The following is a 121,896-nucleotide window of genomic DNA, read 5'->3' on the forward strand; positions in this document are numbered from 1 at the left end:
CCAGATGGCAGTGCGTTTTAAATGGTGGGATTTTCTCTCCCCTCCCATCATACCTTCATATATATAACTTATAATATATATAACATATATAAATGTATATAACTCACTTGTCCAGTTGAGAAGCAGTATATATTTACAAATGTGTATAACTGGGCGCAAGTTTATGTAAACACACAAGTTTCACTGCCTACCTTTCTTTAAGGGACACAAAGGTGCCATGGAATTCCAACAAAAACACATCTTACAGTTGAAAAAGATATATCACATTATTGCCCCTCCAACCCTACCCCATGCCTGCCCCTTCCCTTGTTTAGTTAGAGAGAAAAGGTCCCTGAAAAATGTATAGAGAAATGTACACATCTTTCATTTTTTTCAGGAATGATTTATGTTAAAATATCATTGAGATCAATAGATTTGTTTGCCATACCTTATGGTACCCTTAAGCAAGTGCCATCAAAAATTAGACAATGGAACATTGGTTTTGTTTTTACAATGAATGATGATAGATTGCTATTGACTCTGTTCTCTTCTCTGTACAAGTGCCTGGGTGGGGACATCCTCCTGAACATCAGTGAGCAGGGCAAGCTACAGGCTGCCACCAATGCTTTGTTCTTGGGCTGGACTCTACAAAGCACTAGGGCACTGAACTGCTTCTTGGCCTGTGTGCCAAGGATTTCCTTCCATGCAGGATGGGCAAGACAAGGCTTACATACAAAAACATTTTTAATACCTATACCCATTTGCTTGTTTGACTCGAGAAGCAATAGGTCTCCCCGCTGGAAGGTTCCGAATGAACCCTTTATTTATTTCTAATATATTTTTTTATTGATTTCAGAGAGGAAGGGAGTGGGAGTGAGAGATAGAAACATCAATGATGAGAGAGAATCATTGATTAGCTGCCTCCTACATGCCATCCCCCGCCATGACTTCCTGGTTTATAGGTCAATGCTCAACCATCTGAGCCACACATGTTGGCCCAAGTTAACTTTTAGATATAATTGATTTCTTTCTCTCATGACCTCATGCAATTTCTCCAAAACCCTTTTCAGATTTCTCTCAGAATGGTGTTAATTAGATACATGTAGCTCACTTCTAAAAACGATTGTACTTTTTTTCTTATCAGAACATCATTAACAAGGGGAATTGGACCCAATGCTGGGGCAACAGAGACTGGGGCAGGGGTAACTCAGCTTCAGTTGTACTCTCTATGTTCTATGTTTCAACCTCAATGGTGTTCTTGACACCTTTCACTTTTATAATCCTAAGAATATAAACATTCTTCAGTTTCTCCCTTTTGTGTGTGTTTGTTTTGGCTGTTTCTACATAAAGTATTCACGACCTCTCCACATTCCCCTAAATTTATTAACTTAGTTCCTTTTATTTCTACTAGTTAACCTTGATGTCTTTTCTTCCTCCTGTACAATAAATTCCTCCTCTGATCAATACGCTCACTCAGTATGTACCTGCCTTATAAGTAACTCTCAGAGAACTTGGTGTTTTTTGTGGTTTTTGGGTGTTTTTTTTTGTCAGAGCCCAAAGGCAATCTCTAGGACCTTGATAACTTGGGTTCAGATAAGTAGGGCGATAGCTACATATGCTTCATTCTGTTAACTTCCAGGTGGAAATTCATTCTGATTGAATTCAAAGTGAAGGTGAGAGAAAATAAAAGCACAATCTCCTCAGCTCAGTTACAGGAAACAGCTCCTGGTTCTGCACACAGCTGATGAACGCACCACAGGCACCTTTCCTGTGACTGTCACAGACACAACCATTTGCACTCAGGCTTCTCTGTGGCTTCTCGGAGCACCCACCGCAGTCATTTCTATTCCTGGATGGCAGATAGAGTAGCTCCTTGGGCGAGGGAAGAGTGTCCGGCTGAACTAACTGCCTGAAGAAAGAGGAAGCCTGGAGTTCAGACATCCACTCTCCAGCTGTTAGGAATTTTAATTGTCATATCTGTTGGAACTCAGTAGACCCTTGGAGCATGATTAAAGAGGGAGGAGGGGGAAGTAGTGGGAAGCTGTCCTGGAAAGGAAGCAGTTTAACCACTGTATTCGTTTCCGGTTGCTGCTATAACAAATTACCACCACCTAAGGGACTTACAAGAAAGACAATTTATTATCTTATAGTTCTGTAGGTCAGAAGTTCAAAATTATTCTCACTGGGTGAAAGCCAAGACATTGGCAGGGCTGAATTCCTTTCTAAAAGCTCTAGGAGAGAATCTGTTTCCTTGCCTTTTCCAGTTTCTAGAGGCTCCTGTATTCCTCAGCTTACTCCCTTTATTTTCAAAGCCAGCAACAGTGCATCTCTACCTGTTTTCCCTTTGTACACCTCTCTCTGACTATAGCCAAGGAGGTTCTCTATTTGATTTCCTTATATGTGGAATCTAATGAACAAAATAAACTGATGAACAAAATGGAACCAGAGTTGTGGAACAGACTGACAGAGATGGGGAGGTGGGGAGGTGGGGATGGAAGGGACTGAATAAAAGAAGATGAAGAAATTAGCCAAAAGAACATATATGCATAGCCTATGGACACAGACAACATTGTGGTGCTGGCTAGAGGGAGGGGGGGATGGGGTCTGGGTGGAGGTAGGTAAAGGACAATCTCTCTTCTATTACATCATTCTTCTTTTCTTCATTGCCTAAGACCCAATATTGTTTAAACTCTCTGCAGTCTGAATCAAATCAATATTTCCAAATTTATCCTAAACTTTTCAATTTCTTCAAACTCTCTGGGCTCACTGTCTTGTGAACATGCCTTGTTCATTACTATTTCTGGGTTCATACGTTTTTCCGTTCCTGAAATACTTTCTTTCTCTCTACCAATTTGCTCTCATAAATCTTTCAAAGCTCAAGTTCCAATTTCCCCAATCAATGTTTTTCGGCCATCTCTAGCAGAGAGTTTCTAGAAGGTCCAGTCGTCCACCCATCCAACTTCCTGCAACTGTCACAATTCCTACATTCTTTCCACTGTTACTACAGAGAAACTCTGCACAACTTCTTCTTTACCAGATCCCTCTGCTCTTGCCCATTCACCAAAGGCTTCCACCTTGCTAAATTCAATGCTTAATTCTCATTTCTTACTTTTCTTGACCAATCAGAAAATTTGGGATCTTGATGACTTTCTCCTACTTGAAACCCTTTCTTCACTTGGCTTCCACGACTCCCATCTCTCTGGCCACTTTTCCTCATCTTCTTTTGCTGGTTTCTACTCATCTCCTACATCTCAACTAATAGCAGGTCCATGTCTTAGTCCTTGGCCCTCTTCTCTTTTCTATAAACAGTTACTCCCTGGGTGACAACATCCAGTCTCATGGTTTAGAGCCATTTATATGTACAATAGATCCTGTTGGCTCTCAAATTTATATCTTTAGCCTGAACTTCTACCCTGCCCACTCAGCATCTCCACTTAGATATATAATAGACACTTTAAATCTGGAGCATCCCAACTGAGCTATTGTACTTTATAGAGCCTTCCCCCCATGAAAGATACTCTATCCAACCCCCCTTTTTCCTCTTTCACCACACATCATACAAATCAGAAAATCTTGTTGGCTCTACTTTAAATATCTATCCAGAATCCAAACCACTGTTGTCACTCCACTATTATCATCTGATCTTTGCCATCTCTGTATAAATGATGCAAATAACAGTAAGAGTGTAGGCCCTGGAGTCACATCTTATAGACTTCAATCCCCCATCTGATACTTCCTAAGAGTATAACCTTGGGCAAGTTATTTATCCTCTCTATGCTTAAGTTTCCTAATTTGTAAAATAATAATAATAATAATAATAATAATAATAATAATACCACTATGATTGTTATAAGGATTAAGTGAGAAAAACATAAAGTGCTTAGTAGAGTGCCTGGCAAAAGTATGTGATCAGCAGTAGAGTGCTTGGCAAAAGAACTCAGCAAATGTGATCAACAAATGTTAGCCACATGCTATTATTCTATAAAGCTATAAAAACTCCATGAAAATAGGTGGAAAGTAGTAGACAAGAAGATCAGGGAAATGTGAAATGGCCATTCTCCTAAGCATAAGCCATCCACATTTTTCAATACCCAAACCCACACAGAACCAGATATGGAATTATCTTTCCAACCCATTCTGATTTGTGCCTACTGCTTATTATATTGCTTATTTTGCACAGCTTTTACTTATAGATTTAAAAAATAATACAGCTGACCCTCAAAGAACCCAAGAGGTGGGGGCACCAACCCCTAAGCAGTCAAAAATTCACATATAACTTTTGACACCCCCAAAGATAACTACAGTTATCCCTTGATATCAACCAGGGATTGGTTCTAGGATTCCTGTAGACACCAAAATCTGCAGGTGCTCAAGTCCCTTATATAAAATGGCACAGGACAATGCATACAGTTGGCCTTCCTCATTCACAGACTCTTAACTGTGGATGGAAAGTACTATTTTCAATCTGTGATTGGTTGAACCTGCAAGTGCAAGAACCAGGGATAAGGAAGGCCATCTGTATATTTTTTTTTGGGAAAAAAATCACATTGTTTTCAAACTTGTGTTGTTCAAGAGTCAACTATAGTGTCATCTCTTTTTCCTTTGTCTTTAGGAGTAATTTCTATAGCTTCTCTTCTACAAATGTCCTTTCAAAGTCCCAGGAACCTCAGACAGTCTTCTTCCTGATTCTGGCTATCTTCTGGGCTGACCTCCTGCTTTCAGGATTCTGTATTGAGTTTGCTGTCATTGTTACAAATACAATATTTAAACGAGTGCTCTATAAGCCCAGTTAACAATACTGGTGTGAGAGCTGTTTTAAGTTCTTACTTTATTGACACAAAGAAGCTGGGTTTCTTGGCAAAAGTGGTTAAATCTGGAATAGAAAAGGGTAAACTGCTGAGTGAGAATGAAAAAGCAAGTAATTTAAACTATATCCTGCCCTGGCTGGTTTTGCTCAGTGGATAGAGTGTTAGCCCGTGGACTAGAGGGTCTTGGGTTCAATTCCTGGTCAAGTGCACATACCTAGGTTGCAGGTTCAATCCCCGGCCCTGCTCAGGGCACAAATGGGAGGCAACCAATTTCTCTCTCTCTCTCTCTCTCTCTCTCTCTCTCTCTCTCTCTCTCTCTCTCTCTCTCTCTCTCTCTCTCTCCCCCCGCCCACCCCCCTACACATTCTCTGAAAGTCAATGGAAAAAATATCCTTACTCCTCAGGCGAGGAATTTAAAAAACACACAAACATAACATAAAACCATGCTCACAAAATGTAGGACAAAAAGAGTCAGACAGCTTCCAGAAAAGGAAATTGAGAAACTAAAGAATTTTCCTAAATATCCAGAAAGTAACCTCTTGAAATTAGGATGAAACTTCAATGTTTAAAACTCTGAGGATTTTTTTTTTTGGCTACCTATAAGGATCCTTAGGAGAAAAATACCCTTTTGTTTCAACAGGATTCATAAGGGCATATGGTGATCTGGTTGGAAAACACTAAGAGACATCTCCCCTGCTGCCAGCCCCCTTCTACGACCAGCCACTCACATAATCGAAGGCTCTTGATCACATACAGATTGCAGACACCAGATAAATTAGGCAGATGGAACTCATACATCAAAGCCACCTACTTGGGTTCCTTTTTGGCCATTGGTGCATTTCCTTTCTCTCCCTCTCTTTTAATTAGCCTCATAAATCTGACCTTGACAAGGTCCTACCTCTCCATACCAATGGCGGAGGTGAGATGGTAATTTGTCCTCCAGCTTTCATTTACTTCTCCACTTGAGTGACTGTCAATGCCATGTGGCACCCATTCATTACAGGGGCTCAGGTGCAGCTGTGGGGAGGTGTGTGCCAAGTCCTGGCAAACTGGATACTCCTTCCAAAAGAGCAGGATGGTTCTCCAAGCACCGTGCACATCAGATGATCACACTCCAGGAGGCCTGCTGACATCCTGGCATGCTGAGAGCTGTAAACAACATAGCACATTGTTATGTATTCTTCAGAGTATTGGACTTGTATTGGCTATTCACATGCTGATGAATGATTACCTGGACTCAAGTAATTTTTCAAGAGGTTTATCCAAATCAAGAATTGAAGATCAAAACATAGTTGTCCGGGTTGGGGGCCTTGCTGTGATGGGGGACCTGTGTTGAAGTCATCATCTTTAGGGGCATCTGACACAATCTTGGTCTCCTGGTCTTGACAACGGGAATCTGGAATGTTGACCTAGCTCATGTGGGTAAAGTTTGGGTTTCTCATGATTCCTGGAGAGCTGCCTTCTATGTTCTAGTAGCTGCATCTTGGTTGAGTCTTGAGTCGTTCCTGAGTCTTTCCCTTTTCTCCCTGCCCTTCTAAGAAGGAAGCTGCCTCCTTTTCTTCTCTCATGTAGATGCTATCCACAGTTGTCTTAGTGTCCCCTTATCCTCTCAGGGATTCCCCAACCCCTTGTATGGGGAGGGGAAGGTCAGGCACTCCCTACATTCCTCTAACATGATCTGCATCTCCCCAAAATGCAGTAACTATGAGCGGGCATTTTCTGCACAGGCTTTTCTATCTAGTCTATTCAAAGTCCTTGAGAAATGGAGATACGTCATCGCACTCTTGACAGCTTATTTCGGCTATTCACAAAACAGTATTAAACCTCTTTTTATGGGCTCCTAACAGCCTATTGAGAGAGCATAATGGTTTCTCATACTTTAGAATGCCCACCATTCCACCAATACTATAGACAATTTATGTTTTTAGGGGCCTGATGGTAGGCCTCCATGCTTTCATTAGGGCATAATTCTTGGGAGAATAATGTTCTATACTGCACCCGAGATCATGGCTGGCACATATGAGCAGTCACCAGATGTTGTTGGTGATGATGAATGACAGCAATGACAACAGCTGCCATTTATATATGGAGCACTTATCTGTCAGCCTTTATGGTCACTCTGTGCTAAGCGCTCTATATTGATTCTCACCGAGACTTTAAGAAGGATATTGTTACTCTTATCCCCATTTCACAGACAAGAAAGCAGAGGCTTGGAGAGACTAAGTAAATCCCTCTCCCCACACTAAAATTTGAACCAAACTCTCTATGACTCCACATCCAGACTTTATATTGTCTTGTTGCTGTCATTATTGCATATCCTTAGACTCCCCTGTCTTGGCTTTGGATATAGGCAATTTTTTTGGTTTTCCTCCGACCTTCCTTCCCAATCTCCTCTTAAGTACTTGAGTGCCTCAGAGCCTGCCTTGACCTAAACCTCTTCGTTTTCTAGCTACACTTTTCCCCTAAGCAATCTCATCTAGTCCCTTGAATTTAAATATTAAGATACATATTACACCTTTACGCTGACATCTCTAAAATCTAATCTTCATTCCACACTGCTTCCCTCACTCTCAGTTTTGTTAAGTCCAATTGAGATTTCTAAATGGCATCTCAAAATTAAGTTCAAAACAGTTTCTTTTTTATTTCTCCTCCAAGCACGTTCCACTTCTCAGTGCATGATACCACCATGCAAGCACTCAAACCAGAAGGGTAGGCCTGGTTGTTCATTGCTCCTTTCCCTTAGGAGGTGAAGTAACAGTGGTTCTGATTTCGATATCTACTCTTCTCTGTTTCTGCTACAGACTCTTTAGTCTAAATCTGTGCTCGGCTCATGAGCCACATGCGGCTCTTTGGCCCCTTGAGTGTGGCTCTTCCACAGAATACCATGGCCTGAGTGAGTCTATTTTGAAGAAGTGGCATTAAAGAAAGTTTAAGTTTAAAAAATTTGGCTCTCAAAAGAAATTTCAATCATTGTACTGTTGCTATTTGGCTCTGTTGACTAATGAGTTTGCCGACCACGGGTCTAAATGATTAATACCCCTGTCTGGACTATTACAGTAGCCACCTGACTGGTGTTCCTGCTTTCCACCCCTAGTCTCAATTCATTTTTCACATAGACTTCTGAGTGACATTTCAAACATGACTCAACTCATTCCCTTCCCCTGCTTAAAAGTCTTCAAAGGTTGTCTTTTGACTGAAGTCCAAACTCCATCAGATGGCCTTGAAGACCGTGTGTGATCTGGCCATTGGCTGACTCTGCAGTGCAATCTCATACCACTCGCTGCCTCGCTCACTGCTCTCTGCCTGCGGTGGTCTCTCTGCAGTTCCCAGCGGCACAAAGCTCTTCCATGCTCAGGACCTTTGTTCCGGGGGTTTTCTCTGCCTGGCGTAGAACTCCCTGGCCAGTGAGTGCTCAAATGCTAGCTGAACAACTGAGAATAGTAGATTGCCTCTCCTTATATGAATAATATAAATAACAAGCACATTGAAAATGCTATTATCAACTTATGTAGCCGTTTGTATTGATGACACTTAGATTACATGGGCTTCACATAATTAAGCAATGAGTTTTCTAACGCATGTTTATATGTTTACATGAATGGAGTAGGGAAGAGAAGGGAGCAGGCGTGGGAATGGGAGGAAACATAATTAGCATGCGATAATCATGAATCATTAATCCTGTGAGACAGATGTTAATGTCCCTGCTCCTCAGCACCCAGGTGATTAGAAGAGGTTCGGTAAGTAACTGGCTGAGGGTGAGCAGGTCAGAGGCGGTGGGTCTGGAATTTGCAGGTGGTCTGACTCCAGCAAACAGGTGTGGTCCCCAGGTCCTGCTGCCTCGGAGCAGACACAGCTGAGAGATGAGGTTTGAGGGTGAGAAAAAGGACTCGTACCTGGAAACACTGGCTTTTTTGTTCACTCGGGAAGCGTCACCGGCTGCTGTGAGCTGGAGAGACTGGACATCTTAGTTATATCCAGTTCTGCCGTGGTTGTCAAGCATGGCCTGCATGAGCCGAATCAGGCCCCAACTTCAAAACCCGGTACCCATACACACAGATAAGGTGGGAATACAGTTAGGTATGACAATTAATAAGCCGCCATCTGCTACACATCACACTCTGAGTGGGACTTAACATGGTTATGGGTTTCTTTGAACATTTTTTTCTCTCCCACCATATGTGCTTGAAGTCTCTAAAAAGGAAACAGCTTAATCCAGGAATGTGAAAAAGAATGGTGACATTCTGTAGTGTGTCAGTGAAATGAGAAATTTATCAGGCACTGTCTATTTCGGGGGTTTTGTGGTATTTTGTGGTTCCAGGCTTCCAGTTAGTGACAAAATGGCACTGCCAAGATGACTGAGCACATGTGGGGCGGAGAAGAGCACCGTGGTAGGTGCTACTTCTGAAAGTTACTTTTGGCTTGGCCCTGGACGAATTTGGACACATATTCAGAAAATACCCCTTTTCCTCCAAAGCCTAACCGAAATGACATCTATTGTGCTTGGCTGACACAAGTTCTTCCCGATGGATAGAATGTCTCTGTTGCATTGTGTTTGCACCTCTGTGCTAGCCCTCATCCCAGGCCATTCCTCTTTTAGCCTCTTGAGTTTCTACCTTCCCCCTCCACTAACCCACAGCTCCGGAGGGCACAAACCATGCTTTTGGTCATCTTTGCATAATTCAGTGGGACTTCGCGCAATTCCTTACACTGGAGGTGCTCCATATACTTGGTTGAATTGAAAAATAAAATTATCTTAGGAAAACAATTTAGAATCATGACTGTAACACAACATTCCTCAATTATTTATAGATATGACACACTGTAGGTCAAGAACATAATGGACTATATCCTTACATTAAATGCTAAAAAAAAAAAAAAAAAAAAAAAAAAAAAAAAAAAAATGACCAAGAAAAAAAAAAATCTCTACTCGTTATGAAAGCCAGTGTGTGGTTTAGGTTAAATGGCATTGAGTAAATTTTGTGGAATCCAAATGTTTGCAATAAAGAGTGATGTTGCTTTTGGCCTTGGTACTGGGGTAAAGGGCGAAAGCCTTTTAGAATATTCATGGTCAACTTAGCATAGGAATGTCAATAAATCATGGCCATAGCTCTCTGATGATCAGGACTCTCTCTCTCTCTCTCTCTCTCTCTCTCTCTCTCTCTCTCTCTCTCTCTCTCGACATTTTTAATAGAGAAATATTATTTAAAAACTTCCTGACTGTAAAGAGAAATACAATGAATGTCATCAAGCACCTATATATTATGGTAAGTGTGTTTAGAGTTTAGAGCAGGCAGAGTGTTTTGTTTTCTAAATATTTAAACATAGCCAACACATTAGTTGGGGTGTTAAAATGCTATGGGAATACTGACGGCAACAGAGAAGGACTTTGGAGCAAGATAGTAGATAATTCTCTCTAACCTAGAAAGGAGAGAGGAAGATGAGGGATTACATAACCAAAGTAACATTTGAAGAAGATGCATTTGGCATCAGTACACAGGATCACTGCAGGCAGGGTTGCTCCTGGAAGGGTGGGGACCAAGGAGGAAGCTGTGATAAGAATGCAGATGTGAGGTGAGAGGGGCGTAGTGACCGCAAGTAGTAGATACGTAGAGGAAAATTTGGCTATAAAAGACACATGAAAGAAAAAATCCCCACGACTGTGAATGTGATAGATATTTCTAAAATAGTGAGTCTGAGTGACTTGAATGATTTGTTAATACATAGGGAAAGGTAGCTGAACCACAGGGAAGTAAGAGTTTACTTTTGGACATGTTGAGTCCAATCATACAGTGAGATCCTAGATGGAAATTCTCTGGCTCCATCCTGTCATTTGAGGACATTGTTGTTCGCAGAGGGATGCATGGGGGATATCAGATCTGGAGACGGCGAAGAGGTATTTAAGACAACTGAAGGACAAGCTAAGTTTGAAAACATTGAGGTCACAGCACAGCCGCAGCTGAGACATGCTACAGTGTTCTGGCTGGCTATTTGATCTCACAGCATGCTGCCTCCCTGCCAGGCTAAAAGCCCGCAGACATTGGCTGTATTCTGGCCTGGACTTCTGTTTCTACTCACCTGTAAGTACTTAGCTTATAGCCAGGCATTAGAACATGACAACTTTAGAATATTTTAAATATAGGCGGAAAATAAGGATTTTAAAAAATTTATATTTTAAAGATATATATTTTACTGATTTTTTAGAGAGGAGGGGAGAGGGATGGAGAGTTAGAAACATCGTCCAGCTGCCTCCTGCACACCTCTCACTGAGGATGTGCCCACAACCAAGGTACATTTCACAGTAGCCCGAAATATTGAAGCCTCCAAATTTGTGAGGTAGACATGTAAATCAAAGAGTTAATATTCTGGCCCTGACTGATTTGCTCAGTGGATAGAGCATAGGCCTGCAGACTGAAAGGTCCCAGGTTCAATTCCGGTCAAGGGCATATACCTTGGTTGTGGGCACATCCCCAGTTGGAGGTGTGCAAGAGGCAGCTGATCGATGTTTCTAATTCTCTTTCCCTCTCCCTTCCTCTCTGTAAAAAATCAATCAAATATATATATATATATATATATATATATATATATATATATATATATAATTTTTTTAAAGAGTTTTTTTTAAAGGTAATATTCTGACATAATGACAATATGCCTGACCTAAGCCTCCTGATAAAGTTTAATTCATCCTTTGAGAACTAACTCAAAGGTTACTCTCTCTAAGCAGCTGCTTGATGCCCCCCCCTCCACACACACATACTGTGTGTAGTTAATTTTTTTCATTGTCCATAGTCCCACAACTCTTGGTTCTTTTCTCTACTAGAGCACATCGAACGGTCTGTGTGTCTATGGGTTGCTACTGGACTGGGAGCATCCTGAAGATGGGAACTGTTTATCTGTGTATCCCCCACTTCCCTAACACAGTGGGGGTTCGTGGGTGGCATTTCCTTGTTGGAAATACCCAAAAGAGAAATTTTAAGGACACGGATGGAGCAGTGTGCAGTTGCCGTAGCAAAGCCTGTGTACGCATTATATGTCACATCCCAGCTGATGGCGTTAATGCTGCACCAGCAGAGGCAGCGCGCTCATTACATGCTGCTGGCCCATATTTGTAATGTGTGACATTTTTTAATGAAATACTGTCAAGGGTAATTCATCATAGAGTAACTTTTGGATTATATGCTGAGACTGGTCTTACACATAGACAGACGCATTGAAACTTCGAGGATAATGCTGTTTTCTAAGGAGAGTATGATCCAAAGGCTCTGGCTAGGAAAATGCGGCCGAACATTATGCTCTTTTAAGTTCATCAGAGGTGCCTGAAAAGGAGGTTTCCTTTAGTCTACTCCAGTTCAGACAGGGTCGTTGCGTGTAAAGAGAATCCGGTGACTCTGAAATGTGGCAGACTATTTCTCTCCTGTAGAACATCAGCGTTTGAAAAGGGAGGGAAGGCTTGATAAAGGTTTGTAATCACTTTATCTCAAAAGGCATTAAAAATAAAAAATAAAAGGACACATGACAACTTGAGTGAATTTCAGATGTCAACTGTTAAAGGTATTCTCTCCGTGTATCCGCAAAGATCTAGGGTTTTACACATATCAATAGAGAATAAGTAAAAGGAAGTTTTAAGTCTCATCATTTTTGCGTAAGTCCAGATAAGACGCCTTTGATGAGCTTAGCATTTCCTTTTAAGGGAGAGCTTATAGGTGAGAGGAACACTAAAATTATAATTCTTTCTCTTCCTTAATTAGACGGGAGCTTACCATAGCTCTGGCTGGAGAGGTGAGAAAATCCAAGCAATAACTCACAGTGTCAGATCAGCAGAAATGGGCACGGGGGTCCAATATGACGGAAAGATTGGCTTAAGTGATCTATCTGTTAACCGCACAGCTCAGAAGGCGTACAGGTCTTCACCGGAAATATACCCTCTGAGGGTGCTGAGTACAAACAGCAATGGAAAAAAAAATCTGAGCAAGACTCTTATACCACCTTTGCAGATGTCATCCTAGAGGGACTATATAAATCACAGTAATACCAATTGATGTGGGGGCACTAATTAATAAGCCCCATTAAATGGTGGAGTAGTGGCATTTAGCATCTAATGACTGCCTCGTAATCTTTTGATCGTTAATATTTCATAGCATAAGAACACAAGAATTGGCGGAAACCGGTTTGGCTCAGTGGATAGAGCATCCGCCTGCGGACTGAAAGGTCCCAGGTTCGATTCCGGTCAAGGGCATGTACCTTGGTTGCGGGCACATCCCCAGGAGGGGGTGTGCAAAAGGCATCTGATCGATGTTTCTCTCTCATCGATGTTTCTAACTCTCTATCTCTCTTCCTCTCTGTAAAAAAAATCAATGAAATATATATTAAAAAAAGAAAAGAACGCAAGAATTGGCATCCCTGGGTTCATGGGCATGGCTGTCCAGTCTCTGCCGTGGCCTCCAGGAGACTCAGGGGCACAAGGACTAAGGCTATTGCCCCTCTGTCCTGAGAATGAACAACATAAGCCATTAACTCTTTCAGTGCCCTGTGCTGGAAACCAAATCAGTTTCACTGAAAAAGAGATATTGACAGGAAGCCAGGAAGGCTGGTCAAAAACCTTAATTGCCCTAACCTTTAGTTGAGATTTTGTTAGCTGAAGCAGAATCTACCTTGTCTGTGAAGTTTTCTGTTATTTCCTGCCTAAGGGCTACATGTAAATTTCTGTTTATGTTGCTTAAGATGTGTTCCCCAAAGCCTCAATAAAAGGGGATGGCAGGGCCAGAGCAGTTGTAGTTCTCCCACTAGAGGTGGACTGCCGCCTGGCCCCCCAAATCGCCAAATTGAATTTCTTCAAGTCTCTTTTCATTTGTGTGCGGCCCTTCTCCAGAACATGAACCCTGAATTGGAACTCTTTCTACGCGGGCCGTGAAAGAGACTCCAATACCCTGGGCCCTAACATGTCCTCATTTTAGAAACTGTGCGTCTCCCTGCCTGCCAGTCTCGGTATTAGCATCTGTGACTACTGCGTGCCCTGAAGACCAGAAGGGAGATGACATGGGGGACCTTGGTGTGTAGCATTGCTTTGTGGTTAACCCTCCCAGCTCACGCAAGACACCTGCATGGGAGGGGGGGTAAAAAAGCATTGCTTTGATTTATTTCCAGGGCTTTCTTGATTCAGAGGCAGTAATCACCTCATAGAGCAGGTGCCATAGCAAGGGCTTATTGATCCATCCAGTGCCCTCCTAGACATTCCAGGAGGGCGCCACTCTGGCAGGAGATGGAGGTGGTGAACGAGAAAGAAGTCCTTCTCTGAGCAGGCTGCAGTGAAGTGGGAGAAACTCCCCTGGCCGTGGGTCTGCCGCTACAGGGACACTCGTGTGTCTTTCCTTCCGGAAGAGGGGCTGGAGCAGAGAGAACTGGGAGCTTGCAATGGGCCGAGTTTGAGAGGGAAGGAGGAAGGCGACAGAGCTGCCAAGGGCGGGAGAAAGGGTCTCCTGCTTCAGATCAAGACCCCAAAGAGTTCAATACCAACCCAGCAGCCCGAGCTGCGTGGGCTTTGCTTCTGGGGATAAAAACAGGGCACGGCTCAGAACCCAGCGGGACCAGGGACCCGGCTGAGTCTGAGGGTGGTGGATGTCTTTCCGCGCTGGTGGAGGGCAGTGCGCTCAGGGACAAAAAGGGGCGCGGAGGAGCCGGTGGCAAGAGGGACACAGGGGAGGAGGAGAAGGGAGGGAAAGAGTTGGAGAAAAGTAGGGGAAAGTAGGCACAGGGGTGAAAGGAGAGTGTAGGGTAGGAGAGAGCCAAGGGAGGGCGGAGGGGAGGGATTCGGAAGGGAAGGGGGATCGCTGGAGAGGAGGGCGGACAGTGGGATCGGGAGGAGGGGAGAGGGGCGCGGGGAGTGAGAAGCGGGGCTGGAGGAGGAGGAGGAGAAGGAGGAAGAAGAGGAGAAGGAGGAGGAGGAGGAGGAGGAGGGTGAGAAAGTGCGATCGCACGGCGCGGGAAGGAGGAGGAGGAGGAGGAGGCGAGGATCCTGGGCCGGGCAGGGGCCCGGAGGGAGGCGGGGAGGACCGATAAGAAGGGGAAGCGGGAGGCGCGGGGCCGGGTGGGCGGGGAGGCCGCGGCGGGGAGCGCGGCGGGAGCGGAGCCGAGGCCAAGTGCATTGTGTCTGGCGGCGGCGGCGGCGGGGCCGCGGGGCTGCGGGCGGCGGGGCGGGGAGCCATGGAGCCGCGGGCGCTCGTCACGGCGCTCAGCCTCGGCCTCAGCCTCTGCTCCCTGGGGCTGCTCGTCACGGCCATCTTCACCGACCACTGGTACGAGACGGACCCCCGGCGCCACAAGGAGAGCTGCGAGCGCGGCCGCGCGGGCGCCGAGCCCCCGGACCAGCGGAGCCGCCTGATGCCGCTGTCGCACCTGCCGCTCCGGGACGCGCCCCCGCCGGGCCGCCGGCCGCCCCGCCGCCCGGGCCGCGCGGACCCCGAGCCCTGGCGCGCGCTGCTGGGGCTGGGCGGGCTGGACGCCGCGTGCGGCCGGCCGCTCTTCGCCACCTACGCCGGCCTCTGGAGGAAGTGCTACTTCCTGGGCATCGACCGGGACCTGGACAGCCTGGTCCTCAAAGGTGAGCGCCCGGCGCGCCGGGCTCCCCGGGGGCGCGCGGGGCCCGGGGTCCCCTCCGCTGCGCCCCGGCCCCGGCTCCGCTCCCCGGCCCCCGCTCCCCGGCACATCCTTCCCTCCTTCCCTGCCGCCTCCTCTCTTTATCTTTCCCCTTCCCCGTTTCCCCTTTCTTCTCCCGCTCCCCCACTTCATTCTTTTACCGTAACTCTCTTCTTTCCTCCCCCTCCTGTTCTTTTCCCTTTTCCCAAGTCCGTGCTTTAGTCCCCCATCCTCCCCGCCTCTCCCGCTGCTCTCCTTCTCTTGCCTCCGGCCCCCCCCGCCCCCCCCTCCAGCTTGCACACCTGTCTCACTGGGAACGCGTGTCCGTTTCCCAGAAGCGGCTCCCCACTGGGTCCCAGTAGCTCCTTCCCCCAAGTTGTGCTTCCCTTTTGGAAACAGCGTTGGGAGAAAAGTGGTGCACGCCCGGGGAGAGGGGAGAGGGGGAGATCTGGTTTGGAGCTGGTGTTGGTGGCAGGAGGAACTGATGAGGTCGCTGGCAGGCTAAGGGGGAGCTGAGGAGGCCCGAGGAACCTTCCCCCAAACCTGCGGATTAGACCTCAAATACATCCTGGAGGCACTGGTGGAACTCCGCTGAGCGCAGGTCGGACATTTACTCCCCCCCCCCCCCACACCCTCCCGTGGTGACACTACACACCCTCCTCGGTGTCTAGACACTCCGGGTGAGGAGAGGAGAGAACCTGCCCAGACGCCTGAAAGTAGAGCCTCCAGGATCTGCGCGGGGAATCTCTGCAGAATCACTCTCTTTCACTTGCGGCAGGCTTGTAAGGCTGTGTCAGTCGCTGTTTGGTCATTTGGCACCGAGTTGGAGAGCATCCGTGTGCTCCTCTGAAATCGAGGCAACACCTGGGTCCTATGCATGGAATCACACAGTTTAAAAAAATAATCTCATTTGTTCAGTGTGACAATCCTGTTGGGGAAGCTCATTTCTAATGTTCAGAGCTCCAGCCTTAGTACATTTTTAGAGATGCAAAAAAATAAATAAATAAACCTTTCTCTTGGACTAGCAAAAAGAAAAGAAAAAAAGAAAAAGAAAAGAAAAGAAAAAGAAAGAAAGACAAAGAAAAAGTCTAAAATCATACATGTTTGTAGTTAGTAGCCATTCAGGAAAACAAATGAACGGACTTGTGTTGAATCCCACTTTGGAATGGAATTGCTTAGAAAGGAGGAGGTTAATAATATTTTGGCCTTCAGAATCTTGATAGTTGGCATATTCTTCATTTCTCAAATGTGTTCGCTCCCTGCTTCCTATGGCAGGCTCAGCGGGGGCTGCCATCTGAAACCTGTCTCAGATGGAAGGACTCCAGCGCTTTGGAGGATCACACACAGTAACCTTCCTTTGGAAAGTGCTCCTCTTTCTGTCCTCTCCTAACTTGCATCCAAATCTGATTTCTCCTCATGAAGATGCTGCATAATTAATTCGGATAGGAGCATAGCACATGAACACACTGTAAGCGCTGGATTTGGAGGCTCAGTTACGGAATGCTCATTTAGGCAAGGCAATTTAGAAAGATGAGCAGTGTAGTCTGTCTTTGGAAATGACAGAGCTGCATTTCCTTACACTTTCTGTGCCTAGAGTATTTGGTTGCAAGTAGATTGCATATAGAGCAATGCCTGTACCCTCAGGGCAGAGTCCAACCCAGCTGCAGGAGAGGAACCCCACACAGTCCCTGCCCCTTCAGATGCCCTGGCTCGCTGAGGTGCTTAGCTCCTGGGTAGTCCAGAATCAAATAATCCTAGAGACAGAGGGACTGTAGAGGTCATTGAATTCAACCTTCCATCCATTGTTCAAACTCCCTACCTCTACCATCTTTCTGACAATTTATATACTTTAAAGATTTTTATTGTTCTAGGTATGATTGTTTTAGGTTAAAACAATCTCTGGTTTGTAGTGTGTAGCTAATCCTTCGTGCTGGACACTAGAAAGTTCTAGTTTGTGATCAGAAGACACGTGCTCAATTGCTGGCTTTTTTGTTAAATTGCAGTATAGCCTCCAACAGGTGGCCTCCTTGGTCTTCAGTTTCTTGTCTGTAGTATTAGGAAGGCTGTCTATTCTTCAGGGCACTTTGTAGTTCTGAAAGCTATCACTGTTGTAATAATAACAATGTAAATTTAGCTTTCTGGGAAATTAATGAGCTGACATTATTAAGACATGAGGAGTTTGGAGAAAATGGCAAGACATCAGTACATTATGGAATCATAATTTGCTGTTTGGGACATAGCCAACAACGCCTCAAGGACGTTCAGCATTGCTGCTAACCTACCTTAGGCCACCTAAGTCTAAGACTTAGGTAACCTAAGTCTTCTGGATCTCAGGCTCATCTGTGAAGTGAGTGGCTAAAATGAGCAGCTTTAAAATTATATGAACAATTTGAGAAAGGCAAATGTTGCTGACATTTTCCTTTCTCAAACAGATGGTTTTGGCATCTGTATTAGGTAAACAGTGTCACCTTTGTTTTGACATCTGACGTTAGTGGCTGTGTGGTGTGAACTTCTTTAAGTGAGTCATATATAATTAGAAATTGACGTCACATCCAATGAAAAAGTTGGTAAGTAGGGTCTCAAGTTCCATTCTTATTTTCTTCTTTGAATTACCTTGTTTATGAGTCCTAATATTTAGAAATTTTAATAATAGGAATTCAAAAAAATAGACTCAGATGGCAGAGTGGGGGTGGGGAGGGGTGGGAAAGGGCTTCAAGAACCACCTGGCATATCTAGTGAGCTCAGAGATAAAAGGAGATCAGCCTTTCCTTATTTGGATTCAGAGGGCAATGCCAGGAGGTGAGTGAACATTGCAGAGGAAAATGCAGAGTTGATACTATGGAAAACATTCTCACAATTGGAATTGGTTGCATTTCCTGGTACTGGAGGCAAGTGTTTTTGAGAGATGTATGGTAGAGGAGATACAAATAGTCAACATGGACAGTGAGGGGTTAGTTTAGAAAGAAAATGTGGAGACTCTATAGTCTTAATCCACTTAAAAGTTATCACCTGAGCCAGAAAAGCATTGATCTTAGTGGGTAAATACAGTAGTTGGGAAAAATAATCAAATCTTGATTGTTAGCCTTTTGTTATAATTCCTATTCACTTCTAGCCCAGAGTGACTCTCGAAAGTCTAGATTGGGCCTTCACCCAGGACCTTCAATGAGAATAGAGGTGAAGTTATTGATAAACTCATAAAGAACCAAGACTAGAACCCTATGCGACTCTACCAGGCTGACTTTTGGTGCTAAGGAAGCTTTGCTGGTCAGAGTAAGGACTGTCTCTGACAAATATGCAAATGAAGTTATCCTCTACTCAGCGGATAAAAGGGTAGAAAAGTGGAGGGAGCCTAGTGGTAGGAACTTGAGAGAATGGACTTTGGAGCCGCAGGCCCCTTAGTGCTTCTAGGGCTGTCAGGGTTTTGAAAGAAGCCTTTATATATAAACTAGAGGCCCTTTGCAGGAAGATTCCTCAATAGGGCTTCCTGCTGCAGTCTCCACTGCCCCACCTGCTTCCCTTTCTTCCCCGCCATCCCGCTTGCTCCCTTCTCTGCAGCTTCGCCCCATTCTGCAGGCTTGGCTTCTTTCTACCCTGTCTTCAGTCTACGCTCTAGCCTGGATATGCAAATTAACCGCCATCTTGGTTGGTTTAATTTGCATACTCACCCTGATTGGCTGGTGGGCGTGGCTTGTGGGTATAGCTAAGGTATGGTCAATTTTATTAGAGGGGAAGCTACAGAAAGGAAGACAAGTAGGAAGGTGGTATGGATTGTATAAGGAGTCTAGGGATATAAGAGGAGGTGTCCTGAAGTTAGGTTCTTTACTCCACATCCTATCCTGGAGGTCGGCTTAACATTAAATTATGGCCTGCCCTTTATGAAATTCCCTGAGTCTTTGTTAATCTGTAAAACAGGACCGATAATACTTTTTCATTCATTCACTCAATTTAGTTATTCAACAAATATATATTGAGTGTCAGGAATTGTTCTAGGCATAAAAGACACAGGAGTGAACAAAGTGGATAAAAATCCTGCCTTCATAGAATTTATGTCAGGTAGTGGAGTTATTATACAGTAACTACTCTTAGTAGGTTATTGGATGAGCACTTTGGGAAGGCTGCTAGCATTGGTAGGCAAATGACAGAAAATACAGTGCAAAAGGATGGCGCACTTTGGGGGACGCTCAGTCATTCTGTTCCAAGTGCAATCTTATGCTTAAACCACTGGATAAACAGTAAAATAAGAGGACAGATGGAAAGAGACTCAGATGGAAACATTATATAATGCTTCTTTCAGTTACTGAAAACACTGACTTTAATAAATAAACATTGATGAGACTAGTGAGTAGAGGAGAAATTAATTTTGAATAGGAATTTGTCATTGAAACTATATAAAAAGTTCCAACTGTTCTTGCTAGCCTTATTATTAGACTTTAAAAATTTTTTTAATTAAAATTTTTCATTAAAATAATTAACATTACTTTTCAAATATATATACCTTGTTTATATAATTCAAGCTTGAATAGTACATATTGCTTGCAATAAACAAAAGGAAAATTAATGCTGTAGTAATTTGTTTTTATGAAATTTAAAATGAAAGCATTCCAGAAATGTGAAAATTGTAATCCTGAATGCCTAAAGTTAACTTGTATAAGTCATTTGGGATTGAATTCTTGAAACTTGAAATAAAACATGTCCTTGTAGGCTCAGAAGCATTTTTCCTCTAATGAGATAAACAGAGATGTCAAAGACAGTGGGACATAAATACTTTGTCATTTTGCTCTCTGCAAGAAAAAGGAAGGGAAATTGGTAGGAATTCACTGGGTCTGCTCTTCACTCTGCCAGTGATTTATCTGTTTCCCCTGTTGCTTATTTTCCATGAAATTAATAGTCTGTATAGGACTCACCAAGTTCTACCTGACACAGAAATAGATTGATGATCTTTCTTCAACTCATTTGTAAACCAAAGTATCATTTGTGTTGGAATAATTATCTTCTAAGAGCAGATCTATCTGAGAGGCTATGCACTATTTCTCCTTTCTGACCCCCTTGTTAATGCACTGTCCTCTAACCTTCTCTTGGACCAGAAGATGCTGCTGACAAAGGTGCTGGGAATATCACTTAGACTTCCTTTTTATTTCTTTGCTTCTTACAGCAAGTGGTCTCTGAAATTATTATTATTTTTAATACATATATTTAATTGATTTTAAAGAGGAAGGGGAGAGAGAGATAGAAACATCAATGATGAGAGAGCATCATTGATCAGCTGCCTCCCACAAGCCCCCTATTGGGAATCGAGCCCACAACCCAGGCATATGCCCTGACTGGGAATCGAACCGTGACCTCCTGGTGGATAGGTAGATACTCAACCACTGAGGCACACCAGAAGGGCTCTCTGAAATAATTTTGAATATCATTTATTATGTTTAACTTATATTTACTCATTTTTAAATCATATGCTTAGACTGTGCTAACAGAGACATCATTAAACAGAAACAAAAGCAAAATTTTGAAGGGATATGGTCATAAATAGATATAAATGGCAGTGCAGCTGTTTTACCCCTCATGCCAAAGGCTTGCTTGTGTACTCTCGGGCAGGTACACACGTTGAAGATGGCGTCTCTCACTGCTTATTAGAAGAGCCAAGTTTCTCCTCTGAGCAGAGGAAGGAGTGATTGTTCCTATCATGGCTGGGATTTATAGTGGGTACCCCAGTGCACTGTGACATCACACACATTTATCCTGCACAGAGGAGAGAAGAAGATGCATTTTATTTCTGTATCCTTCCTGACATTAGACACAGGATTAAATGAACCCTTTTCATTTAAACAACTGCCAGCTCATAGTACAAATGATTAGATTTGTAGTTTCGTCCCGCAGCTTGTTGAGGCTCACTATGCCCACCTGTGATGCTCTGTGTTTCAACACATCCTCTTGTTACCACTCCTGAAGGTATGTTGAACAGAAATGAAATTCTTACTTGCCGATTCTGTGCTCAGAAGACAGTGCTTGCTCCCATTCTTTCCATCTGAACACAAGAATTGTTTTTTCAAAGTAATTCATAAACACCAAAGTGAATGGTGCTGTAAGTGGTTTGTGATCTCAATTGCCAGAATAAATGACATTTGTATCCTGCATGTTTCATGGATAACACTCAACCGTGGCCTTGAGGGGAAGAGAAGAAGAGTTTTTGCTATGTCATAGAAAGTTCACATCCAATTATACCCAAGTTGCTATGTGTTTTTTTTCCCTTAGCTACTGATTTTTCTCCTTCAAAGCTCAAAAAAGAGCCCTCAAACTCCATCAGGCAGACTGCTCATAATTGCAAGTGTTCTTGATTGCCATAGACGTGACGATAAGCTGTTGTTGGGGGAGCATCTGGCTGTTACATTCCATTGAAGGAATGACCCAGGCTCTCAAGGTTGCAAAGTGGGAGACCAGGAGGAGTGGGAACGTTGAAGGAATTTAGGCTGGTCATAGGGTTTTCCCACTAGTGACCAAGAATGAACTTTCCTTCTGTCTTTGGGGACACCTGCAGTATACCCTAGGGCAGTGGTCAGCAAACTCATTAGTCAACAGAGCCAAGTATCAACAGTACAATGCTTGAAATTTCTCTTGAGAGCCAAATTTTTTAAACTTAAACTTATTCTAACGCCACTTCTTCAAAATAGACTTGCCCAGGCTGTGGTATTTTGTGGAAGAGCCACACTCAAGGGGCCAAAGAGCCACAGTTTGCTGACTACAGCCTTAGGGTACTGATCTGTGACCTCTGCCAAGCAAGCCCTGACCTCGAGATGGATTATCTCCTTATTTCCTGACCTCGTCTTTCTGTGCCCACCTATGTTTCAGGGACAATCCACCCTCCTTTTTTAATACTCAATTGTGTGAACATCTGGGGCTCTTTTTCTTGTATTTTTTTTTGCTGGTTAAAAAGAATAAAAATAATCAGATTCCGTCATGCTTCTCAATTCCCACTCTCTTGCAAAAACAACTGGTGAAATGGAAGGCAATAGTTGAAGACAACCAAACTGGAGGATTGGCGAATAATACCAATAGCAAATATACGTTTGTTGGAGTAAAACATTAGCTCAATGTTTTGGAGGCAACTCAGATGAGATCATTTTGACGATGCAGACGTGCCTTAAGTGAAAAAAGATTGTTTTCCTACAGTTATTATTATTTTTTTAAACCCATCACACCATTGCTATACAGCTTTGCACAACTGGTTGTACAGATTGTTATCAAAATAAAGGGATTTGTAAATAGAAAATGGTCTTTATCTTCAAAGCCTGGTAAAATTCATGACAGTTCATTTCCCCCCCCTGCTCTTTTATAGTGTTTCCCTGTGGCTAAAAGTGATTGCAGTGATTAATCTGTTTTACAGCAAGTTTTAACTAAAAGGAAGTAACTGAACTTGGAGCATGAGCGAGCCAGCGTGAAGCTGACAGCCTTTGTTTGCTGCCGAGTGCCGGGAACTGCATGCTGCACTCCATCTTTCTTGTGACTCAGCCAGATAAGCTGATTGCAGACCAAACAATAATGTCATGGGGACACCCATCAGGGAATTCATTAGCAAGTGAAAAAAAGGGGAACACTGCAAACCAGATTTGAGTTCCCGTTATTTGAATTACTGACAACACACTGAAATTATTTTCTGTAACTTGCAGGCTGTCCCCCAGTGCTTAGACTTTTTAATATTTTGTTCATGGGTATAAAAATCAATCAATTCATTCCTCCTCGAAGGATCTAAAGGATATAATACACTCCTTTTGGGTTCTCCAAGTTATTTGACACCATGCAGGTAGACAGGGAAGAGATTCCAGAAGTACAAGTGTATGGGTAATTCTAGAAGGCTTAGCCGTCCCTGTAGAACCAGTGGCTCAACTACAAATTAACATTGATGCTTCTTTCTGCTTTGCAGACAAGCATTGATTAGCAGATTTAGGGTCTATGTCATCTGAACAGGTAGGGTAAGAGGAATTGGGAGGGAGAGACTATACTTGATTTGGAACTCTTTGGGCTGCATTTTAAGGAATTTTTGTTTGGCATAGTGGATGTGAGTATTTGCTTCACTCAACCATCAGCCAACCCATGCCACACCACTGGGTGTTGGAAAAGAGATGTTTTTGAAAATAAGAGGCTGCTTAGTGAAAAACATGGGTGCTCTGTCCTTCTGGTCCCATGGGGTTGTACTTTCCCTGACCACACCCAGAGCAGTGAGGAAGGTGTCTGAGTAGGTGGCAGAGGGCTGTTGGTCAATTTGAGATTGCATGCCATTTCTTCTCACAATTTTGAAAGCTGCTTATAGTAATGGGTACAGTTGTCATGGGATTTTAAGTATGTGCCTCCTGTTGAACGGTACCCCAATGAAATTACCCTGAAAAACAACAGATCATTTTCCATGTGATTGAAAAATTATGTAGCAGATCATCAGAGTGACAATTTGACATAGAAGATAAACTGTCGGGGGCGGGGGGGGGGAGGGCGAAGGGGGGAGGGAGAAACAAAAAATATAATGGCCAGTGGGAATAATTGAGTCTAGGCCAGTTGGAGCTCACTATTTGTTTTATGGCACTGGTATTTAAAAATCACTTATCTCAGGTGATTTAATCCTTATATCTAGCATAGTGGAGGAAAAACTTTTGTTTGGTGTTCAGAGAGCCAGGGTAGGCCTGACCAGGTAGCTGAGGTAGTTAGAGAGCATCGCCCAAATATGCCAAGGATGTGGGTTTGATCCATGGTCAGGGCACATATAAGAAACAACCAATGAATTCATAAGTAATTGGAACAACAAATCAATGTACCTTGTCTCTCCCCTCTAAAATAAAATAAAAAATGCAGACAGCAGGGGTATTGAGTGAAGGAACCTAAAACTAACAAGTACTACCAAGTAAAAACTAAGCTGAACTAAAAAGTGACAGGAAAAACAACAACAACCACTCACACGGACATTTCTGAAAAATGCTATCTTTTTGTTCAGGTGTTTGAAATAAACCAAAAGACACAAGGAAACTGTTTACTATTCAGCAATAAAAGATAAAATACAGCCAGAAGATGTCCACCAGAGAAGCATCGAAGTCATGTTATATTTCTTTATTTTCTCAAGGGTTACCTTTTCTTCCTGAAACTTACATTGGTAGGAGGAAAATGGGTAAGCATATGTAAAAATCAAAGATTTATGCAGTGATCCTTACCTGATTTTAATTTATAAGACAGAGTCTATCATTTGGACAGGGGCGGCCCTTGAATCTTGCACAGAAGAGGCTTAGAGACAGCAGTCTGATTGGCAGTGTGGATGCGACTTTATCTAGACTGTGTATTTTTTTAGGGGTGGGGGTTGGAAGGGGAGCTGATGGGTATTGTAAGTATGGGTGCTTCACAGCCCGAAGTGATTTGGAAAACTGGAAGCTATAAAAATAACTTACTACCTATTAGACTTCTGATCCCAACACCTGATTTTTTTTTTTTTTGGGGGGGGGGGACTTTAATGATAGGGGAAATCATAAAAGGTTATAATTCTGTATGCCCTCCAAACGTGACAGAGTTATTGAACTATGTACGAGAGGCATGAAACAGAGTAGTTCAGTAAGATTTTGATTATGCCACGAGGGAAATTGCTTCTTACTCATAGGCTCCAGATTTTCATTTTGGAAATTTGTGGCATGGGTGTTCTTGAAGAGTATGTTTTTATTTCCAAATGATCACGGAGTCCCTGCTTTAGCACTCTTCTGGTTCTGTGTGCAGGTGGAAACGGTAGACTTACTTTCCTCCTGCTCCCCTCCCCACCCCACCCCCCAAGCATTCTGTAAATGTAGTTTTCTGGGATTGTTATTATTTCTGGAAAAGCCAGGTACGGCAGCATGACTGCTTAGGAAACATTATCATTTGGGTTGTGGGTCTAACTTTTTAACTGCAATTAATAAAGTGCTTGATAAACACTTAACCACTCATGTGGGTGAGTTTATCAGTGAAAGATCTTTTAATGCCAAATAACAGAAAATCCAAATAAAAATGGACTCACAAGGGAAATGTATTATCTCCCATAACAAGAAGTCTGGAGGAAGCCTGCTCTCAGGCTGATTCAAGATGGTACTCTCTCAGGGCTCATAAGGGTCTAGAGTTAGTTGCAGTGCTGTTGGGCTTCAGTGGTCCTGACACAGGTGGTTTGCCTTCCGGTTTGTCTCTTCCTGTTCACAGCAACGCCATGAGCCACTTCCTCACACAGCAACAGTGCAAAGGCTAGGAAGCCAGTGAGGCCATTCCTCCCCCCCCCCCCCCGCCCCCCGCGCCACACACACACACACACACACACACACACACACACACACACACACACACTTTTTGTGAACCTTTTTTACAATGAGTCTAATTTCCCAGAAGTCTCCCAGCAAGCATCTCATTGGTCATGATGATATCACGTGACCACTCCTAAATCAATCCCGAACAAGTGGAATGGAATCATCATTCCCTCATACCAATCAAGCTTTCCTCCCCGTGCTGGGGAAGGGCGCTTGGCTGGCTGCCTGACCCCTGGACAAAGTCTGCTTTCTGGGGGCCGAGGAAGGGAAGCACGGCTATTGCATACAGAACCCTGGTGCGGCCACCGCAGGGGAGTCCTCATGGCAGTCCTGTCCTTCCTGAGCGATTCCGTAGGGAAAACAGGACTGAGAAGAGAACCCAGATTTCCTGCAACTTATTCCACATGTTCTCTCTCCACTTCCTGCCCCGATCCAGGGGAGGAAAAACATAATTTTTCCCTCTGTATTCCCAGGGTCCCTGGCTGGAACCATGTACTTTAGACTGACAAAAGATAGGTTGACAAGAGGAAAATAAGACACATGGACAGGGGAGCCCTCAGAGATGAGTCCCTCAAAGAGGTGGTGAGAGCCTGGGCTTGTAGCATCTGAACAAAAGACGAATACATTTTTTAGAGAAGTGACAAGACAAAGGAAAAGGACTTTGAGTGTCCAGGGCTGGCCAATCTGGGGAAGGTAAATCTCTGGGGGACACTCATGGTATAGGTAAGGGTGAATTTTAGCCATGTTTTTGTTTGTTTGTTTGTTTGTTTTTTTAAATATGTCCCAGCAGTCTTTTTTTTTTTTTTAATGTATTTTATTGATTTTTCCCAGAGAGGAAGGGAGAGGGATAGAGAGCTAGAAACATCGAGGAGAGAGAAACATCGACCGGCTGCCTCTTGCACATTCCCTACTGTACATGCCCTTGACCGGAATCGAACCTGGGACCTTTCAGTCTGCAGATCGACCCTCTATCCACTGAGCCAAACCAGTTTCGGCTTAGCCATGTTTTTATGTGGGTTCCTCTGGTACCCTCTCAGGGCTGATAAGGGTCTAGAGTTGTCTCCAGTGATTAACTTCTATCTTTACTCTTAGAGAGGGGAGGTGGGGCACCTTTCCAAACGTATGTCCTGCTTTTAGCCAAGTAGGAGTGGGGCGGAGAGCTTTTTGTACCTACTTCTTCTCCATCGCTTTCAGCTCGCAGTAACACTTATGTCAGAGTGGCCTATTTTGGGGTGGCATGTAATGCTACCCTTCATGGGTCCATGGACGTTCCCTGAAAGTCCTGTGCTTTGCTTTTGTGACCCTGTAATCTCCCGTGACCCAGAGGCTGCATGGCTGTTTCGAAGGAGGCATATTTATAATTGCACTTTTACATTTAAATGAATGTAAATTGTTCTAAACTGTGCATTTTAAGGGGTATCGATGAACTCTAAGACTTGGTAGTGCAGTTACTGTAAATTTAATACGCCCTGGTTTTGGTGAGCTCAGGGCTTTAGCACTTCCCAGCTGCACATCCTGTGTCCCCAGACGTTCAGGGGCAGGGCAGTGCACTCCAGGGACAGCTTCATGGAAATCATTGTTCTGAACATGTCATGTCCTCCCCCGCTCAAGCCAGTTTATAAAATCTGTTTACCCCACAATAAGACTTGTGTTGGTTTCTTTGTAGGAAAACAAGAGTGACCATACCATATTTCAGTCCCATCCCTTGACTGGTATCCCAGTGACCATCCTTATGACTTCCCAGTGCACCTGTCACTGTAACAACTTTGAGATAGAACATCAGCAAATCGCTCTTTGCTATTGCTTGATGGGTGGACAGAGGCACATATTCCAAATCTGAGAAACGAGCCAGTTCTCGCTGGAAGAAAAGCCGCTCCACTTGTGTCTGTATTGGACTTGAACAATACTTGAAATTTCTGTAAAGAACTGTGTTTGCTTTCGAAATTACAACCCTGGAAGGCCACCTGAGAAAGTGGTTGTTGAGCGGTGTCTGATTCTGTATTTGGAGCAGTGGGATGGAGGGGGAGGGCATTGAGATGAAGCCTGGACATCTCAGCAGGGATGTTCTTGTTAGACCATTCCAGGGCGCCTCACGTTTCCTGATGGGACTTCCATTTGAAACGGATAGGCCCGTTTATTAAAGCTTGATGCCTCTTTAGAGCAGGGATATCAAAGCAAGAAAACAATCCGAACTGCTGCAGATGGGCTGAGCAAGCGGGATCTTAGCACAGAAGCCTCAGAAGATGGTGTAGAGCCACAAGGGATGTGGGTGGACATATATTTGGGCCACCAGATTGCATGCCAATTTGAAGGTTCAGATAGAAAAGAAGAAAAAAAAATCACCAAGAAGAAAACAAGAGAGCAGGCAGGAAAGAGAGGAAAGCAGGAAGGAGCAAGTGAGCAACTATTTGGTGGGTATTTGGGACACCATTTCTATGGGATCTTATTTCTTTAACATCTCTTCAGTACATTTATATTTCTAAAATACAATCAAATCTTTCCTTTTATTATAAATCTACCTGATGGTTTCCTTAGTAAGTTTAAAAAAAAAAAAAAAAGGATTACCAAATGATCGAACAATTCCATCCCTAGGATTATACCTAAAAGAATTGAAAACAGAAACTCAATGTCTACATAAATGTTCATAGCATCACTGTTCCCATTAGCCAAATGGTGGATACAACCCGGATGTCCAGCAGCAGATGGATGGATCAACCAAGGATGGTATATCCATAGAATGGAACATTACTCACCCATAAAAAAGGAATGATGTGCTGACACATGCTACAACATGGATGGGCCTTGAAAATATTATACTAAGCCAGACTCAAAAGGCAATGTGTTATAAGATTCCATTTATAGGAATATCCAGAATAGACCAATCCATAGAGAGAGGAAACAAGGAGGGAGGAATGGGAAGTAACTGCTTCATGGGTACAAGGTTTTCTTTGGGGTTGATAAAAATGTTCTGAAAATAGATAGTGGGAATGGCTGCACCATGCACTAAATAAAATTGAATTGTACACTTTAGAATGACTAAAGGGGTAAAAAATAAATCTGTAATGATCTCCCGCTGCCTACAGCTACAAGTCTAAATCTCTCAGCAGGTCATAAAATAGCCTTCGCTGTGTGGCTATAGCTACCTTTCTGGTTATATACACCAGTCACTTTTCCATGACATCCAGGATCAGGCTACGCTAGCCCATTTGCCATTCCCTCAGCATATGCTCTTCATTCACTCTCTATGTCATTATGTGTCTTATTTCCTATGCCTGGAATACCCCCCTTCCCCCCACTTGTCCATCTGGGCACTCTTCCTTGAAAGCTTAGTTCTATTGTGATTTTCTCTCTAAATTTCCTTGACTCTCTCCTTAGCCCCTCATCCCTGCAGAATTAATTGCTTTATTAGCCGGGATTCCAGTGTGCCTTCTATGTGCTTCTATTACAGTATTTTCTACATTGTACTATGGTTTGTTTTCTTATCCATTTTCCTCCCTTAAGGCCAGGGACAGATGCCCGTATCAGACACATGGCTATCTTTCTATAGATTGGCTGCTGAAAAAATATTACATTGGATTGATTCAAATCACAGTCATATCTGGGTCCATTTTCTTCTCACTCACTTCAGGTTTTGGTTCAATTCCAGGGCAAGGAGTAGACAGAATTATTCTGTTTTCAAAGCGTAGGCCATTAATAATTAATGCAAAAAAAAAAAAAAAAGACAAAGTGCTTGGCATTTGAAAAAAAAAAGTAGCAATAAAAGTAGAAATAAAAACAACAATTCTTGGGTATACTTTTAGTTCTGAAGTATTAAAAATATCGGTGCGAAATTAACAGAGTGTGCTTCTTAATGGGGGATTTTCCTCAGACAATGTTCTGAATCCGTAACTAAAGGATTATAGTCTTACCGAGGTTTTTTTGTCTTCCTGCTTATCTTCGTAGGAAGTCCCTGCCTTGAAGGAACTGTTTCCTTTGTCTCTATTCTCTCTCAAGCCCTTGTAGGGTGGTTTTTTTTTTTTTTTTTTTTTTTTTCAAATACTAGTAACTCAATACATAGGTGATGTTTTGTCAGGTTCATTCTAAGTATGTTCATGTGCAGTCTTGGCATATTAAATAGTCTCTGTTTTCAATAAAATGGTTGCAATTCCAATGGCACCCTTTGGCCAGAGAGCAGCATCACTGGGATGGCTGCTGGAAGCTTCCGGTAGCTGCCCCTCCTCCGGCTCTTCCCTGAGCTGTTCTGCAGTGTCAGCCTTGTTGCGGGGAGGGGTTGGGGGGAAATCTCTCCTAAGCTGAGAAAGCCTGGAGAGTCACATGGGGAGCCAGAGTGCTCTTCAGACTCTTCCAACAGAGCCAGCTCTCCAAGAGACCCGTGACTCTGCTGGCATTCTGAAGTGATCTCCCTCCCAGCACGTTTATTTTGCCGTTTATTGAGGTGACAGACATGAGCAGACTTCAGGGCATCGTCTTCCCTCCGCCGTTAACCAGCTCTGTGACCTTGGGCACGTCCCCTCCCCTCTCCAGATCTTCATTTTCTCATTTGTACATATAGAGGTTGGATCCGTGTAACCTGTTGGGTCTCTGGCAGCATTAACCAGCTGTAATTATAGGATGCCCAGAAAACAGCAGCTTAATTAACTCTGCAAAATGTAAGGAGAGGAGAAGGTCAGTTCTCTGTAGGAGCAGGTGAGCGTTAGCACAGACCAAGTTGGAGAGTCCTTTTCCTGTTTTCAAATTGTTCACCCACATGCCTTTCCTTTGCCCTTTCAAATGTGACAGGATTTCTTATTGCTAATTTTCTTTTTCATTTCCTGAGGGTTTCCAAGGAGAAAGCAGGACTCACTATCCCAGCAATTCTCTTCTGTGGGAGCAAGGTTTGCCATTTAGTTGGAAGGACTCAACTGTATAATTTTTTTTCTTTCTTACTTAGATGATTTCCCAGGGAATCGGTAATAGTAAGTTATGTCTGATTTTAGGAATTGGAGTTTGAGTTTATAATAGAGAGCAAAAAGGAGTACCCTTTAGAAAATTGCATAGCATAATTTACATTTTGCCGTACTTGCTCATTTTAAATTTCTTTGAAGAAGTTTTGAAAAGATCTTGACGAAAGAAAGAAATGTACTTTTTTTCTGTTACCACAGGAAAAATGTCTAGGTTTAGTTCTTCTTTCCTTCATGAGAGTATTTAACACGCATAATCTACATGAGGTAAATGTGAAGTCTTCAATTAATGCCATGCTTCATTTTTGTTCAAACGTTTTGGAGATGTGCCTTCTGAAGGTAATAATAATCCATTAGAAGTTATATTTGATCACTTTAATTTAATTTGTATTGTGAATCTCAATTATTCATTTCAGTTTCTCCTTTGTTTCCTTCAATGGTATTTTAGGTGGCTTGCCCCATAGTGTAATTGGTATAGTAGTTAATTTCATGGAAAGCCCTTTTTTAAAAAAAATTGAACATGCTATGACTTTCTTGACCCCAAATTTCCTCCTTTATGCAGAGGGAAGGACTTAACCCCGGTAGCCTTTTCCATCATCGCTGGTGATGATTATCATGTTAGATCTGTTGCTCAACTTCTGATTCTTGAGAGGACCAGCTGTTTTTACTTCAACCTCTCTACACGAAGCAGAGATTCAGTAAACAAGTCAGTCATCTGCATCATCCCATCAAGGTTGGGCTGGTTCTTCCTGAGAGAGCAAGAGTGTGACTCTCAGGAGACAGACTGGATAGGGTCAAGGATTTGAGCCTTTGCTTGTCATAAGCATTTTGGTTATTTGGAAAACTTATTTAGAAGATTATCTAAGAGAAGGAAAGAAACATATTTAAAGAAGGTAAACTAACTTATACTGAACAGTGATAGGAAAGATGGGAGAGGCAACTCATGGAGAATGAGAGGAGCACATCACATAATGGCCTTAACTTTGGTCTCTTGACATGGACTATATTTCTTACAAAGTTTCTTCGTTCTCTCGGGATTTTGTTTGTTTGCTTCCTGTTACAAACTGTAATAATGGGGAAGAGCCTTACAAAGTCCATGGGAGATTATGAACTAGGAAAGTGAAATTACTCTGGAATGGCCATATGACCAGGAGTGCAATACTTATGGAATATAAGAAAAAGCACCTTAAATACACACAGCACATTGCTTCCACATAACTCAAACCAGTTTTTACAAAGAGGAAAAAGAGCCCCACTCCTTGACTAAGCATGTGTGATGGAGGAGAATAACATGGAGACTGCTGGTAATTACCTATTTTGTACAGAGGGTCATGTGTCCATGTGGTAGGGTGGTGGGGGACATGAGGCACCCTGGGCATCAGGAGCTACAGGCCTGGTCCTAGATAGGAGCTTGGCAAGTCATTTAAACCACTCTAGATCTCAGTTTCTCATCGTAAAAGTGGAAGGTCAGACTTCACGATTTCTAAGAATTTTCCAAACTATTACATTTATGATTTATTTAGAGCAGCGGGAAGTAAAGGGTGAGTTTTCCAGATAGCTGAAACCTACCTTTCTCTGTCGAAGCTTGTCATTGCCTGAGGCCCTTGGGGTGTTCTTCTGTGTTGCAATAAGCGCAGTATCAAAGAACATGGCACTTCCGATTTACCAAATGATGTCAAGTGTGTGACCATTTTTACTAGAGGAGAAAAGGAGAGAGCAGGGTAAGAGTGACTTTGCCTAAGGGACTACAAGAAGGCTCAGAAATAGAGAGGGGTCACCAGGAGGGCAGATGGGCGTGCCTATGAGAGTGCCCGGGTGATTGACAGGCCCAGGCAGGTCTCATTTGCAGGGCATCCCACTCAGTGATCTTGTTCTTGGCCTTGGCAGACTTTCCCATAACAGCTTATTCCTCCCTCCTTTAGAAAAAGCAAATACGGGGGATTGGCGGTAGCAAGGTTCAGTTAGAACCCATGGACGCTGCTGAACCTCCAGTTAATTGCTATCCTATTGATCCTCAGGGCCACTTGCAAGTAGATTAAGAACATGCACATTGGTTATTCATTTTCTGTGTATTTACATATAAATGCCGCCTTATTGACTTGCAAAATGCGGTATTGTCCATTTCAGCATAAATTTGGACACTGACTAATTTGCACTTGTGTAATCTGCAAGCTTGGCAATTTGGGGAAACCTCCCGCCACCTCCTCTCCTCCTCCCCATCGTCTCACCTCACCCATGCAACAAAGCCAAGAATGGTAGTGTAGGCTATAAAAATACCACCAGATTCCTCTCTCTAAGCTTTTCTGAAGTTTTAAAAGAAGTCAATAAAAATAAGTATCACAGAGGCCCGTCTCCCAACGGGGGCCATCTTTGCTGTGCTTTCTGAGTTCCCATGGAAGAAAAGCCTTGTGCTCTCCTGTGACCACAGCTCTCTTGTCCAGGAGGGGGACAGGGGTTCATCCTTCTTGGACTCCCTCCTGTTCTGTGGTCTCCTTTCCACCAGAGCTGTAAATTTACATCTAATATTGCTATTATTTCAATAATGCCACTGTCCTTCACTAGACTCTACTACACTCTCTGAGGGCAAAGGGTTCGTTTTCATTTGATTTGTAGGTGGGACTGGATGGGGGGAAATCACAAGATCCAGGAGCTCATCCAGACGGGAGGGAACCAGGAGGGTCTAATCTCGGTAGCTGCGGCCTCATCCAGGATCGTGTTTATTCAGCTCTTGAGGGTGGTGGCAAGATGGGGGGAAATGGCCAGTAAGTAAAGAAGCAGGGCTTTGTGTACTGCGGCTTTTGGTGTGGGAGTGCAGTGTGCCACGACTGTCCTCTCTTTGCACACCATCACCACAGGTGAGGATGGGCAGGCACAGGTGGAAGCGACTTCTGCTTCCTTCCCTTCTCATACTGGCTCCTCTTTGCTCCTAGAAAAATGCTGTGATAATTGAGCTCAGGATTCTGGAATTACAGCCCCCATAGCAGTGTAGCCTGCGGCCTTATTTATCCAAGGCTGTGGATTGACTTCTTTTTTATTGATCTAGGCCCATAATCAGGCAGTCTGTTGGGCTGTCTCTAATTATTTTGGCTCTCTTAATTACGGGATTGTACATGATCCGTTCTGTTCAAATAATTTCTCAGCGAAAAGAATTGACCCAGCTGAGGAGTGCATGCATCCACCCAGTTCCTATCTGCTCTGCCTTAGCCCTTTGTGTCGTGTTAAATGAATCATTTTGCTTCCCTGTTTTTTCATTCTCCTCTCTGTGAACACAGAGCGAATGATATTTATCTTGTGGCTTAAGATTTAGGGTCACTAAATATCAGGCACTGGCAAAATGTGAAATTGTTGCTATCAGTTCAGTAGGGCCATTCACACCGACTTCATGTAGTTCAAATCTTTATTTTTTCTAATTATGAACTTTCATACATACATGGTCACTGTAGAAAATGCAGAAAACTGCAGAGAAGAAAACAAAAGTCATCTAGAACCCTGCAAATTAGTTATATAACCCTGTTAAAGGTTTGATTTATCCTCATCCAGTCTTTTTAAAAAAATATATTTTATTGATTTTTTACAGAGAGGAGAGAGGGATAGAGAGCTAGAAACGTTAATGAGAGAGAAACATCGACCAGCTGCCTCTTGCACACCCCCTACTGGGGATGTGCCCACAACCAATGTACATGCCCTTGACTGGAATCGAACCCGGGACCTTTCAGTGCGCAGGCCAACGCTCTACCACTGAGCCAAACCGGTTTCGGCCTCATACAGTCTTAATGCAAATATATACACAAGCACTTATTTGAGACAATACGATATATGCTGCTTTGAATCTAGGATTGATCCAAAAGAATTTTCCAATTTTAATCAGGTAACCACTTACATAATATTTTAATTGTAGATGCGTAGCCTTCTAATTAACAAATCTTTCCTGCTTCCACATCTTCTCATAGGCCTTTTGGCCTTTTTTTTTTTTTTTATTTGCCCAACTGTCAGAACATCTATCCTAAATGAAACTTGATCTTATCACTTCTCTGCTAAACCCTTCTGCGGCTCCTGATAACTTCCTGGAGGAGGCCTTGTAGTGAAGGGGAAGGGGCTCTTCCTGCCTGGTCTCTGCCCGCCTTCCCTCTCAGAGCTTTAGTTCTTGCCACTTTCCCTCGCATACTTTATATACCTGCGCCAGCCATACCAACCTCCTGCCCCCCAGTCCCTGTGAACACTCCTATACCTTCCCTTTTGCTATTCTTCTGTCAGGAATGCCCCCTCCTTCCCCAAACACCTCCCTCTCCTACCCCAGACCTGGCTGGCAGCTCAATTTTCAAATTCAGAGGCCTTCTCTGACCCCCTCACTGGGAACCCTGCTCTCAGGGATTGCTCTTCAGGAGGCTGTGGTCTGCTTGGATCTCCATCACTTCAAGGACTCTCACTCCAATCTGTTCTCTACACCGGGGCAAGAGCGAAGTGTCTTATGTGTGTTTGTTTTTAAAAATCAATTTTGATCATGTCTTCTCCTAGCTAACAATCTGTGGTGACTTCTATTGAGGCTCGCAAGAGAGACCAAGTCTCACCCTACCTTCAGGCCCTCTGAGGTCTAGTCCTCCTTTCCCTCTCTCACACACATCTTCCCTGACACTTCCTCATGCTCTGTCCCCCAAGTCTGTAGGCCTTCCTCTTCAAAGCCCCGTACCTGCCCTTCCTCCTGCCTCTCAAGGGTAATCCTGTACCTTCGAGGGACTTCTGCCTTCTTGGACTGCCTCCTGTTCTGTGGTCTCCTTTCCATCAGAGCTGTAATTTTACATCCAATATTGCTATTGTTTCAACAACACCACTGTCCTTCACTAGACTCTACACTCTCTGAAGGCAAAGGGTTTGTTTGCATTCGATTTGTAGGTGGGACAGGATGGGGGGAAATCACAAGATCCAATAACTGAGGCTAGACAAGCAATCAGGCAGAAGAAGACCAGTTAGTTCCAGTGGTATGGTACAGGAAACCAGACTAAAGGTGATCATGCATGCAGAGTGCCTGTTCTCTCATGGTCCTTGGAGTATCATTTGAAATGAATATCACCAGCCCCATCTTACAGATTAACTAAGAGAGAATTTCATAAAGTGATAGGGCCACAATTTAATGTTAAACCAAACCTCCAGGAGAGGGAGGTGACGCGTGAATCAAGATCAAGCTGGTCCACGCTGTTTGTTAGGAGGTGGTAGGCCTCCTGGCGTGGGGCTTTGGAGGCCCACATGTTCATCTGCCTGCCTCAGGGTGTGTTTTGGCAGCTGGTGGGCTCATTGCATGGCCTTATACCAGCCAGGCAGCCACGTGGTGCAGCCAGAAGCAGAGAGCACGGCAGAGGCTGACTTCATCTCTGCACTTGTGTGCTCCTGCTAATGAACGGTGCTCCCTGAGACCTTTTACGATGCCCTGCACAAGTGGGGACAGCTGCTGGCCGGAGTGCCAGGGTCCTCAGAGGGCACTGTGCTCAGTCCTCAGCAGTCCCCAGGTGCTCAGACTTCAGAAAACCTGGGCACGTGAGCCCTGCAAGGAAATGGAGGTGCCCTTTGCCTCCTAGTCCAGGGCTTTTTAAATTACTACCAGAGTTGGCCCGGGACTGTGGGGATACATCGGAACAGTGGTCAGCAAACTCATTCATTCACAGAGCCAAGTATCAGCAGGAGAACGATTGGAATTTCTTTGGAGAGCCACATTTTTAAAATTTAAACATCTTCTAATGCCACTTCTTCAAAATAGACTCACCCAGGCCGTGGTATTTTGTGGAAGAGCCATACTCAAGGGGCCAAAGAGCCGCATGTGGCTCTCGAGCCGCAGTTTGCCGACCACGGCCCTGGAACATCGGATATCTAGCCCCAGGCTTTGAAAACCAAACAAAGCAAAAAAAACAAGTCACTGGAGAAAGAGAATAATCCATAAAGGATGTTGCCAGAGAGCTTAAAGGAATTTCTTCAGAAGTTTCTTAAATTAGATTTTTTCTTTTAATTACCTAGTTATCCTTCAGAAACTTGGAACAGTCCCATTTCTTATCAACATATTCCTTGTCAATTATGCACAGGCTCAGGCTTATGGTGCCGAGGGTGATGCTTAAGTACAAGGCAGCTGGAAGTTTTTCCCCTTGGGTTGAGGGGAGTGATAAGAATGCTAATGTGCTGTGCTGCGCTGGGCTGGGCTGGTGGCACAGAGCCTGGGGGGAGGGTGGGAAGCCGATGGGGGGCCCCGGAGGGGGCAGCTGGGGCAGGGCTGCTACCCCACAAGGTGAACGGGCGCTGGGGTGAAGCTTTAATTTTTGTGATTCTTTCTGCCCTCCGTTCTTTGCGCTGTATCCCCAAATAGCTGATTTCAGTGATGCTTTGTAAAACTGCTTATTTGCACTTTCTCTTCTTTCTGCTCAGTTGCCTGTATCATTCGTGCTGCTGGATGTAAAATTAGGGCTGGAAAACATTTTGTGGGCACTTTCTGATGAGATGCGGGCTGAAATGTGGTGGTGGCGGTGGTGGTGGTGTGTGTGTTGTAAGATGCAATGAGCGGTCGTACAGTAGAGCTCAGAGCTATATGCGAGTTATCTCCCTCTCTCTTTGTCCTCCAACAAGGATGTGATAAGCACAGGTGGTAAACAGAGAGAGGATTACAGCTCCTCTTCCTGCTGTCATTGGAACCGGACCAGGAGTACATTTGTATTTCAGGCTCAGGCACCTGAGGGTTATTTTGACTGAACTACGTGGTTAGGTTAGTAGGAAGAATGGGGACTTCCGTTTAGAGCAGTGGTTCTCAACCTTTCTAATGCCGCGACCCTTTAATACAGTTCCTCCTGTTGTGGTAACCCCCAACCATAAAATTATTTTTGTTGGATCGGAATGTAAATATCTGTGTTTTCGAATGGTCTCAGGCAACCCTGCTAGTGACCCATGGGTTGAGAACTGCTGCTGTAGAGCCTAAGACCATCAGAAAACACAGATATGTACATTACGATTCATTAGCAGGAGCAAAATTACAGTTATGAAGCAGCAACGAAAATAATTTTATGGCTGGGGGTCACCACAACATGAGGAACTGTATGAAAGGGTTGTGGCCTTAGAAAGGTTGAGAACCCTTGGTTTAGAGTATATGCAGGGGGTGGGTGGGAGGGACAGACTCTTTCCCCACGAGTAGAGAGATCTCTGCCAGAGATGGCGGCTCCACTTGGTCAATGGTGAGGTTTCCCCTTCCTGTTCTCACTTGAGGGTTAACCACTCCCCCACAACATCCCACCCCCAACCTACCATCTGAGGCTCATGAGTGTCCAGGGCCCTGGGGTAACAGAGAGGGGGAATCGCTTCCCCTTGTGTCCCTCTCCCTGCTCCGTTCTTCCAGCTCCTTCTTCTCTTTCCAGAGCCTTTCCTCTGCCCCTTCTGGTTTTCCTTGGCCTCCGCCAGGGATTTAGGCACCTGAAAACCTGTTCAGCCAGCAGGAAAGGAAATGCATCCAGAGCTTTGGATCCTGCTTTCCTGGAGTCTGTTTCTGCTTCCTGGCGGGCGGAGGGCAGTGTGAGCACTGGAAACCCACAGACTACTATGATAGAAGCAATGCCACACGTCAGTCCTCGCCTGCCTGCTCTGTCCTTGTCCGTGTCAAGGGACTCATGAGGCATGATCAGATACAGTCATAGTGATTCTCGTCTGACAACGTCTGTGAGGATAGGTGCGAATTGGTTTTTGGAGGCAGGTGCCAAGTTCAAGGCCAGCTCAGTCACGTGGGACTTCGGGCAGACTATCGAACCTCTCTGAGCCTGTTTCCTCCTCTGTAAAACAGAGGTAGTGACAGAACCTGTCTCGTGGGGGGAAATGGGAGTAAAGCTCTCAGCACGTGGTATGCCCTCAGAAGGTTATCATTGCTTTTCAGATCAGTGGTCGCCAACCGGTGGTCCGTGGGCAACTGGTGGTCCGTGAGGTCCGGAAGGTTGGTGACCGCTGATGTAGATCACTCAAGTGGTCGGTGCCTTGTTTTCCTTATATGTAAAAAGGGCAGAACGTGTGTGCCGTTTTGTAACTTACAGAATGTGTGAGAAGGCACTTTGAATGCAGCCTCAGAGGCCATGTAATAAATAAGAGTGTGATTATCCTTTTCCTAGCACTACGCTAACGCAATTCTGGTGGTCTCAAACGTGTGCTTATCTGCCTCAGATTTCTGTCATGATTTAGCCATGCCCGTGGAGCTGTTGGAGGAAGCAGAGCACATGGGAAATGGTGATAAAGGTTGCCAAAGACAGAGGGCCCTGCCCCTGAATCCTTTGCAGCTGCTACGAAATAGCTTTGAGGTCTGGCTTCTTTCTGCATGAGGTTCTTGCCACTGGAAGGTGATGAGTGCCGTTCCCCGCTCTTGTTGGAGTGAATTCTTGGTCACCCATCCCATTAGGCAATTTTACTTCTTGTCTCTGGTACCTATCAGACCCCCTAATCAAGAGAGAGTAAGCTGAAGAAGCTAAAGAAAAATGAAATTCGGACTTGTCAGTTTAGCTTGATGATGGCTTAGCCTTTATCATGATTTAGGAAAAGTAGAGGATATTGTTGAAAATCCGTTTATATTTTTTTTAAAATGGATTTCCATAACCTGTCAAAGCCCAGGGGTACGACTCTATCAATTATGGAGCCAGCTACCGCACAGGCTTCTCTCTCTAGCTCCTGCAGGCTGTGGTAAAGGGGCTCCCAGTTTCCATCTATCTTGATATGTATCTGTGACACGTCCCCTCATAAATCCAGCAGCCCATCTGGCAGAGGGGACATGAGAACATTGTTCACAGTAGCAAATGTGTTTACGTTTGTTTTGTTTTTTTCACAGTCTGAGCCGAGCCATTGCCCTTGCCTATATTTTCATGCATTAGCTCTTACCAAACATTGCCTTCCCAGTCTCTATACACAGGACTAATTAGTCAGTTCAATTTGATCCAGGCCTCATTCTCATAAAGGGAACAAACTTCTGACAGTGCAGCTCCATTAGAAGGGTTCGTTCTACCAGGACACCTGGAAGGGGCTACCGGTGCATTGTTTTTAAGGATGATTTGCTCGGAACACTGCCAGCCCATTCGGAAAGGGGCAGCCTTTCTCCACTAAGTTGCTCTTTTTTTTGAGTATTTGGGAAATTGCTAACTCCATCAGTGTGTATAGGCCATCAGGGCACAGGTGGGACACCCCTCCCCTTCTCTCTCTCTCCTTCCCTTCTTCCCATTTCAGAGTTAGAGTTTTTTTGTTTTTGTGGTGTCATATTCTAGATGCAGAAAGTATGTCCTCTTGCTAAATAAATGTTTGTTGAACAAACGAATTAATGAATGCTTGAAAGAGAATAAATGATTGATTGGCTTTTGATGGCAAAAAGTAGTGGTTGAGACTTGGCAACTTCCTCCCAAACGCTGAAGATTGAGGATGAAATTACAAGTACAGTTGACCTGTGAACAACTCAGATTTGAACTGCTGGGGTCCACTTATATGTGGGTCTCTTCCCCCACCAGACCGCCCCCCCCAGACCCCCCCCCCCATATATACATTTGGCCCTGCAACCCATGGATTTCCCATCTGCAAATTCAACCAGCCTTAGATCAAAAATAGTATTTTCACATTCACAAACATGGGCTCCCAACTGCAGGTGGAAAATACTGTTTTCCCTTGGGTCCGAGTTGTTTGACTCAGCGATTTTAAAGGCCCATGGAGAGCCAACAGTTAAAAGAGGATTTTCAAATGGGAGGGGATCAGAGCCCTAACCTCCCCTTCCTGTCCCCCTTCCCCCACATTGTTCAAAGGTCAACTGTACATTCAATCCTCATGACAATTCTGTGAACTTGTATTACCCTTATTTTACAAACATGGAAATGCAGGCTCAGAGTGGTTGAGTTTAGTGCTCTAAGTCACACAGCTGGTTTCAAAGCCAATATTCTACTTTATACCCTTGCCTGCAGCTTCTTATACACACATTTTACATGCAGGAGAAAACAAACAAACAAACAAACAAACAAACAAAAAACAGATTGCCAAGTTTCTTCCAGTGTTTGAGGGTATACAAGCTTGACCTTTTGATTCAAAAAACAGCCTATATTCGCTGCTGGTCACATTCATTGGAAAAATCATGCTGGAGAGAGAGGAAAGCTTAGATTTGCTTCCCACGCTGACTAGATGCCTCCCTGAATCCAGGAGATTTGAACATCAGGTGTGTATTAACAGGAGCTTTAGACCCAGGTGCGATGAAGACAGCTTTTGTTCAGACTATCGATCCTCTGAGGTCAGCATGTTGTGACCAGACTTAGAGTAACCAACAGCCACTGTGGGTCTGTCCCTGTAACGTAGTATCCCCTGTGGGAAGGAAATAACACCATGTGTTGTGGTTGAGCATCCACTGAGTCGATGGCTGTATTCGATTTCACAGGGGTTGGGGCTGAGGGAACAAGGTACGGGACGGGCTGTCTGTTCCTGCCTGTGTCTGCCTCCCATGGAAGGAATGACATTATCCAGTGCCATAATTCTATCCCCTTCCCCACCTTGGCCACTTTGAGATGGAGACAAAGAATAGGAATTGCCTCCACACGGTGGTTCTCCCATCTCCAGCTAGAGAGAGAAGGTAAAAAGGAGAGGGAAATAATGGGGCGAGAGGAAGAAGCAGAGGAATCTACCGGGCTGAAATCCCCCATAGGCCACATACAATCACATACAATCCTCTCCAGTGAAGAATGCCCATCCCAACAGCTGTGTCATCGACTGTATGTGCCGGGATGGTTCTGAGAAGTGGAGAATCTCTGGTTTTAAATCTTTTATTATGTCTTAAATACCCCAAAAAAGTACATTAAAGGAAATTTAAAGCTTAATTCAGGGAAACCAGTGGTCATCCAGAAAAGAGAGCGTGAATGCAGATACTAAAGCTCCACATTTCGAAGAAGCTGATTCTGCACTAGTAATACGAGACAGTCACTGACAATTCTCGAACAAGATGATATATTGTGGAGAGAGAATCTAAATAAGGAATGGCTTCCACATCTTTCAGGGACTCCCTATACCAAACAGTCTTGCTTTTCATTGCTTTTACTGGAACACCTTCTCCAGGAAATGTCTGCTTTCGGACAATAGCCACCAGCCGCATGAGACGACTGAGCTCCTGAAATGTGACCTGTCCAAGGGATATACTATAAGGGGAAAACACACTCGATTTCGAAGACCTCGTATGAAAAAGGGATATAGAATAGCTCAACAATGTTCAAATTTGCATAATTGCATGTTAAATGAAAATATATGAAACCAAATCACTTGGTTTTTTTTTTATGAAACCTAATCTCACTTGTTTTTTTTGTGTGTGTGTGACATTTAGAATATATAAATGTGTGCCGAAACCGGTTTGTCTCAGTGGTCCCAGGTTCGATTCTGGTCAAGGGCAGGTACCTTGGTTGCAGGCACATCCCCGGTAGTGGGTGTGCAGGAGGCAGCTGGTCGATGTTTCTCTCTCATCGATGTTTCTAGCTCTCTATCCTTTTCCTTTCCTCTCTGTAAAAAATCAATATATATATGTGTATATATATATATATATATATATATATATATATATATATATATATTAAAGATATCTAAATGTGACTTGCACGGTGTTTCTACTGGACAGTGCCATCCTAGAGTTACTTATTTTGTACCTCTCGCCTTTCATTTCTGGAGTCTTGATGATGGGGGCTGCAGAACTCATTTCAGTCATTTGAGGCTTAAAAGACAGCACTCAGCTTATACACTGCCTGTGCTTGGTTTATTTATTTTAAGTGTGGGCTGTTCACACCCATGAAAGGAGAAGATGAGGAGAACATTTTCTTTTGCCTGCTTAGCACCGGATTCCTCTGAAATCAAATCTTTCTGACCAGAACATAGCAGCTACTTTGCCCTGTGATCCCCACGACTGATCTTTCCTTTTAAACTGGGGGGTGTGCAGACAGAGCTGGTGGGAAAAGAGCTCTTGGCTCTTCTGCCCACGGTCCGTTCCGGAATTCCCAGTGGCCTTTGAAATGTTTAGGAAACTGTTCACTGACCCTTCCACCTGCTGGAGAACCCGGAGCCTCGGTTCCCCTGCTGTTGTCAGCAACTGTTGTTGACAAGTCTCTGAACTGTCACGAAGCCAGGAAAAGGTCACGGTCTCAACTCTTAAGGAATTTGGGAAACCCAAAGGAAGGCCGGCTTTCTGACCTGTGAGGAAATGACCAAGCTGAGTACCCAAGCCAGAAGGCATGGCTCAGCCTCCAACAGCAAACTCAAGCCGGAGAAGGGAGAAGCTGCAGGGCTGCTGTGTTTGGGGAGGGTTTTTTGAATGTAGGCACAGTGGCCTGGAGGGACAGTAGGTTTTGGATTGTTCTAAGTCAGTGGTTCTCAACCTTCCTAATGCCACAACCCTTTCATACAGTTCCTCGTGTTGTGGTGACCCCCCAGCCATAAAATTACCTTCATTGCTACTTCATAACTGTAATTTTGCTACGGTTATGAATCGTAATGTAAATATCTGTGTTTTCCGGTGGTCTTAGGCGACCCTGCTAGCAGTTCTCTAGGTATGGGTTTCTACCCACAGGTTGAGAACTGCTGCTGTAGAGCCTGAGACCATTGGAAAACACAGATATTTACATTACGATTCGTAACAGTAGCGAAATTACAGTTATGAAGTAGCAACAAATATAATTTTAAGGCTGGGGGTCAACACAACACGAGGAACTGTATTAAAGGGCCGTGGCATTAGGAAGGTTGAGGACCACTGCTCTAAGGTGTGGGTGTAGGTAGAGGAAGAAATGAGCACCACCTGGCCAACGCAGGGGTCTGGGAGGTGTGGGGTAGCCCCTGGGGATCAGTCACAAGTAAGTGTAAGAGAGGTGGGGGGCAGGGACAGATGCTAGGTACCTGGAGCTGGGTTTGATTCGGGGGGAAGCCAATGGCGTGTTCTTGAACGGGGGTGAGAAAGAGCTGGACCACGCAAGCCCAGGCTTACCGCTCCCACGGACCCGCAGAGAAGTGCCCATCCTCTCTTTGCCTACTAAGTGTGGAAAGTGACACATTGGCAGGACATTAAACCATGTAATGAACCATTATGTAGCCCTTACTCTGTGGCACTTTATTTTTAAATAAATACATAATTCTAAAATAAATACATAATCACATTGTGGAGAGAAAACTATTTCCCACTTACAGTGGCCAATTTAAGGGAACGTGCGAAGTTAATGAGACTCTACAAGGCAGGTGGATATTGTAAAGCCTAACGGTTCTCAAGCTGCATGTAGCAGACGAGTGGCTGCGGCCAGAGGCCCCAGGTCTGCACACAGCAGGTTTCCGAAGCAGAGGCAATGCAGGGTGGTCGGAGGGTGGAGAAACAGTGGCAAGGAGCCCTAACCGGTTTGGTTCAGTGGATGGAGCATCGGCCTGCGGACTGAAGGGTCCCAGGTTCGATTCTGGTCAAGGGCATGTACTTGGTTGCGGGCATATCCCCAGTAGGGGGTGTGCAGGAGGCAGCTAATCAATGTTTCTCTCTCATCGATGTTTCTAACAATCTATCCTCTCCCTTCCTCTCTGTAAAAAGCTCAATAAAATATTTAAAAAAAAATAAAATAAAAAAGGAACAGTGGCAAGGAGGCCAGTTAGCCAACTTCCAGGAGTGAGAATGGAGAGGAAATAGGAGAGGCCTCGGCTGGGCCATTGCTCAGGCAGCTGTTGCATGTGTCTGCCTGGGGTCATCTGTGATGCCCATTTCGGGCACAGACTCCTTGTGGGCGGCAATGGTTCTGTACAGAGAACGTGGGCAGGTCCCAAGAGCTAACTCATGATGGAAAGCTGATATTTATCTGACAGTGGACCACAGTCCTAAGTCCTATGTCCTAAGTCCTTCAATCACCCTCTTTCATTCCTCACAACAACCCAGTGCAGTGTCTGTTATTATTCCCTGCTGAGGGGGCTGAGGCTCCGAGAGGTTAAACTTGCCCAAGGCCACACGGCTGGGAGACCCAAACCCAAGTTCGTCTGACTGCAAGGCCTTTCACCAGCACATATACTGCCTCCTTCTTGGTTGGCGCTAACAGCATCTTGCAGCACGTCCTGTTTCTCACATTTCTCCCTCATTTAACCTAGGATATGGGTTTCTATGACGAAGCTTGGAATTGGATTCATCTCTCTAAGCACCAGAAACCACAGCCATTCTCCAGCCCATAAACCCCGTTCCTAACCCCTGTGCAGCATATTCATAGATCCTATTCCATGGTTAATATCGTCATGAAAGTGGCTCTCCTTGGCCCTTTAAGAAGCTCATTAATCACTAACTATAGACCACAACTCGTTCTTTTCCACCCTCCGCATGCTGCTTCCCCCCATTGTGTGATGCCATCTGGTGCTATGAGATCATGCTTTTTGTGTTCCTTCTCTGAGAGCCAGATTCATTGCTCTCTAAACCCGGAGAGCCAGTGAATTCCAACGGCACGCCTGGCTTTGAAAAACACTTGAATCTAATGCCTCCTTGTGGACTTGCACCGTATGACGCTTGACCATACCATCACATGGAACTTCTGTCTTACCCACCATCCGGGTACATGTGTCTACTCCGTCAAAAGGACCTCATTTGTCTTTGGTAAGCTATCAAGAAACTACAGGTCTTTCCTGCGTGATCTGTGTTCAGCTTCATGTGTCAGTTGCGTGTGTGTGCTGGAGGAAGCCAGACCTTGATCATACACTTTCCTCTCGTGATCTGTTAGACTTTCGGCTGCAACAGTGGAACAAGCTTTTCAGAACAAGGACATGAAACAGCACATGGCAGGCCTCTGACACGGCTGCTGATCTGTCCTTCACTCCCACTGTCCCTTCCAATTCTGCCCAGAATCTCTAATCGTCTCCAAGGGAGGGGAGCATCGGGGCTGGAGAATATTTTCTTGCAAACTCAGCTGAGGAGCCCTGGGCTCACCACCAGACCCCCAGCCTCCGGGGTCTGTGAGCACTGCTGGTTACTCCTGTCCAGGGCAGACCTTGCCACTCTCCCCGCCTCCTTTCTCTTCTCACTTCAGGGGATCCTGGCAGGTTAAATTTAGCCTGGGGGCCTGGTGGGGAAGGAACGGTACCCGTGGTGATATGTGCACTGCTTACTTCATTCTTGGCACCGGCTGGACTCCCCTAGGGGGAGGGGGGAAGGGGACTGGGGAGGCTGCTCCCCTCCTTTCTGCTACTCTCCCTGCCCACTGGGATCGTGCCTGTTCCCAGCAAGAGTCAGAGGAGGATCTGGGCCTGAGGATATTTGCAATGATATAAAAGGGACCCACACACTTCCTTCCCTAGCACAGGAGTTGCCCCCCAGCCAGCCCCACTGAGTCTAGAGCAATTTCTCCCCAGTCCACACCCCATCACCAGCATTAGGTATTATACTTACTGAAATTCCACTGATTATCTTGCATTTATAAGGATTTTTTTTTTTTTTTGAACAGCTGCCAGGATTAAAGGATGAACATTCACCCACATCTCTTTTAAAATTAATCTAATCAGATTGCATTTATCCCGGCAACTGACCGAGATGATTTACCATGGAAGAAGGAAGTCCTGTAGTGTTTTAATTTGAAGGGAGGGTAATACTCTTATAGGATTCAGAAGGCTTTAGGGAGAAAATAGTCCCATATTAAGTTATTCTGTAGAAGTTTGGGTTGGAAGGGAGCACAGTAGAAGGTACTAGATAAAGTGATGGATATGCTTGGCTTGCCCATTTCAAAATATTGTGCCTCGGGCAGGGAATTTTTCAATATCACCCTTTCTGCCAGGACCCAGAGTCCAGTTCAGTGAAATTCATGTGTAGGAATTATGTCATGTGGCCAGGGGTTAAATACGCTCTTGCGATTGCCTGAAGACCTAATCACCACCTCAGCCGCCTAGCAGAAGGTTGTCTTTATGGAAAAATGTCTCTGGTTTCCAAAAAACACACTTCCTAATGAACTTTTTGATGCAACCCATGTGAGAGTTAAGGGTTGGACCAGATTCAGACCTATGCAATTTATCTGTGTTAACTTACTATTTCAAGCTCATTTCTCCCAACCATCTGTATACTTTTAGGCCATTTCCCCTGGAGGAGTTTTGCATTTAGTTAACACAAACTCTGTTGACATGCAAGAAAAGGAGTTTAGGTCTTTATCCAATTGAATATATTCAAAAATGAAACATGGAGTTTTGTTTTAAAAAGGTAGCTCACCTAACAGGTTTGGCTCATTGGATAGAGCATCGGCCTGCCGACTGAAGGGTCCCAGGTTCGATTTCGGTCAAGGGCATGTACCTCAATTGCGGCCACATCCCCAGTGGGGGGTGTGCAGGAGGCAGCTGATTGATGTTTTCTCTCTCATCGATGTTTCTGTCCTTCTCCCTTCCTTTCTATAAGGGAGCAATAAAATATACTTAAAAAAAAAAAAAAAGGAAGCACACTGTAAAAAAAGAAAAGAAAAGAAAGAAACACGATTTAAAAAATTATTTCATATTTTAGGTTTTTACTGCTCTGACTGGCCTCTATTAATGAAAATAATCGAGACACCCCCATCCCACTCCGTCTGGAAGACGTTCCTCCGCCTGGGGCCTCCAGAACTCTATTACAGATGCAACTACTAAATCACATCTCTGTTTGCCTCCAGGTATTGCGCAGCGGTGCACGGCGATCAAGTACCACTTTTCCCAGCCAATCCGCTTACGAAACATCCCTTTCAACGTAACGAAGACCATCCAGCAGGATGAGTGGCATCTGCTTCGTGAGTACTTCTGGGGAAGGGCCGGAGAGAAAACGGTGTCTTTCTGAACAACAAGCATTCGTAGGCTTGGACAGAAAGATGCTGTGTTGTGATCCTGCATGGGCCTCGGGGCCAACTCCACTTGGTCAGAGACTCGGGGAGTCGTTTCCCTGTGCCATGGTCACTGACACATCAGATGTGTGCAAACCAGGCATAAGGCTTCCCATAAGACAGTGCGGCATGCGTGGTGCCCTGGTGGCTTCCTGAGTCCTTTCTCTCCCGAGTCCTCAGGAATAAGGACCTGCAGGTGGAGGGCCACTTGTCTCGGTACACCGAGGTTGCACCTTCGGTCCTGTTTCTGTTTGGCTTCTACGCTATTCCTTGTAGCAGCTGTGTCTGTCTCACACCCTGGTGTTTGTGCTGCCCTGTTTGTATGAGCGTATGTCATACGCTTCTCAGAGGGTGCCTGTTACTCTGCATTTCAACGGCAGATTGCTCCCCTTTTTCAAGGTTAGGAAAACGTGAAACCCTAGAAAGGACCATGCAAGGTGATGCTTTAAGAGGGCTGGTGTTTCCTTGAAAACTGTTGGTCTCTGCTGCCTGGTGAGAGATAACTCGGGAAAGCAAAAAACGAATGCATCTAACAGCCCAGCACAGGTGTGCACAGACCTGCCCCAAGGGCTGCAGATCTATCTTCTTTGGGACCTATTGTTTTAAGAAGCTAACGATTTTAAAAAATTGGCTTTGTTAAAAAAAAAGCAGAGGGAAGGAAGGAAGAGAACAGAAAGAAGCAAAGCTGTCAGGACAGTCTGAGTGCTGCTTTAGGGTAGCAATCAGAGTGGAAAGGGGTCCAGGTCCATGGAGACAGTCCGCCTCTTTGTCTTGCCTAGAAGGTGGGGGAGGGGCTGTGTACCTGGCCCGGCGATCACAGTTGTGCTTTTGCGATAGACCAACCCTGACAGCTGTGGAGCAGTGGGAGTAGCCCCTCCTTAACCTGGGGCCCGTGTGTGAGGGGGGAGGGTGGCTGTGAGCAGGTGCCTCCTATGCGCATTGCGGGTCCTGAATCAGTCACCACAATGGCCTTCACTTTCTCCAATCCTTTTTGGAAATAGGCAGGAATCGATACAAATGGAAAAGAAAGTAGCTGGCATCCGTGGTGCTCAGGTGAAGCCGTATTTCACTGTAACTCGCTTTTCAGGCTCCCTCTCCAAAGGCAGATCAATCACAGCCATTGCTGTGGCGGAAACCTGCATTTCTGTTGCGCTTGTAGAGATAATGAAGATATTTTGCACACCTGCGTTGCTCTCAGTGTACTCGGGGACTTGCTATCTGTTATCCACGTTGTCCTCTGGTCTCTCAGTAGACTTCTCTGGACTCACAGAGGGTAACTCCGACCCCTCGGGGTGTGACACCCCATCTGTCCTCTTAGGGAATGGGAAGAAAGAGCCCTATACCTGGATCGTGTAGGCCCTAAGCCTGTCTGTGCAACATGTTAATTTTCATAACATATACAAAGCTCTTCTTTCTCCAGTTTTCAAGGACTCCCCTTCTGCTCATATGTTGGATGTGTGTTTGTGTTTCGAGATTAGATCTAAGAAGAATCACTGCCGGCTTCCTGGGCATGGCCGTGGCTGTCCTGCTCTGTGGCTGCATCGTGGCCACGGTCAGCTTCTTCTGGGAGGAGAGCCTGACCCAGCACGTGGCCGGCCTCCTGTTCCTCATGACAGGTACGTGAGCCCCTCGGCGCCTCTCCCCACCAAAGGGAAGGCCGCTCTGGAAGCCGCTGGCTTCCCTTGGTGATCGCTTCATTTATTCTGTTTTCACTTGTGAGAAAAGTGGCCTGAAGAAAGCTCCCTGGGCACGGGTGGGTAATACAGAATTTAAAGAAACAACAGTGTTCAAAATGCACTCCCAATTTCTTCGTTGTGGCCCATTCGAAGGTTGGATGGAAATATCTTGGGTTTGAACTCCATATGAGTCAGCTCTGATTTTTCTATCCCATTTTTGCATACTGCACCCATCCCTGGCCGGACTCTCGGCAAACAAGGAGTCCTGAGGAGAGAGAGGGTCATAGATCTGCACAGCCCATCTTCCCCCCGCCCCTCCCAGGCTGAAAGTCAACTCCAATGACATCCCTTAGTGATGGGGTCATCGGTGTCATGTTTTGACACAAAACCTTCATTCGTTTCACCCCACACATGGTTTTTGAGGACTCACTGTGTTCCACACACTGCTCTAGGTACTAGAGACACACAGTGAACTAGGCTCTTGGCCGGCAAACTGTGGCTTGAGAGCCACATGGGGCTCTTCCACAAAATACCACAGCCTGGGCGAGTCTGTCTGTTTTGAAGAAATGGCGTTAGAAGAAGATTAAGTTTAAAAAATGTGGCTCTCCAAACAAATTTCAATCATTGTACTGTTGACATTTGGCTCTGTTGACTAATGAGTTTACCGACCACTGAACTAGGCAGACAAAATTCTTCTCCGTTTTTGTTGTGGAGAGACATAAACTATTTATGAGAGTGGTAAAAGCTAGGAAGAAAATAAACAGAGTGGAATAGGGGAACCCGGAAGGTCTCCCTGAGGCAGCGATTTCTGAGCTGGTCCGGAGGATGCTGCAGCTGAAGAGAGCGGGGGTGGGGCGGTGGGGGTGGGGGTGGGGGTGGGGGTGGGGGGCAGGCGTATTTTGCACCATAGAAAGCAGACCAGTGTGGCTAGGGGCAGGGAAAGAAAGGGGAGGATCACATGAGAAGCAGGCGGTAGCTTGGATTTAATTTGTCAGTGATGGAAGTTACCAGAAGGTTGTAAGCAGAGGAGTGACTTTGTCTTAAATCAGGAGATTGGAAGGGGGTGGGTGCAGGGTGGAGGTGGAGACACAACTATGGCTTTTTTGATTAGCAGGACAAGGACATTTTCGTCTGAAAAGGAGTCAGGGAAGAATGCAGGGAAGAAATCTTCCCACCTGTTCCTTATCTTATCCTAACCTATATAACAAAGAGGTAATATGCTAATTAGACTGAACAGCAGAACCTCCATCCAGAGGACTGGTTGTCCAGATAGCCTTCCTGACAAATCTGGGCCTGTGAGGGCAAAGTCCCTTGCATGAATTTCATGCATCGGGCCTCTAGTTATAGAATAAGAGGTCTGGAACAGCAAAGAATCACAAAAAAAAATTAGTGTATGCATGATTTGTGAATGCCAAATTAATAGTGTCACAAAGGATACTCTAGATAAGTGGCCATTTATAATAATAAAAGCATAATATGCAAATTGACTGAACAGCTGAACAGCGAACGACCGTCCAGCCTTCTGGATGACTTTCCTCTGCAGCTGTGAGGGAGAGATCGAGGCACCGCCCCTGCTGTGAAGGCCTACTCTTGCATGAATTTCACTTATTTCTATTAACCTGGAGTTCTGTTACTCAAGTGACCACACCTGGGTTTTTCTAGCACTTCTCAGGGTAGTGGTCACCCACACAAGCCTTGTTAACTAGAGGCAGCAGCGCCCTCTGTGGGTGACGCTGGTTTCTTTCTGTCTGTCTTCCAGGGCTGACAGGTAGGTGGCGCTTTGCTTTCTGGTGTGCTGGACCCATCAGCCTAGGAAACTCCCACCTGCCCCTTTTCCCACCCTGTCAGCATGGGGGCCATCATGTCAACATCCTGACAGAGCATTCAGAAGCCACGTGGCCCCTGAGTAGTTGTGAGCAAAAAAACAATTTAGGTTTTCCCCGATTTTGTTGAATACACATCAGAGCATGGGAGGCTAAAATTCTAGTTCCTGTGGTTTTGGAGGAGGATTTAAACCCTCAAGACTGGTCATCAGGTGCCTGCCTGAGGGATTCATTTAAAATCCAAATTATAGAATAAGTGGGCCAGGACCACAAAGCATCAGAGGCCTGTGCTGCCCAGAGAATTCCTTTCTGCCTCTGCTGGGGCTCATTGGTCATAAAAATCCTCCCCATTTTCCCCTCTCCCTTTATTAGCTGAGCCCCCATTTTCCTGACTCTTGTCCCCATATACATGAAATAAATGCAAATTCACCCCCTTGACCCCCAACCCTGGGCAGGCCCACATCACGTCCCCTGGTCAGGAAAATGAGAGAAGCTATGGTTGACAAAAGCCTGAGTTTTATTGTCCATCACTTTATTGTACTTCGCGGAGGTTGCTTTTCTTACAAATTGAAGGCAAGACACTCTCCTGGCAAAGATTATGATTCACTTTATTGTGACACTCACTCTATTGCGGTGGTCAGGAACTAACCCACAATATCTCAGAGGTATGCCTGCAGTTTTTAAAGGACACTTTTAATGTGGTTAATACATGAATAATTTAGCATATAAAACAACTGTTAACAATAAAATAAATCACAGGGACCTAAAAGCCAGGCCCAGTGGATTTTCCTTGGGAGACTGAGGGGCTGGTTTAGTATTGAATGAAAGAAGGGTAGGAGTTCAGTATTGGGTTGGCTCAGAGGAGAGCTAGGGACCAAGTTTCCTGAGCTGGCTCCACCTGTCCCTGCTCAGCCCTTCTTTCTGATTCACACGTCCACTGTAACTTGGGACCATATTAGTCGACTGTAACTTGGGGCCAGACTAGCGCAGGGGTTCTCGGCTTTGTTACGGAAAGCCCCTATGCAATTGTTAAATAAAAACAAAATCACAGTCACAGTAATAAAAATCCATAACAACAACAACAACAAACTTATCAACTTGAAGTTTGATTACCATTCCTGAAGGACGGAGAGACACAACACAACATTATTTTCCTTCTTGTGCTTTTGGTTGCCCAAACAACATTTTTGGAATAAAGGAAAAATTCACTTATAGATCCCATCCTCTAACAAATTAGATTGTTAAATTATTTTTCTTGCTCATTAGAGAGAGAGAGAGAGAGAGAGAGAGAGAGAGAGAGAGAGAGAGAGACATTTGTGACCATCATCACATGGAAAGTATTTAGTCTTCTGGGCTACCATTTACCATCATCCCCTCACCATTCCCCATGTCACTACATCATCTTCCACTCAGTGATTAATAGCTGTGTGTTCTTCCATGAAGTGGCTATGCTGTGCTTGCTGTGCTGTAGTCATCTGTTTCTTTACTGTGGGATTCCTGGATGTTTGTTTTATATTGCTACTACAAATGCCTCTTTGTTACCTTTGTCCCCCCCACCCCCCCACTTTTTAAATTATTGTATTATATGTGTATATATCTTCCCATTGCCCCCCATCCCACACTCCACTCCCATAATGCCCTTTGTTCCCTTTGTAAACACCAACATAACTATGTGAATCCCCTGCAGGAGATTCATTAGCCTCAGCAGGACCCGAGAGCCCTAAGGGTTAAAAGAAAAAATGAATTCTAATTAAGCAGAAGTGTCTTCAGCAGCCCTTGTCAGAATCACGCCCACAGATTTTTGATGCTAAACTTAGCCCCTTCTAATGTGCTGGCGTCTTCATTTTCCACCTGAACTTATTAGCCAGACCTTCAGTGAGGAGCATCAGCGATGTGACAGTTTGAGATCTCCCTCCTCCTGCCTATTGCATACAGACAGGCCTTGACTCCCCACCCGTGGAACAGAGTGCTGCCTGCTGTCCATTCTCTCCCCCTCCCTTTTCCCTGGGGCCTCTCAGGGGGTGCTGCAGAAGGACCAGGGCCAGGCCTCATACCCCCCGAGGGCTGCAAATGTAGACCTTTGGCTTCCTGTCCTGTGAGGAGGCGACACACGCGGTCACAGAGGCATCAGAGGATGGAGGGAATGAGACACTCACCTTCTAGTGGTGACCTGCTGCCTGTCATTGGAACTCATTGCTTCCAGGGCACTGGGAAGCAATTTTCCCATCAACGTCAAATGACGCCTTCAATTTGGTAGCCATAGTCATATCATTATGAGAATGTGTCTTTATAAATGTAAATATTTTAAAGGCTTAATGTGTTCTATGAAAACATTTAAAAATTTTTTTTTCAATTACAGTTATATTCCATATTATTCTGTATTGGTTTCAGGTGTACCATATAGTGTTTAGACAATCATATGCTTTACAAAGTGTTTTCCCCAATACTTCCAGTGTCCACCTGGCACCATCCATAGTTATTACAATATTATTTCAGAGCTATATTTGCTCTGTTATACTTTATATCCCCAAGGCTATTTTGTAACTACCAGTTTATACTTCTTAATACCTTCCCCTTTTTCACCCATTCCCCAACCCTCCTTTCTTTTGGGAACATCAGGCTGTTCTCTGTATCTATGAGTGTTTCCATTTCAATGTCAACATTTTTAAATACATTTTTAAAAAAATACATTTTTATTGATTTTTAGAGAGAGAGGAAGAGAGCGGGATAGAGAGAAACATCAATGAGAGAGAAACATCAGCGATAGGGTGCCTCCTGCATACTCCCTATTGGGGATTAAGCCCCAAATGCCATCATGTGTCTTGATCGGGAATCACTGGTGACCTCTTGGTTAATGGGTCAGTGCTCAATCATTGAGCCACACCGGCCAGGCTAAATACAACTTTTGTGTCTTGTTGTAGGGTCCTTATTATCTTCTAATATACTGGTCCTACCTTGATGGGGGTCTCATTGCCCACTGTGTGCATTTTATGCCTTGAGTGGCCACAGTGACAACAGATAAAGGGGAGACAAGAACCCAGGTGGACCCAGCAAAGCTCAAGAACAATTAAAACCCCAATTAGGTTATTCATTGCTTTGCTTCAATGTACTCAAGTAATAGTAATAATTTAAAAAGACTAATCCATTCAAATAAAAATGGAGACTTGGCCACATGGCTGTATTGAATTATCTAGGTTATCCGTTGATTATGACTTAAAACCACAAGTCCTCAAAGCCTTCTCTGAAACCCTTGGGGCCAGGTAGGTTTTGGAATCCCGGATGTTCAAGTTTTCCTTTAGAAAGGGAACATGGTGCATATATTATCCTACACCTTCCGCAAGGTCTGTAATCAAATGCATTAACATGTCTGCAGCAAAACATATCCTGCGAGGGATCGATTCGGACTATAAATAGCCCACGTCCCATCAGGTCAGGCTCTGCCTTTCAATGAGATTGCTGCAATCCTTCAGGAATAGGGTGGGTGTCTGGGGATTTAATAATTGCAGATTGTGGATTTTTTTTTAATTTATTTTGGTGAGGGTTTTTGTTTTGTTTTTTTTTTGTAAAGTTTTGTCTGTCTCTATTACTCCTGCCCAGTCATTCAATCTGTGTGAAAAGTAGCATGAGGCATTTTTTTTTCTTTCTTTCTTTCTGGAAATTACAAAGAGACCAGGATGATGGGCAGGTCATTCTTTGAAAAAGGGGGGAGGGGGCGGGAGGGAAGGAGAGCAGGGGAGTCAATGTTTATGCCTTTGGGCGTTGCAGTTATGTTATTTATCAAGCAGGCTAACCAGGGTGAAGCAACTTCTTCTCCTTTCAGCCTTGTAAGCACATCAAAGGAGAATGCTCCAAAGAATGGGCCCAGTTACCCTAATTACATCCTACCAGCTGGCCACGGGCGCCATGAGGATCTCAGGGAGGGAAATTAGGTTGATGATCTGGGATGGCCGCATAAATTTTCTCTGTCTCGACCCGAAAATATCCCCTCCAGCCCCATAATCTTGTGATATCATGGAATTTTCTAATTAAGAATATTGGCAGAAACCCTCTTAATATTTTATAAGAAAAGGAGCTGCATGCAGGGCTTCTCAGAGCCAGTAATTATTCACCCTTTTGAAGATGCTCTCGGCAATAGCCAGGACTGAGCGTGGGGCTTCTTTCCCTGGGCACCACCAGCTGGACTGAAAGGTTGCTGTGGGAGCCCCCGTCACTCCCAGCTGTTCAGGGGAGAAGGAAAAGGGAAGGGAAAACCTCCGAGAAGAATGGAGGAGAGGCAGCTTCTCTCCTCCTGGGTTTTAGGAAGGAACTTTAGAATGCAGGGGTGGTACCTTATCTTCTCATGCCCATGTCCCATTAACTAGATTGCTGCTGATAAAATGGCAGCGTTATTTAAAACTAGAGGCCCGATGCACGAAATTCATGCAAGGGGCTCAGCCCTCCCAGCCCCGGCTTTATCCAGAAGGACATCCGGAAGGTCGTTTGACTGTCTGGTCTAATTAGCATATTAAGATTTTTTTAATCATAGAACCAAAATGGAATTCCATGGCATAAAAATTGGCCTAGGACTAACAATCCAGGTACAACAAAGATGTCTTCATCATTTAAACATCACTCTTTCCTGGTGCCTTTTAAGTTAGATGGTTTTATTTTTGCTTTTACCTAGAATGGGTCAGGCCTTTTTTTTTTTTTTTTTTTTTTACAAGACACAACGCTTTGTCTAGTCTCCGTACCTTTCCTTGTCGTATTTCAAAACCAGTCCTGCCCATCCCACAAATGAAATGCGTGGGAACTTCTTAGAGATGTGAGCCTCTAAAAAGGAGGAACTCGCAGATACACTCTTTTGTTAGCCTTGGCTTTCCTCTGGTTCCGAACAACGTCCAGGACACCTTGGAAAGATGAGACAATGTCACTAAAGACCAGCCTGTGGGGGCAGAGGAAGGGCAGATGGAGGCATATTTGTGGGCTCATGGTAACCCTTTCTACCACTGTCAGCTGAGTGAGGCAAGGCCTCAGAAAATAAAGCAGTTTTCATCAAGGTTTGAGGAGTGCCCTATGCCAAAAAGAACTTCAATGGAACAGAACCTCATATAATATCTTATGATAAAATAAATACAAGTCATAGAAATAAGACGAGCAATCAAGTTTGCAAGGCATGATGGATCCAAGGGTGCGCTTAGTAGCAAAAAAGCATGCCATAAAGTCCCCGACTTTTGCCCATGGTGGGCCCCTGATTTAGTGTTAGGGAGTTTCAGCATTCTGTCCACTCAGTCCAAGGAAGACATTTTATCAGTGACATGTTCACAGTGTCCATGAAGTAAGCACAAACCAGGTGCCCGGGGAGAGCACCCCCCCCCCCCCCCGACGCTGAGGGTAGAGAAAACCAGCCTCCGGTACTGCTGCAGGTTGGATGGTTTCTGATCATCCCTTTCTGCTCAGTGTGAACTAGAGGTGTTATGCTAAGCTTCATCTCACCAAACGCAATTTTATGGCGTTGGCAGGGGAGAGGTGCTAAAAAAAAAAAAAAAAAAAAAAAAAAAAAAAAAAATCAATGTTGAGTGCAAAATCAAAGGGAGTCAATACAGAAAGAAAATCCAGGACAATCTATTTTTTATTTAGGTGCATCTTACCAGACACTAGATTCGCTAGGACGTTTTCGGAACTCCGCCACATTTTGGGATAACTGAATTACAGAAATTTGACCCTGTAAGGAACTTCAGTAACCAGCTCCCCACCACCCCTCTCTTTTTCCTAGATGAAGAAATGAAGGCTCAGCAAGGCTAGGTAATTTTAAGGTTGCACAGTGATTAGCAGTGGATCTGGGGACCAGAAGATTCATTTCCTGCATCTCAGCCTATTGCATTTGGACATCAAAGGATGCTTAAAAGTCTAAGTTTGGGCTCAAGCTTTCAGAGGTCATTAAAACCATGTTACTTGTAGAAATACTTTTTTTTTTTAAATCCTCACGCAAGGATATATATATTTTTATTGATTTCTATTTTATTTTATTTTATTTTATTTTATTATTTTTTTTGTGTGAGAGAGGAAGAGAGAGAGGAGAGAGAAACATAGATGTGAGAGAAACATCGATGGGTTGCCTCTTTTATGAGTCCTGACCGGGGATCAAACCTGCAACTTAGGTATGTACCCTGACAGGAATCGAACCCACAACCTTTTGGTGGATGGGACAGTGCTCCCATCACTTGAGCCACCCAGCTAGAGCAAAAAGCTTTGTTTTAAGCATTCAGCGGGGTGCAGACAGTTAAATGCAGAATGGAGTTCCTTTTCCTGCAAACAGGTCATTTTTCTATTATTAATTATCTTGTAACCTGTTGAAAATCAGATTTTTTCTAACTGCCTTATTGTTCTATTCCCAGAATTGGTTAGAAGACCTTGTTATATATAAACACTGTCTTTGAGTTGGTGCCAGGGAGAACATTCTTGTAGATGTAAGAACATTTGCTCCTCACAAGATTTGAAAAGAGCAGAGGAATATTTTTTTTTCCTGGTTCCTTCCTTTATGAAAGAATTATTTCTATGATGATCTTTCTTTGGAGAACTCAAAGTGACATGTTTGCCTTTATATTTCAGAGCAAGGACTCGGAAGACAAGATTTTTATCCTTTGTAGAAAAGCAATCACTTTAGAGTTTAAAAACAGAATTAGGCCGAGTAGAAAATATCAAATTATCTCAGATCACGCATCGTTTTAATTGAAAACATTTCTTTTCTAAATGAACATTTGGAAAAGGATTCAGGCGATGTGCTCTTACATGATTTGAGTGGAGGCAGAATTGCAGCACTTAAAAAAAAATGCATTCAGGTCATCTTTATTTCTTCCCTATTGCTGCCAGCTCTGAGTTTATTTCTCTGGTAGTGTTTCTGATTCCCAAAGCTCTGTTGAAAAGGGGGTGTTATCTTATATCCCCTTTTAAATCTGTGCTTCTGTTTCCTATGGAGAGGCTGCAAAGGGCCCTAAAGTCACCAAAACAATTTCCCAGCAAGTAAGTGTGACCACCACTGTACACAAGACAAACCAAAGAACGAAGGAGAGCCCTGCAAGGCTGGGACCAACGTGGGCATTCCCATAGGTCAGAGGGGACCAGGCTTGGTTTTGATTGCCCATCTTCAGCTCCGCAACAGTCTCATTCTGATCCCCTGCCCACCCAAAGGAGCATACGTGGGGGTCCATTGTGGTGGAAGAGGACCATCACTTGGAAACTAAAAAGCCTGTGTCAGGGATTTTTATCAGAGTCCCGATTTTAGTGGAAGGACAATGATCCATGTGTTGGTATAAAAAGTAAAATTTCAGGTCTGTCCATTTATATCACTCAAATTGCCTATGTTTGGAGTGGTTGACGTATATGACCTGCTTACTCAGCTATTTTTTACATCATTTCCAATTTCCTGGATTTAGTTATATTATTTAAAAGTTTTTAGTCATTCATTAAACACACACACACACACACACGCTTTGTTGAGGCCCTAGTATGTGCCAGGCTGTGTAACTTAAGAAATGATTTAGCACTTGTAAAAATTAATTCAAAATATTATTTACAGGCAACATGGCAAGCACTAATGCTGGTGGTAATTCAAAGAGAAAGCAGGCTTTGTAGGATGATTGCAGCCATATAAAAATGGGGCAGCCCTAACCAGTTTGGCTCAGTGGATGGAGCATTGGCCTGCGGACTGAAGGGTCCCAGGTTCGATTCTGGCCAAGGGCATATGCCCAGGTTGTGGGTTCAATCCCTATAGGGGGCGTGCAGGAGGCAGCCAATCAATGATTCTCTCTCATCATTGATGTTTCTCTCTCTCTCCCCCCCCTTCCTCTCTGAAATCAATGAAGAAATAAATATATTTAAAATAAATAAATGAATAATAAAATAAAAATGGGGCAAATCAGGTATGGAACAAGGGAAACGAAAACTTTTACATTAGATTCGAGTGGTTACAGAAAAGTTTTAAAAATAATTACAATTTTTATTAACTTCTAAAGGAAACAAATATATATTTAAATATACGTACCATTCAAGCAAGATGATTCTGGATAATTCAAGCCATTAGAATTCTCCCCTGTGTCCTTCATTCCTGTATCTACAATGCCTAGCCCTCAGTCTGGCACATACAGGTTTTGCCAACCTTTGCTGAATGAAGTAATTCAAGTCCAAAAAAATGATAGATCCTTTCTTAATTTGGAGCGATGGCCTCTTCGGTTGGTCTGATTCTCACAAAGGCCAGCCTGGCATTCGGCCTTGTGTGTAGCCGGCAACACTGCCACTGATCCTTGGCCCTCTTTGTTTTATTTACAGGGATCTTTTGCACCATCTCCCTCTGCACGTACGCCGCCAGCATCTCCTATGACTTGCACCGCCTCCCGAAGCTCATCTACAGCCTGCCCGACGACGTGGAACACGGCTACGGCTGGTCCATCTTCTGCGCCTGGTGCAGCTTGGGCTTCATCGTGGCAGCCGGAGGGCTCTGCATCGCTTACCCTTTCATTAGCCGGACCAAGATGGCACAGCTCAAGTCTGGCAGGGACTCCACGGTATGACTGTCCACCCTCAAGGTCACCGCTCGGTGGCCCGTCCACGGGGCAGAGGACTCCCGAGGGGAACGGAGTGGCGTTGGCATCAGGATCCCAAGCACAAAGCGGTCTCTGACATTCCAGCCTGTTGCCTGCCAGCCGTCTCTGGAGGACTGATACCAACCTCCCCACCCTCCTAAGGACAAGACTACTGTGGACTCAAGTGCTTTAAGGACTACGTACGCTTTGACTGTGAGGAATAGGGAGCCAGTGCCATAGAACACGGCTAGGTTTCAGGCCAGGAGGAGGTGGTGGTGGAGGGATCGGTAGGATTGCCACCCATCGCAGAACGTTTGTATATAACAATGACCTGAGAGTCACTTCTCTTTGCAAAAGGATTCATCGCAAAGCAAGTCTAATTTTCTTGTCGTTGGGCCATGCTTGTTACATTTTCTTACACGCCTCTTCAGAACTTGTCCTGTTGGTGTCTCGTTTGTGTCGGCACCAAATGTCTGTGGATGTTCCTTGCCCCAGGAGGAATTCTTCTGTTGCCTTATTTATTTTTGAATTGAAGTCTCTTCTCCGTCGTCGTACTGGACTCGAAACCATAAGGAAAGCAGATCAGCTGTGTTAAGAGCTATTTCGTGACACTATGCAGTATTGTTTGAAGTCCTGCCTGTTGTCTCTTTACGTTCACTGAGTTCTGCATTAAATGACTGCCACCTTGTTAATCTGGGCGTGTTTTCCGGTCTTTCAGCCGTAGTAGCATGCTTCCCAGCTTACAGACAGATGAGAACCTTGTTTTAATAAGACTGTCACCAAGCCTTTCTAATCACTCCATTTCCATTAGGTTGGCCATTGTGGTTTATCTTTTGTATGTAGCAACCACACACTTGGTATGGGGAAAAAATGTCATTAAAATATTTTAAAATATATTTTTATTGAGTTTAGAGAGGCAGGGAGAGGGAGAGGGAGGGAGAGAGAGAAACATCAATGATGAGAATCATGGATTGTCCGCCTCCTGCAAGCCCCCTATTGGGGATGGAGCCCAAAACCTAGGAATGTGCCCTGACCAGGAATTGAACTGTGATTTTCTGGTTCATAGGTCAATACTCAACACATTGAGTCACACCAGCCGGGCTGAAAAATTTTTTAAACCTTTCCATAGTATTTTAAATCTCGCTCCCCTCCCCACTCCCTTTCTCTTCCTTTACCATCTGCCTGATATTTAGCCAGTATTGAGGATACAAGGTCTCTGCCTTTCTCTCTAGACCACCTAGGCCAGTGGTCGGCAAACTGTGGCTCACAAGCCACATGCGGCTCTTTGGCCCCTTGAGTGTGGATACCACGGCCTGGGCGAATCTATTTTGAAGAAGTGGCGTTAGAAGAAGTTTAAGTTGAAAAAATTTGGCTCTCCAAAGAAATTTTGATCGTTGAACTGTTGGTATTTGGTTCTGTTGACTCATGAGTTTGCTGACCACTGACCTAGGCTAGTAGGTTTTAACCTTGGCTGCCCATCAGCGTCATCTATTCCAGTGTTTCCCAACCTTCTCTCATGATGAGAATCACCTGGTGGAGTTGTTAAAACACAGATTCCTGAATCCCAACTAAGAAGTGCTAAACTAGAATTTTTGAGAACATATAGGTAAAATTGCATACCTAACTTAGTGCTCTGTATATAACATCTGTCTTAGAGCACTAGTTAAGTATAGAATTTTACCTATATGTTCCCAAAAATCCTAGTTTAGCACTTCTTAGTTGGGATTCAGGAATCTGTGTTTTAACAACTCCACCAGGTGATTCTCATCATGAGAGAAGGTTGGGAAACACTGATCTATTCCTTCAATTGCACCTACACTGGACCCCACCCCAGGCCAATTGACTCAGAATGTCTGCAGCTGGGCTCCAGTGTTACTAAAAATACACCGCAGATAATTCTGACCTGCAGGTGGGATTGAGGCCACTCTTCTGTGCCAGGGCGGCAGTTACCACCTCCGCCGCTAACATTTATTTACCTCCTACGATGTGCTAGTGACAGGGCTTTGTTTTTTCCAGGCGTCACTTCATGTAATCCTCTCCATCTCTAAGGTAGGTGCTCTCATTCCGTTTTCCTAGTAAGGAAGCTGAGGATCAGGCGCAGAGTGCCTGCCTTATTTTTTCCCCCTCAGTTCTTTCCCTACATGTGGGGGTAGGACACACGGCTTAAATCCTTCCATTGTGTTTCCTTATCTGTAACTGGAAGGGTGGGCACTAGCTCACTTCTAAGCTTTTTCTCTTCACTCCAACATTGTCCTCTATTCTGTACACAATGTGTAATAACAATGCTCTTTAAAATAGGAGAAAAAAATGCCATATCCAGAAGTAAGACACTCCGAGTTTTTAATTTCAGAAAAGATACATAGTCTTCCTTCTTTTCAAACACTGATTCGGTTCTCATAAAAGGCTAGCGATCATCTACCCTTCTTCCCTGACAACCAAAGCCTGATTTTCAAGTATCTTCAGTGTTTGGAAGAGGTTAGATGACCCCAGAGACTGCACGAGCGCTCGCAGAGGCCTGTGGGTATGATCCCTGGCCTTCTTGCAGGCCTGTTTAATAAACCCTTCCCTGGGTGAGATCAGAGATACGCGGCACGGAGCAGTTATTTTTATTTATGACTTATGTGGGAGATTCTCAAAGCGGGAGAGCTGTTTCTTTGAAGTCTCCTTTACAGATCCCCGTGGAAGATGTCGAGACGCTCGAGCATTTATATTCCAACCACCAAAGCGGTGTCTGAGCGACTGACTTTTGAAGTGTCTGAGAAGCTTCCTAGGGGCTGGGGGTGAGAATGGAAGAGAGCCTCGGAGGGATGGGAGGTGGCAGGGTTCATGCACCAGAAAGATTTGCCCCGAAGCTGGGAGAGTTCCGTTAGGATTCAAACGTGTGCTGGCAGGAACAGAGCCTCCCGCCTTCCAGCCAGAGCAAGCTCCCAGTGAGGAGCAGTGTGTGCCCACGGCTTCTGCCTTCTATTCACTGTCAGGAAGTGCGATCAGATGTTGCCAAAGCCTAGCGTTTGGCCCCCCAGTCCTGGGGCTGCTCGTAGGGTTATTTTCTTAATTAGCTTTCGAATGAAGACGATTGAAATGGCCGCTGCAGTGCTGAGTGGGGCAGAATAATTTATGGAGACGATGTTTTTCTCCTTCTGTTCTCTCTGGCCCACTGCTAGTTGCATGCCTGTAGCCAGACTGTATTTCTTTGCCTCGGGGGTTGTTTTTTCGTGTGTGTCTGTGTGTGTGTGTGTTTTGCCAGATAGAAAGCAGAAGCAGCTGAGCTCATTGCATGAGGATACCGTGGGTCCGGGAGGGAGGTCAGGCCAGAGGACTGACCGTGGGTTAGCAGAGTTCAAGGGCATCCCAGAGGCTGGAAAGAGAAAAGGGTGGCAACCCCGTGAGGAGGCGGGCCTCACGCCCGGTGATGTGACGGTGTCAGTGAGGCAGGGGAGTTAGATGCTCGGAGAACCTTGGACCGTCAGAAAAGGGAAACTGAGACAGTTGGTTAGACAAATGGGGCCAAACAAATCAAACAATTGACAGCCAGTTAGGGAATCACAAGACCTTATCTTCCCTAAACCAAGGACACTTGAGAGCAAATAATTTGCGCGCCCCCCCCCCCCCCCCAACCACAGCGTAAACAGCTTAAATCACCCCGTCAGGGACATAGATAACAGAGACCTAATTAGTACCATTTTGTGGCAGCCAAGTCCATGGACTGATAAAGACAGGGGGGGAAAATAACAAAACAAAACAAAGAATGAGAACCAAACAAATTCAAGATACAGGCAGAGCTGACCAGAAAATGACCCTGGTCCCTCTATGCACACATTTTGGTACATCAACATATAATTTAAAAGCACACTTGAAAAACTGATGAATAATCTGCTGAGCCCCCGCCCCCTCAGTGTTCCTGCCCAAAAAAGAGAGAAAAGCCTTAAAGGATGTCCTGTGGGCTTTCTCAGGAGCATGACCAGCGCCTTTTCTGTCTCCTAAACGCGAAGGGGCCCCAGGAGACCAGGGGAGCAGCGGGCAGTGATAGCTTGTCCCGGGCTAATGCCCTGAACCTGTCTCCCAGGCCCCTTTTCTCGGTTTTCAGACGTCTCTAGAGAGCCATTGCAGTCCCACCTTGGCTCTCTTGTGCTGCTGCTTCTATCTCTGGCCCTTCCTTGGTTTCCCACGCCCTGCTTTAATGAAGGCATTCATTCTCCAAGTCTCCTGGACTTCTGCTGTAAAATCTTTCCTGCACAAAGTCAAGAACCTGTGCATCCCAGGTCAGCCCGAGCGAGGCAGACCCGCTCCGGGCCTGGTCCCTTTCTGGGGACGTCAGGGCCTCAGAGGGAATGGCTGTGTGGGGTGTCCAAGGATGCTGGGCTTTTGGTACCAGGGCTCTCACGCCCCAGCTGTGAGCAGTGGGTCGGGAGGGACCAAGCCTTGGAATAAAGGGTTTCTCAGTGATAGCCAGCCTGATCTTCAGAAGGCCCAGAGACATTGGCACACCTGTGCGTGGGTGTCCTTAATGATAATTGAGGGCAAATCCCACCAGCGCTGCAAGATAGAGCTTTGACTAGAGAGTGGATTTACAGAACTCCTGGGATTGAAAACTAAGAATGTTGTCAACGTGCCGTATATGGACAACATTTTTTTTTTTAATATATTTTTTATTGATTTTTTTACAGTGAGTTAGAAACATCGATGAGAGAGAATCATTGATCAGCTGCCTCTTGCACACCCCCTACTGGGGATGTGCCTGCAACCAAGGTACATGACCTTGACCAGAATGGAACCTGGGACCTTTCAATCTGCAGGCCGACGCTCTAGCCACTGAGCCAAACCGGTTCCGGCGTATATGGACAACATTTACCAAAAAAAAAAAAAAGAGAGAAGGCTTTCGTATAGGCCCACAGGCCTCGCCTTTTGACAACGTCATTCTTGGTTTGTTTGCAACGTTAGAACCATTGCTGCCTACTCTGAGGGAACCCTCCCACCTCCCTCATTGGAACACCATGGACCCTTCATAGTCCAGAGTCCAGGATGTGGGAAACCTACATAAAATGTTATTACTCCATAAAAGTTACTATACCTTTAAACAAATATTTACTGAATGTCTGTCTACCTTGGACAGGCACTTGGAAACATCCAAAAAGCAAAACAGACAAAGGTTCTTGCCCTCGTGAAACTTATTGTAATATAAAATGCTCTGAAGTACAAGTGAAAAATGAGATCTTTCAAGCCCCAAATGTTTTCATAAATCCAGGATTCAAGTAAATTGACATAGTAAAATGTTGCTTTTGAATGACATTTTCGTTGGCTGTACATTTTATTTCATATATCCTCAGCCACATAAAGAGTCCATGAACTTGGGTTTTTTTTTTTTTTTTGTTTTTGTTTTTTACTCTCTTAAAGACTTCCCATTTGAAATTTAAGCCCGAGAACGACAAAGGTGTACGGCACAGGTAAGCCGCAGTTACTGAGCGAAAGGTGGAGAGAAGCATGGGATCCTGGAGACTCAGGAGGGCACAAGGTAAAAATCAACAACGTCATGGAGGCCAGTGCGTACAGATGCCAATGCCGCCTCCTTGCTGCCTCCAGGGTGTTGATCAGGCTGTCCCCGTGGCTGGGGTTGCCCATTTCTCCTCTGCCTGGCTCACACTGACTTTCCCTTGTGCCTCAGCTTCAGCACAACCCCCCCCCCCCCCCCCCCCCCCCCGGAAGCCTGTATCCCAATCACCTGTTCACCCCTAACGGGATCAAAGATCCTTGGAAGGTGGAAACTCCCTTGTTCATATATGGTCTCCAGAGCTTCGCCCTGAAAACCAGAGGGTGCTCAGGCATCTTTGTGGAACCAGTGCATGAATTCAGAGCCACAAAGATAAACTCTTCCCTGGGCAGAACTCACTCCCTTAGCGCCAGTTTTAGGGAGCCCATAAAAAAATATACAGTAGTAAACTAGGCTAAATGGAATGAGAATATAGCTTGGCAAGCAAGTAAGCTTCGTCGGAATAATTAAAGGGGCTATTAACCCAAACTAACCCAGATATAACTGGAAATGTGTTATGAATTGAGCACTATGGAACATTTATTTGATGGCTCCAACAGCGTTAAGTTAGTAACCCCAGTGTGGTTTTACACCTCAATTGAGAAGCTTTCCCGTTTATGTTCGGGTATGTTTTAAATCTCTAATTGGAATTCTGAGAGGACCGCTTCAGAAATGACTGCCTTTAAATGCAAAGAGCTCTACTGACCAAGAACTCATTTAAATGGAATTATTTGAATTTCTCCGGGCTCCTGTCCTTTGACCAGAAAGAGAGGAAGTTCTTGCTGCAGGGCAATCACCAATGCTCGAAGATGCTCAGGGCACCCCATTGCATGCAGGGAACATGGCTAGCCAATATATTTCCTCTCTATACACAGCCTATATTTTTGCCAGCCTTCAAAGCAAGATTTCTAATTGTTCTTGAAACTATTGGAATATGTCTTCTTGAAGCTTCTGAGAGGAAAACAAATTGCTTGGCTATAACGTAAGACAATTTTCTGCCTTTATTGTCTAATTTCCCCCCATTAGCATGTAAGTTTTGTAAAGTACTCCCTGCTATATGTAAGACCTTGGGCTACTCGTGGGTTGCCTTCGGCATTCTCTTAGAGTCTCTCTACAAACAGAAATCAGAGGAGACCATGGGGCTGGATGGAGAGAGCAGGGGCAGTGGAACAGGTGAGGTTGCCAAGATAGGCCGAGGTTTGCTGACTGCTGTGAGAAAGCTGGGTTTTATTCTGGCAATGGAAAGCAGTGACAGTGTTTAAAGAAGGGCCATGATGTGATCTGATTTCCACTTTAAGAAAGTCAATGTTGCCTGACTGGTGTGGCTCAGTGGTTGAGAGTTGACCCATGAACAAGGAGGTCACAGTTTAATTTATGGTCTGGGCACATGCCTGGGTTGTGGGCTCTATTCCAAGAAGGGAACATGTAGAAGGCACCTGATCTATGAATCTCTCTCATTATTGATGTTTCTCTCTCTCTCTCTCTTTCTCCCTCTTCTTTCCTCTCTCTGAAATAAAAAAAAATCCTATATAATAAAAGGGTAATATGCAAATTGACCGAACGGCAGAATGACAGGCCAATATGATGTGCACTGACCATCAGGGGGCAGATACTCAATGCAGGAGCTGCCCCCAGCCCACAGGCTCCAATCACCAGATAGGGGTCTGCTGGCCAATGTCTCGGCCAACCTCTCAGTCCCTTCCCTCAGGCAGCAGGCTCAGATCGCCCAATGGTGAATGGGGAACCGGAGGTGGGCAGTGGCAGACTCGGGCGGTGCCAGGCCAAGGCCCCTGCCACACCGGTTGCTCCACTCACAGAGGGTGACAGGAAGTGGGGGGCAGGGCTGGCAAGCAGGCAGGAATGGCCAACCTCTTGGTCCCTCCTCCCAGCCAGCAGGCTCCGATTGCCCAATGGGGAATGGGGAACAGGGATAGATGGCAACTAGGGGAGTGGAGGGGCAGGGATGGCTGCTGGCAGCCAGGGGAGATGGCCCTGATTGCAGGTCAGGCCTAGGGACTATACCTGTGCACTAATTTCATACACTGGGCCTCTAGTATACATATATTTTTTAAAAAAGAGTGTCATTGTTGCACTGGATAGAGAATGGATTGGAAGAAGACAAGAATGGAGGCGAACAAGCTAGGTAGGAAGAGGGTGTTCTAGAAATCCAGGCAACACAACTGGACTGAGAAGGTAGAGAGGAAGTGGAGAGAAGTGGGCGGATACATTTTCTAGATGAAATTGACAAGCCCTGTTTGAAAATTAGAGGGAGAGAGGGGGAGAAGGGTAGGGGCATGATTTAAAATGACAACTAAGCAATTTTTAGAGCTGGGTTATTTACTAAGGCAATATGGTTCTTGTATAAAAGAGGGGATAAGATAACTTGAAAAATAAAAAATGGGGAAAAATATTAAGTTCATGGTAAATCCAGTGTCTCATAGGATGGCATTTATCTTTTACTGAGTGGCGCTCACTCAGGGTTGAAAAGCTGTAGTTGAAAATATGGTCCAGTGACCCCAGTGCTCCTTCTAACTTTTCCAACTGCCAGCCTCACCCTCTTTGTTTGTAGTTGTTTTCCAGAAGCTGCCTCTACCAGGGCTGGCAAATAGGATTCAGCTTGAAGGTGAATTTGGTCAGTTACTGTGACTGGAAAGACTTCAGCCCAGGCCTGGGGGAAAGAATGTAGTAATTATGAGTGAATGGGAAAGGCAGATGTCACACACGGCTCACCCCCAGCTTAAATCACACCGGTTAGACTATTGTCAGCTTTCATTCAGCCCCCATCATGTCTTAGGACTGGTGTTGCCAACACTCACAAAATGCATAGACCACTTCCTGATGATCTGCTTCCCTTGCATGGCCATCTGACGATGCCACCACCATGAGTGTGGGCTGTGAGGATGCAAGAACCATGCCCTCAGGCTCTTAAGGAAATGTTCTATCTGTGGAGTGCTGTCCTCTGGGAATTCTGGGAAGTGCCTTGAAGCCTTGCTGTAAGGGCTCATGGGGGCCTTTGAAAGTCTTGTCCCAGACAAGGAGGGCAGGGACTCGTGCTCCCAGACCACAAAAGGGGCCTCACAGTCACAACCAGAAGTCAAGCTCAGGACCTTTAGTCCTTGAATCAGAAAGCACCTTTTATTTGTATCCCCAAGACTTTGCCCGTCAGTCATGTGGGCTGTGATGATAGCACAAAATACTTGCTTTAGAAACTTGGCCGTGACTGAACTAAACTTCACTCGGTGGCTTCAGTGGGCCTCAAACTCATCCCTCACAGGTAATTCACATCCCATCTTATCACACCTGTTAAAGCTGTTAGACATAAGAATGCAAAAGGAATCCAGAGATCGGCATTCATTGGTAAGGTCTTTGCATTTCTCCCTAACCCTTAGTTTTAGACTCTCTTGGGTGCTTAAACAAACACACAACACGCACCTCTTTATTTATTTATTTATCTATTTATTAAATATATTTTATTGATTTTTTTAGAGAGAGGAAGGGAGAGGGATAGAGAGCTAGAAACATCAATCAGGTACCTCCTGCACACCTCCCAACTGGGGATGTGCCTGCAACCTTAATGAGAATCGAACCTGGGACCTTTCAGTCCACAGGCTGTATCCACTGGTCTCGGCCACACCTCTTTTAAAGCATTAAGAGGATGGTGCAAGAGTCCCATTCCTGTCAATTGCCAGGTCTCCTTCATTCTTGTCAAGGTTAGATACAAAGAAATGGAAAAGAAAGCCCTCATCCTCAAGTCCTCTCTCCAGTTCTGTCCCTTGGTGTTGATGAGAAGCCCAAAGGACTGACTCCCCGTTTCCTCTGTGACTCTCCCAAGCCACGCTCTTTGCACACACCCCTTCTTTATGGATGGAGAACTCAGGCTCAGAGAGGTTGAATAACCTTCCCTCGGGCACTAAGTGGCAGAGCCAAGGTTTGGATTCTGGCCTGTTCACTCCAATCGCTCCACTTTCTCGGGTAAAAGATACGGATCACTTACCTGAGACCCAGGAACAATACCAATAGTGCATTTTAAAACAATATCCGGGCTTATTTCTCAAAATTGTATACATCTAGATAGCTTCACCTTCCCCTTCATTTTTCATGGTTGCCCTTGGAAGTGACTGCTTTGCAGTTTTTAACCAAGCTACGATGTTTCTAAACCGGAGCACACACGGCCCTTTGGAATTCTGTAAAGAATGCCAGGCCTATTTTTATAAGCACAGAACCTCTCCTCATGTGGCTGACCTTCAGGAGACCCCGTACTCTGCAGTAGCCTAAAGGTATGACAGCAATTTTAATTAACTTCTTGGCACTCCCCCTCCAGAGCATTTTAAGAAATTCCCCTGTCACCAGGGCTGCTGAAAGATTAATATTTAAGTGGGTAGGTCTTCCTTACTTTGCCCCGTGAAAGCATTCCCGTTGGCTTTTAAAAAACTATTAAATGAAAGCTATTATTAAAAAAAAAAAAAAAAAGGCTAGATCATTTTGTGGTTAGAGAGAGAATGAGAACTAGAGACTCGTGGATTTCAGTCCTGGTTAGTGACTGTCTTCCTGCGTGGCCTTGGAAGTCCATCTCTTCCTAATCTCTGGAGACGGTCATGGGCTGATGTGCCTTCCGAGGGTGTTTGGCGATCACCCCCCATTTGGCTCAGTGGACAGAGCTTCGGCCTGCAGATGGAAAGGTCCCAGGTTTGATTCCAGTCAAGGGCATGTGCCTTGTTGTGGGCACATCCCTAGTAGGGGGTGTGCAGAAGGCAGCTGATCGATGTTTCTAACTCTCTATCCCTCTCCTTTCCTCTCTGTAGAAAAATCAATAAGATATATATCTTTTTAATAATAATAATAATAATAATAATGATGATGATTTAAAAAAACTAATAAAACCTCAAGACAGGGAGGTATCTGAAGGTTCTGACTGTCATTCCTGTCAACAATGGAGGACACTGAGACTGGGCATTAACCAGGGTCTCCCAGCCTGTCTCTAGCAAGGTGTCTAACTCCCCAGGCGATGCTCTAACCGGGGTTGAGGTTGGCATAAATGAGTAAGTGCCTGTACTCCTGCAAACATATCCATGGAGCAGCAGCCCCTGCTTTATGTGCCTGTGCTGTGGCTACAGTAAATCACTCGCGTACAACAACCTGTCTCTCACATAAAATGGACCCGGGAGTTGAAACTAAACCAACTGTGAAAAGTAAACTGGGGGAGATAAAACATGTGATTAATGCAGTATTGATTTAAAGAATGAGCCACTTCTTAAAGAGTTTTCCCAATAAAGTAACAGAGTAAAGGGTGTTCATAGGAGTGAAGAATGGTGTTAGGAGAACTGAAGTGAAAGTGAGCTGGAGGAAGGCTGCTCAGGGATAGAGAGCCACCTGGAGCCACGTGGGACCACATGGAGCGGGACTCATAGACTCCCTCCCACAAACATATAAAAAAAAAAAAAAACCCACAGAAAAGCAGGTCCTGCAGGAAGCCAGACAAGTGAAGAATGAAACGGGTGAAGCTGAAATTGAGCACAATTTCATTAGTTTTTAAAGCAATCAGTGATACGCCTACACAATCACAAAGGGTGTCGCGGAAAATGTCAAGCTTTTACCTAGTAATGACTGAGCAACTGGTTCTCTGTTGCATGATTCCATAGGCTTCAATGTCACAAAGGAAAAAAAGGGAAAAGAAATCTTCCTTTGGGCATTAGCAGTTGAAAATGTTTTATTTTTTTTCCTTTGGGACACTGGAATGCATACGATCCAAACGAGAGGGAACTCAGTCTAGCATCCTGGGACTTTCTGTCTCTGTCCATTTGGTTGGAGGAGACCATGCGAAGTCATCTGCATGTGGCCATTGGTTTACCTGACCTGTACTGAGTGCCTAGTATTTGCCAGAGACTGACTTCAGTGCAGGGGACAATCAGTGAGCAAACCAAGAAAGCCATTCCCTGTAAGAGCTATCACTGTAATGCAAAGAGACGGACAATAAGCAGACAGTGGTGGTGCTAGAAGGGGAAATGGAAACCTCTAGAATAGCATGTGAAGGGTCAGGCGATGGCTCATTTGGATAGGGAGACCAGGGATGGCCTTGCTAACAGGGGACATTTGAGCAGAGAGCCTGAGCAATGCAGGTATGTGGAAAAGTGTCCAGGGGAGAGGGGATAGCAAGGACAAAGGCCTGATATGGGTCTGAGCTGTGTATATTCCATGGTCAGCAAGAGGGCAGAACAGAGGGGAGAGTGTCAGAGATGAAATTAGAGGGGGATCAAGAGCCAGCTCAAGACTTCGAGTTTTATTCTGAGTAAAATGGAAAGTGATTGGAGGATTTGGAGCGGGAAAGTGATACGACTTACAGAAAAACAATAACTAAAAAATCCTCTGGTCCAGTGAATTAATTTCCCCCGGTTCCCATGTTAATACCCCGTGTTAGGGTTTTGGCTGGTGACATGGGCTATGAAAGAATTCACAACTGAGAGAAGAGATAGATTCAGAGAGGAAGTTTATTTCACTTTCCCCAAAGGGAGAAGGCCTGTGCATTGCTAATCGATACATGGGCAAGAAAAGAAAGGGCAGCTTCCCCTTTTAAGCCCTGGTTGTTGCTAAGCAACAAGGAAGGGATGGGAACCCTGGGCTGAAGTTGAGCAGGCATCAAGGGGGGTTGTCTTGAAAAGTTTGTTTGCTTTGTAGGAAACAGTCCAGGAAGATGTTCTAGGGAGGCATCTCACCAGTGTTTTTCCTGAGCCTGAAAAACATGCTTAGGGCAAAAGTTATGAAGAATTCAAAGGAGGCTTGTTTGAAGGGGAGAGGGAAGAGAATTTTTTACTAACTAGAGACTCCTTGGTGTGAATTATCCCTGAGTTGTAAAAAAAAAACAGCAGGGGAAAGGGGTTTGCAAGAATGTAGCCTTGAAAGTAGCTTGTCTTGTCTTGCAGTTAGAACACAGGGGCTGTTTGAGTCAGAGAAGTTAACAATCATGGGGTTTAATTACCAGGTGCTTGTGGAAGGCCTCAGCAAATAAAAGAAAGCCCCCTCCCCCCCCTTTTTTTTCCCTCCTGTCCTAATGTTATGCCCAGATTTCAAGATCCCTAAGGACCACCAGGGAGCTGAGTCTGATGCAAAAACAAAAGAGCCTTTATTCAAACTCGAGCCTGGTCTCCCTACCTCTACCGACGCAGCGGCAGGATGCAGAGAGCCCCGAGCTCGGAAAGTGTGGTCTTTTTATAGAGTTTAGGGTTGGGTGGTGGGGTGATGCTCGGACCACTGAGTTGGCTGGTTCTGATTGGTGGGGCGAGGGCCAGGGTCTGGTTACGCTGGGTTACTTCCCTCTGTGTTTCTATTGGCTGATTTAAGGGTGGGTTGGGTAATTGATATATTTTATACAAGATGGAAGACACAGTACAAAACGGAGTCAGTCCTGCTCTGCCCTTGAAAGAAGGCCTACGTGCTGGGAAGGGGCCATGAGACCGTATCTCAAGGCCTGGCCTGGTGTCAGTACTGATAACTCTATCTGGGGCACAGTCCACGGCCTCTCTGGAAGCATGCTCCAACATTCTCACTCTCTAACACTAACACCTAGAGTCCAGGACTGGGGATTAGGGGCCCCTTGACAGAATACATGGTTCAGATGCATGCTCTTCCAAGCTGAACTCCATCTCAAACAGTCCAGGCATCTCAAGGGTAGGAGTCACCAAAGGGCAGCCAGAGGGATGGCCATTAAAAGGTAGACATAAAGTGTAAGAGACAGGGGGGCAGGCAGAAAGGGGACCCAGAGTAATTGCTCTCATTTGTCACACTCTTGAGCAGGCAGTTCCTGCTGAAGGAACTTGATGAAAACTGACAATATCAAATGACTGGCACTCTGGTGGCAAACTTATACTTCCGACCTCCTGATTCTCTTGAATGAGCCTGTCTGATGTAAAGCTTAGCTCTTCAAGCACCTAGGCAAGTTTTCAGTTGTTTCTTTAAACTCCCAACAAATCCCTTACCTTTTTAATCTTATTTTCCTGGGCTCTGCTCATCTTTCTCTGTCAAGCTTTTTTATTTTATTTTATTTATTCATTTATTTATTTATTTTTGAGAAGGGTTTCATCGCTCCACTTCCAGAAGTCAGAAATAATCCTATCTCTCACATACTTGGACTTCCGACTGGCACCTTCCCATCCATGATTTCCTCTTCCTAAAAAGCCAACACAGCAACATTTCCATCAAGACCAATTTATCAAGGAGCATCCCCAGAGCCTGACACATAGCAAGTATTCAGTAAATGCTTGATAGCTGAATGAATGATAGAGTAAATGTATGAGTGAAAGAATGAGAGAATTGAAAAGGCCAGAATGCTAGGGGAAAGTGGTGTTGGTATAATAAGCATAAAAATACTTACCTGATGCCCTGATCTGTCTGGCTCAGTGGATAGAGCTTGGGCCTGCAGACTGAAGGGTCCCAGGTTCGATTCTGGTCAAGGGCATGTACCTTGTTTGCGGGCACATCCCCGGTAGGAGGTGTGTAGGAGGCAGCTGATCGATGTTTCTCTCTCATTGATGTTTCTAACCCTCTATCCCTCTCTTCCTCTCTGTAAAAAATCAATCAAATATATTTTTAAAAAATATTTACTTGAGATTTCTCAGTTACCAGGATATCTTTCTGAAGACCTTGCATCTCACCTAATTTTAGCCCAAAGGCTTTCTTTCACAGCTCCTTGAACAATTATATTTCTCTGGTATCTAAGTGAGGGGCTCCTCTTGAAAGTCAATGTATTTTGAATCCTTGATGAGACTTGGCATTCTTATGGAGAAAGTCGCTGTCTCCTTGACAGCTATCTCTAGCGTGATTTTATTCAGGCCTTGGTTCTCTTCTAACAGGAGCTGGTTTTAATTAGTTTGAAAACTACTTATTGTCCTTATGTGTCACACACACCTGGTGCCAAAGGAAAAATATTATAAACTACTCCAACTATAAGATAACCTTACATTTTGGAAAGTGGTCCCAAAGCTTTTTTGTCTTATATACGTGATATTAAAGATATCCCAGCGAAACTAAAACCATGACTTAATTCTATGAAATACACTGTGATAATTGGAACCGCTGCCTCTTATAATCTCCACCGTCATTTGAGTCACTGAAGAAGCATGTTTTTCTACCTGACGTTTGCTGCTTCGTGGTTACATACACAAAGGTGTTCATCCCCGTACATATTATTTCTTCTTAAAGATGTAAGGCTTAGTCACAGAATTAAAAAAAATAAAAAATGTATTGTTCAAAGTCTTTGTAAGACCAAAACATTAAAAGTACTTGGGAGGGGACACTCCATCGGAGCATGAAATAGGCCTGCACAAAAGGAGTGTGTTTCCGTAACACAGGTGTGTGGGACAGGGTGTCCAGTTACAATGAACAGAATCTACTCCAGGAAGTTTAGTGATGAAGGGGTTTATATAAAAATATGTTAAGATGCCGAAACCGGTTTGGCTCAGTGGATAGAGTGTCGGCCTGTAGACTGAAAGGTCCCAGGTTCCATTCCGGTCAAGGGCACGAACGTTGGTTGCGGGCACATACCAAGCAGGGGGTGTGCAAGAGGCAGCTGATCGATGATTCTCATCGGTGTTTCTAACTCTCTATCCCTCTCTTCCTCTCTGTAGAAAATCAATAAAATGTATTTAAAAAGAAAAAATATGTTAAGATGTTCAAGAGGGCCAGCAAACTAGTCTGGGTGGCTATCTGAGCAGAAACACCATCCAACCATATGACCCATTGCAGCCTCTGCTAGGCACTCACACCATAGCGTGCACCATGGATGGTGAGCCCTACATGCTGCTCTGTCCCTGCTGACACAAAGGCCAGATGCTTCAGCCGTCACCCTTCCAGAGAGTAGGTCCCATTATAGTGCTCACTTAGAGGTGATCTGTAATACATGGTCTGGTAACAGGTACCCCTTCCACTTTCACCCATTGGGCCTTTATTCTGACTTTGAGAGAAAGAGCACCATCTATTGGTCGCTGGGTCATAGAACACCCAGCATCTTGTAGGGAGGCATCTCACCCTCAAGGAATTCTCTCTGTGCTGGCACCATAAATGGAGTGCTTAATGGGCTGTTCCACCAAGCCACAGGACCCTCTGTTCTAGGCAAGCTGATCTATTGTCTCGCATCACTGTGAGAAGCATTGTTGCGTGGAAAGAAATGGTAGTGAATAAGGCAATTTGGTTAAGTCCAGGAAAGGTGTTGCTGAGCCGAGAATCCAATTCAAGAAAGAGTCGTTTTTCCAGTGAAGACAAACCATTGATCTCTCCCCAGGGAAGAGCCTCCACTACAATTTCCCTCCTGGATGTGGTGTTATAACAAGTCTCAGAGTTAGTTATTGCTGCTGAAAATTAACCAGGCTTGGTAAGACGAAGTCCTTATTGGGCCAAAGCATTCTCTCTGTCCCTGAAACCATGGCCACTTTGTTCATGAGGCCACTGAGTGAGGGTGGCTGGGGAAAGGGACAGACACAGGCGGGCAATCTTCTTCCTGCACACTTAGACCTCCCCGACAGTAAATGTCCTTGGGCCTGAGATGTCCATCCACAGTCCTCTTCCTCAGACATCCTTTATGTTGCTGACCATCCTTGCAGACAGGTAGCTAGTGTCCATGCCATGGGGAGCATCTGCCTCTCAGACCTCCTTTCCTTCAGCAAAGTGTACCATGTGGAGTTATTTCTGGGAAGGTTTCATTTCTCCACTGTCCCTCAGCTCGTGGGGCCAAAATTCCCCAGCAATTAAATTCCAGCAAAACTTGCAGAGCTAACTATAAAGCATATTTGACTTTTTACCTCCTTGGCAAACTGCTCATTGGGAATTCCCCGTGCGACAATGGTCGAGAGGGAGGGTAGCACTGAGGCAGGCAGAAGGCACATGGCAGGAATACCATGTTGACTGCTCCAACGTATCACCAGGACCCTAGGGCCGTGGTCGGCAAACTCATTAGTCAACAGAGCCAAATATCAACAGTACGACTGAAATTTCTTTTGAGAGCCGAAAACCAACTTCTGCGCATGGGCCATGAAGTTTCAATCGCACTGTACATGCACACCCGCACGTAGTCTTTTGTGGAAGAGCCACACTCAAGTGGCCAAAGAGCCGTATGTGGCTTCAGAGCCACAGTTTGCCAACCACTGCTGGGCACCTGGAGCTCAGTGCTGACATATTCCATTTCCACCTAAAGAAGGCGTGCTTTGGCTTGGTAGATCAAATCACTCCCAGTTCAAGATGGGTAGTTTAGTGACCTGTGGTCCAGCCCTCAGAAGCCAGCCCCAGGAGCAGGCCAAGGATTAGTATTTCCAAAAAGAGAATAATTACTTGCATAAGAGCGCTTGGCTTTGCTCCAAAAGCTGAGGCTGCAGCTGTACTTCCTCTATTAGGACTCGCTGCAGGCTCCACACAGCATTCACGGTCAGCCACAGACATTCTGAGACCTCCCGGGCCATTAAGGGCAAAAATGCAGAGCTGCTTACAATGGGCCTGGACCAGCTGAGCCCTCTCTGGCCCAGGCCTCGATGACAAGTAACTGAGTCAGAGCAGCAAACCCAAAGGTGACATAGGTTGATTTTCAAATGCCAGAGTTCCATCAAGCATCTGCAATAGCACTAAGAGCAGCAGGTCCTACGAAGATATGGTATTGCTTTTGTGTGGCTATTTTGGGTTGTGAGCAAAGCCTTAAGGAGGATGACCTTGACCCTCCAATCACGGACACCCTTCCTCTATGGGTCGGAAGCCTCTGTGGGGATTCTGCAATTGCCGAGGGGAGCTGATCCCACTTAGAATCAGGGACTGGGGAAATGACCACGTAATTTCTCACTGAGAAAATGGAAGCAGTCAGAAGAGAACTTGCAGTCTACCTTCACATCTGCCCACCTTCCAGCATCTGCTCCCACTTGTGGTCTGTTCTACAATGCATGTTTCTGTAATGTTAACTCATATATTATGGCTCCGTCAGGGGATGCTGTTGCTGTAATGTGGAAATTGGGTGGGTTCATCAGTGACTTTTCCTCCCAGCACAATGAATGTTTTGTGCCACCAGGTAAGAGCAGCTGAATGTGAAGGACACCAGGGGAATCATTCAAACGAACAAGCTATTGCATAGGTGCTTTCCACGGTGCCTATTCACCGCATCTTCCTCTTCTTGGGTCAGGGTGACCACAGGTTCGGTCTGGGAGTGTTTATAGTACAACTCAGCAGCTTCTACCCTTCCATCAGATTCTATCTGTGAGATCCTCCCTCCCTCCCTCCAACTGGTGGGCGGAGTTATGACATTACTGGCATCTGCCACAGAGACATCCCCAAGATATTGAACCACCAATCAGCGCGTGCCAAGGTGCTCTGGAGTCCATTCCTTCCTGTTCCATTCTGGATCCAACCCTTTCCTGTTCCTCCCCTCTAAAGGCTCCCCGGACCCTCCACGTGCTGTGGTCTCCATCTCCATCTGTGAAGGCAGCCCGGCTGGGTCCATCCCCCTCCTCACTCCTTCAATCTGATTTCTCTACCTCCCACTCATTACTGGGGAATAAACTTTAATATGTCTTGGTGGTCAGTTTCCTGCGCCTCAAACCTTACACTATCAGGTTGTCTTTGCCCCTTTCTTGGGAGTGAAATTATTTACTGATGTATTTATTATAACTATATCTGTTTTTAAATAATTATGGTAATTGGAGTTTTTGTTAATACGAAGGTTGCAAAGTTAGGTAGATTTAGAACAGTCAGCTCCAACCTGATTTTTTCCATAAATTGTTATTTTTAGTGCATGAACTTGAGAATAAAAAATTTTCAGGAGCACATTTATCATGTTGTTGCAGAAATGCCTGTATACTGCTTTCCCACTCGTAACCATGGAGAAATTATTCATGCTCTTATCGAAAGCTTATTCCTTCTTGTGCAGATTGTGTTCTTCTTATTCAAGGACCCTTCTCCAGCATTTATTCTTTTTTCCTACCTCATCAGTTTTTCATCTTTCCTGGAACAGTCTTGTCAACATTAAAAAAAAAAAATCATTGTCTTGATTTCACACACTACCAACATACTACCTCCATTTTCTCCCTTTTTAGCAAAACTATGTGAAAGAGTTGTCCATAGTCCCTCCAGCTCTTTTCCTGTTTGTTAAGCCTAATCAGGTCTGGTTTTGTTTCTTCTCCACTCCGCCAAAACTCCCATTGTCAGGAATGACTTTCCCACTGTTTAAGCCAATGGTCAATTTCCTGTCCTTATGTGACTTGGATAGCTATTAGTATTTAATAGTTCATTACTGTCTCTACCATATCCCTTGTTCATTTGCCTTCCAGGCAACCATTCTTGTTTTCCTCCTGCCTCCATCCTTCCTCCTCTGCTCCCAACCTCGTAGTGTTGGAGACTCCCCTTTCTTTCTCTCCCACACACACTCCTGCGGTGATCCCATTCAGCTTCATGGCACCTACGTGCTGAAAATCGCCAAATTTGTATCTCCAGAGCAGACTTTTTCTTAAATTGCATCTTCATATATTCAATTGCCTACTCAACATCTCCACTTGGTGTAATACACATCTCAAAACAGCAAGTCTAAAACTGTACTTCTGACACTTCCCACCTAACTGTCCTTCTTGTGGCCTTTCCCCTCTCATTTGGTGGAAACTCCATTGTTCCAGATGTTTGCCCAAAATTTTGTAGTTGTTTCTACCTCTTCTCCATCTATCACACCACATACACATCAGATCTTGTTGGTTCTAGCTTGAAAATACATTCTGAACCCAGCCACCTCTCACACCTTTATTGCTACCACCGTGGGGCAAGCTACTGTTTTCCCTTCTTGGATTATTGCAAAAACCTCTCAACTGGCCTCTCTACTTCTACTCTTGCAATCGATTCACAATACAGCAGTCATAGTGATCCTATAAAATGTATGTTAGATTGCTACCTGTTCAAAACTCTCAAGTGGCTTTGAGTCAAAGTAAAAATAACAGCCTTCAAGGCCTTATAGAATCTAAACTGCCACTCACGTGGTCTTTAAGCTCTCATTCTCCAGCTCACTCACTCTACTGCAGCCACATTATCCTCTCTCCTGTTTCTTCTTCTCAAGTAGTGAATACAAGGACTGCATTCAATTTAAGTAAGAATGAGGTAACAGTTTATTCATTAGTTTAGAAAAAAACCGCAAACTATTTTCTATCATGTTGGAGGATATTGGCTTAATTTAGATTGTTATTATTCCCACAGATGTTTCACATAAGACATATATAACATATAAAATGTATTGCACATAACATTTTCATTCCAGTAGAGAAAAAAATCATAGGTTTGAAAATCAAGTTTGATATAAAAAGAATTAACATAAAAATACAAAGTTTAAGAGTATTTTAGTTCAATTATGTACTCACTGTTCTTTGTCAGAAACATTCAGCCCTTTAGAGCCTAAAGCAGAAATTTATTAAAATCCTGCGTCCAGCAGCCACGCCCCCTGGACCTATCGACTGGTTACTCTGTGACACTATCAGGACCCTAGAGGCAACCGCTCTCTGCAGGGCTGACATGTAAGGCCTTGAACGTGGCTCACAGTATCTAGCCTGCTACAGTCCAGAAGAAGATGACTTCTTATATTTGTATATAAATGCATCTGTTTTCCCAAGGCTAACTTTGTAGCATTCCACCGGCACCAAGGAGCCAAATGGTGGCATTTTAGGTAAGCATTCCTGGTGACTGGCTTCAAATGAAGATGACACTGTCTCTGATATGCCAGTGTCTCCTTCGAGAATCAAGCATTTTTCAACTCCAGGTTCATCGGAGTGGCTGCCTTTGGAATTCAAAGGGAAGCTGCTCCCTTCACAGTCTGTGAGGCGCCTACGGTGATCTTCACTGAGCAACAGTACAACGGTCCCGCCAACATGGAGCACTCTGTGACAAAAAATGATACTGGTATAAGCATTTCCTCCTTTTCAGATAATAAACAATACCACTTTATTGAAAATATTTGGTGTTTTTAAATTAAAATTTAATTTTATCTATTTAAGAATGGGGAGTTTGATAATTAGGCAGAATCTTCCATAATGCATATTCATTATAGTAATTATGGAATAGCTAGTACAAATCTGCTTTAATTATCTATTTTTACTCTTCTTAAAAGGCAAGCCTCAAAGTAATTTATAATAATATTCTAATAAATGACTGTACAAAAGGAAAGGCAAATGAAAAAATACTAAGGATTCAGCATATATTAAAGGCAATCGGCTGATGGCAGAAGAAAACCACCAGGAAAGAAGACATGAACAAAGGATTGGCAAAAGGGAAGTCCTTGAAATATCAGCTTGTTGAGGAGAATTCATTTGCTCAATCCTCTGGCCAAAGTCTGTATAGTACTTATGTGGAAAAAGTCATGAATGACATGCAGTCCTCTGAGTTGCTAAAGAGATTACTGAACAGTAGGGGAGAGGCCAGCAAAGAGTGGGTCTCAAACCTACACCTCGAGTTAAAGGATAAGTAGGTGAGCCAGGCCAAGTGACAACTAGGGGCTGGCGTGAGGGAGGTGTTAGAGGCAGAGAAAGCATCAGGGACAGGGAGGACTAAAGAGGAGGAGGCACTGACAGTAGCTTGGCTTGACGGTGAATAAGAGGGTGATGGGAGGAGGAGGGAAGAAAAGAATTCTGTTGGGATATCAGTGTGGATTCTAATCGGCAGCGGGATAGACAGCCTGGAGGTAATGAGAAAGACCAGGCTGGAGGAGGAGATTTTAGAGTTCTCCACAGTAAATGGTAGATAAAGCCATCATGGTGGATGAGATCATCTGAAGTGGCAATGCACGGTGAGAAGAGAAAAAGGGGCAAGGAAAAAGACTTAATAAGGAAGGATAGAGGGGGAGCCCATGAAACACAACCCTAGGGAAAATCTAGACAAAAGCAATGTCTTGGAAGCCAAAGGAGTTCAAGAAGGGAATGGTCTCAACAGTGTCAGATGCTACAGGACTAACGAATGACTACGGTTATAAGAAGTCACCAGTGAACCTGGAGAGATCAATCTGACGTGAGGGCAGGAGCAGGTGCTGGTCTGCTGGGACCAGGAGTGAACCGGAAGGTGAAGAGCAGAGATGCCAAGCACATCTTATCAAGCAACTTGGCTGTGTAGGTAAGGAACCAGCGTGACAGCTAAAGAACTGAGAGCTAAGGAGGATCTCCACACGCCCAGCAGAGATGTCAGGACAATCAGCAAATCCAGATAAGTCCGTCTCTAAACGACGCCACATCTACATCACTCCCATCCTCAAATCCAGCTGCACTATTGCAACAATCTCCTTTCCGTTCTCGTTGCTCCTTCCACTCTCCCTTCCCAGTTTCCACATAGAAAACAAAAGTAAATCCCTGCTAACCCTCTCTCCCACTATATTGCAAATAAATTCTGAACTCCTACACGATCTGACCCTCACCTATCTTTGCCACTCCATTGCCCGCTTGCTTCCCTTTGCTCACTACGGTCTGAGCAATTGAGCTTCCTTTCAGTTGCTCAAACTCAAGAAGCTTTTTCTCATCCTAGAACATTTGACCTTGTTGGTCAGTCTGCACTTAACACTCATTCCCTTGTGTGCTTTCTCTTTATTGAGGTCCCAGAGTTCAACTACCACGCCCTTGGAGAGCCCTCCCTCACTATCTACCTAAAGGAGCCTCTGCTTTTCTCAGTCATAAACTTCTGATTTAAAACCTTAGAAAATTAAGCTACCCAAACTCTAGGAAATTACTAAAATGCAATCAAATCTTAACTGAAGAGCTATGATATATTTTGGTGAAATGCCCAATATCTCAAAATTATTTAAATAAATTCAACTCCTTACCTTTCCATTTCTTGTAGAATGCGTTTGATGTCTTTCCCTAACTTAAACTTTTTCCCGAATGGGATGTCAGAAATAATAATATCGACACTTTCTGAAGGCAATGGCAATTCTGAAATACAGAAATCAGATAATCCTATTAAGTAAGTTCAAGTATTTACAACCTGAAGATGAGAAAATTAAAATATGCAGGATTACTTTTGCATATTAAATAAAATTTAGGTTAGCTGATATTATGTCTAAGAAATTACAAATTTCTAAAAGGATCTCAGAATCACTGAAGGTAAATGGTACAGCAATTATGTTCTGTTCTTTGGTTTTTCAGGTATGATATACGTTAAGTAGAATTTTAAATTAACCAGAAAATTCAATTCTCTAAACATAGTACATGACTAAAAACTGCCAGACAGTTCCAAGAAGAAATCTATTAAATTGTCTAGAAAAACCTTTTACAAAATTATATTCTAACTTTCATAGTTATATATAAAATTTTGCATGTGTAGATTTTTCTTATTTTTAAGGGAGATGAGCCATAGCTTTCATTGAATTTTATTTTATTTTGGAGAATAAGATTCTTTAATTCAGTTGCTTCATCAAAAGAATTTAGATGATAATTTATATATATAAAAGGCTAAGTGTCCGTCCGACTGACCAGCCAGTACATATGACGTGCACTGGCAATTTAAAAATAAATGTTGACTCATTTTAAAATACTTTGTATTTTAATTTTATAATACTACATATATATATTTATTTATTTATTTTTAATTGATTTCTTATAGGGAGGAAGGGAGAGAGATAGTTAGAAACATCACATTGATGAATCACCTGCCTCCTGCACACTCCCTACTGGGTACATGCCCTTCCTTGCCAGATTGAACCTGAGACCTTTGAGTCTGCAGACTGATTGTCTATCTACTGAGTCAAACTGGTTAGGGCTTGACATGTAATTTTTTGCAGTAATATAATTACTGAGTGAGTCTTTCTTCTAATTAATTTCCTTTCAATGTGCACAAATCTGTGCACTGGGTCACTAGTATAAGATAAATAGGGCACAAAACACTTTTTTCCAAAAGTAATACATTATCTTTATATTGCAGATGAAAATTTCTCCATGTTTTATAAACATTTAAAGCTATGTGATGATAAATGTTTGAATTTAACATAAAAAAGGACAAAATAATTTTAAATGTTTTAATAAGAAATCCTAGGCATATAGGTTTAAAGCATACAGTTTATTCTGGTTTATTTAAAACATCTTGTAGTATGGCCACAGAGAATTTGCCTGACTGACAAAGGGCTTAGTAAATATAGACCTAATAAAATATGCTAGTTTTAGCATCTATGAAGAATATATTTTACCAAGTTATTTCATCAGGAATAGTTAAACACTATGTATTATGAGTACATTGATTATAGCCATATTTACAATATTTTATTTTTAGCTTTCACTGAACTTTTAAAGGGGATCCAGAATGTTAAGAACATCTACTTAAGCCCTAAGCCTAAATAATTGATATTCAACAAGTTGAAGATTATCACTAAATAAAATTAAAGTGTTTGATTATGAAATCTAAATTTCTTGCTCATCTTTACATTTTTGTCTCAGAAATGAGATTATCATATGGCAATACATCCAATCGTAACTTCCATATTTTCTGAGGATTCTTTTCATTTTCTACTTATTTTACTTCCCACCCATTTTTATGTACATGAGAAAATCTGGAATTGAGAATGAGCAGAATTTCCACAAAGACTGAAGCCTGCATTTCCCTGGCTGGAGCTGAATCACTAGAGACCTCTTTCTGGAGCAGAGCAGAGCTGATGAGAGCAGCATGGCCAGGCTGCAGGCAGCCTCACAGCCATGCAGTTTCCACTGGGGCGGTAGCACTACCCAGCTGCTCCACAGCAGTGCTGCTTTACAGTGGAGTTGTTTGCACTAAACTACTTTTCCTCCACACCCCAAATTGTGGACTCCTGTTGGCATCTGAATTGGCACAAATGGCCTTCAGATGACATTCCATGACACCTAACTTGGGGCTCTGAAGTGCCAACCAATTTCCTGACACCATCCTGAAACCAATTCCTCTGGCGCCTCAACAACCCCTGTGCTCAAGCTGTCTTCCTCACGGCACCTGATGCTGCTTTCAAGGTGAGACAGCCTTCGAATGGGAAAGCCCAGGGTGAAGGCCAAATTATCTAATGCTGGCCTGTTCTAGCTGTAATGTGACTCAAGGCCAGCATGGCAGTAGGTCTTGCTGGGATGGAGTTTCCCAATGCTCCAGCGTGATTCCTGCACAGATGTTCAGGCCAACAGAAGCATCCCGGCCCCATAAGTTGGAGAAGCCATCACTCCCTGTCATAACTATACCTGGTGCCACAATTAACTCACACTCAGAGTTTCTATAAGGGAAGACTGCCATTAATTCTGCCCTCACATTCTGGAGTCTCATCCTGCCATTGGACTCGACCCAAGACTGAAGGCTTCTCAACAGCTGTCATTCCAATAGCTCTCTCCTGTCTTTGCATCTACAAATAGGAGGGCCTGCAGGAGGCTGAAAAGGGGGTTTATCCAGAGGAATAAAGATACTTACATATGTTCATTTCCCCAAGTGTTTAATAAGCATTTTTAATATCTTACCTATAACAGAGACTTGAAGTAACTCAATTTTACCCACGAGGCCTGCAGCTTTCACGTTGTCACACGCACCTTGTAACTGTGAGTCGCTGACATCAGCGCCCACATAGTACACATCCTGTGGGAAAGAAATTCTGATTTCAAGCATAAATAAAACTATCAGGTATTTCCTGTAGTTAAGAAAACTTACTGCCATTTTCTCAAATAGTGAAAGTGAAATCAATAGATTTGTTCATTCAGGTTGAAACAACTTTATAGTATTTCTTTAAAATGATACTCAATAGCAAAAATTTTAAAATCTATTAATATTTTACAGTTACAAATGCCTAAGGAATTTAGAAATTAGCATAATGTCATGACTAATTATTAAGATTATTCATATCTTACTAAATTTATCATACTATTTTTTAAAAAATAACAGCAACTTAATTAACCCTTCATAAGCCATTTCACAATAGTAAATAATGACTCATATAATTAAAATAATAATTAGTGCCAAAACTGGTTTGGCTCAGTGGATAGTGTCAGTCTGCGGACTCAAGGGTCCCAGGTTTGATTCCAGTCAAAAGCATGTACATTGGTTGTGGGCACATCCCTAGTAGTAGGTGTGCAGGAGGCAGCTGATCGATGTTTCTCTCTCATCTATGTTTCTAGCTCTCTAGCCCTCTCCCTTCCTCTCTGTAAAAAAATCAATAAAACATATTTAAAAAAATAAAATAATAATTAGAATTAATAATTTTAATAAATAATTAGAATTTACCGGCCATTCTTTAGCTGCTTCCAAAAGTATTGTTCCGAGTCCACACATTGGATCTAAAACAAATGCACCAGTCTATAGACAGAAATATTGATTTGGTGTTATTAAATCTAATAGGCATCATAAAAGAAACCAACATTTGAGGAATCAATATTTTAAGAGTAAAGATTCCTTTTTACACTTTAGGAATTTCAGGTAGTTCAAGCCCTAAGGCAAGTTTATGCTTGGCATGTTTAAAGATTAGAAAGGAGACCAGAATGGCCAAAGCACACTGAATGAGAGGGGAAAAATGGCGATCATAGCAAAGAGGATGGCATGAGATTCCATCAAGATGGGCTGGTTTCTGCTGCCTGTAGTAACACCATATAACCTCATGTTACATGACCATAGTAAGGCAGCGGAGGCTTCGGCTCCTTTTTCTGGGAGCCAAATTGACAACGTGGCTGCCATTTGGAGTACTGCTATCGCTGTGGCAGAAGGAAAAACAGTATGACAAATTATGGGTTAGGCCTTAAAGGTGCCATCTACAAGTGACATGTCCACCAACATTTAACTGACTAAAGCATGTCAGTCACATGACACACCCAATTTTAAGGGCCCAGGAAAGTGCTGTCCTATCAGCACCTGGGAAGAGAACAGGAAATCTGGAGGAAAAAACTAATCACTCCCACCCGGGTGGTCACAGGTCAGACCTGGTGGACACTGTAAGGATTCTGATTCTATTCTGAAGGATGGGGAGCTATTGGAGAGCTCTGAGCAGAGAAGTAACATAACATTACATTTCAGAGGGATCATTCTAGATGATCTGTTGAGAATAGAATAGAAGGGTAAGAGTGTTAACAGGCAGGCTTGTTAGGGGATCTAGGAGATGACAGCAGCTTAAATTAAGAGCAGTTGCCCTGGCTGGTGTTGCATGGTGGTTAGAGTGGTGGCCTGTGCACCAAAAAGGATATGGGTTTGATCCCCAGTCAAGGGCATGTACCTGGATTGCAGGTTCAATTCCCAACTTCAGTTGGGGTGTGTTCAGGAGGCCACCAATCAATGTGTCTCTTTCACATAGATGTTTCTCTCTCTCTCTCTCTCTTCCCCCCCTGCTTCCGCCCTCCCTTCCACTCTCTAAATATCAATGGAAAAATATCCATGGGTGAGGATTAACAACAATAACAACAAAATAGAGTGGTATTGGTGGAAGTGGGAGAGTGGTTGGTTGGATTCTGGATATATTTTAAAGGTGGAGCCAACAGGTTAGATCAGATGTGGAGTATGATAACAATCTGAAATGAGTAAAGCTTTGACCTGTGCAACTGGAAGAGGAGAGGTGCCTGCTACTGAGGAGAGAAGAACTGGGGAGGAGAAGCTTCAAAGGAGACAAGAGCACAGTTCTGGGCATGCTAGCTTTGAGATACTCCTAGCCCAACTAGAGAGACCAAATGAGTCGCTGGACACGTGAGTCTGGAGTTCAGGGGAGAGGTTCAGGCTTCAGATATACATTTGGGAACATCAGCGTTAGTTTACAGATGGCACTTAAAGCACCAGAACTGGATGAGTCATCCAAGAGGAGAGAAGTTAAAAAAGAAAGTCTATGGTTGGGTCCTGGCGATCTCTAAGTATACGAGTGGTAGAGGTTTGGAAGATGAAGATGCAGCAATGCAATGCTGAGAGCTGCACATGCTCATGTAGGAGGAGCAACCAGAGTGATCTTCCTGAAACAAACTGGAAAGAACCACTCCAAGGAGGAGGGAGCTGAAGGCGTCAGAGTGCTGGTAGGGTAAGTGTGAGATGAGCGGTCGCAGGGGAGTGCTGTTGAAAGCCTGATGGAAGTGGGCACAAGAGAGAATGGGAAGAAAGGAGGGAGAGACAGCAAGTATGGACAACTAGATTTATGAGTTTTTCCGTAAACGGAAATAGAACAGGGTGGTAGCTGAAGGAGCATGTGGCTTCAGGAGAATTTTTTCAAGTTGCAAGATATTATATAACAAATGTTCCCACTGATGTAGAATGACCCAGTAGAGAGAAAGTCCTAATATAGGGAAGAGGGACCAAAATCCAGTCCACAAGTAATGGAGTGAGACAAGGGCAATGGATGTGGGCACTGATACTCGTTCGCTGGTAGATTTGGCGAGGAGAACATGTTGAAGTTCACTTCTAATTCTAGTATTTAAGTCATATAAGAATCAGCAGAGTTAAAAGCATGAGCAAGGAAACGACTGTAATGGTAAATTATAAAATCCAAGCTGTGAGGGGAAAAGAGGTCAGGTGGTAAGTAATGGGCAGGGGTGGGTCAAATGCCTGGAGGTCCAAGAGGCTAAAGAATATGTAGGGTGCTGGAGGATGTGAACAGGAAAGAAAGGGTTAAGAGCAGGACTCATGAAATTGAGGTTTTGGGGAGGCATTCCCCTCTGGGTATAAGAAGGTCTAGGGTCATTAGAGGTAGGAAGCCAAGACCTTGTCAGGTCAGATTCCAAAGTGGATAGTGGGATCCTAGAGAATTACTAGTCTAACAGGAATAAGGTCTCCCACTCTGACAGAAATGACAGGAAGAGACCCAGTGTAACTGCAATAACCTGATGCATGTGCCTCCGAGGCACTGAGAGGTTTCAGGCAAAAGGAGCGAGCAAGCAGAACACCTACCCCACCTCCAGGCCCCGTGGTCCCTCAATATGTCTACAGAGGAAGCAGAATGCTCAGTGGATGGTCAGGTTTCAGTCAAAGCCAGAGGGTACCTGATGGAAAGAAACAAAATGTCCTGAGAGAGAAAGAAAGAGAGAAAAAATTTCAGAAGCAGAAAACAGAGTAGTTTAAGGGTAAAGTTACTAAATGCAAAGTAAGTGAGGTAATAATAATTAAGTAATGAGAAAAAGTGCCTGAGCTACAGAAATAATATATTTTTAAATAATCATTAGCTACTCCAAATAAGTATTATAACTATAATTATTACTATAATAGCTAATATTTATACACTTTCTCATGTTAGGTGCTGTTTAAATCACTTGATAAATGCTAATTCATTTGATTCTCACATGACTTCATGAAATTTTTCTTTTCATTTTGCAAATGAGAAGCTGAGGAGCAAAAATGTTGTGTCTTGCCCAAGGTTTCCCTGACAGTAAGTGGTGGAACCGAGTTAGAACCCAGGCAGTCAGGCTCACCGAGTTATGGGCTGAATAGAAAAGGCATTTATAGAAGTATATCCTGGTACTATTCCTGAACTTTATAGGACCAAAGAGGAAAGTCTTATGAACTTCTGAGCAGAAAGAACAAGATAACTATAAAGGAAAAGAAAACCATATTGGCACGAAGAACTCAGCTGTAACACGGGAAGCTAAAAGACAATGGACAGTGCCTATCGACATCCGAGAGAAAAGGACTCCAACTCAAGCCAAGATGGGTATAGCCACCAGGATGAAAGGGAGAGATCTGAGATACATAGAAATTCAGATAGTAAATTATTAAAATACCACATGAGAGAAAAATACCTAAGCCAAGACCTTAACCAAGCAATAAACAAACCCGAGCAGAGACCTCAAATGGGGAAAGACAAAGTGAAGACCCATGGTGAGGAGTGGTACACCTTACAATATATCTTTATGTGTTTCCTACAAACAATTCTATCTTAATAATGAAGGATAGGCTGTGTAACATAAGGGCTAAATAAGAACTTTTGAAACAGAAGAGATCTACAAGGGAAATCTGACAAATGATAAATAATTCAGTTCAATCTAGTAGTTGGGGGTTGGGAGTGAAAGAAGATGAAATCTTTCAAAGGTCTCACTGCAGGGAGGAGTAAAGGTGGGGCCAGGAGGAGAGAAAACAGTTCTCTAGAGTACGATCTCATCTTACAATAGGAACAAGGGGAAGACTGTAATGTCTTGGTGATAGAAACTGCCTTGGCAGAGGAAGTAGAGATCTTGCTTTAAAATAATAGCAGAGTGCTATGTGTTTAACTAAGAGAGCTGGGAAAGAGGGCCATTCATGGACTAGACAAAAAAGTAAAATCTCCAACCTTAGGGAGAACAATGAAATGATTACAAGTAAATTGATCAAACTAGCAAAAATAAAAAGAGTAAACTGTAACTAGTTATAACCAGAGTAAAATAGGAGAAATACGATCAGGTGTGTCTGTCACTATACTGAGTTCTCTCATCGACAACCAGAGACCATCAGAGTGGGATACAAACAGAGCTGTGTGTTTTTGAAAACTCACTGAAAGCAAAGTTGAAAATAAGGGAGGGTCAAAGACATATTAGGCAAATGCAAAGATAAAGAAAGGAGTGAAAATATGAATAACACATGATAAAATTTAGGTTTTAACTTAGTATTTGAGTTAAAGAAAACTTACATAACAATAAACAGGTATAACTCATGATGAAGCAATAGCAACTGTGTACACCAAAGTACTGAATAAGGCAAACATTAATAAAAATGTAGAAACTTAAAAAAAAAATATCAATGAGATTTCAAATACCTTCCAAAAGTAGGCAGATAGTAAAATAGTAAGCAAAGACAGTGAGGACATTGACTACAAAATAAATTTTTTTCTATGTCTATGGAACATTGATAAAAATTGATCAAGATTTGGTCACAGGAGAAAAACTTCTAAATTTTAAGTAGTAGAGGTTTGTCAGCCCACGTCATTGTAACACAAAAATATTAGGAAGAATAAAATGTGGCTATCTTTTAACCCAGCTTTTTCATAGGCAAAATACTCTCAGAAGTTCAACAATATTTAAAAACATATCACTGCAGAACTTCGTAAACATAATGGCAATCACAAACAAAACTAGCAAAAAAAAAAAAAAAAAAAAAAAAAGAAAAAAAGAACAACAACAACAACAAAAGCAAGCAATCAAGATGTCCGTAAATAAAAGACCGTGTAAGTTAATTACGGAAAGAACCTCACTAATGTATTAACAAGAATGAGGACATTTTCCTTACCTTAATTTCAGCGACAGAGGCCATTGCCCATGCTACGGTAGACCTCAGTCCTGCTGTCCTGAGGTAAGCTCTGCTGGCTAAAGAAACCCTACAAAGGAAAAGGAACCGGATGCTAGATCCAATACTACTGTAAGTCAAACAAAAACCTGATATAAATAAAAATGACTTACCTGTCCATGTCTGTGAATCACCTCACCATGTCCATGCCACGCGCACTACTAAAGTGTTAATATTCTCTGAGTTGGGAGTATTTAACCCTCTTACAGAAATAATACCTTCTCTAGTTGGCACCTTGTTTAACTAGCTAGTATGGTACTTTAGAAAGGTAAAGTTTTTAAATAACAGCAACTTAAACCCTATGGCATTTATTTTATAAAAATGTTATGACACGTGAGGGGGATTTTTCTAAAATGTTTTAGTAGTTCCCTGTTTCCCATATGGAAGGGACCTTTTGTGTGCTGATGAGGAATCATCAAGAAGCACGTGCTGTTTTGTGACAGGGATGTAGGATAGGCAGGACTGGGTGGATACTAACACTTGAAATAGTTCTCTGTAGAAAGTTCCTTTAGTAAGTTTGTGTTTTGTTCATTAGCATCTCTCTCAAAAGATGAAATGAAGCATGACACTGCACTGTCTGCACGAAGCAGACATCTCCCAAGTGAGTTCCCTGGTCTCATTATCTACCACTTCATACTTCACCCTCCACCTCATCGATGCTATCGGTGTTTCCAGATTTGATAAAAAAAATTTTTCAAAATATTATTCCTATGGTGTCTAATGCAATGAATAAATTCCTTAGAAGTTTGAATGCACTTTTCTATTTCATTTATATAATGTGTTGGTAAGATATGACTATTTGATTTCGAGGATTAGTGCTTGGTTGTTTTAGGCTTGTTCCAAAACCACTAAGAGACTCTTCTCTGAACATTATACAAAGTCACAGTGTTCTCCAAACCTCATGTCTTTTGTCATTTTATTTCTGATCTGTCTTTGACTTTAAGTTACCCTGTTTTGTAAGCATTTATGGTAAGCCTCTTAAAATGTTACAATGAGATGAGGTATCTCTTTCAAATAAAACAGTGTAATTGTATATTCACTGTTACAATAAAGAAGTTCTGCAGGTAAATACATTGGAGTTTGTTTTTTTAAAGGTTTATCGGAAAATAATTCACATTTCAGACAGCATTATAGCCATAGATTTGGAATATAAACTTTGCAGGTAAAATGACTAGGAAATATTTTGATCAATGAATCTTGATACTACCGTCTTGCTACAAAACATATTAAAACCAGAATTGAGAGATTGTTTTTCACTCTTAGATACCAAAATAGATTTGGTATGGAAAACTGTCTTTGTTCATATACAGGGTATCCTCAAAAAATGTATATATGCTTTAATAGCTGATAGCTCAATTTTGAAGTAAATGTATTTTTATAAACACTGCCTTTATAATTATTCAAAGTGTGCATATACATTTTTGAGGGATACCCTATATATAAGTGCCTTTCTAAGTAAGCAATAGGGATTTATGTAGAATCTCTGAAAGTTTTGACAATTATTGTATATATTTTTACCAAAAGAGGTTTTATTTTATGGGGGCCAACCCCATTAACATGTGACCAAAGTAAATGTTTTTATTTTTCGTAAACCTGGAAAAATTATCTGCTGTTCCTTCAACAAAAGGGTCCAAAATTATTTAGGGGGAGAAATTATTCAGAAATAAATTCCTTGAAAATAAAAATACTTCTCCACTTTCATCGAATCTGGCCAATGTGTTCAATCATAAAAGTAAATGTAGTTTTGATACTCCTCTCCACATATATGTGTTTCATCTTTATTCTCTTACATATTATCTCTATTACCAAGACGAAGATGCTCTTATCTACATTTATAACCCAGACTTGCCATCTGAATCCCAGATCTTAATTTTTAATGTGTGTTTGGACACTTTTTACCCAGAGTACTGCCAATTCAACATGTGTAAACTGAGCACATTCCTTCCCTGTATTTCATACCTTGATACATTTCTTCATTTTCTCGGGCCACTTACCTTCTGTATATTGCGTATCTTAATCTAAATCTCCAGCCTAGACTTGTCACTGGAACTCCTGAGCTATAACTTAAATATCTACTCATAGACATCTTTCACTGAATACACTACTTTCCCTACATTTTCTCTCTCAGTGACTGACATCAGTATCTACTAGTTGTCAAAATCAGGCATCTGGCAATTATTCTAAGCTCCTTCACTTTTTATGGAATTCATGGCCTCCTTTTTGTGATACAGTTCAGCTCTTCATCATTTATTGTCTGAACTATTGTAAGAGTTTAAACCTCCTTTTTTCTTTTCATTTCCCCTTCATTAAAAAATGTATTATCCTTAGTAATATCTCAAAAATCACAAATCTGATCACATCACTCTGCTGCTTCATATTCTTACTGCTTTTAGAATAAAATCCAAGTTGCTCAGCATGGCTTACAAGACACTTCATGGCTTGTTTCTAATTGCTCAGTCTCATTTTCTCCCACCCTCCTCATGCATTCCCCGTCCCATCTGTACTCAAACCACTGGTTATCCCCACATAACGCAAGCTTTCTCTCCCTCCAAGCCTTTGCAAGTCTTTGCTTAGAAGGTCCAGTTGGGGAAGTCCTCCTTAGCGTTCTCCAATTAAGAGACTCATTAAATCATTCTCTTCTATGTTCGTTTGCTTCCCATCCTCCATCAGAGTTAGGTCCTCTTTTCTAACTCTAGCCAAGCATTTTTCACCAACCTTTGTTCTTCCACTGAATTGAATTCCTTGAACTTAATAACCATCTTCCTCATCTCTGAATGTTGATAATTAGCACAGTGCTTAGCATATAATAAGTATTCACTAGACATTTCAACTGAAATTAACTGAATAAATTAATCTTACTCTAATGTCTCTCCCTTTTTTCCCTAGTTACTGATCTGTTTCAGAAATAAGTTGAAATGTATTCAACACTTACTGTAGCCTAGAAATAGTACCAAGCATTTTCATGCAGGTTATCTCATTTAATCCCAACCACAAAGCAAATGAAGTAGGTACTATCATCTTCCTGCTTTTATAAGAGAAATATGATAATCTGCCCAAACTTGCAGTTAATCTGTTGAGAAGTCCATAGCTCTTATTAACTATGCTACACATGTACAGTGTGGCACAGCTATATATAGTTAATGTTCAAAGTGAATTTTAAGAATTGTGCTGTATTTTAAATTAAAATTCCAAGATGCAGAGACTAAAAATTTTAGCTTAAACAAGGGCCTGTGAAAATCATTTAATAATAGAAATAATTAGATATACTTTTCAGTTTGAATGATGTAATCAGTGGGTTATTGTGATAAATTCTTTCACAGCTCTACAGGTCAGATCAAATCATATCCACTAAGCTCCATGGAAACACTTTACTGGCTAAAGTAAAGAACTTACAAGCTTTGCTTTAGCCCGCTCTGTTGTATCAATGTCTCATACTATAAATGAAAAGTATAAAGTTCTTAATTTTAAAAACTCCCCTAAGGGATAAATCTGAAGTTCAGAATATAAATACCTGAAAACAGGAATTCCCATGAGAGAGTAAATGTCATTTAGATGTATAAATATCTGAAAGAACAAATACATAAGTTAGAATGGAACAGAAAATGCATTACCAAAATTATTGATAATTTGAAATTTTCTATTTTGAACCTATATAAGCTATATTTTAAATAAAAAAAATCCCAAGGGTTTATTTGTGATATATGAAAGAATGTTTCACACTATTTTTCTCAAGCAGAGATGAAATAAATTTTAAGTACATTTCATAGAAAAATTTTAAGGTTAATTATGTATACAAGTTATATGGAGATTCATGTTATGAAGATCTCAAGATCCACTTTCTCCCTAAAGATTCTCTGAATTACCATAACGGAATCATGTTTTTCAGCATTTGGAGTTAGAGATTTCCTAAGTCCATCCTAATTCTAACCTCAAATAAGAGTTGAGACCACACAGGACTACCACAGGCTACCTACCGTTAGTGTGACAGAAAACTTTCTTCAGGTCAAATATACTGTAGACAAGGGTGACCTTTTCTCTCTCTACTCTCTGGAGGTGAATTTCTTCCTCTCTTTCTTCATCAAGCCATAAAGTTCTTAAATGTCTCAAGTTATAATTAGTAGCCAAATAAACTTTAAAAGTTAGAATCTTACTTTTGTAATCTGATGAAGTTTATGGAATATTCTAATTCTGCTGTTTGACCTCAAGAGCATTTAAACCACAACACTTTCACTCCCAGATTACTTTTATATATATGCAGTTTAATCAGGATTATTCCAATATTGATAAATTTTCATCAAGAAAAGAAAAAAATCTGAAATGAATTCCCTTTAGTCAATTTAATTCCTTGATCATCACAGATAAAGTTTCCAATTTTTTATATTATTCAACTTTAGCAAAATGATTTATTGGGATTAATTCTATTTAAAATTTATAGTAAAGATATGATATACTGTTATTTTTATATATCAAATGTTATTAAAGAATAGCTTCTCTATGGTTTTTTTTTTCCTATTAATTTCACAGAGTAAAATTTGTTAAGATTTGATTCTTCTGTCAATTTTGGTCATACATTTTACTGTGTTATTTTTTGTGTTGCCAATTTTGTTTTGTGTTGATTATTTTTATCAATAATAGCTAACATTAATTGCATTAAGTGGATGATAGGGATTCAATTAACTATATTTATTCATAAGCTAAACTATGGAAAAGTGTAATTTTGAGACAGAAAGATTATCAAAAGGAAGCTGAAAAGGAGGAAACCAGAGAGCAGAAAGGGAGATGAAGGAAGGATAGACCCCTTATGTCAGAATATTATTGGGGACGAAGTATTTTACATGACAGGTATAAAAGATATACACCAGGCATTACTTTTTAAAAGTGAAAAAATATCAAAAAGTAAAACAACACAAAGCATTCTGTTTTGGCTAGCAATTACTTCATTTACAGCTGTAGGACAATGAATTTACAAATGAATGGTGAAAATAACAATTGTCAAAAAAACAGTGAAGATTATTTTTTATAACTTGTATTTATTTTCTCACGTGTTTTATTTTGTTCCAATTAATAGTGTAACCTCATCAAGTTTTAAAAATAGAGAAACAGAAAAACATAATCCTACAACCCGAACAAAGCCATAATTAGCATAATTATCTGTATTGTTCTATACAAGAAAAAAATCAGACTGCTAGATCCATGCAGACATGCTTTTTGAAACGCTAAAGCAAATTGAAAAGTACAATAGATTAGTTTTGACATTGTCTTTAAAGAATTAGGTTATAAGCATATAAAATAAAATAAACATTCATTACCTCTAAGTTCGGATTCCTCAAATCTGCTTTCCATCCAAACTGTTTCATAAGAGCAATTCCAATTATTCTTCCTACTTCCTAGAAAAGCAGCAAGTTACAGAAAAGATAAAAAATATTATAAATGGAAAATTTAAGTATCCTATATAATAAAAGCGTAGTGTGCCAATTGTCCCCTCCACTGGGAGTTCGACCAGGAGGCGAGGCCAGCCGGGGGATGGGAGGGAGGCCCTGGCTGAAAGCCAGCAACCACTAGGGACCCTACCCATGCACGAATTTCATGCACTGGGCCTCTAGTTAGATATAAGATTTTCCCAGCAGTTAGTAGGAAAGTCAAGGCAGACTACCCACTGGTAATTTAGAATTACAATGTTAAATTATAATATTAAAATATTACACCCTCTTTCATCCTCCCACCCCAACACATTCTATGGCATTAATATCTACTTATGTGCAATCTCTATTCTTGTGATTTTAGAGACATGAAATAACCATATCATGACCTGATAAAGCCATTCTGGGTTTTAGGAAATGGTTGCAAACTGAAAGATTAATTTATCTACTGCAAAACCTCTATGTTTAAAATGGCCAGATCAATAACATTAGACTCAGACTTTAGGGTTTGATTTTAAGGTTGGACAAAGAACCCAGACCTTTGGGTATGTGCCTCTTACATCACTGAACTCTGTAAGGGTCACTAATACGGGTTTTTTAAAGAAACTGTTTGTAGTGTTTACCCTCTCATAGAGTTGAAACCTTGGGTGTATTTATGTGTGGGTTCTAGTGATAATCACACCTAGAGGGCCCTGTACAGAATAATCACTCAATAAACAGAACTGAACTGAAGAGAAACCCAAAAAGCTTAAGATCATGATATCAGGACTTCCAAATGCAAAAGCTATCTGTGAGTTAAAGAAAACTTAGTAAGGGAGGTCAGTACACGGCATATGATTCCTATTAAGACGCTGAGATAAAGTTAAAATGAAAAATGCATTTTTAAAGAGATTTAATTATTATATTAGGCCACGTTATCTGCCTGAGCCGAGTTATTTATTCTGTGAAAGGTTTTGGTCTCATTTTAAATCGAAGGAGTAGTTAATTCACCTAGAAAATAGAAACCCACTGTGGAGGTAAGCGTACCTGGGCAGAAAGGGTCTTGGCAATGGCTCCACTGCAGCGACAGGAAACTCTGAAGGTCAAGTCCTTCTGGTTAAGAATATCTCCTGCATTTGTGACGTCATTCTGAAGTTCTTCTTGACATTCCTCTCTTTCGGTGAGAGAATCTCCTTGCTCCAGTGTTTCCTCTTCTGTTGGCTTTTCCAGCTGGCATTCCCTATTCTCTTGTGTCTCTTGCATTTGTTCTGCTTTTAATTTCTTAGCAATAATGATGTCATTTTCTCCCCTTTTTCTTTTTAGTGGGTTAGCATCTCCTTGAGAAAGTTTTGTCTTTTTTGCATCAAGTTCAAGAAGATTTTTCCAAATCGAAATGGCATTCAACCAACTTTCAGGATCATCACTTATAAATCTTTGCATTTCATAAAATATTTTTCCTAAAAAAAAAAAAAAAAATTCAGTTTATCCTATGCTTAAAGACAATCTATTATATTTATTCATCACTCCTAAATGCCATTATTTTTATTTTTATAAAATAAATTTTTTTAACTACTACAGGAAGAATGACTTCACTTTCATGTGGAATTTATATAATTTAAGAATATTGTGCCAAATAGGTTCATTCTTATATTCTATACCAAACATCAAAACCATTTTAAAATTCCTATAGAATTACCTATATCATTCATACAGAAGGATCATTTGTCCTATATTAATATATGTATCTCTTTAATATAAGCATGACCTAGAATGCATATCAATCTTTGAAATAATGCTAATCTTGCCTATAAAATTAAGTTGAAAAAAAACAGAATTACAAAACACAGAGCTCATAAACAGAGCAATTACATTTTGAGACTATTTCAGACCATACAGTATTAGCACACATCACAAAAGGAGTGTCCATAAAGGAACACTTCAGGTACACAATCCATTCATAACTTACTCAAAATAATGTAATCTTTTCTTGATGAACAAGGGTCTTTAAGATGACTCAAGAACCATTACTGTATTTCTCTAATAATGAGAATGTGTGGACTATTGGAATGAAATTATATTGATCCCACAATATAACATCTTAGTATTTGCTTTAAATTATTTTTTTCTGCCATGTATTGATTTCTTGCCATTTGTATCTTTCTTGATACAATTTATTATAGATTATACACTTACATGATTTCTTATGCATAATCAGCAATCAAAATGAAGTTTAAGGCAATGTGTAATACAGCAGTGTCTGGCCCTTATTTGTTGCTTTTATCAAGATCCTTAAGCATATTTATAAAAACAGAAAATCTCTTAAGCCCCCTTTAATTCTAATGCTTTATAAATGGTTAACAGTTTATTCAAACATCTAAGATCCCTAAAACAGGATATTTTACTACACAGTAGTTTTTTAATTACATCACTCATTAGTTAAAATTTACAAGATGGTAGTTTGAACAATTTATTAAGACAATGCATTTTGGATTCTTACATGTCCTAAATCTAAATAAATGCAACTGACTATACATAACTATAGAGAAGGTGTCTGATCAGAATTCGCAAAGATGAAACGTGACTTAGGACACTAAAATCTTAGTAAGACAGGCAGCAGATTGTAAAAAGAAGAGACACAATTAGGTGGTAATAAAATGAGGTGATAATATTCAGAAAATAAAGAAAAATACATAACTAACAATGCCCAATATAGGAATGAATCTTAAAAAAGTCAAATGGCTACTTATTAATTATCAAGCAGAAAATTCTGGAGTACATGCTTGTATATTGTATGGGTATACACCATACCTTTACTTACAGAAGAAACATTAAATGGCAACTGCTTTTTAATCAGCAAAAATAATCTTTCTGCGGATTTTAATGTTTTCAGCATATTCAAGTCAGAACATGTGGTGAAAAAAACTTTTCCTGAAATATATTCAACCTAGAGATATAAAAAATAGATACTGATTTAGTCTAGTGTAGAGGAAGAACCATTTCTCTCCCCCACCCTCAATAAATTGAAACAGAACATCTAGATTAACAACAGAAATGACCATTTCTGAAGTATCTAGTATTTGTTAGACACTGGTTTAGGCATTCTGAATACATTATTTTTCCTTAGCCTTACAACAATTCTCTAAGATAGACTTTATTACCCCCATTTTACAGAATAGAAAACTGAGGTTAAAAATTTTATACAAAGTCACGTAGTCAGTGACCAAGACAATAATCTTATTATGTTATGCTACCATTTGCAAACTGTGCATGTGTATATGCATGTACACACACTACTAGGAAAACAGAACACAAAATACTCAGTAATTCTATTGCCAAATCTCACACAGTATTTGAAAGTGGGCAAAGAAAAGGTATAATGGCTAGGACAAATTAGGCGTCTAGCCCAAGGTTAACATGTCAATGGGTATTTATTTTAAATACCTACTGTGTGGTCTATCAGCAGCAAATAACCTAAAGATGGATAACAACGCTCCAGACATACAAATTAAAATGTAAAATTTGTAAGACAGTAACGTGAATTAAACCCAGAAGAAAGTGAAAAAGCTTCAATATAATAAACTTAACAATAAGCTGTATGGTATGTAACACTGAATATAAAAGCCATCAGTAGTAAAAGTCTTGAAGAAAAATCTGACAAGATCTGGGCAGAGGGATTCTAAGGAAAGAACGAAGGGCACAATGCAGAGGTGGGATGACAACCTGGCTAAAGGAAACCCTAAGTTAGCATGGCAACATGTGCTGTTATGCTGATTGTCAGGTGGATGGATGGTGTAGCGTGGGCCAGCCTGATAGATGGTCATGAAATGGAGTTCCACAGATGGTAATGGTCAAACATTACAGACTTTTTGATGAAAACTGACAGCACCAAATTAGTTGGTAGGAAAAAAATTACTCTGGTGAAGAAGCATAAAGGACTGAGAGTAGATGTGATGCTGGAGGGAGAAGCAGATTAGTGAGGCAGAAATAATGGGACACTTGGCTGTGGGGACTGAAAAATGGATGGAAGCAAGAAATATACATCAAGCAGAAATAGGCTTTGGGTAGATAACGTGGTAAAAGTCAGGGAAGAAAAGAAAATGAAGAGCCCTGACTATGGGGAGTCTTATGAGGCATGGCAAATGGTGCTCGATCCCCATGGAACCCTAAACCTTTTTGGGTCAACCCAACTCCCTTAATTCAGGATGGATGTGGTCTGTCCTGAAATTCTCCTTTTAGCAGTGGTTAGGGGCTGACTACATGGTTATAACTAATCTCCTAGAACGGAAGCACCAGGGAATTTGGGGTGCCCATATGTTTAGGCAGCTCCCATTCAGCGGGAAGCCAAACTCCAAGTACTTGTTTAAAAAAAAATCATATATATATAATTTGTATATATATATAAAAAATTATATATATATATAAATTATATATATATATATTATTGATTTTTTTACAGAGAGGAAGAAAGAGGGAGAAACATTGATGAGAGAGGATCATCGATCAGCTGCTTCTTGCACACCTCCTACTGGGGATGTGCCCGCAACCAAGGTACATGCCCTTGACCAGAATCAAACCTGGGACCTTTCAGCCCACAGGTTGACGCTCTATCCACTGAGCCAAACCAGTTTCAGCCCAAGTACTTGTTTTTTTTTTTTTTTTTATCTGGCATGGTCTAGTTAAGCTTTTGGGATGGTAACGTCTGGGCTTAACATTCCAGCTTGAAGAAGAATCTCTGCTTGAGGAAGCCCTAAGTTGACACCAATGAAAACTCAAATACTTCTGGTTATAAGTTTAACAAGTTCTGGGAATCATATGAACAGCGTGGTTATTTGTTCAGATCCCATTTCCAGGCATAGCTACCCTTAAAACACAGAGTAACAAAATATGGCAATTCCCAAGACGCTTGGCATTTAATTCTTCTCAACACCAAAGGTCTTTCCCTATCATACGGTGAATGTTGTTGCTGTGATTAAAATACATCTCCACCCCTCAACCTCTTTTTGTCTGTAAAGATGGATGCCCAGCCAGCGTGGCTCAATGGTTGAGCATCAACCCGTGAACCAGATCAGTTTGGGGCTCATGCAGGCGTTGCAGTCTTGATCCCCACTAGGGGGCGTGCAGGAGGCAGCTGATGGCTGTTTGGCTTTCATCATTTGATATTTCTATCTCTCTACCCCTCTCCCTCTCTCTGAAATCAATAAACACACACACACACACACACACACACACACACATATATATATATATATATATATATATATATATATATATATATATATATATATATATAGAGAGAGAGAGAGAGAGAGAGAGAGAGAGAGAACAAGCAGAGAGGATCTTTGTTTTTTCCTGACATACCCAGATTGGGTTAAGCCTTGTATTTTTTCATACCAAGAACTCTAATATTTTTGAAAGAAATTAGTGCAGCATTATGTCATGGTCACAGAGTGGTCTATGACTGAAGCCAGGAGTCGGCCTCACTTGACATCTTGGGTTCAAATCCCCAGCTCTGTCATTTCCTGTTCCATGGCTTGAATAATGTATTGCACTTACCTATGCTTTATTTCCCTTTTCTGTTACATGTGAAGCCTACCTCCCAGGGCTGTTGTGAACATTAACCAAGTGAACACAGAGGAAGCACCTGAGAACAGGTGCCTGACATACATGAAATGCTTCCTGGCAGCAGCTGTTACTATATTGCTTTCCAGATTAGCTACCTCAGACACTATGGAAGGCTGTGGCTGTGATCAAACCCACAAATGGCAGGTAGTCTAGCAAGACGGATGACATTTCCATGACCCCCCCCACACACACACACACACAGAAACTGCTTTGGGGGGCTTCCAACAACAGAGGCGCTGCTGGAACCGTCCATTCCAGCTTTCCTTTCCCAACAACACATCCTGTGCACGCACATTACCCGTCAGGATAGGCGGGGCTCCGTTCCATCTCTTCCCTCTGCTTACAAGAAACCAGCTCAGCCTATTCTACATGAACCCAAACTGACGTTTGGAACCGTGTTCACTACAATGAACAACTTACACATACTGAACCTATTAACTTCCTCTGCAACTTGGGCTGGGGCCTCAGAGGACTGCATTTCTGCAGCAACTCTTTCCTGTGTGTGTGTGTAAGGTGCACTTTTTAATCACTGAATCCTCCCAATAACATATAAAGTAAGTACCACCCCCGGCAGGAAACGGAAAAGAATCGGGGGACTGACCCTACAGATGATGTGCAATAAAAGGGCGCAGAAAGGATTCTAACTCTGGCAGGTCTAATTCTAACTACAGACACTACCACACGTTTTCGGTTAAAGAATCCAGGTAGTAGCTTGTTTCAACCCCTTAAAAAAACAAAACAAAACATCAGCCGTGAGTGCTGTGCGGTGACAGACGTGTAGGGAAGCCGGCCGGGGTCCTTTCCGGCGGCGATGACGGACCGGCCGGCGCGGCTGAGAGCGCGGGTGTCCGGCCTGAGTCGGACGGCGGGGCGGGGGCCGCGGCGGGCCCCCCTCTGCCCTCCGGGGCGCAGCGGCCCACTCACCTGCGTGGCCTGCAGCCGCGCCCGCACCTCCCGCATCAGGAAGGGCTCCAGGCCGCGGCCCGCGGTGCAGAAGAAGCGGGCGCCCGCGGCCGGCCCCGACGGGGGCTCTGCGGGCCCCGCCGCCGCCGCCGCCGCCGCCGCCGCCGCCGCCGCCGCCGCCGCCGCCGCCGCCGCCGCCGCCGCCGCCGCCGCCGCCGCCGCCGCCGCCGCCGCCGCCGCCGCCGCCATGGCTGCTGGGACCGCCTCCCGGGCTGGGTCACGTGGCCCCGGGCGCGAGCGCTGCGCAGTCGGGGTCACGTGATCCCGCGCTCTCAGGGGCCGAGCTGGCGGATTGGACAGCGGGTGGAACTCAAGGCCGCGGGGCCCAGGAGCCCAAGGGAGTCAGTCACCTGGGCTAACTGCTTGGCACCTCCTTGGAGAGGCCTCTGGAAAGGTTCAGAACCCCTTCTAATCCCGTGGTCGGCAAACTGAGGCTCGCGAGCCACATGCGGCCCTTTGGCCCCTAGAATGTGGCTCTTCCACAAAATAGCACGGCCCTGGGCGAGTCTATTTTGAAGAAGTGGCGTTGGAAGAAGTTCAAGTTTAGAAAATTTGGCTCTTGTGCTAAGTGCTGGAGAATGTATGAGTTCAATGACTCCCGGGAATGGTGGTGGAGGGGTTGTAGTGGTGGTGTAGTTAGTGTATTAAGTAGAAAGAACAACAGATGTTAGTGTGTGTGTGTGTGTGTGTGTGTGTGTGTGATGGGAAGAGGTGGGGCAGGAAGGCAACAAGAGCAGCAAGGTATAATTAGAGCATAAATTATATGTTGAGAAGTAGAGGTGGGTAGGGAGCAGGTTATCTCAGTACTGACCAAGGTGGATGGAGAAATTATTTCTCCAGCCAAGGGCTGGTCAGAAACATTCTCTCGGGGACAGAACCATGGCTGAGTCCAAGGCTGCAGTCCTCCAACCACTCTTCCCCTCATACTTCTCCTATCCTTTTCCCTTCTGTTGTCTGTCCCCCTCCAGGAGCTGACAGTGAGGTCAGTGGTTACTCTTCATTCACTTGGGCAGGTCAAGTGCATTTGGTCAGCTTGGACCCTGCTTCAGCACAGCATTTCCAAGGATGCCTTTTATACAATGCTTGAGATAAGATGAAATAGGTAGAATTCTTGCCTTTTTAGGGAGAAAATAATTGGGTTTCTGTGAGGAGAGTTGCTTCAAATTCTCTCTCCATTAATCAAATACTCTGTCTTTCATCATTTCTGCGTCTTATTAAAAACTAGAGGCCTGGTGCACAAAATTCATGCATGGGTTGAGTCCACAGGCCTGGCTGATGATCAGGGCTGATCAGGGCCTTCCTTCCCCCAGCTGTCCCCTACTGGTCAGCGCACATCATCCTGAGCAGTCGAACACCCTGTTGGTTGAACTCCTGAGGGGACAATTTGCATATTAGCCTTTTATTATATAGGATTATCTCTACTGAAAAGAACCATTGATCCTTACAGATGTTTAGCATAATCAGCTAAATTTTGCTTTTTGGATAATAGTGCATCTTCAACATGTAGGAAGTTGGAGATAGACTTATTTTTAAGTAAGGTGTTTTAGGAATTCAGAGCAAAGATCTCTTCCTATTTTGGAATAATTGACAGTTTCTTTAGTTCTTAAAAGCATTTGATGTATATACTTAGATATTGAAATGCAAATGATTTAGATTGTTAGATTTTTGAGGAAGGGTTGACCTCATTTCCCGGGACATTCCTGGAGAGCACAGTGGCTTGCCTGTGGAAGGCTCTCAGTAAATGTATGCTGAATTGAATGGAATATAATCAAACAGAAGTTCACTCACTAAAGAAGCCCCCCTCAGCTAGGAGGAATTGCTATAACCACCATATCAACAGGGTCCTTTGTGATCCAGATATGGAGATAAGGATAGCATACTGAGGCCAGTGGAGATCATTTAAGGGGATAGGAGAACCCCAAAGATAAATTTCACAATTTTTGCAGTTGAGTGGGGTTGATGGTGAGCCAGGACCTTTTCTCTCTAGGAAATCAGGAGCCATTGCTATATATCAACCAATTCAACTGCCAGCTTCTTCAAAATGCCCACTCTTTCCCTCCTACATGGCCAGATCTTTGCTTATACCATCCCCTTTGTTGGGAACCCTTTTCTCTTCCAATTATTTTCTTTAAGGTAAAGCTCCATGTCACATCTCCCATGATGCTCTCTCCTGCCTTTCTTATGCCCTTTTACTTAACTAATATTTCATACCTTTATCGTTTTTTATTCATTCATAAATATCTACTGAGGCCATGGCAATGTGTCAGCTGATATGACAAGTCCCAGCCTTTGAGAAACATCCAGTTTAATGGGAGGTAATGGTGATGGTGATGGATTGTTCAGAGAGACATCTAAAGAATGACAATACAGTGTGACGTATGGGAAGGAAAGGAAAGCAACTGGGTCTGGCATATATAGTATAATAGATACTTAGTAAGGTTGAATAAATGGACTTTGAAGTCAACTGAGCATTTTCCATGTTTTGACTTTTCATCTTCCTTGGAGCATCTTTGCCAGGAAGGGGCATTTTCTGCCTTCTGAAGCCCACCTCCTTGTGGTCAGTATATTGTTTGTAAACACCATGGAGGTTTGATGGACTCTTGCTCATACAACTCAGCAAATTAACGTGTAAAGAGTAGGATTTTGCACATTTTTTTTTTTTTAAGAATTCAGTTGAATTGTGGCAAAACCATAGATACAGACACAGAAGCCTGTCAAACATACAATCCAATCAAATCAGTGCAGATTGTGAAAGAAAAAGGAACGTATTTTTATGGCTGCCACTGTAAAAGCAATTTGGGAAAAAGCTACTGGTCACATGCTGATTGAACCACTTACATGCACACAGAAATCACCTTGGATGGTGCTTCTTGAACATTCAATTAAGAAAGAGAAAATTTAGTAAAAAATTATTGCATTGTGGATGTCAATACTGCCTTTAAAGTGGTATTTATTCATTAGTGTTAATATCACTGGTATTTAAATGTAGCATCAAAATTCAAAAGATGTAATCCTTATGCTTTAATCTAGAGAGACAAGTCAATTGCTTTAGCTATGCAGTGCATGAAATTATTTTTATGTACAAGTAGAGTCTAGTATATCCAGTGCTTTTTGGGAAAAAATGTGCCATGTATTTAATGTATGTTTTGAAACACTAGGATATTTGCTGTGGTTTTATTTATTCAAATACATTTTGAGCCCATAAAACCACATTTATATTTGATAGAGCCTTATAATGTTCCAGTTGGAAGAGAGTATGGAAATTATTTCTTCAATAAATTTGCTGACTGAACGAATGACTGAATCTACAATTTTCTCCAATTTACTTGAATGAGCTATATTGCTTGAATAAAATAAAGCCATTTTCTTCTTGCACTTATGCTTACCTCATTCAAACTGTTGTTTTAATATTCCTTTTCTCGTGTTCTATTTTGTGTGTATATTTACTGTGAATTATTTTCCTTTTGAGGTTTGCTATTACCTATCTATTTCTTAGTCTGAAGGAAGCTTCTATTATGTCCAAAACTAGCTAGAATACCCATATTTTGGCATTTCCCCCCTTTCAATACTTTTGTAAGCTGTATTGCTTTCTCATTGATGGTTATTTATTTTCCCTGTTTTTTTCTGTGCTAATTGAAAAATATCACCTTGAAACGCAAAACAGATGTGATTTGCAAATAAACAAACCTAACCAAGGAATAGATTTATTTTCTCAGAAACATATAGAACTGTAGTTTGTATGGTACTTGGCAAAATAGAATCTGAAGGTTTTATTTGAATGTAGGCTTATTTCCATCAACTCGTCTCCCATTGTTGGCATGAAGAGCTGAGAGCGGAACAGTCAAGCTTACTTTATTATATATTCATCTCTATTTTTATTTTTGTGGATGGGTGATAATTCTTTGCTGTCTAAAGGACATTTTGTGCTGTTTTGAATAATACAGTTTCGCGTCCTTGAAAAGTTCTTTCTGATATATAGCCAGACATAATCAGGCTTGTCATCCAACAATTTTCTTATCAAAAGTTTGAAATTCAATAAGTAAGAATATACTGTTTACATTTAATGCTGTAAAACTTTTAAATAATGGTATGAACTAATTGACTAAACAGAAAAACATTATAGATACAAAATACAAGCATGCAACTTGCAGCACCAGTTTAGGGCATCATTTGGTTCTTTCATAAAATAGCTTTGGAATAAGACACATTGCCAGAATTTACTGTTGCAAGTTGAGCTTCTAGATCGCAGATAATATTTGAATCTTTAATCACTCTATTTTGCTTTATTGTCCTGATGCTCTAATCAAGTTAGATGATACAGTTCTTCTACCTCATAAACTTCAAAATTGAAATTAGCCAGGTTGGGGGGGAAATAATCTTAAAAGCAAGCTGGCCTCAGAATTTATTGTAGGTACAAAATAGTCTTTGTTTAAGAGAATTCCTGGATGAAGTTCAGTGAGGCTTCATGTCACCAACCAAGGAAATATAGAGGTAATTAAACTGTTCTGTATAAGATGTCAACAGGACATATAGTGAGGGTGAAAAATCAGATAAGGAAAGGGAGTATGTGTGTCAGGACTGTGGGAAGCTGAGGCTGGGGGCTGGCAGGAGTAAGCAACCAGGGAGAGAGATATTGCCTGTGGTGTGGGTGTTAAAGGCCTTCTAAGAAGAGTGGTCAATATTCAATTTAAGTTTGTTTCTGCTGCCATCATATTAAACCCTCTCCAGTGACCTGAACTTTTAGTAAAACAAATAGATAAAACATAGCCTTGTGATTCAGGTATTTTAGATTTCAAAGAATCAGGGTATCGTGATGTGGAAAAGGGACAGCGTCTTCTATATGGATTGTGGAAATTTTGATCAATGGTTCTTTTCAGTAGAGATAATCCTATATAATAAAAGGCTAATATGCAAATTGTCCCCTCAGTAATTCAACCAACCAGGAGTTCGACTGCTAACTATTGACAGTTTCTTTAGTTTTTAAAAGCATTTGATGTATATACTTAGATATTAAAATACAAATGATTTAGATTGTTAGATCTTTGAGGAAGGGTTGAGTACATTCAATCAAAGCAAGAACTCAGAGAAGAGTTGGTTAGGGAGACCTACATGTATATGTCTATAACCAGGGAATGTACGAAGAGGGGTGCTGGGTCATCTCTGACAGAGGAGAGGGATGCAGGCCAATTTCAGATGAAGTTAATCCAGTTGGGTTCAGCTGAATTTACCCCTCACCTGGAGCAATAGATTTTATATAGACCAAGTGTCTAATATTTAAGTGCTCATTACTTATTGTTGCCAGGTGTAGACATTGCAGTCTTGGGGCAACCCAGGACAAATTAACTAACGGGGTTTATAATCAAGGGTTAGACCCAACATTCTCAATTTTATACTTTTGCATGATATTTTTTTCCCTATTTTTAAAAAAAATCACTTTAAAGTGATACTAGCTCATGGATTAATCATTAATCAGAATTACTTAACTCTGTTATCTAGACATTGCATGTAGTCTGTACTAGATGCTGTATTGGTTATTTACATTGGATATAGATTGTAGTGTAGCTTTCTCAGATTTGTTAGGCTGGGAATACTGGTGCACACTCTTTAAGTCAGCAGCATTTTCCTCACCTGCAGTGGTGAGCTTGGCTTCTTGAAGGAATGAGCTCCTGAAGTGGTGAAAGTGTGTGTGTGGGCTGGCAAGAATGCTGGTACAAACCTTGAGGCCTGTTGTCTGTGGGGGGAAGATAGCAGCTAGTTTGGGAGAATTGGAGTTCCCCAGAGGGGACTTTGACATTGAGTGTCCAGGGAAGGTAGTTGAAGACACACAACAAATACTGAAAACCATTGTTAACCCAACCAATTCAAGATAAAATTGACATCCATATGTTTAAAATGTATGGCTTAGTTTTGGTATTTGCTACTTCAAACTGGATATACACAGAATTAAAAACATTCATATACATAACTTGCTTGAAAACTGTCTTAGGTGATAGCTTGATTTGGAAATTCCTTGCTCTTCTTGAAATTATAGTTGTTGTTGTTGTTGTTTACCAGATGCTGTCAAAATGATATTAAAAAACTTGAAGCTCTAGCCAGTTTGGTTCAGTGGCTAGAGCGTTAATCTGCAGAAGGGTCCCAGATTTGATCCTGGTCAAGGGCACATAGGCAGGTTGTGGGCTCCTTTCCCAGTGGGAGGTGTACAGGAGGCAGCCGATCAATGATTCTCTCTCATCATTGATGTTTCTATCTTTATCTCTCTCTCCCTCTCCCTTCCTCTCTGAAATCAATAAAAATATACTTATAAAAAAAACTTGAAGAAAAAAATCACAATAATAAGATAAATCTGATGGGAACAGATGCAAGGAAAAAATGGAGAAGACTGGCTGGGCAGAAATTCAATCCAAATTCAATTTATATGCCTAACTACTAAAGGTGAACTGCAAATTGACCACAAGTTATATATTTATTAACTGTTATTTAATATAGTATTTTTTGACATTCATTATAATAATCTCATTGTTGACACAAATATGAAAGTAGAGAAGTTCAGGGAAAAGAATAAATAGGACCTAAGGAAAGTAAATCTCACGTGAAAGATTGAAAGGAGTTGAAATTGTTTAGCTTGCTCAAGTGAGAGAAGGTTAAGAAAAGCCTTAACTCGCTTTAGATATGTCCTTGAGATTATTAGTGGGATGCTGGCCTGTTTGTAAATAAGTCTGGAAAAAGGCCTGAGCTCAGCCCTTTAAGGCCTTTTGAGACTTCTCAGTCCCATGGTCTGGTGGCCTGGCAGTCTGGCTTCTGATTCCTCTCCCATGAGGGTGCCTTCTGGGTGCCTCGGAGGGCAGCAACTGCTGTTAGCATTTGTTGGCCACATTCTAAGCAAGGTAGATGTTCCGGGACCAGGCCACAAAGGATGAAATTAAAGAGCAGAGACAGCCGAAACCGGTTTGGCTCAGTGGATGAAGCATTGGTCTGCCAACTGAAAGGTCCCAGGTTCAATTCTGGTCAAAGGCATGTACCTTGGTTTCAGGCACATCCCCAGTGGGAGGTGTGCAGGAGGCAGCTGGTTGATGATTCTCTCTCATTGATGTTTCTAACTCTCTATCCCTCTCCCTTCCTCTCTGTAAAGAATCAATAAAATATATTTTTTTAAAAAAAGAAAGAGCAGAGACAGATGGTTGCTGAAAAGGGTAATTGGGCTGTCTATTTTGAAGAAGTTTAAGTTTGAAAAATTTGGCTCTCAAAAGAAATTTCAACCGTTGTACTGTTGATATTTGGCTCTGTTGACTAATGAGTTTGCCGACCACTGTAATAGGGGGTTAAGTAATGGAGCAAACATGGAAAACCAAGAAGAAGGCTATTCTTGTGCAAAAATATCCATGAAAAGAATATTTCACCTTTAGCCAAACTGTAGCCATGTAAGGGAATCCTCACGCTCTCTTTAGGGGGACTGATTATCACAAGTGTTTGCTCATAAAACATTATGTGGAACAAACAAGTTTCTGGAGGTCAGGGCCTTCCAGAGATGTGGTCCAGGTTGGCTGATGTTTTATGGTTGTGTAGTTTCAGCCCCATTTGTTTTTTTTTAAGTGAGAGGAGAAAAAAAAATGTTCTCTTTGGACTAGTCTGTGTTCTGCTCTCCTCCCTGAGTTATTGTGATGGCCTTCTGGTCTGAAGTTTTATGGCACCAGCTGAAAACTCTTTATTTTACCCAGATGTCAGCATCTGACAGAGCCCAAGCATCCAATCTTACATCCTGGATTAAGTGTAAACTGAAGTGTGATAAAATACAACCTGAGGAGCAAATTTAAAAAATAGTAATCATCGCTGGAAACATTTTTTAATAAGTTTTTTCCCTGTTTATTCCATGTGATTGCATTAACCCTAGCACTGCCTACAGAAATGAGATTTTCGTGATATGACATTATTCTTTCCTTCCTTCTCCTTCTTACTGTTCAACAGCATTTCAGTAAATAAATGTCAGAAGGAAATCTACAACGAATTCCAAGTTGCTTCTATGATTTTGAAAGTCAACACAGCTATACATTTTGGGCATGGTTAGGCCTAATTCTATAAAAAATATTTAGAAATCAAAGACAATCTTTTCCCTATATGCCATGGGAAAAGGATTAGTAGGTGGAGTATTGATGAACTTATTTGAATTATTTTTCCTTTGGAGTTGATGGTATTTATTTAAACGCCAGTTTTAATTCAACCACTTCAACATATGATAAGAACAGTGAAACAACTCAAGGTTTTAATTTTTCAGAGTTTATTTTGGGGATGTTTTTGACAACAGTCTAACTGAAAATGACCGATTTTGATAATTATTGTTGAGGCTTGATGAGATAATAGGCCAAGTGTATTATGAAGACTTATAGGCACAAGAGAAAAAAAAAAGGTTTAGAAAAAAAATGGGTTTGAAGGTTTTTGATGATCACTTAGGAGATTCCTACATTTTATATAAAGGGTCTCAGATCACATGAAGCACACGGTACACAATGTCAGCCATGAGTCAAATGGTACTGTTTATATACATAATAATATCCCTCATTAGAGATTTCAAACAAAAGAGAAAAACAACCTTGTAAGAAACTTTACCTTAAATGATGACCGTACTTTAGGCTTCCTCTTTAGGCTTCCTTTTTTGTTTTTTTTTTTTTATAGAGATGGGTGTTCTCTGAGTGAATATTAAAATTAACATGTTCATCTGGAGATATATAAAGTTAAACTCCTGGCCACCAACCATCATTTTTGTTGCTCTGTTTTTATTTCTGATACCTGTATAAATTGGATCCCCTGGCCTGGCCAGTTTGGCTCCGTGGATAGAACATCAGCCTGGGGACTCAAGCTTCCCGGGTTTGATTCTGGTCAAGGGCATGTACCTGGATTGCAGGCTCAAACCCCGGCCTGGTCGGGGCTCCTGTGGGAGGCAACAAATTGATGTCTCTCTCTCACATCGAGGTATCTTTCTCTCTCTGTCTTTCTCCCTCCCTTATACTCTCTCTAAAAATGAATGGAAACATATCCTTGGGTGAGGATTAATAAACAAAATAGAATAAATAAAAATAAATGGGACCCCCTGAATTTTGGTGAAGCTTTGTCTGTCTTGAGATCTGATAACCCTGTCACCATATATCTTCAGTTCTGATTGAAATGAGATATCGCTTTTTGAACAACAGCATCACGGGTACAGTTAGAGTTAGGAGAAAATATCCTTTGCACCTCTATTCTTAAAATTGATTTCCTATCAGAGAGGACCTTGGCGCTAACATCTTGCTTTCTGTGGTATTGATCATAAAAACATCTCTGCTCTGACCATGATTTGTGATCGTCATTATTAGGAGACATTCACAGAACTGAATAAAAGACAGCCTCCCAAACGTGGATTTCCTTGCATTTTGAGTCCATTCTCCCCTTAGTACAAATACTCTGCCCTTTCCCCGCCCTCCTCCCCACAATGCTCTTGCTTGTAAACTTGGATATTCTTAGTAAATGAAAGAATAGTGGATAGGAGCAACCTGGATTCTCGTAATACAGCTAGTTCAGCTGTTAAAACAGGAAAATGATTTTTAAAACTGAAAGTAATCTCATAGCACGTTGTTCCTGGAGTCATGGTGGTCTCACATTTACCAAGAGATACTATCCGATATATCTACTGAAAACTTCCTAAGCGCTAGGAACTATGCCCAGTGTTTTCCTTTACATTATCTTACTTAATACTCCTGATACCTCTCCGATCAACTGGATATTATTATTAACCTCACCTTACAGATCAGGAAACTGAGGCACAGAGTGGGTAACTCACCTTCCCAAGACACACATTGCTAAAGGGCAGAGCTGAGAATGGAATTCTTGCTGCTTAACCTCAATGCCCAGGCTCTTATACTTCACTCTTTCTCCTTCAAAGAACATGCAGTAGATGTTCTAAGTAACTGTTCATTACATGCTTATTTAAAACTAGAGGCCTCGTATATGAAATTCGTGCATGGTGTGTGTGTTGGGGGGAAGAAGGGGGTGTTCCTCAGCCCAGCCTGCACACTCTCCAATCTGGGACATCCTTCTCACAATCCAGGACTGCTGGCTCCTAACCACTTGCCTGCCTGCCTGCCTGATTGCCCCTAATCACTCTGCCTGCCAGCCTGATAGCCCCCTAACTGCTCCCTTGCCGGCCTGATTGATCCATAACTGCCCCCCTGCCAGCATGATTGTCCCCAGCTGCCCTTCCCTGCTGGCCCTATCGCCACTAACTGCCTTCCCCTGTGGGGCTGAGGAGACTAGGGGACTCTGGCTGGATGAGGCTTGTGGCACCTGCCACCTTCCTCCCACCCACCCCCAGTGGCTGAAGGAATTGGGCACCACCATCTTGTGGCTGTGAGTGTTGCCATCTTGTGAGGATGTTATGGTTAATTACCATATTCCCTCTTTATTACATAGGATGTGTTGGCTAATAGTCACAGTTGCATTGAGATATTTACTAATCTATGTATCTGCACTCATTTAAAGTAGTACTAAAGATCTGTACATTACTGGCCCATTCAAATACCCTTTCTTAAGGATTAATTTTCTTCTTTACCTGGTTCTTATGTTTATTTTAGTCTCTAATATAGTGATCAGGGCTATATTTTGGATAGCTGTGTTATTGTGTGAAAAGGATGGAATTAGAGCATCATAGTAATGAGTTTGATGCACTGTTTGGGAGATGTATAGACTCTCTTTGGGTGTAAAATGCTCTATGCTGATCTAGTTAATTTTTTTTTTTGGTTTAAGTCTTCAATAGCAATTGCTGGGAAACTTTCTTTAAAGGAAAAATAGTAAATATTTTAGACTTAGCAGACCTCACAGTCTCTGTCATAACTCAACTCTGCTGTTGTAATGCAAAACCAGCCATAGACAATATGTAAATGAACAAGTCTAGCTGTGTTCCTATAAAATTTTATTTACAAAAATAGGCAGCCAGCCTGCAAGCCGTAATTTTCTGACCCATGTTCTATTACGTTATTTGTTATCTACCTGACCTATTAGTTTCTGTAGAGTGTGCTAAAATTGCCAAGTAAATTTATTATTTATTTACATCCTTAAAAAACTTGTCAGTTGTTACTTCGTAATTTAGAAGAGTAGCAGGAAATAGAGGTTCAGGATGTGAACTCTGAATTAGATAGTCTGGTGTGTCCTTGTGCCCCTTACTCCTCTGTGTCTCATTTCTCTCCCTTATAAAATGGAGTTAATAATAATATTTACCCCCTAATATTGCTGAGGATTAAATGAACAAATACATGTAAATCTCTTAGAATACTGCTTGGAATATGATAAGCACTTAATAAAGGGGAAGCATTATTATTTGAGATGTTAGGTTCATTTAGGGATATAATCCTTATACCTTTCAATATACTTTTACTCTTTATATAATATTTAGCTTTTCCCTGCTTTTTTTTTTTTTTGGCCCTGATGACACTTGCACTTGACATTAAAATTGCTTCTTTGCCTTTCTTTTGTTTCATACTTGCCTATTAAATCTTTTTCCTTCCCTTCATTTTCAACTTTTCTGTATGTGTGTTTCTATAGAAAACTTGTTTTTGCAACTTATTTTTGTTTTTAAGCCAATATGATACCCTATTTCTTTTTGTTGAATCCAAGGCTTCCACGTATGGGTTTGATGCTTTCCCCACAAGTATATATTCTTTATAATAGTGCCAATTCTCAAGCTGTATTGCTGTGTTTGAAAGGATAGTGTATACCATGTCTCCTAAATTTCAGTAGTTTTAATAATCACTGCATATTTGGCCATACCAATCACTGTTTCTGGAGGCTGCTGACATTAATAGGTAGAATGGCATGCCGATAGTATGTAGACTTGACCCAACTTTTCTTTTCCTGATGGGCCCAAAAGGACCAATGCTTTTCTTCCAAGGGTAGAATGCATGCCCTTGAATGATGATTCTCTGGGTCCGCCTCTAGTAATCCTTACCAGTCTTGATGATTTACCATGACAGGAAAGTCACATCTTAAAATTTATGCTATTTTAATAAAAAGTTTAAATTGAATTTCACTTTCATTGATTTCCACACAAAGACTTCATGTCTGTATCATAAATCCTGCACCTCCACCAGATCTGCCCAGCATGATGACCAGGAGCAAGTCTGTGCTTTACATTCTCATGCAATTTCCTACTTTTTTTTGTGGGGAGGTTTGCTTGAGATTTCAACAGCGTATCTTCAGTCTTACAGTATTTATCTTTTGGGAGAAAAAAAAAAGAGATTTAAGCTGAGATAAAATTAATTTAGTTTCTTAAGAAAGAAATTCCAGTTAAGCTTCTGAATGATAGTTAATTTCGTTGATGAAAAGAGCTTGTGCTAAGTCCTGAGATGACATGTAAAAATCTTTCTCTGGAGGTCTTTAAGTATAGGATACATCTTTATCTTTCTGAGGTGGCTAGCTTAGGGGTGTTTTTAAAGATGGAAGGATTGAGGTGCTGTCTTTTCTAACTCTGTATGAGCCTTTGATTGAACCTACCACTCTTCAATTTTAGCTGAGAAATGCCCCCTTCTAAAAAGTGCGTTTGTGTAACTGATATTTTTCAAGGGGCTATAGGAAAGACAGGCCTACTAGAAGGAATTATATTTCATCTGAATTTTATATTAAGCAATACTTCTCCCCTATCTCTCCCAGTGTTTTGTATCTGCTCCTACTATTTATTTTTGTCTTAATAATTTCTGGAAATATCTAAGGAACACTATTTACTACTCTCTTATAGGTTTTACAGCTTTCTTAAGATATGCCTTATGTGTGTATTCACTTTCTCCTTCCCCAACTTCTCCTTCTCCCACCCCACAAGCACTATTTTGCAATGCCCTAGACTAGACCAATATTTCTATGGGAGTGGCCTGAATTTTCCATGGCTTTATCGGTCATTGAAATGTTCTCCTCCACTCTCTGCCCCCTCACACAGTCCTTTCAGGGGAAAAGTGAATTATTTTCTTTAAAAAAATATATTTTATTGATTTTTGTACAGAGAGGAAAGGAGAGGGATAGAGAGTTAGAAACATCGATGAGAGAGAGACATCGATCAGCCGCCTCCTGCACACCCCCCACTGGGGATGTGCCTGCAACCAAGGTTAGACGACAATTAGGCTTCAGTTTCAATTGTAGGTAATTGTTTCTACCATCAGAGGGAATATGGGTCTAGATAAAGATGAACTTAGTTTTGCTGTGTGTATACCTTGTTCCCCCTTCTCCAGTATCTATAGTAAGCTCTGAGTGAGGGGGCATCCGTTTTACTTAGATTATACTTCCCTTTGGCATGAGCTTGGAATTGCATTGTACTGGTGAGCAAGCTGCAAATGTACTAGGAAGTACATTTGAGGGAGGGTGTGGCTTTTGATGCTCCTTCTGAACTGCCCCCTAAAGCTTCCACTGTGGTCAATCCCGCAGCAAATACCACAGCTCAGAAAGCAGTTGTCGCATCATTACTAGCCTATGTAAATTGATTTTTTTCCTATTCATTTTTAATTTTAATCAATTGTTTCGATAATACTTGTTGCAGCCATATCTCTAACCCTTATGCCTGCCCCTCCAGGTCCAGGAGCCAACCTGTCATGTATCTTTAGTCTCCATTAATCTAGAAAATGTCCTGAATATTCGTTGTCTTTGTCTTTTTTATGGTGACATTTTCAAGGAGGGTAATTATTTTGTAGAATGTACCTCAATTTAAATGTGTCTGAAATTTCCGCAGCTATTGATAGAGGTGATTTATGTTTGGCAGAAAACCACTGAAGTGTTGAATACTTCTTAATGCATTCCGTAAGGAGGGACATGATGTCTTTTTGCCCCAGTATAAGAGAGATTAGCTTTGATTTCTTAGTTAAGGTGCTATAAATATTAAATGACAATGTTCCCTTTTCAATTAACAAGTGGTTTATGGAAAGATAATTTGAGACCATGTAAATATCCTGTTTGTCTTGAAACTGGCCACGATACAGATCATCATATACATGTACAGAAGCATAATTGTTGCTTTACATTAATACGTCAGAAATGTGTTCTGGAGAGACAGTTTATTTTAACATAACAACTTGAAGTTAAAGTAATTGAGAGTTCACACTGGAAAATCTATTTATTTCATACCTCTGGCAATGGGTTGGCTGTGAAGCATACATTTTTTTTTTTATTAAAAAGCTCTGTGTCTAATATTCCAATTCACTAAGATGCTGGTTTGAAAATGAAGCTATTTCAGCTAATAACTTTGCATTCTCTGGTGAGATTTATGTTGCAATTTAAGCAGCTGCCTGAAATGCAGTAGAATATGAAATTATTTGATAAGTGCAGATAGCGAAACCGGTATCAGACGAAAACCTCTTGAAAGTGAAGTATTTCTGCTTTTTTAAAATAAGGTACAAAAGGATTGAGCTATATAAGACATTAGAAACTTAGTAAATTCCAACAATTATGATTTAATGCTATATATGGGTCAATCAAAGAGTACTAAAAAATAGCTCATCGAACATCCTCATTTTCAAGTGAGAAAGTGGTCAGATATTAATGTTGAAAAAGTTGCCAACATAGTGAAAGCTAATGGTTTTTCCTGTTTTTGTCCTTTCTCTTCCCCTTTTCTCTAATGTGTACTTCTGGTTATATTTGGAGTTATGGAGTACATTCTTTACTTTATTTACTTTATTGGTGTCCTGTTTTCTTGCCTTCATTTGTAGTTATCATTTACCAGTGTGTCTCAGTGAATTTACTCACTGAGATTATTAAACCAATAAATTTTAATTTACCTATCATTTTAAGCCCTTCCCTGGCCTAAAGGTGACAACTGCCTTCTCTTAAATAGTAAAGTACAAGCGTTTTTATGATAGTTCATCTCTTTTTACTTATTTTCTCAGTTATTGTCTGTGTTGTGGATGATAGAAGTTGCTAGAAGTTAAGCTGTTTTGTTTGTTTGTTTGTTTTTTAACATTTCATAATAAATGCTTGTGCAAATGTATTGTGAAGCTTAACTCAGGTGTCACTCTGTAGCTGACCATCTCCTGGAAGGAACTGGGTCCTCCCTGGGACACAGCTGGAGGCTCAGCTAACTGTGTAAGAAGAGGAGAAGGGAGTTGGGCTTCACCCGAAATAACGGAGGCTGAAAAAGTTAGGTGAGAGCCCTGATCAGTGGGAGGACTTCCCTAGCAGAGGGAATTGCATGTGCAAAGGTAAGATGCAATTTTTAGCCATCACATATGGGTGTGGGACCAGCCCATTCCACGGTCCTGAATGATGATGGTTCTGTGGTTTAGTTGTGATTTTGATGTGGTTGTGGGAGGGTTCGAGTACCACATTTACTACGCCACCTATTGACCAGAATTCCTGCTTTTAGTTTATATATTTTTCATATCTTTACCTTTGGTCTTTTAGGTTGTTGGCCGCTGAGTCTATGTCTCATTAACTTTTGAATACCGGTAGCATCTAATTATGTGTTATTGTTTGATATATTTGTGGAATTGAATCTGTTCACAGTCATCATGCACATCAATTATGACACTTGCTGTCAGAGAAAAATGCTATTAGCAGTTAACATATTCTTTAGATTATTTACTTTATTGGTGTCCTGTTTTCTCACCTCCATTTATAATTATCATTTACCCGTGTGTCCTAGTGAATTGACTCACTGAAATTATTAAACCAATAAATTTTAATTTACCTATAATTTTAAGCCCTTCCCTGGCCTAAAGGTGACAACTGCCTTCTCTTAAATAGTAAAGTACAAGCGTTTTTATGATAATTCATCTCTTTTTACTTATTTTCTCAGTTATTGTCTGTGTTGTGGATGCTAGAAGTTGCCAGAAATTAAGCTGTTTTTTAACAGATATATTTTTTAACATTTCATAATAAATGCTTGTGCAAATGTATTGAATAATGATCATGACATTTTCTTTACAGCCCAATAGACTTTGATTAAATTCCACAAATGTTAATTGGGTGCCTACTACACACAAGCCACTGTGGGTGATAAAGCAATGAATAACACAGTCCCTGCCAAATGGGAGCTTTTATTCTGTGCAACTACTTGGAGAAGCTCCTATAACTCCTTTTATACTGAGTTCATGTAGAGGTGAAAGGTAGATGGTAACAGATGGGACTTCTCATTTTATTCAGCTTACCGTCTTGATAATCACCAAATGTTACAATTCTGGTTTACATTATAAATCGTTTTACTGTATCCAAGTCTTATGAAATTATGATTGATTCATTTTTCACAGGTGGTAGCATTGTATAACAGGCCATCATATTCAAATGCAAATTTGGCTAAAAATTGTATTTACATATGGCATTTATTTTTTAATGTTAAAAAACTGTTTTAAAGCCAGACAGTTAAATTGACTGAATTCTTTTAAAAAATGGATTGGTCAAACCTCAAGGCATAAGAATAGTGAGTGGAAATAAATGCTTTTATATGATCCTATTATTTGTAGTTTGTGCAACAACTATAGATGTTAACTATACATTCTACCACCTAAAGATGGTGATCTTTATCTAAGTCGATATAATTATGACTTATAAAACAAATTGCATGCTATAAAACATATAACATAGATACATTTTAGTTTATTCTGTTTTTAATAGGCTGCTGATGATTTTTCAATATTACAAATAAATTGCATTCTAACAGATGTGAGGTGATACCTCATTGTCATTTTAATTTACATCTCTCTGATGATTGGTGATTTTGAGCATTTTTTCATATATCTCTTGGCCTTCTGTATTTCCACTTTAGAGAAGTGTCTATTTAGGTCCTTTGCCCAATTTTTAAATTGGATGTTTGTCTTCCTTTTGTTAAGTTGTAAGAGTTTCTTACATATTTTGGAAATTAACCCCTTGTCAGATATATCATTGGTAAATATATTCTCCCATACAGTGGGCTCCCTTTTCATTTTGTTGTTGGTTCCTTTTGATGAGCAGAAGTTTTTTATTTTGATGTAGTCTCTTAGTTTCCTTTGCCCTTGGAAATATATCTGTAAAAATATTGCTATAAGAGATGTCTGAGATTTTGCTGCCTATGGTTTCTTCTAATATTTTTATGATCTCATGACTTACATTTAAGTCTTTTATTCATTTTGAGTTTATTCTTGTGTGTGGTATAAGTTGGTAGTCTAGCTTTATTTTTTGAATGAACCTGTCCAGTTTCCCAACACCATTTATTGAAGTCACTCCATTGCATGCTCTGGCTTCCTTGGTCGAATATTAATTGAGCATAATGGGTTGGTTGATTTCTGGGTTCTTTGTCCTGTTCCATTGGTCTGTATACCATTCTTGTTGCAGTACCCAGGCTGTTTTGAGTACAGAGGCTTTGTAATATCACTTGACAATCTGGCATTGTGATTAGCCTCTATTTTTAGTTCTCCATTAGACTTTTTTTTTTTTTTTTTTTTTTTTTAAGAAGCAGAAGTAGGGTTGCCAGACAGCCAATGAAATTTCAGATTAATATAAATCTGCTCAAAAATGTTTTTATATTATATTAAAACTAGAGGCCCAGTGCATGGATTTGTGCATGGGTGGGGTCTGGCTGGCTGGCCCCAATGGGAAGCTGATCTGGCCAGGCTGGCGGGAGGGAGGGGCACCCCCACACCACCCCCAATTGGGCTGGTTGGCCAGCTGCAGTGCATGTAATAGCGACTGGTCATTCAGGATGTTCTGGCATTCCCAGTCACTTGGCTTTTATATATATTAAACTGTTATACTAAGTTATATTTTATAATAACTATACTAAAATTAGTTGTTTTTTTAAACTTGAAATAAAAATTTAACTGGTATACTGTATGTTTATTTGCTAAATATAACCTTAACTAGGACTGTAGTGTAAGGAAACGTGAGGATGCTGAGATGGTTTCTGTGCTCCGCACATCCTCACAAACAATGGCAGCAAACCTCTATCACCTGAAATGATGGAATTTTTATAAGGTAAAAGTCACCCAGTACACCAATTTGCATTTTCCACTACCTCCATATTTGTATATGTTTCTTTCCATTTAAATTTATGTATTTTGCCTTTTCACTTAACATATACAATATTTCTATGTCTACATCTAAAACCCACTATATACAATTTTATGTTGTAGAAAAATTAACATTCCCCTGTTATTGAATACCTAGATTCTTTTTCCCCCCTATAAATGTTTCAGCAACTTCTTGATGCACATAGCACTTGTTTTTCTGTTATACTCTTTTTTGCTAGAATAGACTCCTGGTAGTGAGATTAGTGTGTCATTGGGAATTAAGTGGTTATTATGCCTGAATAATCACATTCAGGTTTCCCTTTTCAATTGTTAAAAGGGGTACAATTTGGAAAAGGAGACTAGAGAGATGCATGTGCATGCAATTTCATGCCTTACAAATTCTGCAAGTGGACATTCCCTGTATAAGAATATTTTATGTTTCCTGGAAGAAGCCATTTCTATTTTTAGCACCAGTAGTAAAGCGACAGACATGGATGTGGTTTGTAAAAATTCAGCTGAATTTGAAATAGTTTCATAACCTGTAACTTCCATTACCAGTATGCCACCAGGCTTTTCTGGCCACCACGAGTGTCTCATCTCTGTTCCTGGATTGATGTGATTGCTTTTCAAACATGTTTTCTGTGGTTACATTATTGGGGGACATTGCATTGTGCATCTGTTCAGAAACCAATCATGCACTCTCCCCAAGGTGTTGTAGATGAGAAATAGTTTGAAAAAAAATTGCTTCTACCACAAGCTGGTCCAAGTGATAAACCAATAACCAGCTGATTTAATTACCCCATCCAGAGAGGAAAAGGAAACATGTAACAAACCAGCAGGACTATTTTCTTTTAAGGCAAAAAATAGATAAGAGAGGAGTTGAAGAGGGGCAAATATAAGGTGAGGGGCCCAGGAAGGGATCATTGTAATTTGCTCTCTTCGTTGATGTTGATAATCACTTTTAGCAATTTAAAACCAAACAAACAAGATAAAAATGAAATAAAAATACAGAGAGGTAGAAAGACTCCAAATTGCGTTTTTTTTTTTTTTTTTTTTCTTCTAGTTGCTTTGTCTGATTCACTTCAGCTTTATCCCACTGGAATTAAGCCACCAGCAGGAGATACATGGCTATTTACAGCTCCTGAGGCAAGCTCCTGGGCAGATAGTTTAGGCCAGGCTGGGAATAATGTGCTGCAAGAAATTTGGCTGTCAAGGGAACTATGAGTTTAAGTTGATGATTTAAAACTATTTCAATAGAGAGCAATAATGAGAGATAGATAGTTCAACAAAGGTCCTATTGGTGTGAAGCATCTTCTTTAGTGTCCTACCTTAAAAAAGATCCTCTTCCTTTCCAACCAGGCTGTCCTGGGAGTTTCATCAGCATTTACTAAATAGTTTTCAGAGGGAATACTGGTAGTTTACCAAGATGTTAACAGCTGTTCTCCAAAAGTGAGATGCAGTTAGCTAGGGAAAGTTACTTGTTAGGTATTCTTTCTTCGCAGGTACATGGTGCCCATTAAAAGGGCAAAGGCTCCGAGGAACTTGCAGTAGGAAAACCTCTTTAACTTTATTTAACTTATAAATCCCTAAACTTATAACAAAGGAAGTCATTTTACACAACCCTGATGAACATTTCAAGGACTGCCCAAGTTATAAAGTGTGGGGGGTGTTTCTCTCTTTTGCACATCCAT

General features: G+C 42.4%; 2 protein-coding genes across 5 annotated transcripts; one reads left to right on the forward strand and one right to left on the reverse strand.

Annotated features, from left to right (window-relative positions):
- Positions 1–14,856: 14,856 nt before the first annotated feature.
- On the forward strand, positions 14,857–60,232 carry TMEM178A (transmembrane protein 178A). 2 transcript variants are annotated; one of them, XM_084900719.1, is made up of 4 exons: positions 14,868–15,384; positions 47,280–47,393; positions 48,962–49,099; positions 59,287–60,232. In XM_084900719.1, the coding sequence occupies exons 1-4, from the start codon at positions 14,988–14,990 to the stop codon at positions 59,526–59,528; spliced, it is 891 nt and encodes a 296-aa protein (XP_084756845.1). In that variant the 5' UTR covers positions 14,868–14,987; the 3' UTR covers positions 59,529–60,232. The 2 variants fall into 2 exon arrangements, with proteins under 2 accessions (XP_084756846.1, XP_084756845.1); XM_084900720.1 differs by lacking the exon at positions 59,287–60,232 and having other exon boundaries at positions 14,857–15,384; positions 48,571–49,059.
- Positions 60,233–77,799: 17,567 nt separating this feature from the next.
- On the reverse strand, positions 77,800–102,364 carry THUMPD2 (THUMP domain 2 tRNA and snRNA guanosine methyltransferase). 3 transcript variants are annotated; one of them, XM_084900540.1, is made up of 10 exons: positions 102,192–102,364; positions 98,454–98,589; positions 96,693–97,102; positions 95,556–95,633; positions 93,758–93,810; positions 90,190–90,277; positions 85,258–85,329; positions 84,501–84,615; positions 81,863–81,971; positions 77,801–79,938 (listed from the first exon to the last, which is right to left on the reverse strand). In XM_084900540.1, the coding sequence occupies exons 1-10, from the start codon at positions 102,225–102,227 to the stop codon at positions 79,614–79,616; spliced, it is 1,422 nt and encodes a 473-aa protein (XP_084756666.1). In that variant the 5' UTR covers positions 102,228–102,364; the 3' UTR covers positions 77,801–79,613. The 3 variants fall into 3 exon arrangements, with proteins under 3 accessions (XP_084756664.1, XP_084756665.1, XP_084756666.1); XM_084900538.1 differs by lacking the exon at positions 98,454–98,589 and having other exon boundaries at positions 77,800–79,938; positions 102,192–102,316; XM_084900539.1 differs by lacking the exon at positions 102,192–102,364 and having other exon boundaries at positions 77,800–79,938; positions 98,464–98,577.
- Positions 102,365–121,896: the final 19,532 nt, after the last annotated feature.

The sequence above is a fragment of the Pipistrellus hanaki genome, assembly GCF_964339955.1.
Source record: "Pipistrellus hanaki genome assembly, chromosome: 12".
NCBI classification, from domain to species: domain Eukaryota; kingdom Metazoa; phylum Chordata; class Mammalia; order Chiroptera; family Vespertilionidae; genus Pipistrellus; species Pipistrellus hanaki.

Excerpts from the sequence above, each read along its gene's own strand:
- TMEM178A (XM_084900719.1), top strand. The coding sequence starts at position 14,988 with ATGGAGCCGCGGGCGCTCGTCACGGCGCTCAGCCTCGGCCTCAGCCTC. Across the intron at positions 47,394-48,961 it reads GGATGAGTGGCATCTGCTTC|ATCTAAGAAGAATCACTGCC; the intron begins GTGAGTACTTCT and ends TTTCGAGATTAG. Across the intron at positions 49,100-59,286 it reads CCTCCTGTTCCTCATGACAG|GGATCTTTTGCACCATCTCC; the intron begins GTACGTGAGCCC and ends TTTTATTTACAG.
- THUMPD2 (XM_084900540.1), bottom strand. The coding sequence starts at position 102,227 with ATGCGGGAGGTGCGGGCGCGGCTGCAGGCCACGCAG. Across the intron at positions 95,634-96,692 it reads CCAAGACCCTTTCTGCCCAG|GAAGTAGGAAGAATAATTGG; the intron begins GTACGCTTACCT and ends CTGCTTTTCTAG. Across the intron at positions 85,330-90,189 it reads CCTCTGTCGCTGAAATTAAG|ACTGGTGCATTTGTTTTAGA; the intron begins GTAAGGAAAATG and ends TTCTGTCTATAG.